General features: G+C 48.0%; 2 protein-coding genes across 7 annotated transcripts; both read right to left on the bottom strand.

The window, feature by feature from the left end:
• Window positions 1-5,747: 5,747 nt before the first annotated feature.
• Window positions 5,748-72,358, bottom strand: LRRK1 (leucine rich repeat kinase 1). 5 transcript variants are annotated; one of them, XR_013227369.1, is made up of 35 exons: window positions 72,222-72,358; window positions 65,358-65,563; window positions 47,851-48,014; window positions 46,855-47,026; window positions 45,558-45,737; window positions 44,176-44,324; window positions 43,222-43,448; window positions 41,836-41,963; window positions 40,208-40,371; window positions 39,218-39,355; window positions 36,656-36,768; window positions 35,779-35,855; window positions 34,479-34,608; window positions 33,451-33,563; window positions 33,059-33,273; window positions 31,675-31,839; window positions 30,705-30,877; window positions 30,387-30,507; window positions 29,182-29,341; window positions 26,346-26,622; window positions 23,131-23,302; window positions 19,758-19,921; window positions 17,949-18,088; window positions 17,154-17,391; window positions 16,672-16,838; window positions 15,342-15,539; window positions 14,952-15,229; window positions 14,101-14,295; window positions 13,741-13,892; window positions 12,557-12,674; window positions 11,601-11,717; window positions 9,613-10,463; window positions 8,954-9,055; window positions 6,813-8,022; window positions 5,748-6,679 (listed from the first exon to the last, which is right to left on the bottom strand). XR_013227369.1 is itself a non-coding variant. In XM_077317345.1 (34 exons), exons 2-34 carry the CDS (start codon window positions 65,416-65,418, stop codon window positions 7,845-7,847), a joined length of 5,997 nt encoding a protein of 1,998 aa, XP_077173460.1. In that variant the 5' UTR covers window positions 65,419-65,563; window positions 72,222-72,358; the 3' UTR covers window positions 5,748-7,844. The 5 variants fall into 5 exon arrangements, 4 of the variants coding, with proteins under 4 accessions (XP_077173460.1, XP_077173461.1, XP_077173462.1 ...); XM_077317345.1 differs by having other exon boundaries at window positions 5,748-8,022; XM_077317346.1 differs by having other exon boundaries at window positions 5,748-8,022; window positions 72,209-72,304.
• A 2,501-nt stretch (window positions 72,359-74,859) lies between these two features.
• ALDH1A3 (aldehyde dehydrogenase 1 family member A3) lies at window positions 74,860-104,719 on the bottom strand. 2 transcript variants are annotated; one of them, XM_077317358.1, is made up of 13 exons: window positions 104,562-104,719; window positions 97,535-97,639; window positions 92,632-92,772; window positions 90,306-90,435; window positions 89,266-89,327; window positions 85,715-85,843; window positions 84,908-85,021; window positions 82,607-82,709; window positions 81,546-81,730; window positions 80,146-80,310; window positions 79,278-79,435; window positions 77,896-77,970; window positions 74,860-77,434 (listed from the first exon to the last, which is right to left on the bottom strand). In XM_077317358.1, the coding sequence occupies exons 1-13, from the start codon at window positions 104,661-104,663 to the stop codon at window positions 77,362-77,364; spliced, it is 1,542 nt and encodes a 513-aa protein (XP_077173473.1). In that variant the 5' UTR covers window positions 104,664-104,719; the 3' UTR covers window positions 74,860-77,361. The 2 variants fall into 2 exon arrangements, with proteins under 2 accessions (XP_077173473.1, XP_077173474.1); XM_077317359.1 differs by lacking the exon at window positions 104,562-104,719 and adding an exon at window positions 103,436-103,693.
• Window positions 104,720-142,883: the final 38,164 nt, after the last annotated feature.

Genomic DNA, 142,883 nt, shown 5'->3' on the forward strand with positions numbered 1-142,883 from the left:
GGCTTACAATCGCCTTCCCTTCCTCTCCCTTGCAGCAGACGCCCTGTGAGGGAGGTGAGCCCTGATAGGACTGCTCTGTGAGAACAGCTCCATCAGGACTGTGACTAGCCCAAGGTCACCCAGCTGGCTGCATGTGGAGGAGCGGGGAATCAAACCCACTCTTAACCACTACACCAAGCTGGGCAGAAGGGGCAACAGTAGGTTCTTTGACTTTCAGGCAGGGCTGTTGAGGTGACTAAACAGGGGGGTGACTAAAATCAGGGGTTGCCCCCAGGAGTTATGGGCCTGAGCAAATCAAGTAGGTTGCCCTTCATGTGGCATTTGAGGCACGGCTGCTCAGGCGTTTCACGTGGCATTTGAGTGCGGGCTGCTTCCATTTTGAGGGAAATATTAAAAAATGTGGCCCTTGATAGATTAAAATTGTATGATGAACATCATCATTCAGCCCTGTTATCTTCTTCCAGTCCTGTATTTCCAGCCCTCAAAAGTCAAAATTTGAGATCCTCCACAAATGTGAGGCTTGGGCCAAATTATCCCCCCCCCCCCATCTTTTAGGCCCACATGTGAGTTATATCTAGGGGGAGCTGAGGGAGCGCTGATTGCCACAAAGGTACTTTGTGCAATGTAAAAAGAGAAGCTTAAAATTGAATTTAAGAAGCAAGTGCAGGAAGCGTTTTTAAAATGCTCTTTCTTCTCTGGAATGGTTTCGTAGATTTTTAAAGGCATCCATTCAGTGACTCTGACTGAAACTCTGGGGGAAGATCTCCCTTTCTAAAATTGGCACCGAGGCATCCTTGTGATGCCTGCCACTTACAGAAAACCGTGTTTCAACTAAAGCCGTCCTCCTGGTGGGAACCGAGAAGACGACCTGTAAGATTGCGGGAATCAAACAGTCAAGGGAGTTGACAAACAGACTACACAGGCAAAGTCAATAAATGAAGTCCTCCTTTATTCCAAAAATAAAGTCTGCCGGGACACAGACCGGTTATTAAGTGATTTCAAATGTCTTTTCTTCAGTGGTAAGCTTGGAGAGGGATATAATGAGTATCAATTTTCAAGTTAATAATTTCAAAGATCCATGGGGTGAATAGAGGGAATGAATGTGTTTATTTAATACAGTACTGTGGCCAGATATTTGGCAATGTAGAACAACAACAAAAAGAAGAAGAAGAAGAAGATAAAGAGTTGGTTCTTATATGCCGCTTTTCTCTACCCGAAGGAGTCTCAGAGCGGCTTACATTCGTCTTCCCTTTCCTCTCCCCACAACAGACACCCTGTGAGGTGGGTGAGGCTGAGAGAGCCCTGATATTACTGCTCTGTCAGAACAGCTTTATCAGGGCTGTGAAGTGGAGGAGGAGTAAGGAGTCATGTGGAGGAGGAGTAAGGAGTCAAATCCAGCTCGCCAGATTAGAAATCTGCACTCCTAATCACTCCACCAAGCTGGTTCGCTCACAATGTGCAACGGGTAAACAGAGTGCAAGGAAAGCTATTTCAGGTACTTACTGAGCTAGAAATATTACAAAGGCATTTTTCAATTTTCATACAGGACTGGTATTAGTTTGGAACGGAAGACGCTGCTCAGGACCAAGGCCTGTCGGGTAGCATCCATCAAATACATTCAGCAGGAGAACACTTTTTGTCAGCCGCGATCAGTCACAAGTCGAGCTGCATCTCGTTTTTGCAGTTTGCTATAACTGCCTGGGGACTCTGGTGAGAAAAGTAGGGTATAAATCAATCCAATTCAGTGACTTCACTGCGTTGTAAGAGCTAACTTCACTGAGTCCAGTGGAACGTTAATTTTTCAGCCTGATTATAGGCATGGCCCAAAGGTAAGTGTGCTTAGAATCCTAGAATGATAGAGTTGGAAGGGACCTCCTGGGTCATCTAGTCCAACCCCCTGCACTAAGCAGGACACTCACATCCCAATCGCTCATCCACTGTAACCTGCCGCCCCCTTGAGCCTTCACAGAATCAGCCTTGCTCCAAGCAATACCTGATTCCAGAGACAGTATCGGATTTAGATTCAGATTTATCCGAAACACGGCTCCAAGCCAGTTACAAACACCGTTAAAATTGTTACAGATCATTACAGACTAGTAAATCCCCATAAAATCCGGGAATCTAAGATAAAATTGTACGTAAATATTTAAACATTCTTTTAAATTACCAATATTTAGAACTAATTTCCGGTACTAATGTATGTTTGGCATAACTTGTAAGCTTCGGCACTAGATTTGGCTCCCTGTTTAGAGACGTCAGCATTTTCTCTCTGGATTCCAGAGGCATCATCTGTTCATTCAGCATGGACGTGAAAGATTCACTGCTTTTAAATAGGCTTAAGTCTTGCTGGTGCCTGCCGGGCACATTGCTCTTTGAGGTGGGGGGCGTAGGAAGAGAGATGGTCCCTCAGGTAGCCAGGGCCCAGACCGCATATGGCCTTGAAGGTGATCACCAGAACCTGAAGCCTGATCTGGTAGTTAACTGGTAGCCCATACAGTTGTAGGAGTGTGGGCCAGATGTGGGCCCTCTGAGGCAGGGGCAGTCAACCTGTGGTCCTCCAGATGTCCATGGACTACAATTCCCATGAGCCCCTGCCAGCAAGCACTGGCAGGGGTTCATGGGAATTGTAGTCCATGGACATCTGGAGGACCACAGGTTGACTACCCTTGCTCTAAGGTGTTCCTGTAAGAACCCCAGCTACTGCATTTTGGACCAGTTGGGGTTTCCGGATCAGGGATAAGGGTAAGCCCATGTTTGGGTTGAAGCCCAGTTTGGGTTGAAGCCCAGATTCAGGATATGCTCAGCACTGGCTAGATCGGAGGATGGGAGGGGCAAAGCAGCACCAAACAAGAACCAGAATTATCCTGCAAGCTGCTTAAAAAAGGAAAAGTTTCTGTGTCATATTGTCCGATGGACTGAAACCTCTTTTTCTAACCACAGTCCTGCACTTCTGAAATGAAGGTAGCTGGTACAACATTTTTGAAGCGATGCCAGTCTTGGGAAAGCAAATTATTGAAAAAGACCAAAGGTACCTCTCCACCCTGGCCAGGAGGGAGGGGGGGAGTCAGGCAGGAGATGTTTTCTGGCTTATCGTCTTGCTGTGTCTCCACGGTTGATTCCACCGTTGGATTGATGCCTCCTTGGCGAACAAGCGCCCTCTCGTGCTTGGAGTGTGTGATACTGCCAACAAATCCGAAAAGACAATCCATGCTGTTCCTTTGGTTAAGGCAGAACGGCACGTGGGCGTTTTAAGGGCCACAAAAGGCTTCAGCAGGCCAGAAGTTACAATTTTCTGTTTGATTTTTGGAAGACCTTGTCATACCAGCGTCAGTGTGTCTTTTGCACCACACGGTTAACTCCTGCAAGAAAAGGTGTGGGGGCTTACAGGTGCTGAGCTCTGATTCTCTAACCCTGCTGTGTATCCTGGAAGGCTTGACTTGGCGGAGAGGGGAAAGAACTCTGCCCACCTGGCTGAGTTTACGCACGATCTTGCGCTCTGGAAGATTGTACAATTTGGCTCTGCACAGAATATTTTACCAGTTGTGTCTGGAGGGAAGCATGGAGGAGTCTGTATTGCTCTTCATGCTGGGCTAAGTGGTCTCAATCTCTAGCCTAGATAACCTTGGCTAGTGGGATTCCTGGGGAGCTAAGCAGGGTTGGCCCTGGTGAGTATCACCCAAAAAGTCCAGGATTGCTGTACAGAGTTGGGTAATGGCAAAGCGTCTCTGCTCCTCCCTTGCCTTGAAAACCCCATGGGGGACACTGTGATTTCAGGCTAGACATACCAGCTAATGTCAAGCTCCGGATGCCAGTCTGCAAGTGTGCCAAACAGTAAATCCTCCACAGATGCAACAATACGCAAAATGTCCCAGTTCAAAGTGCCCTTTTCATTTAGTCAGACCCTTTGACTCCCAAGCTTATACCCTGGGAAATTCGTGGCTCTCTTATGATGCTACTGGACTCAGATCTTGCTGGACGCGGATGCTTTGGTCGTTGGCCATGGTGGTGTTCCTAGGAAGCTGAGGGAATACCTGAGAGGATGATCAATGATGCCTTAAAAACTGCTGCCTGGGACAGTCTTTTCGGCTGGAGGAGAGGTAGGGGAAAGCTTCGTGCCAGGGTGAGTTCATTTTGTGTGTGGGTGGAAGCGCGCTTGCTAAAGGTAGGTCTCCCACTGCATTGCAGCACATAATCTGCAACTAAATGGTTGCTCCACACAGGATACTCCGGCTGCAAAAGATTGCTGTTACCACAGCCATTTTGGGAAATTCCACGTCTGTCACAATGCAGAGGCCATTTTGTCACCCAGGCCCCTCAGGGACGGGAAATCGGGGCTGGGCAGTTCCTTACGCTGTGGGGATAACTGGGAGGCCTACTTGCCCCTTTCTCAAACTTCTAACATCAGTGGACTTGCACACACTTGAAAATAGATGCGTGAAATGAAATCAGAAGGGAGGCTCCATTCCCTGCCCATTTTTATAAACAGCTCACAGCAGAGTTGGTTCATTTCAGCCTCTGGGCTGCTGCCCTCAGGTGCCAACTGGCAGCGGCGCCAACCTTGGGGAGGGCCTGTCTGTTCTTAGAGCTGTTTTCACTTTGGAAGAAAGTCCCGGTAAAAACAGCAAGCTCAGAGAGTTTGCCTTCCCCACCTGGGAGCCCACTGCCAGGGCCACAAACCCCTCTTAGGATTGCAAGTTTAAATCCACCTCACGCATGGTCAGCTGGGGAAGATGTTTTATTTATGGTGAATGTGTCAAACATTCGTACGGACATGCATGCAAAGAATACAAAAGTCACCAGCAGCCTTATCAACAGGTTTAGATAAGCTCTCCCTAGGAGCTTCCATAAAAATAGCAACAGCTCTCTTATATACAGATTTCCCTACTTGTCAGTTGACCAGAAACACCGGGGGGGGGGGGGGGAGTTACATGTTCCAGGAAGCCCAACATTACCACTAACAAAGCCTCCCAATTTGGGGTCCCCCCCCCCTTGCCACTGGCCGTCAATGGAGAAGGAGAGTTCGTACTTATACCCTGCTTTTCGCTACCCGAAGGAGTCTCAAAGTGGCTTTCAGCTGCCTTTCTTTCCTCTCCCCACAACAGACACTCTGTGAGGGAGGTGAGGCTGAGGGAGCGCTGACAGGACTGCTCTGTGAGAACAGCACTATCAGGACTGTGACCAGCCCAACGTCACCCAGCTGGCTGCATGCGGAGGAATGAGGAATCAAACCTGGCTCGCCAGATTAGAAGCCCTCTGGTCTAAAGAGCTGCAGCAAGCTGGAAGGGAGGATAGGAAATGCCAGTCTGAATGATGCAATGGTCATGATGGGTCTTTGCCTCCCCCCACCCGCACTTTCTAAAGAACAATGCAGTTCTGCCCTTGTAGAGTTTAACCAAAGGTTAAATTTGGGATGACTTAAAAGCACTTTCCCCCCTTCTGGTTTTGTGGTTTTGCTGAACTGAGGAAAAAACCACGGGACAATTCTCCTCTGTAGGGCTACCAGAGGCCGTCCCCAGCTGGCCGGAGGGGGAATTTACCAGGGACCGGAGGCTCCGTGACAACATCACATCCGGCATGACCCGGAAGTGATGTCACTGCTTGTCAGCAACACCGCAGTGACGCTCTGGCATTTGTGCAAAGACTCTGTGGCCGGAGTCATTTGTATCAGAGTTGGGACTCACGCACAGCGTGCAAGGAAAACAACGCAGTTAAAAATGTACAGACTAGAAGAGCTGCTGCAGCAGAAAGACAATAAATGGAGACAAATATATATATACACACTCACACACAGCAGCAGGCGTTGATGAAGCCCACCAAGTTTTCCAGCCTCAAGTCAGGCTCTCAATTACCAAAACAAGGAAACAAACTAAAAAACACCCTTTCATCCCAAATGTGCGACATGTTTGAAAACAGGATTTCTTTCAGGGAGAAAAACAACGGCACACTCTGCCCTTTCACCTCCCAATAAAGAGTCCACAAATCTATTGCTTAGATCCCTTGGATTGCAATGGGGAGGGGGGAGACGTTAGGCGCGTAAGCAATCCGTGTCTTGGTTTAATGGGTCGTTGCTACAATCCTGATCATGCTTCAGATGCCTATGGCAGGGGTAGTCAAACTAGTTTGCTGGCAGGGACTCATGGGAATTGTAGTCCATGGACATCTGGAGGGCCGCAGTTTGACTACCCCTGGTCTATGGGACTGAGGAGTCATGCATGTGCGAAAGAACATCTCAAGGCTAATTTTCATACTCTGAAGGCTTCTTATAGTGAGACCAGTTGGGGTTCTGGTGTCCCCACTGGGTGTCAGGTATAATAATCACATCTGCCCTGAGAGGTTTCCTGAACTGCTGTGTAGGTAGTGCTCAATTTGGATCGGAACCCTACCAGTGTAGAGAAAGGATTTCAGCCCTTCCCCCAGTGTCATCTTCCCAATCTGGAAACATCCCATGGAATCATAGAATCATAGAGTTGGAAGGGGCCACACAGGCCATCTAGTCCAACCCCCTGCTCAACGCAGGATCAGCCCAAAGCATCATGGGGGATTGTTTCACATCGGGAGAGGACTTAATTCTGTTCTCTGGCATCTTGATCCAAAATTGGGCACTGAACACCTGGCTACTAAGAAACCCCTGTGGCTCATGTCTGACAGTCTTACGTAGGTTAGGGCAGGGGCAGTCAACCTGTGGTCCTTCAGATGTTCATGGACTACAATTCCAGCATTTTCTGGTAGAGGCTCATGGGAATTGTAGTCCATGAACATGTGGAGGACCACAGGTTGACTACCCCTGGGTTAGGGAATACATCTCAGGCAACCTGCAGACAATGGGATGGTATTTATTACTATGTGCACATTAGGCAGATTAAAAGCAACATTCAAATGTAAGACTCATAGTCTCTGCAATATTGCACATACAGTCTTAGTGGTTGCACATTACCATAAACCAGGGATGGCCAAACTGTGGCTCTCCAGGTGTCCATGGACTACAATTCCCATGAGCCCCTGCCAGCATGGATAATTGGCAGGGGTTCATGGTAACTGTAGTCCATGGACCTCTGGAAACCCACAGTTTGGCCATCCCTGCTATAGACTGTACGTGTAATATAGCAGCAACTGTGATTCTAATTTTTTAATGCTGTATTTAATCTTCTTAACATACCCTTAATAATAATAATAATAATAATAATAATAAATATTTGGGTTTTTGTTCCCTTTTTGTTTTTCACCCAGCCTGGATATCCCCTAATTTGTGAAGAGACTGGCTTGCTTAATTCCTGGTTAGCATTGTAGAAGAAGAAGAGGAGTTGGTTCTTATATGCTGCTTTTCTCTACCCAAAGGAGTCTCAAAGTGGCTTACAATCACCTTCCCTTTCTTCTCACTTCCAACAGACCCCCTGTGGGGTGGGTGAGGCTGAGAGAGCCCTGAGCTTCCTGCTCGATCAGAACAGTTTTATCAGTGCCGTGGTGAGCTCAAGGTCACCCAGCTGGCTGCATGTGGGGGAGTGCAGAATCGAACTCGGCATGCCAGATTAGAAATCCGCACTCCTAACCACTACACCAAACTGGTTGTGTTAGAACCCCGCCCTGCCCCCCGCAAATAAAACCCGTCATGTTGACATTTCATGGCTTCCACTGGCCAGATTCACGCAGGTGAAGAGGGGATTGTCTTTGATGTCGATGGCTCGAAGAGAGAGCTCCGACATTCTGGGCCACGTCCTTTAGCAGCAAAGAAAACAGCGACCCCCCCCCCTTCTGCAGGCTTCCATATTTCCAGAATATTGGAACGGTGTCAGTTTTCTGGCCATGACCCTTTCTTGAGGGGGCCGCTTCATTTGGGTCCACGGTGGCTACCTTCTCTTCCTCATGCATGCCTCAAGCCGGCTCAGTTCTTCGTAGGACTTGTAGAAAATGTCAAAATCTCGGGCCCCCCAGCCTTTCCAGGCGGCCACGCAGAAGTCTGCGTCGTCCTTGCGGAAGCAGCAGGCAACCGTGTCCTTTGCCAAGACGGCAGCCTCTACCAGGGACCTGGGATAAAATCAAGGGTTGGAAAAAGAGATTCAGGGCTGGGCTGCACCAGGTTTCTGCTGCGACTCAGTGAACACTGGTGCAGTGAAAGTGCTGAGCTGCTGAGCTGCAGGAAAAACCCAGGGTGGAAAAGAAAAGGAAGGTAGAAGAAGAAGATGAAGAAGAATTGGTCCTTTAATTCCAGGGGTAGTCAACCTGTAGTCCTCCAGATGTCCATGGACTACAATTCCCATGAGCCCCTGCCAGTGAATGTCATTGTAGCCTATGGACATCTGGAGGACTACAGGTTGACTACTCCTGCTTTATACCCCACTTTTTAGAAATGGGCACCCCCCAAAAAATTGGACCATTTTGGGTTCTTCAAATCTTCTTGAAACTTTTTTTTTGGGGGGGGTCTTTAGAGAAGAGGGTCCTGAAGCAACATCAAAAGTTTTGAGACCCTACCCCCCCCCCCCAGCCACAGAGAAGACAGAAAGTGAAAATTCCCATTGACTTTAATGGAAATATGAACAACAAAGCAAAACAAAATTTGATTCCAATAGCACCTTGAAGGACTCAAAGGTTGTTGTGCCACTTCAGAGCAACGTGGCTACCCACTTGCATCTAAGAAAGCAGAGGAGACTATCACTCAGGTCTTAGCATGCAGGTGCCAACCTCCAGGCAGGAGACTATGAGAATGAACAGGAATTACAGCTCATCTTCATACTCAGCAGTTCCCTTCACCTCCCATGGAGAAGAAGGATGCGTGCCAAAGCTGCCTCCAGGTGAGAACTGGAGACCCACCGAAATAACACCACAGAGCTGACCCGAGTTCCCCTGGAGAGGAGGGGATGCCTGTTTACTGGCAAGGGGTGTGTGTATGTGTGGGGGGAACCTCGCAGCACATGAGGAGTCTCAAGGGATGCCAGCCCCCTTTCCTGCTCCCCCTTACCCGTAGGGGGCCAGCTCTGCAGCCTTCAGGACAGCCAGCACTCTCCCCCGCTGCGAGTGTCCCTCCTTCTCCAGGCCGATCACGATGATGTCTCCGCCTCGCCTGGAAAGGGAAAGCGGAGGAGGATTTCCGTTACACGCTGCTGCTCGGAGGGGGAGGGGGGCTCAGTCTGGAGGCAGGAAAAATGCAAACTTTAAAGACTTCCTTTCCCTAGAGGAAGGCCTTTGAAGTTGCTGCAAATACCATTCCAATATTTTTTTTTAAATATATCTGTTTTTCAAGCTGGGGCGCACAGCTGTGATTTATTCTTGCTTGGAGACTGAGCAAATTGCCTTCTTTAAAAGACAAGTCTTGGTAAGCAGGCATGCCAGCCTCCAGGTGGGACCTGGGAATCCCCCCGAATTACAGCTCATTTCCAGACTGCAGAGATCAGTCCCCCTGGAATAAATCCACTTATTCATTTTAATAAATCAGTACAACTAATCACACAGCTGCTGTCTCTCAGAAGTTAGCCAAGGGCTACTCCAGCCCCTCCCCTGGCTCCATGGCCTGCTTCTGATATGGCCATCCTAAAGGCTCAGGATGGCATCCTGTCATTCAAAAACCAAAGACTTTTTAAAGCAACCATCGGAGAAGGTCACAGCACCAGCACCATTTACCTGGGAATCCAGATGAGGTCTTTCACAGGAAGGATCGTCACAGCCTGAAGGTGCCCTGGGTTGTCTCCGGCGGGTCCCAGATCATTTCCCCACCTCTCAGGGATCAGGCTGGCTTCCTCCGGCTTGTCTGGCTCCTCGCAGTCTGTCGAGAAAGGCACGCTGGAGTAGCTCATGGGAGAACTGGGCAGGCTCGAGGGAGACCTTGTCACCCGGTTGGCCATCGAGGGAGGGTGCGAGGACACGGAGCAGTAGTCCGTGAGGGAGTCTTGGTGGTTTAAGATCTGAGTGCCCAGCTCCGGGTTGTGGATGATGCTGACATCGGCCAGACCGCCACGCTCAGGAGTGGTGGTCCTATTTGCCCCTAGTGTCATGGTGGAGATCAAGGACGAGGGCGGCTGAACGGTGAACATGTCCCGCAAGGGGCTGCAGTCCCCGCAGAAGTAGCGCGCGCACAGCTGGTAGGTGGCCGTGTAATACATGACCAGGAAGTTGGTCTCGCTGTCCAAGCACCACGCCACCTCCTCCCCGTCGCACTCGGAGCTGCAGGCGACGCACACGACCGTGGAAGGGGAGCTGTACGGTTCCAGGCGGCGGCTGATCGCCAGGGTCGCGCAGTCGATGACGAGGATGCCGGGCCCGTTGCCGTACCAGACCTCCAGGCTGCCGTTGGCCGTGTCCATGGCTTTCACGGGGTACGGGTTCTGGCGGGGATCGTCGTCGCCGATCAGAAACAGGGAGCGGTTGGCAGAGCGGGAGCACAGGTAGTGGCAGGTGCTTCCGGGGAGGCCAGACACGGCCTGGAAAACGGCAATGAGTCCGTCGGCCATGCCGGCCAGAACGAGGTAGGAGTTCTGCGGGCAGAAGAGGCTTTAAGGCAGGGGTGGGCAAACTGCGGCCCTCCAGAGGTCCATGGACTACAATTCCCATGGGCCCCTGCCAGACAGGCCTCAGACAAACTTTGCCTGCTGGGCATTTAGAGATATTTATCACATGCCTAGCAAAGGCTGGCTTATTACACTCTACGTGTTCCGAGAAATCTGATTTTTAAAGGTTCCATTAAGAAGACAACAAGAGAATCTCTTCTCGAGAGAAAATAAGTCTAATTAGCTGTAAATTTTTCTCTTTTCTCTTTGTGGCTGTTAAGAAAGGCTGCCTCTTTTGAGAACAGGTTGTCAGGGAAGGTGTGGGAATGTCCATGAAATACTATTAAAATTATCACAATGTACCTTCAGAAGCAGATGACCACCGCTGAATATCAGCAGCCCATTTCCTTCCTTCCTTCCTTCCTTCCTTCCTTCCTTCCTTCCTTCCTTCCTTCCTTCCTTCCTTCCTTCCTTCCTTCCTTCCTTCCTTCCTTCCTTCCTTCCTTCCTTCCTTCCCTCCTTCCCTCCCTCCCTCTCCCTCTCCCTCTCCCTCTCCCTCTCCCTCTCCCTCTCCCTCTCCCTCTCCCTCTCCCTCTCCCTCTCCCTCTCCCTCTCCCTTTCTTCCCCCTTTTAAAAATCAGCAGTAAAGAATATTCCTGACCTTTTATGGCTCAGGCTGGCCTGTTTTTGTTATGTTTAGGTAATTAAGCAGGGCTGGCCCTGGTTAATACTTGTATGTAGGACCACAGAGGAAGTCCTCGATCACTATGAAAAGACAGGTCATAGCAAACCACCTCTGCTTGTCTCTAGCTTCGAACCCCCTCAAGTGGAGGAGAGGGAGAAGGTGAATAAGACAGATCACCAGTAAGTCATAAAACCAGAGAGACCCAGCCTGCCCCTGAGTAACAAGGGGAAAGGATGAAAGAGATGCTGCAAATCGCCTAGAACCCTTGACTAACAACGAATAACAACTGCGTGCCATCAAGGTGCAGTTCATTTCTGGTGGGGCTTCAAGGCCTGGGACATAACCTGCCTCTGCTTAAAAGCCCTGGACTCCTAGAGCCAGAGGAAAGCCAGCGTGGTACAGTGGTCAATGCTCCCTCTTTCAGATTCACTCTGCTTTACCTTTTTTACAAGCGGCACTGCAAAGAGACAGGTGACCATCGCTGGGGTGTCCACGCCCTTTTGGGGAGTCTTCAGAGGGCACATGCCTTGTAAGGCGTACACATAAATCTTTTGGTCCTTTAAGAAAAGGGAAAAGAAACCAGCTATTACGGCGGCTGGATCAGGGTTCGTTTTACTGGATTTAGCAGGCGACAGCTGAAGTGGCCAAAGATAAAGGCAGGCAATAAACAAACCTCCCCCCCCCAACACACACACACACACACAAGGCCTGTGTATTTCTCAAATCTCCTAAAGAATGTTTTTAGAAGGAATATGTTCAGGCATCTCAGCATTTCGCCCTTATCCAAAATGTCAGGCTCCATTCACTTAAGATCATGCCATCAGATGGGAAAGCTCTGGTTTCTATCTTCTCTGCTTACAGGGTCATCGTGACTTTGGAGAGCAAACAGGCCGAGGCGGAAGCTGAAGGGCTGATTCACACATTCCAAGATTCTTATGGCTATCATCAGAAATTTTGATCAGGCGTCCCCCGTTTCAAACTGAATTCCCAGGTTGAAGCCTTCCCTCCCACACCACCGTCTTGTCTGGAAAGGGTCCCAAAAAGCCCATGGGGAAAACTTATATACTGCTAGTAATAGAGCTAATAGCAATCCCCAAGACCAGGGGTTGGCTAGATGACTCTGGAGATCCCTCCCAATGATTCTACGATTCCTCCACATGCAGTCAGCTGGGAGAACTTGGACTACTCCCAGTTCTCTTAAAGCTGTTCTCACAGAATTCTCTCAGGCCCACCTGCCTCACAGGGTGTCTGTCATGGGGAGAGGAAGGGAAAGGTGTTTGTAGGTCTTTTGGGGTAGTGAAAAGCCGGGTATAAAAAAACAGCTCTTCTTCAAGCAATGCAGCGCAGTCAACCAAGCAGGGTAAGATGGCCACACTTTGGATCCAGGCCCGCTTACCTCCGTGGCAGTCCACAGAGAGCCCTGCACCTTCAGCTGGCAGCAAACCTTGGTCCCTGGGCAGCTCATCCGTGCCACTTCGACGAGCCCCTTCTCCGTATTCACGACCGTGTAATTCCTGAAAGCAGGAAGGAGAGCTCGTTCCAACCACAGCGCCAGCTACAGCAAGGCTGCAGGGCCAACGGATCTTCCCTGTTTACCCGGAAAGGTATGGGCTTGAGCAAACTTGCTATAAATCGAGTTGAGTAAACTTGCTATAAATCGAGTTGCACCTATTCCATTTTTTCAGACGGGAGGGTGGGGGGTGGGGGTGGGGGGGAATTTTCAGAAGCTGCAGACAGGAAAAGTTCTTTCTGTGGGTATCTAGTTCTGTGGGTATTCTTGCTGTGGGCAGCGTGGAGATTCGAACTTGGGTCTCCAGATCCCAAAACCACATTATCAAAGGAGGTCTGAAGGTGGTTTTAATGAAGGCATCAGATCAACCTTTGGCCTTAGCATCCCATCTCTGAAGCAAGAACCTAAACCAGGGGTAGTCAAACTGCGGCCCTCCAGATGTCCATGGACTACAATTCCCAGGAGCCCCCTGCCAGCGAATGCTGGCAGGGGGCTCCTGGGAATTGTAGTCCATGGACATCTGGAGGGCCGCAGTTTGACTACCCCTGACCTAAACAGTTCCATAGGGCCTGCAAAAGGGAGCTCCTCCGCCAGGCATTTGGTTGAGGTCGACCAAACCACTGCTTCCGGTTGGCCCCCAAGCTCCCCCCCTCTATGACCAACATTAATCAGTTGCCCACAGGGTCCAGTAAGAGTTGAGCTGAGGCACTTACAATTTCTATTTTATGGTATTATTGTTATGATCTTGTTAAATTATTATTGTTATAATATTACTGCTGTTACTGTTACCTGTTACCATGTGTTCATTGTATCCTCCCTGTTTCCTGTAAACCGCCCTGAGCCCTCGGGGAGGGCGGTATATAAATATAATAAATAAATAATAAAGAACAAGAGCCAAATACTACAGAGGGAGTTGACAACAGAGCATAAAGAAACCCATGCTGTCAAAAAGTGCCCTGTAACCACAGATGTACGCATGAATTCCATCTTTTGTCTCACCGCACAGCTCTGGAACTTCCCTCTGGGTGATGACAAAAGGAATTTGGGGAAAATCAGCAGTGTCCACCCACCTGGCGTCTTCCTTTCCATCCCAGAACACCACCGTGAAATCCTGCCCTTGCGACAAGAAGACGGACGATTGCTTCCCACACGGCAGCAGGTACATGAAGGTCACAAAGGTGGGGTCTTTCATTCGTCCGACCACGGACGCGGCCAGTGGGCGCTGTGCAAGGAGAGACACACACAAGGAGGCACTGTGGTTGTCCAAACTCTGTGTGCACACTAAGGGCCCACGCAAACTGGTCGGTCAGAGAGCTGTGACTGGCCAGAGGGCACTGAGCCGGGCTTTGTGGGCAGGAGCAGGATTTGAACCCGGGCTCCCAGATTCGAGGCTGTGACTTTCAACCATTGCACCAAGCTGGCCCTCTTACCTGCTCGGGTTTCGTGTCCCAGCATTCCACCATCAGAGCCTGCATCCTGTGGAACTGCACCTCCTCCGGCTGGCCCAGGACGGGGCGGATGCCCTTGGAAAGCTTCTTGGAGATCTGGAGCTGATGCTGCCCAAGGACGGGCCGCTGGCCCGAAAGCAGCTCGTAGAGCACCATGCCGTAGGAAAACATGTCCACCTGTGGCCACAGGAAAAATGTACTGATTCCCTCTTCCCTTGCCGGCATGTTGCTTTCCTTTTAAAGCAGTGGTTCCCAACCTTCCTAGTGCCGCAACCCTTTAATACAGTGCCTCATGTTGTGGTGACCCCAACCATAAAATGATGCCAGGGTTCTTTCACAGAAATTAAACCAAAACTGACCAATGGCGTGAAGATCCATTGTTCATGATTGTATAGAGATTGGGTTTTTTCCGGGGTTACTCAATTCAGTCATGCCTCTTGTCCCACCATGCCGATCTTGCTCTTTTCCACTGCTCCAGACAGACGAACGCTCTATCTCGATCTGCCCCACAAGGCTGTTGTGTGGATGGCACCCCCCCCTTGGGGCCAAGTTGCTTGCCCTGCCGCGACCTCTGTGAAAGGGTCATTCGACCCCCAAAGGGGTCCTGACCCCCAGGATGAGAGCCACTGTTTTAAAGAGTCTATTTCCCATTTTTGGAATTACAAACCGCAGCAAATAAAACCGTCAATGGGTTGGATCCAGACTGAATCTTCCAGTAGCAGAATGGACCCCCCCCACAAGGCAGACTCTCAATTGCAACAGGAGTATACAACCGAAACAGATCCGGTCAGCGACTCTGCTGGGCTATTCCAGTGGCTTCCTCCGAGATTTACCTTCTCATCGTAGACGATGCGTGGCCGTATCTCCGGGGCTTGGTAGCCAGGCGTGCCCTCCACGCCGAGAGCCCCCTCGTGAAAGGACTGCCGGGAGATCCCGTAATCAGACAGCTTGATGTTGACACTTTCCTTCACGTCCAGAGACCACACCAGGATGTTGTCTGACTTGAGGTCGCAGAAGATGACGTTCTTCTTATGGAGGTAGGCCAGTCCCGCCGCTATCTGGTACGCGGCTTTCAAGGTTAGCATGTGCCCCAGCGGAACAAAGGACACCCCTGAAGTCAGAGACAGGGGGAAGGATGGGAATTGGTCCTAAATATCCTACTTCTGTCATTCTCTGCCATGAAAAGACCCCCCATAACCCTGCAGACGGACCAGGCTCTTTACCTTTGGAGTTCTCAGACAGGACGGTGGTGAGACTCCCCAATGGGGCCAGCTCCAAGGCAAAGCAGAGCGGGTGGATGCTGATCCCGATCAGGGAGACGACACACGGGTGCTGCAGCGTGTGGAGCATGCTGGCTTCCTGCCGGAACTCGGAGAAGTTCTTCATGGCGTCCATGGCCCGCAGGTGCCTCAGCATTGTGTCTGGGCAGGGGAGAGGAGGCCCGGCTGTTAGCCAGATTTCGCCACTTGGAAAGAAAGAAGGCGGGAGAGATTGTTTCTCCCGGCATTTCTGTCTCCGTCACGGGCAAGCCAGGCTTTCCCTAGGGTCCTTAGAAAGGGCACATCTGCAGCGGTGGCTGGGAGCAAGCAACCCTTGCAGGATTTTATGCCCACCACTGCTGGCTTCCATGGTAGAGTGGGATTTGAACTCGAGTCCCCCAGATCTTTCCTGTAGGATACGTTAGCTGAGAGCATGTGACCGGGCACCCAGCAGACTTCCACGGCAGAGCAGGGATTTGAACCCGGCCCCTACAGAGCTAAGACTGAAGCAGAGAATCTTTTCCCCATCATAGGATAGAATGGGACAGGATGGGGACACCCCCTTCTTCTTGAAACTTGGGGGGGGGTCTTTAGAGAAGAGGGTCCTGAAACTACATTGAAAGTTTGGAGTCTCTAACACAAAATCCCAGCCCTGCTCCAGGCCTTGGAGAAGAGGGAAACAGGAAAATTCCCATTGACTTTAATGGTGCTATTGACTTCAGAGATCCGAAACTATTTGGACGGTTATATTTTGGCCATACAAATCTGGGGCCATTGGCATTTTGGACCGTTTTGTGCCCAAATCAAGCCTGGTTCGGGCTGTTTCTATCTGAGATTATCTGAAGTGCACATGTCTACACTTACCCTTTCCAAAGGTGCCCTCTACACCTTGGGACCAAGGCCAGCTTCTCTCCATGGTTTGAAAGAAAGTGGCTATCCTTAATTTTGGGGTCTCTGTGTGTGTGGGATTTTATATTTCCAAGGAGTGAATTCTTCACCTGCACTAGGGCCCGTGGGAAGCAGAGGGAAGGCATGAAGGAAATGCGCACACAAACCCCCATGCTCACTGCCTTCCTGCCTCGCACATGCGCCAAGGTTTCTATTCCACATCCCTTCACAAAGAGAGCAGCTGCAAGCCGAGCTCTGGGTTTTCATTCCAGCACACATGGGCCTCACAGACACGTTATTTAGACAGGAGAACTGGGCTTACAAGGGAGGGAAGTTTGCTTGCTTATAAACATGCTGGGGAATTTTATTTAAAAAGGGCCGCCATTGCCCAACAAGAGCACAATACCTGTAGCTGAGCATGCAGAGCTTGTGCATTTTTTCATCAAGAACTGCTTCACAGCCACTGGCTTTCCTTGGTACTGCGCCCGATATATAACAGTCCCACTTCCACCTTGGCCCAGAATACTATTTTCGCTTTTGCTGTATTCCAGTTTGCTGTTTTCCAAAAACAACCTGTCGGGCAAGCAAGAAGAATCAGAGCCGGAATCCCACAGAGCTGGAAGAGACCACCAAGGGCCATCCAGTCCAGCCCCGCCCTTTCTGGGGCACTTAAAAACCATGCCCCCCTGACCGGTGTTCCTCCAATCTCCTCCTCAAAACTTCCAATGAAGGAGATGCCATCACCCTCCAAGGAAGCAGACCCTATCTACGAACAGCCCTCCCCATCAGCAAAAGATCTCTAGTATTTAAGTGGAACCTCCTTTCCTGTAATTTGAATCCATTGCCCTGATTTCAAGGAAGAGAAAGAAAAGGGGGAAGAAACGTCACCTCGAAGGGAAGTCCGTCATGAACAGTTCCGAGACCAGCTCCTCTAAGGGGACAGGGATGTCCGGGTGGTTGGGACAGGCAATGGTGTCCAACTCGGTGGCAGTGAGGACACAGTCCTCCATGTTGAAGAACTGCATGTCTTCCATCTGCTGGCTGTCCCCATCTTGAGTGGAACAGACGGGGCAAGGGACATATTGCTCCATGAGGAGAGTTCCGTCACTTTCCGTGGCCGTGAGTGCTGAGGAGAGACCAAGAAATCAAAAGCAAATCTTTCAGTCATGAATTGTCACGCCCAGAACAGGACAGCATCAACATATGTTTGAGAAGAGCTGGTTTTATTTTTTCATTTTTTTTCAGTATCCAAAGGAGTCGCAAAGCAGCCCACAAACACCTTTCCCTTTCTCTCCCCACAACAGACACCCTGTGAGATAGGTGGGGCTGTGAGAGAACTGCTCTGCAAGAACAGTCCTAACTGTGACTAGCTCAAGGTCACCCAGCTCGTTGCAAGGGGAGGAGGAGTGGGGAATCAAACCTGCTTCTCCAGATTAGAGGCCACTACACCACATGCAACTGGGGATGTAATCAGGGAAAGAGTGCTTGGACACATCTCACAAAACTGGACACAAAACTGTTGTCAAGCGTCAATGGGAGGTATTTGGCTCAGCTCCCGGACATGGACAGGCCCTCTCTGGCTGTGGATGACCAGGAACTTTCTCTAGAAGTTAAATGTCCAGTCAGCCCCCGGATCCTGCTAAAGTAGAATCGCTCCCAGCAGGAATTGATGGTGGCTCTTACCAGGGAACCATTGGTCTATCAGAGAGTTGATATGATCGGTGATAAACGCCATTGCGGAAAAATCCCTCGTGTCCGACTGGCAGATGATTTTAATCCCGCCGCTTTTCTTCTTCTTCCAGTTCACGTCCGAAGACTCCACGCTGCCGCCCAGAAAGACACAAGTGCAATAAACTCCTTTTCGTCCACATTTAGCAAAAACAAAACTCAGAAACTGAGCTTAGTTTCTTAAATGGTCCTGGGATGTCAAGCTGGCCTTCCAGGAGAGACGCACGAAGGGTGGCACAGGACGGTGCAAATCCCTTCCCGCCTCCAACACTGAATGTTGGCTAAAAAACTGGAATCTGATTCTTATTCTGGTGCTGTTTGGCTTCAGCTGCCTGGGCAGGACAAGTAGCAGTGAGAGGGGAAAGACTATCCCAGCAGGCTGGCTTTACCTTCAAAAGGGCTATTTTGTACCTGCACCCAGCACCCTGAGTCAGAGTTTCAAAGGCAATTGCATACAGAATTTCAGCCAATCAATGAACCACCTCTGCAGCTTTGGGAAGGCTCTCTCCAGTCTATGTAAGCCCAAGACCCCATTGGCATGAGCTATACTGTTATATATACCTGCAAAATACAGGGGCAGATGCTATGGTTGTATTTGCTGGTCAGCAGGGTCACGCTGGGTGTGTAAAAGGGAGGTAGTTGCCTAGGCCAGGGGTAGTCAACCTGTGATCCTGCAGATGTCCTGCAGCAAATGCTGGCAGGGGCTCATGGGAATTGTAGTCCATGGACATCTGCAGGACCACAGGTTGACTACCCCTGGCCTAGGCTATCTACCAACTCTTGTTCATAGGGGATGGCCTATAAAATGAGGAATGATTTTCTTCCATCTGGTGAAAACTTAATAAGGGGACTTAATAAGGCTGTTTACAACTTTTCCTACACCAGAAATTTCACCTCAGTTGGAATGGAGGACAAGCAAAAATAATAATCCAGAAATGTTGGTTTTTAAAACCGATGGATACCAATAAGAAGTAGGGGGAAGCTTCCAAACGTTTCATAACCGTCATGAAAAATGCACTTGAAAAATAATGGAAAAAAATAAAATGACTCGAAGGAGCCTTTGAATAAAAAATGTGCACATCCTAGGGGGTTTTAAAAAATGGATCCCCCCGAATTTTGAATTTTGCAATGGTGCTATGATGCGATTTTGAACTACTGTGTTTTGTCTATTACTTGAAATGCTGCAGGCTGCTTCGAATCCTATGTTGAAGGAGACGTATGGCATATAAACATTTTAGAAAGAGAGCTAAAATAAAAAATATGGCTGCAATCTGTTGACAGATATGGCTCTGTTAATAATTTTATTTGATTCCCCTGCAGGCAGGTTAATTCCAATCAGGATGTGAAGTAGCTCGACTTATTATAAAAGAAAAAAAAAGATTTTTTCCGAAAGGCAGTTTAAGATGCTTCCCAATGAATTGTCGTTCACAGCCAGAGTCTACTGGTTGGTATTGGTTTCCTAGGCTGCATGGCTGTGGTCCCTGACATTTGTCCAGTAACTCTGGCAGGCATCTTCAGAGGTAGGACATGGCAGGACAGGAATCTCTTCATGCCAGAGAGTAGAGGGGCTTACATTTTGGCAAGGAGAGATTCCCATCTCCTTTCCATCCTCCAAAGATCCGAGCCATAGTTACTGGAGAAATGTCAGGGAAAACCAACAACAGCTAGCATGCTTTCTAATATTGTTGCTGAGAGACAATTCCCAGGAGGTCCAACCCTTGACCTTGCCACTTTGACAAGCTTTTGCCAAGCTTCCATCATTACCTCAGATAGCCTCCATCAAAGGTGACAAACAGCCCCTCCTGCCAATAAACGGTGTGATTTCTCTTCACTCGGAAGGTGCTGCATCTGTTTCGCTGTCTGCTCGTGAAGCTGTAGATAATGGTGCTTTTTCTCCTGTTCTTGGTATTCTTCTTGTTTTCAAAGAACTGGAACAGGCAACATAAGCACAGATCGGTGTTTACATATCATCTCTGACATTACCATCAGTCCGAGCCATTAAAATAGCCCTTCTCTTCTGTACATCACGCCTCGAGTTCCTAATAAGCAGATCTGTTGTAAAGCAAGAAATCTCTTTGCTGAAGAAAACAGTGAACAGTAGCGAGGGTCTCCCTTGCTAAGACTGAAGAACAAAAGTACAAGCATACTTTTCTGCTACCCTCACAACTCCTCCCTCCAATCTGAATCTTGGCATGCTTATCAACATGCCAGGCTCTCATTTTCAGAGAACTGGAGCAGGCAAAATAAGCACATGATACCCCTGTCATTATAAATCTGAGCCATGATCCTTCTCTTCTGTATCATCTTCTACTGCGATTTTTTTTTTACAACCTCTTTGGACCATCTCAACTGCCTGAATAGTTGGGGTTCCTTCCAAGTTTATAACCTGTGGGTCCAGCTGTCATTATAATCCCAAGTGTGGGATCCCTGGGTTTTGAATATGTGAGAGGACAAAGGGGGACCCACAAGCTGGTGCTTATTTCCACTGTCTCCTGAACCTCGACTTGCACAGAGTTTATCAAAATCCCCTGCATGTGGACATATTTGTGGGGTCTGGCAGAAAGCAGATGGATGGATCTCAGCCTCAGCTTGGGGCTAGGGATACCCCTGTACTTTGGGGCAGTAGCAATACCAATTTAAGACAGCATTAAGGAGCCCCATAAAAATTAGTACTTAAGTAAGCCTGTCATCCGAGATATCAACTGTGGTATTTTCTAGGCCTGTAAATGAGTGTTGGCAAAGATGCCAAGGAAAGGGCTCTGGAGCCTTAGGGTACTAGCCCACATCCCTCTGAATTCAGTGGCAAAACTGGAAGAGACGACCATCAATGGCTATCAGCCGAACTGACTAAAGGAAACCTTCACAGACACAGGCAGTAATTCTCTGAACTAGGTATGGATGTTTTGGCTTGGATATGCCCCAGAATCGATGCTGATTCAGGTAGTTTTTCAACGCATCTGAGTCGAACCACTTATTCCCTGCATTTGAATGGCTCGAATTCAGTCCTTTAAATGCCGCCCACTTTCTCAGGCAGTGGCTGAGGGATTTAAAAGGAGCTGGCAGGGCACTTGTCATTATCAGGCAAGATAAGGAAGTGAAAACTGCTGCACTTGCCACTGCTCTGCACTGAATCTGAAATTACGTACCTTTTTTGTTGGGCACATCCCTACCAAGGGGGTGTGTGACTGCCCCAAGGCAAGTCTTCCAGGGCAGGACTGGGATTTGGACTCTCTCAGACCCTAGTCCAACACTCTCTTGCCACTCTGAGTTTTCATATTCAGAGGGATGTCCCATAAAGCTGTGGTAGTCCACCTGTGGTCCTCCAGATGTTCATGGACTACAATTCCCATGAGCCCCTGCCAGCTGGCAGGGGCTCATGGGAATTGTAGTCCATGAACATCTGGAGGACCACAGGTTGACTACCCCTGCCATAAAGAATCCTCAACACATGTGGCTTCTGTCAAAACTGAAGTATGCAAATTCACAAAGGAGCCAGACAAGCTCACAATGAAAACCAGCGTCGTCTCTCTCCTCCCCACAGAGGAAAATCAGGAGAACTATCTGAAGGGAAGACAGGATAACAATCAGATAACGAGTCTGGGTAGGCAATTAGAGAAACCGCTAATGAAGTTTAAAACCATACAGTTACTTTTGCTAAATGAGATTCTCATGCTCGATACAGTCAAGCTAACATTATCTTTGCCTCAAGACAGAAGGAACAGATACAGGAAAATGAGTTTTTGGTTCAAAATATGTAAGGCAGGGCCTGTCAAATGCATACTGGAATAAGTAGAAATAATAGTAATATTGGCACAGGGATAATAAAATAATAAACTGTTCAATCTTATGTTAAATATATTACCATCTGTTTAGGTTTAAATGAGAGGAGGAGAAGGGGATAATGGGGAAAGGGGAAGGGGAAAATTCTATACAATATTATACAATAGAATTTTACATACAATCTAATCTTATGTATAACCCCCCTTTTACCTCTCTTTTTTCTATTAACTTCCTCGACAAATAAAAAAAGCTAACTAAAAAAAAAAGAAATGGCTAATTTCAGGCTTATGTAGCCGCAGTTTGACTTAGGGTCATGTAGGGAAGAGAGAGGAGGTTTAACCCTTTCACTTCCACCCAGTTTTAAAGCTAGAAACCTGACCCCCGTCTTTGATGTTTGCCTAAAATTCCCCAACCGCTTCTTGTGGCAGTGCTTCATGGGCAATCAGTAGGCCTGACAAGGGTGAACTGGCTCCTTTCCTCAGAGCCACGGCCAGCAGAAGGCATGCAGTCCAGCCTCGCCCCGCCTGCCGAATCGTCAAACTGCTGGCGGGAGTTATGCACTGTGGGTGAAGTTAGTTAGAGTGTGAGTTTCGAATCTGGGGTAACCTAATTCAAAGGCCCATGGAAGCCCATAGGATGCCCTCTGACCAGGCTGTGGTTGCTGGGATGGTGGAAAGAGGATAAAACCAGACTGTGGGTCCCTTAGGGAGAAAAGCAGGGTATAAATAAAATAAGCCATGCTACACACTACACATCTCTGTGATCTATTGTCCTTCCACAAAGCTGAGAGTCGGTCTTCACAGCCAGAAATTCATCAAACTTCATGGCAAGAGAGGGATTTCGTCTAGGAACGTGGGAAGGAACAAAATGTAGCATGGGAGAAATGATGGGAGCGCAAGCAGCCCCTCAAGTTGGGTGCCCCTGCTAAATTAGGCAGCTTATGTGATGCTCATCCCTATAGCAGCACCCTACACAACATGCCAGCTTACAAGCAATCTGGAGAGCTGGGTTTAATTCCCCACTCCTACACATGCAGCCAGCTGGATGACCTCAGGCTAGTCACAGTCCTTTTAGGACTGTTCTCTGAGAGCTCTCTCAGCTCTCCCAGGAGAAAGGAAGGAACGGTGATTATAAGCCGCTTTGAGATGCCTTTGGGTAGTGAAAAGTGGGATAGAAAAACCAACTCTTCTTCTTCTTCATACCAGCAGCCTGAATAGCCCCAACGAGCCCAAGTCTGCCAAAGTGTGGGAGCTGGTTAGTCCTTGGATGCGAGACCACCCACAAGACTGGGGTTTCTGCGCTATGCCTCCTCCCAGCTGCCTTCTAAGCCCTGGCCCTGCATTGGACACCTGCCTACCTGGAGATCCATCTCAGCCAGACTAATGAGCATCCGCGCTATGAACCTCTGCCAGAAGCCGACAGGGACGAAGCTCATCTTGAATACCCTCTGGATGGTGTTTGCCGTCTGGTGGCGGAAGCTGTTGATGTCCAAGGCCGGTTTGGCCGGAAGCAGATGAGGGAGCAGATAGCTGAAACAGACAAACAAGAACCACAAGATGTTCCAGTTAGGAGCTTTGCAAGCGGGTGTCCCGGAGACGACCTCTTGCGTTTTGCTGTCAGCGACCTAGCAGTAAGCCTTTGGATCGGCAGCTGCAACAGTGGGCCATAAGACGATGTCACAGAAAAAGCCCAAGGCGTGACAGACACCCAAGCCGCTGGAAAGGTTTTTGAGCACAACAAAAATATCAGGAATGTTTGTGCTGCCAGCGCCTGCCATTCCGATGCTCCAAGGTCCCTCTCTTTGCCTTAAGCTGGAAATGATTTAAGGATCGCCCTTCCAGGCAAACATGTGCTCAGTGCAGATGTCCCGCTGCAAACAGCCCTGATAAGTTACTGCCAGCTGCCCATCTTGAGGGCAGATTTTCCACGGCCGCCAGATTCGCCTCCACCTGATCCTGGGGCCTGAAATGCCGTGGCTGTCCTCAGAAGACCCTCCTGCTTCCAAGTTCCAGGCCGGGGGCCTGCAGTCTTTAGCTCCCGAGCCAAACACGGTTCTGCATAGAACCAAATAGGGCTCCTTTAAACAGAGAACAAAATTGCTTAAGGTAATGCGTTTGGGGGACAGCCCGGATTCTGCAAGGACCAGCAGGGGAAGGGAGCGGCTAGCAGAGATTTTGAAGGGGCTCAAATGCTGCTTAGAGATGCTTCACCAACTGGGAAGAGTCGCAGAGAACTGCTTCCCGGAAGCCAAGGGCAAACCATGGGCAGATGCACATTGGAATTCTGAAGCAATAACAGAGGATGCTCCTGTGCATCCTTATGATGTTTTGAGGGATCTCATTGACATTGTCTCTGAGGAAGTGTGCCTGCACACGAAAGCTCATTTCCCAAATAAAACTTGATTGTTCTTAAAGGTGCCGCGGGGCTCCACATTTTTTCTGCTGCTTCCGACCAACACGGCTACCCGCTTGAATCTATCCTCATGGGCATCCCTTCTTAATAAATGACCAGTGTCCAGGTCGCAGAAATGGTACGGGTGATTAATCGATGCGGCAATGATCAGGAATGTTAAGCGGTAAATATCATTCATGTTGACGGGCTTTCTCACAGTGGCTTCATATTCAGTGTGAAAGTCTGCAGATCCCTTGTCTTGATGGACCATAATCATAGCCTCGCAGAAGGGGCCATCCAGGCCGAGCCCCTGCTGAATGCAGGATAAGCCTCAAGCATCCAGGATAGCTGTCCATAGAACTATAGAGTTGGAAAGGGCCAGACAGGCCATTGAGTCCCACCCACAGCTCAGTACAGGATCCACCTCAAGCATCCATGATAAGGCTCTGTCCAGCCACTGCTTGAAGACTGCCAGTGAGGGGGAGCTCACCACCTCCACAGGCAGCCCATTCCCCTGCTGAACTATCCATTCCCAACACCTTGAATCTCAGGACTTGGCCCCACCAATGGAGTTCTTGAAAGGAGCCCTGGGAATGCCCCTGTTTTTCTCCCCTCCTCCATTTTAGCCTCAAAGTCACACCTTTCAAAGGAAGGGTCAGGCTGAGAGAGACCGGCCCATGTCCAACGGCAGAGTTGTCCTCCATGGGTCTCCCAGATTCAAATTTGATACTGTAGCCACTATACTATGGAGGTCTGTGGTTAATAATAATAATAATAATAATAATAATAATAATAATAATAATAATAATAGTACATTTTTCAACAGGCAGAAAGCACATTTTGCTCTGTGCCTGAGCATCAGCCGACAACGATCTCTCAGAATGTGCAGGTTACATTTTGCAGCTGAGCTGATGAGAGCTTCACCAGCTGATGACAGGGCTGCAAATCTTCCAGACAGAAATGGCAAAGAACCCATCAGAAATAACTAGCCTTAGTGACAGGGCCAAGCAAGCAGATGAGACGCCGTCCGAGCGAACGTCAGAGAGGGCTCAAAAGAAGAGAGGGTTAAGAAGGGAGAAATATTAAGTCTGTTTCCTTTCCAGTAATTGCCTTGGTAAGTGCAAAAAAAAAAAAAAATCTAAGGGCTCCTTAAGGCAAAAGAAGTGACAGAAAAACTTGTTTAAAAAAAATAACCACTGAAGACAAATATCGATACAGGCCTTTCCCCCCAAAAAAGATGTTTCTGATCTTTCTGAAATTCTTTGGAGGGACCAGTTGGTCCAAATCTTTGACACACTGCAGCAGGAACAAGTAGCTCCACAGGCTGTTCAAATGAAGAAGATCTGTTTTTTTTTTTTCCACCACCTGAAGGAGTCTCAAAGCAGCTTACACCTTCTCTTCCTCTCCCTATAACAGACAACCTGGAAGGGAGGGGAGGCTGAAGAAATGGGGACTGGCCCACAGTCACCCTGCTGGCTGCATCTAGAGGAGTGGAGAATCAAACCTAGTTCTCCAGATTAGAGGTCGCAACTCTTAACCACTACACCAAGCTGGCTCTCAACCATAGAATCATAGAATCATAGAGTTGGAAGGGGCCATACAGGCCATCTAGTCCAACCCCCTGCTCAATGCAGGATCAGCCCTAAGCATCCTAAACCAGTGATATGTATTACTTTTAGACAATTTTGCAATGGCCAAACATATTAATTTGTTGGAAGTGTGTGTGTGTGTGTGGGGGGGGAAATTACTAGTAAGGAAAGGACAGGGGTTTCAATCAAGTAGCTAAGAGCAAAAGTTGAGTACCAAAAAATACACATGCAGATAGAACAGCAGAAGGAAAACAGCTTTTAGAAACAGAAGAATAAGCGGCTAATCCACAACATGCACAAACACACATGATGGAGACCTCTTCCCATGATTTTGTGATTAGAAAATGAAACAAGAGGTTTGCAGGGTGTGACCTGAAAGGGGGCTGGGTGATTCCCTCCCCTTTGTTTTACCTGCAAAAGGTACTGCTAACACAGTAGCAGTTTGCAGCCTTCAAAATATGGGTCAGTACACACTTTAAAACTTTAAAACTCTAACAAGCACGGGGACTTTGATGTCCACAGGGCCTTGGAGTGGGCAGGTGTTTCCACCTGTCCTGTTTAGCCACACACCTGGCGACAATTACCAGTGTACCTGTGGTTGGCTACCGGGAGTGCGATTTCAAACTTGGCAAGGAATTGGAAATACTGCTCTTCCGTCTGCTTGGTGAAGCCCGTCCCGACCAGCAGCATCCGCAGGTCCTCGGCTTTGATCACCCCGTTCTTGGCCACCGACTTGGAACTTCTGATGCTGAAGATGCGCTGCAGGCACTCCGACAACCAGACCGGGTCCAGGAAATAGAGGTTGCGCAGCCCGTGGCTCGTGTCCGGGAAGTGCAGCAGGGTGCCCGTTTCAATCAGGAAGTGGATGGCTGCGGAGGACAAAACGGGAGACAGCCCTGCCACAAAACGCCTTGACCCGGTTGGAAAGCAGGGAAAACAAGTCAATTTGCACTGGGTTGATCTGAAAGCCCAGGAGAGCTGTGGGATTTCTTAGGGCCTTTTCACACAGGGATCTTTGTTGCAAATTGTTTGCGGAATGAAAAATCGCCATTTAAAATAGTGGAATTCGTCGTTATGCATACCTGCCTTTGTAGTGGAATCAGTTGCGTTTTTTAGCGTTTCCCACAGGCTTCCGGTCTCGGCAGAAATCGCTAGAAAGGAAGCGCTATTGCCAAGCTCGTCCCGCCCCTGGCCGTCAAGCAGCCAATGGGCAGCCGTTAGCATGCTCCCAAACAGCCCCTTTCCCTTTAAGAAAGGTTTTTTTAAAAAAAAAAATGACCCATAGCAATGAATCTAGGTAGATTCGTTGCTACGGAGAGACCCATCCAGCTGCCTAATGTGAGCTGTCGTTTGATTGTATGATCGTTTGCACGCTGCCTCGAGTGATAAAAAAAAAATCCCCCCCCCTCTCACGGGCACGATTTTCGGCTGAATTTATTTGTAAAAAATAAAGGGACTTTATTTCAGCAAACGGGCTTTTCAGTGGTTTGTGCTTAGTGACTAAAGGTGAAGGACTGAAGCCAGGGAAGCCTCTAAACAGAAAGAGGCTCGCCGGTGCGTTTATCCCCGCTCGCTCGGAGAAAAAAAAATGGCGATCGCTTCGCCGGAAGTTTGGAGGAGAGAGCCAGGGGGAGGGACTTTGAAGAACCAGCAACAATGGTAACGCACAGGTCTTTAGCGCTACTGTTGCAGATTGGTTGCAGGAGTGTATTGCTATCCGGAGGGTGAATCCACTTTTCTGGATTCCCCTGAAAGCGCCACAACGAAGCACTTTTTGCTGATTGGTTTCAGGATTGTTGCAGATTGTCTACGACGTCGTGGGTTATGGCAAATTAGTAGCGTTTCCAAATAGCAACCATTCTGCTACTTTGAAGCCGTGCGAAATGGCCCTTGGTGTTCTGCAGAGCCTGCAAAACGTAGCTCTTCCGCCAGGTCTGTGGTTGAGGCCGGGTTCAGTGTGGAAGACTGAAGTGTCCCCCCCTCCATCGTTCAGCGTTATGGAACACCTTAAGTCAACTCCTTCCCCCCCCTCCCCCGCGAGTGGTAGGGTGGGGGTGGGACTATATTCTCTGCCAGGTTTCTTATCTTATTAAATTTGCTGTGATTGTAATGAAATGTTTACGTCCTTTCAATGGGGGTTTAAAATGTGATTTTTATGGACTTGTGTAACCCGCCACGAGCCGGCTTCGGGAGTGGTAGGGAATAAATATAACAATAAATAAATGAAAAAATAAAATAAAACATTCCGAAGGTGAAGTGAATGGGTATCCAGTGCGTAAGAACATGTCTTTGTAAAGCAAAATGCAACAAGCACAGTCAAAAATAAACCCCCGAGGCTGCTTTCTGCTGAGTCAGACCACTGGTCTATCAAGGCTGGGATCACCTACTCTGACTGGCAGGTGCTCCCCATGGCCCTGAGGTCTTTTGTATTACTTTGTTGTCATTGTTAAGTCACAGCTAACTGATGGAAACCCCTGAGGGTGTTCCTCCAGATATGGTTTTCCCATTGCCTGCCTCTGTGTGGGGATCCTGGTCTTCCAAAACCAAGACCGACCCTACTTAGCTTCCAAGATGACGTCCACCTATTACATGATCCCCTTTTAAAACTGGAATTGGAACTTGGGAACTGCATGAAAGGCAGGTCCTCTACCCCGGAGCCTTGTTGCCTTCGGAAGCCAGCAAAGGCCCCCTTCAGTATTTCTGCGTTGTCTGAAATGCTACAAACTTTCCTCATGACAGTGTTAGGAGCTGCCATGATCCTGCCGGTGTCAGCTGCCACTGCCCCTTGTCCTCCTTTGTACTGTCACCTGCCAGTGGGGAGTGGGCCCGGGACACTTAACTGCGTGTAACTGCTTTTATCGCTTGCTTGTTTGTGTAGTGAAGGTGCCATTTTCCTCTTAGGAGGGTGGGACTGTGGGAGAGGGGAGCTTGGAGATTATCTGTGAGGCTGGCCTCGAGTCAACCTTGCACAAATTTATTCATTTATTTGATGCTCTGTGCACCTAGTTTGTGCGCTTTCCCCTGGGAACAGAGGGAAGGGGAGCCTGCCTTTTCTGAGAAACAGGGGACACTGGGAGGTGGGGTTTCTGAGGTTATATTAATCAGTGTACTGCTTATCAAGTTAGGTCACAGACACCACGCAACCTCCTGCATCCCAGGAAAGACTCACCCATTTGGGGGAGGGGCATCTGCTTGGGATGCAGAAGGTGCTGAGTTCAAGTCCCAGCATCACCAGGTGGAAGGACCAGGTAGGGGGTGATGGGAAAGACCTCCGCCGGAGACCCTGGACAGCAGCTGCCGGCCTGAGTAGACAATACTGACCTTGATAAGACCAAGAGTCAGATTCAGGAGGAGGAAACTTCGCGTGTGTTCACTTTAGGCTCTGGAAGCTCTGGATTTTGAGATATCACTGCCCTATTCAGCCTTACCGGTCTGCAAGTCCTCATAGTCCTTGATGTCATTTCCTGGAGCTCTCTCGACGATGTTCTCTATTTCCTTGTCTGTCAGGTACTGGACACTGTCGCTCTGCCTTCTCCTCTGTCGTTCAGCTATAATGGAGTCTCGGAAGCGCAGGTAACTCCTTGGGATCTGTTACGTTACATTGAAGACCAACCCATCACTTTGTTAAAGACACCCCCCCCTTTCACGGGCCCATTCATCAGTGTTGAGTGAGGGGAGGGGGTACTACTTTGGAAACTCAGGGGGCTCTACAAGGTGTAGTAGTAGAAGAAGAAGAGTTGGTTCTTATATGCCGCTTTTCCCTACTCGAAGGAGGCTCAAAGCGGCTTACAGTCGCCTTCCCTTTCCTCTCCCCACAACAGACACCCTGTGAGGGAGGTGGGGCTGAGAGAGCCCTGATATCACTGCATGTGGGGGAGTGCAGAATTGAACCTGGCATGCCAGATTAGAAGTCTGCACTCCTAACCACTACACCAAACTGGTAAAGATAAAGGTATCCCCTGTGCGTGCAAGCACCGGGTCATGTCTGACCCTTGGGGTGACGCCCTCTAGCATTTTCATGGCAGACTCAATACGGGGTGGTTTGCCAGTGCCTTCTCCAGTCATTACCGTTTACCCCCCAGCAAGCTGGGTACTCATTTTACCGACCTCGGAAGGATGGAAGGCTGAGTCAACCTTGAGCCGGCTGCTGGGATCGAACTCCCAGCCTCATGGTCAGATCTTTCAGACTGCATGTCTGCTGCCTTACCACTCTGTGCCACAAGAGGCTCTACAAGGTGTAGCACTGCCCGTCAAAACAGAGTATTCGAATGCTAATGACCAAACCGGATTTACGGGATCATTTCCAGTTTTGGTCCCTCTGCCGTCAAGTTGCAGTAGATGTAGGGAGATCCCTTATGGTTTTTAGGGCAAGAGATGTTTGGAGGCGGTTGGAAGAAGAGTCGGTTTTTATACTCCTATTTCTTTGTGTGAGAGAGTCTCAAAGCGGCTTACCATTGCCTTCCCTTCCTCTCCCCACAACAGGCACCCTGTGAGGCAGGAGAAGATGGGAGAGCTCTGAGAGAATAAGCCGGTTTATATGTCCCACTCATCACTAGCTGAAGGAGTCTCAAAGGGGTTTACAATCACCAAACCAAACCGAGGCAGCTTCCCACGGCCACGAAAGAATACCCACCAGCCTCCCCACAAGCTTCTGTGAGCAGATCGAACTGCCAGCGTCTTTCATACTACAAGTGATGTGGTAAACGAGCTGGCGGAGTCCTTCCAGGCCTTCCAGGGTCTTACACGAAAGCTCACTGCAGAGAGGAATCAAGATGATAGAAAGAGACCATTAAAGTGGCAAGAAAGCCCAACAGGTAACCCTAATTTCAAACTCTCCAATACCTTCACAGGTTGGGTCTTCCATCCCAACACGCCCCTGGTCTGACCCTGCTTAGTTTCCAAGATCTGACAAGCCTAAACACCAAGTCTTTCCCTTCTTCCTTGAACTTACTGTAAATTCTTCAGAGTGATATCAGGGAAGCCGGTGGCTCTGGAGCCAGAAGGAGATCGGCAGATAGCCAGCACGTAGGCTCTCAGGGTGGCGATCCTCTCGACACGGAATTTGGTGTCGATCAGGTCGAGGTGCGTCCCAACAACCAGCACAACTGAATTGGGAGCCTTGGCCTGGGAAAGCAGAAGTTCAGGGTGAGGGTTTTTCGGGTCTGTGCAGGGCTCTCGTGGGAAGCTTTTGCAAAATGGTAATAAATCAAGTGCCGTCAAGGCACAGCTGACTAATGGCAAATGCTCAAGGTGCTCCCAAGGTCAAAAGATGCTCAGAAGTCACTTGCCCGGTCCCACCAAGTTCTACCCATGGTTGATACTGCTTAGCTTCCAAGCCCTCCCAACTTTTGGGCTATTCTTATAAAATAAGCATGCCTGCATCTTCTACTGGGTGGGCTTCCAATCAAGTCAAGGAACATGTCCAGTTGTGGGCACCCGCAGCAGAGACGTTACACAAGACCGTAAGTAGGCTGAAGGTCTGGGACAAGGCAGAACCACTTCCAGATGTTCATGCAGAACACATCTGCAGACTGGAAGGTCTCCCTCACCACATCAGGCTACCACTGTCCCATAAACACCTAGGAGTAATAAAACATCTGAGCGCTTTCATCCCAGGACTTGGCTATTAATTGGCAGCACCTATCCTGGAGCCGTCAGAAGAAGAACAAGAGAAACGGCTTCAACCCAAACAAATTTGGACTCCAGGGGCGCCTTTAAGTCAAGCTTCATTCAAGGTGTAAGCTTTTGCGTACACACCAGCAAGGCATTCTTCACGGGGTTGGACTAGATGACCTTGGAGCTCCCTTCCAACTCTTGGATTCTAGGAAACCCAACCACAGTTCTAGCTGAGTTTTATCAAGGCCAGGCTGCAATGCTCCTCCTGATGCCTCTGACTTCTCAGAGCACGACGCCTCCTTTACCTCAATGTTCAGCAGCCAGAACTGAAGATTTGCAATGGCTTCCTCGCCCAGTGCCAAGTTCCACACAACAACGTACAATGCTTTATCGGTGAAGAAACATTGATTGACCGTCGACATGCTGGCCGGACCTCCGATATCCCAGACGTTAAACGCCACTGAATCAACCTAATCGGACAACGAGAAACATTTGGTGGGGGAGGAGAGAACCACCCCTTCCCCAGGAGCAGCTAAAATAAATCACAGAGAGATAATGGTCAGGGCATCATGAACCCATGCCCTGAGCATCTTTGCAATGGATGACCGAAGAAAGGCACTCTTGAGGTGGGTGGCCTGGTCTTCCACACAGGAAATGGAAGAGAATGACTTCCCCACAACACAAGGCGGGATTTGAACCTGGGCCTTCCACATCCTCGTCTTAGCTGCTCCCCCGTGAATCTGGGGATTTCACTGCAAGTGGGTTGGATAGCTTTGTATTTCCGTCATCTCCAAATACCAAATCAAATGCAGAGTTTTTCTTTGGCCAGATGTAACGTTCTGCCCTGAGCAGTCATTTTAGGAATTTTTAAAATAGTGTATTCAGACAGATACTGCCCGTGTAAAACAAGTGATGCCAAAATTATCTTGCAAGTGCGTTTTTATCGCCCCTTCGACACAGATATCCGGACAAAAATTTTAAGCCCTGTTTTGTTAAATAAGACAGGACTTCCTGATCATTTAAAGGTGAATTGAATTGTATTGAATCTGTTTTGCATATTCTATTGTATTGTCCATTTTATGAAGGGATTTGAGTTAAATTCTTATTCTCCTTTTTAACTAGGTGCGCCATTGTCTTCTGACCAGGCTAAAAATATGATTTTTAATGAATAGCCAAGTTGAGAATTGTTTATTTCCATAATTTACATGTTAGCATAATGGTTCTATTAATTTTATTGTCGTCCTTTGACTTCTACATGCCTGTAATGGTTTTACTAATTCTAGTGTCCCTTTATTCATGCAAACAAAGGCTTGTGTGTGTGTGTGTGTAGATCTTTTACAGGTTTCCTTCCTTCTGAAGAACAACAACTCTGAAGTCACAGAAAGCGTGGCTAAATTGTTGCAAGGCGCCACAAAATCATGCAAGGTGAGTGTTAAGGAAGAGTCACCTGTATCGTGTTTCTTATTTTCCTTTGGCCACCATCTCCCCCCTGCCCAACACCTGCTGGTTACAGAGACAGGTGGGTTTTGCCCCAGAGTCAGATAAGAGCAACCGCCATCTTTTCACCATGTCTCTGAACTCTGGCATGGGTGCCTCTACCAAAATCAGTTCCACACTTCCACACTTCATCGAGGTGCCAATACTTCCCCACCCCTGCCTGGAAAAGCTTTGCCTCTCGTTCCTATTGACCTTCGATTTGAATCCGGCTGGTTTCTGAAGCTCCCACTTTGTGGTCCAGATGGTCACGTCCCCGTGCATCGTTAGGGACGCTTTTCCGGTCTGGAGGGTTTCAACCAGCGCCGACTTCCCCTGCCGCGGGGGACCCACCATGATCATCTTCATCACGTGGCACGGCTCCGCTTTCCGCAGCTGGGCTCGCAAGAAGGCCAAGATGGTCTTGGGGCCTGGCAAAGGATGAAGAAATAAAACGGAGAGCTGTCAGGACAAAAATGATCTTCCAAGGGTTGCTTAAGTGGTGATCTCCCAGTTCTTAGGCAGACACACGGACCACTGCACCATTAGCCTGGTTTGGAGTCCATCTCTGCTCAAATCGAAAGGGGGGGAGGGAGAAACAGACTCGCCTTCTTTTCTGATCTCAGCAGGCAGGTTGGCAATAGTTAACTCTTCGATATCCAGCTGCCAAAGATTAGATAGCTGTCCCAGTTCAGAAGGGAGTTCTTGAATGGCCCGGTTACTACGCAAAAAGCAAAACAAAACAGCCCACTCTGTCAACAGCCTGGCACCACACTGCCCCTTCACAAAACAGCAAGGCAAACCTGGCGGCTCTGGGTTAGAAACTCTGAGAAAAAGATACAGAGGGATGACAGGGGCTACCGAAATTTCTTGAGGGGTGGGGAATCGACATGTGCCTACTTGGTCTTTGGGGAAAAGCCATTTCTGCAGACACAATGTAACAGCAGTGGTCGCATCTACCTGGCTCAGGACTGGAGCTACGGGGGGAAGAAACCTTTGCAGGCGGAGCAAGTGAGGGCCAGCTTGGGATAAGGAGCACCATCTGAACCGGCCCTACAGTAAATCAGGCAGTTGGGTCTCTCATGCCGCACTCTGTCCGGCTGTGATTTTCAGGCCCAGTAAGGATTTCGTGAGGTACCTGTTCTCTGAATCGTCCCCTTAATTGGAGAGGCCACAGCTCAGCGGAAGAATCTGGGTGGGATGCAGAAGGTCCCCAGTTCAAGGCCCAGCATCTCCAGTTAAAAGAACCAGGCCGGAAGTGATGGGAAGAATGTCCACCTGAGACCTTGGGGAGCTGCTGCCAGTCTGAGTGGACAATACTGATTTTTGAAGGTCTGATTCAGTAAGAAGGCAGCTCTGTGTGCCCTGAAACTCAGGGGAGAGCGGTATACAAATGGAATGAATGAATGAATGAATGAATGAATGAATGAATGAATGAATGTCTCACTGACTGAACTGGACTCTTCTTCATGCCAAGCATGCCCTCTGCCACAGAGACACGCTCCTTCCCAAAATTGCCAGCAAAAGCTCATAACTCTGCAGTAAAACAATCCCAGGAATTTCAGCTGAAGCGACAAGAGTTCCAAGGAGGCATTTGAGGTTGTGCCGCATTCCTGGAGGTTTCTCCTTCACTTACTTGCCTAAGTAAAGCTCAGAAAGCCCCTTGAGGAAGCAGACCGATTGGGGGACGGCGTCTAGCTGGTTGTCGTTTAGACAGAGGACTTCTAGGGACTCACAGAGGTATTCGGGAAACTCCAAGGTGGGACCTGGCAGAGGAGCAAACAACAAGAGAGATCAAAAGCACAGCAGATGAAAAAAGATCACTGTGCCCTGATGTAAAAACTTACACAGTGCTTGGGGCCTACGCATTATTTGATTGTCAGGAAAGAGATGCATAATTTTTAACTGCACCCCTGTGTTACCTGGGAATAGCCATCTGCTCGACAACAAAAGAAACCTCTGCCACAGTTCCTGTGCATAGTCACAATGCATCCTATCTCATGCAATATCTGGCCCAACAAGAGCCCAGTGGAGCCTAGCGCCACTGAAGTCCTCGTCAAAAACTCATTAAGAACCCACACGTTCCCCCAAACCGCTGGCACATAACATCTTCAGCTTTATTTAAAGTGCTCTCCAGGTGCTTGCAAAGGCACTAAAGTGCACAGCAGTGATGGTTTTCAAGCCAGTCAAGAAGAAGTAGGCTGCATTCAAAGGTGAAGGAGAAAACCGGTATTTCATCCTTTCACAGTGAAACAGGAGGCTGTGCCTTGGTGGAGTGTTTGTTTTGCATGCAGAAGGCCCCAGGGTCAGCCCCTGGTCAAACACCTCTATGGGGGATCCTGGAGAGCAGCTGCCAGTTGGGCAGACAATGACAGATCGAGGGTCTGACTCAGTAGGCAGCTTCATGTGTTCACAGTCAACACGCTCAGATGAGTCATGCCCCTTTACCTCCTCCAATGCAGATGGAGCAGCATCGAGGAGCAACGAATTATGCATCGAAAAAATGCTGCACTTACTAGCCAGATAGGGCCCTGCAGCTCTTTGAATCACAGAATCATAGAGTTGGAACGGACCTCTTGGGTCATTTGGTCCAACCCCCTGCACTATGCAGGACACTCACAACCTTTGGTATGTCCGTTCCCTGCTGTGACCGGAGCCAGGCTGGGGGAACCCAGCTCATGTCACAGGGATTCTCCAGCTGAGCTCATAGCCTTTTTTTTTTTTGTAGCTGTTGTTGTTGTGGTCCTTTACCTGGAGGTAAGGGAGGGAGAACTTGGGACCTTCTGCATGCAAAGTGAGCCGTCACCACTGGCTTTTTGTTGTTTCACAGTGGCGGGGGAGTTCTCCAGAGCACTAAAGCAAAATAATTAAACTTCCTCCTAATCCCAGTTTTGTATAAATGGCTTCCCTCCCTCCTGACTCCCCCAGTGCCGTACCAGACTCAGCGCCAGAGCGAGCTCTGCTTCGGGTGGAGAAAAACGAAATCCGCTTCGTTTTGGCCGCTTCGTCAGCTCTGTGGCTCAAACAGAAAACACAGGGGAATGAAATTTTAAGAAGCCCACTCTGCAGTAGCACCCAGGTGAAGAAACCAAGGACACTTTTAATTGTGGGCTTTTAACCAAAGGCTTTTGTGGCCTGCTTCAAACCTGAGCTCTGTTTAAAACAGATATGGGGGGGGGGATTTAGTGATTGGTTTATGCTGTTTTTTGCAGTTCAAGTTTGTTCTAAATAACTTCTTGTACATGGAATAATTGATTATACTTTTGTGCAATTTTAAGGTGTATTTGTCTGTCTGTGTATCTATCTATTTCTAGATCTTTGATCATCTGTCTATTTATCCATGTATCTGTCATTGATCGTCTCTCTCTCTCTCTCCTCTATTTATCTATCTCACTTGCAGCTCAGGGAAGTTTACATAGAATATAGGAGAACATAAGGATGAGTACAGTATAACTCAATAACATCATCAAATAAATGGCAGTAGTAACTGTGGTTTTATAATATTTCTGTAACTAGTGGTAGCAACTTTAACATATAACTATAACTAACACCCCAAAGGCTGGTCAGTTCAGGGGGAGGGGTTTGGGGGGGCAGTAGATGTTGTTGGTTTGGTCGACCTCAACCATATGCCTGGAGGAAGAGCTCCATTTTGCAGGCCCTGCAGGACTGTGCTAGTTCCGGCAGGGCCCTGATCTCTTCGGGGATCCCTTTCCACCCGGCGGGCGCCAGGACAGAGAATTTTTAATTTCTAAGCTGCTTCAAGCTAGATTCTGAAGAGGCAGCCTAGAAATTCCCTCTAAGAAATAAACTCACTTCCCAAGCTGGTTCTTCGAGAGATCCAAAGTCTTCAGTTGTCTGCAAGACCACTTTTCTTGAGAAGGTAAGACGGTTAACTGATTTCCTGAAAGCTTCAATGATACCAACGCCTACAAGAGAAAGGGACATGGTTGAAGAGCCAGTGGAGGTGGAAGTGTTTGTACCAGTAATTTCAATGGAATCATTTCAGAATCACGCAATACAGTTTATCTGATTTTACAGTTATATTCCACTTTCCCAATCAAAATAACTTTACAAAGCCGCTTACAACAGCTGGCCCAGCAGAAATCAAACGGTAATCAATGTATCAAATAAAGGAGGATTAAATATATATGGAACTTTATGGAACTTGTTCCATAAAAGATTCACAATTCATACAACACACATTCAGCAACATTTTCCCCCCCACCCCCACCCCTGTGTCAAGATCGTTGCCTCAAGGAGATTATAATCAATGTCAACATTTCCCCCCCTGGAATTGAAATATGAATTTATGGGGATTCTCCATTCTGTTTGTTGGATTGCATTTGCCCCCAGTCAAAATGAAGACTGTTTACTAATGTTTTCATTGCCTTCTTTCCAACATTACATATTGTAACATCACGGATATGTAAGATTACACATTTTCTCCAGACATATATGCAGCTCTCGCAGTCAGTCTGCATCACTGGTTTTGTAGTCTGACATAAAAATACTAAATCTGGAACATAGAAAAGCTTTGTTGGGGAAAAGCAGAAAGATGCCTTGAGCTTGCTAAGGGCTCGCATTTCTAAAAGCCGGGATTTCATTACACTAAGCAAGGCTGGGCTAGTCAAAAGACGTGGGGAGGGGGTGGGAGATGCCACAGGAGTGCCATCTAGTGTTCAAGCTGCTAGCTGCGTCCCATCTTTCAGAGAATCAAAGCAATTTTACAAATCAGCGTGGATTCAGTGCTGGAAAATTTGAATCCTGTCCCATCTAACCCGGAGGAAGTGAGCGGCTAGTTTACACAGGCAACTGCAACTCCGGCACTGTCATCTCAGTTGCCTGATGACACACCCTGGGACACAGGACAGACACATTCGAGAAATATTTTGGCGCAATTCTTCACCCTCTTTGACCACGTCAAACCAATTGCTTATCAGAATGGCAGTTAAACCTATGTAAAAGAGAGCTAAACAAAGAATCCCCCAACTTGGTGTAAAAATCACAAAAAAGCAAAACATGAGATCAAAATGGGGAGGTCCAGCTTTACACGGGCAAAGTCTCCTTGATGAGCAGTTCTCAAGAATTTGCCCTCCAACTGAAGACCAAAAACTGAACTTTGTGAGCATAAAAGCTCTGTGGATCTGCAGGGATTTGGGGTGCAAGACATAATCAGCTAGAACCCTCAAATCAGGCACTATGCCATACACACGTGGAGAAGACGCCCTACTAGCTAATGAGCATAAAGTTTCTCTCTCAATACTCAAGGGCCTCTGGTGCAGTGCTCCAAAAGCTTGTTGTTTCTCCAGGATGAAAAGCAAGTCAAGTGAAACACCAACTGGCTGGATTGTATGCAAAATTTAAAGCGACCAACTACTTGAAAAAGGGTCAACATTATTCACACAAGACGAGGGTGTTCATCTATGCAGCGGAGAGGCAGCCAAAACGTCAAGGTCTGAAGCCAGGCCTTCACATGACCACATGGCAAGGCACAAGGGAGGATGCAGCTGGGCCCCTGTTCTGTGTGTCAACTCAGTTTTTTAAAAAGCTTCTCCCACTGCTCTTGTGAATCCCATTGCTTAGGCCAATCCGCTGTTTCTCATTTGAAGGTATCCCACTGGGTTGCTTGGGAGGGAACAAAACAAGGAGGTGAGGATCAGGTGCCCTGCCCTGAATTCTTTGGTGGGGAGATGGAGTGAAACAGTGATGAAAACAGGAAGACGTGATCACCCCCATGTTTCCCCCAAGTGCCAGAGATGCTGCATCTGTTTGTGTTCCAGTTACAGTCTGTCAAGGATGACAGCATTAGTTGTGAGCAAACAGCACCATGGGGGAGGAGGAGGAGGAGGAGTTTGCTTTTATACCCTGCTTTTCACTATCAGGAGCGTCAAAGTAGCTTACAAATGCCTTCCCTTCCTCCCCTCATAACAGACACCCTGTGAGGTGGGTGAGGCTGAGAGAGCCCTGATATTCATGCTCAGTCAGAACAGTTTTATCAGGGCTGGGAAGAGCCCGAGGCCACCCAGCTGGCTGCATGTGGGGGAGCAGGGAATCAAAGCCAGTTTGGCAGATTAGAAGTTCATACTCCTAACCACTATACAAGCTGGCTCTTGGCGGAGATCCAGTTAATTCTGCATTTCATGAAAACCTAGCGTCACAAATGGCCTGGAATAGTCTCTGCAGGTATCTTCACATTCACAAATGGAAATTTTGCAAATGTTATTGCCCAGGGAATCTTTATGCACTGAGAAGTAACCCCCACTGGACTTCTATACCACCCAGGGCTGGCAGCAAGAGGTCACTGGCTTCTTGGGGGCGGGGAGGAGAACCGGAATCTCCTTGTTCCGATACAGACGGAAGTTTCCACATACTTACTTCGAGCTGGAAGAGGCACACGGGGACTTCACTCAGGGCATTTTCAGAAAAGTCGACTTCCTTCAGATGGTTTTTCCAGAAAACAGCCAAGGTGTCTGGTAGGCACTTCAAGGCATTTTTAGCTGCTTTGCAACATTTCTAGAAATGCAAGGAATCAAAGCCAGTTTGGCAGATTAGAAGTTCATACTCCTAACCTAACATAGTCAGAATTTAAAGAACTATTATTAATTTTTTTTCATTTGGATATACGATGTGTCAGGAAAGGCAGAATATCTTATGTCAAGCTCATATCAGAATCTACAGAATTGAGAGGTGGCAATAAGAATGGATGCAAAGGGAGAAGGTAACAATTAACACTAGTATGCATGTTTAATTTACAAGCTGTATTTTATTTCTTTTTCAAAATAATTTTTGATGTGGGAACACATCTACTGGTGCGCCCCTTGGGACGGAAATGAATACGGAAGTGACGTTCGTTGTCCTGCCCCAGGGAGCATGCCAAAGATGCAGCAATGGCAGAAGCAGTGGTGGAGACAGAAGCGGTCATGGCAGAAGTGCTGCCAATGGCAATCCCATCTGCCCTGCGCATGACTGAGAGTCTGGGGCAGGGATGGAGATGCTGGTGCCCACAGTGGTGGTGGCAGTGAAGCACCAGGCAGTCCTCAGCCCTGGCCCTCGCCAACCGTCCCCACGCCCATTCCTCCTGCTGCCACAAATGAGGACCCCAGTCTCCTTAGTGATTAGGATGTCAGACTAGGATCTGGAAGACTCAGGAATGACTCCTCCCCCTGACAAGGAGCCTTGGGCCACTCACACACACACACACACAGACACACTCAGCCTAGCCTACCTTACAGGGTGGTTGTGAGGATAAAATAGTTGAGAAGTGGATGAAGGAAGCCCCTTTGGGTCTCCGCTGGGGAGAAAGTGGGGTTCAACTGAGTAAATAAATAAAATAATTTGTGATGTCCCTTAACAAGCCATACTTACCAAGGGGCAAACCCAGGGCTGGGGGAACACCTTCAGATTGTTCTTGGACACATTCAGGATGTTCAGAGATTTCAAATTGTGCAGGAACTGAGTGGGCAGCTCCACCAACTGGTTGTCCGAGACGTCCAGCTCATTCAGTTTCCGTAACCCGATCCAGTTAGTTGCTGAAAAACCAAAAACACAGAACAGATTTTTGTTAGGTAAAGGTATCCCCTGTGCAAGCACCGAGTCATGTCTGACCCTTGGGGTGACGCCCTCCAGCGTTTTCATGGCAGACTCAATACGGGGTGGTTTGCCAGTGCCTTCCCCAGTCATGACCGTTTACCCCCCAGCAAGCTGGGTCCTCATTTTACCGACCTCGGAAGGATGGAAGGCTGAGTCGACCTTGAGCCGGCTGCTGGGATCGAACTCCCAGCCTCATGGGCAAAGCTTTCAGACGGCTGCCTTACCACTCTGCGCCACAAGAGGCTCTTGTAAATTTTTGTTGGTGGCTCTAATAAAGGGGCAGTTTTGAGTCCTCTCTTTGGAGCAGTAAGGTCTCCCTTAGCTCTTGTTGAAGCTTCCGGTTCGGTTCAAACAGGAGTGCCAGAAAGTTCATGTCCTGCAAGGGTTGTGAATTTATATCTAAATAAAACTGGCTTCAAACAACTTGACTGAGAGACCAGCAAGATTTCCATGGGATAAAGATCTGCAAGTCAAAATGATATCTCAGAAGCTCATTCCCCAGGAATCTGGTTGGTCTGTAAAAAGCCTCAGGATTTGAATTTTGCTCTTCTTCTTCAGACCAATGTGGCTACTCGCCTGAAACTATTTGACTGGCCTACTTAGACAGCCTTGCCCTGAATTATCCAGATGGTTATTTATTTATGCCTCAGTCTACTGAGAGCCAGGGGGGATAAGACAAGACTGGAGTGAGCTTGGAAAAAGAGGGCCAGGAAAGAGAAAAAGAGGCGGCAGCAAGCCGGAAAGATGCCTGAGGAGAAGCAGACAGCCTGTACCGGCTTCTGCCTAGCAAGTTTATAGTGAACAACAGTCACAAGATAATTTGGGGTCTGAGGAAAACAAGGCTTTGAAGCCACAAAGAGAAGATTGTGGGGTATTTTAAGGTATTTGCGTAATGTTTTATTTATACCGTAAGCCACCATGAGCTCCTCAGAAAAGAAAGGTGGGCAATAAATATTCTAAACCAGGGGTAGTCAACCTGTGGTCCTCCAGATGTTCATGGACTACAATTCCCATGACCCCCCCGACTACAATTCCCATGACCCCCCGCCAGAACATCTGGAGGACCACAGGTTGACTACCCCAGGATTAAAGGAAGCCTCCATGTTCAGAGGCAGGAAACCTCTGAAGGGCTTGGCCAGTTATTGGGCCTCCAGAAGAACTGGTTGGCCACCATGAGACATGATGCTGGACTAGACGGGACCACTGCTCTGATCCAGCAGGGCTCTCCTGTTTGTGGGTTTAGAACTGTACAGGGGGTGACTTACACCTGATAAGGGGCATCTATTTTCAGTCCCATGGTTCCACGTAACCTGACACTCTTATCCCGAGTTCGTAAGAGAAGAAAAACTGTCCACCCCTAGCAGGATGGCTGAACACAACCAGAAATCCCAGGACACACCCACCGTTCTCCTCGTCGAACAAGCTTTCTAAGTAATTTTTGGCAGCAACGAGTTTTTGGAGTCGGGAGAGGTGCAAGATTCCTGAAGGAAGCCTCTGGAACCTGTTGGCGGACACGTCGATCTCGAGCAATCTGTGGATTCAGACGTTAAAAAGCTAAAGAGATTGACGGGAAAGTAAATAAAGGTGGACATGAAACCCCTCCCACTTTCTGGGGCACTAACCACACAGTCTTCTTGGGATCCTGTGGACCAGACTGGGAAGTTGGTGATCGAATATAAATCCCAGGGATGCAGGAGAGCAATTCAAATTGGGATCATAGCATGTGCAGAATGCATGAGGGTTAAGTTCCCTGAAATACCATTACCCAGACCTGAAATGGCCTCGCTCCTGTTGGGGGAACTGGCATGAGCTTCCACAAAGGGGTAAAATGCCAGCTCCGCAGGGCACTGGTTCAGACTGCTCTGATCTTAGCATATCTCAGAAGGTAAACTGGGTCTTCCCTGGTTAGTCCTTCAATGGGAGACCACCAAGAAAGCCCAGGTTGGCTCTGAAGAAGCAGGCAACGTGGACACCTCTCTCCATCGCTTGCCTTGAAAACCCTACTATGCAGAAGCAAAACTGAAACAGGAGGGGTGAAGGACCAGACACAAAGCAAGGAACAGGGCACTGGGTTATCAAATATTCTAGTATAATAAACAGATTTTTAAGGAGTCCTCAAACTTCAGTTGATTCTTTAATGGAATGCCTAAAGCTAGGAGTAGCAGTTGTTAGAACAGTCTTGCTCTCTGTTAAGAGATTGTTTCTCTAAACAGAAGTTTCCTGTTGAAAACACTGAAACTGAAAAAGCCACCCAGCGAAACACGTTGAGATTGGTTTAATATTCTGGACGTTAAAGAACCAACTGAAGTTTGGAGACTCCTTAGAAGACTAGATGGACCATTGGTCTGATCCAGCAGGGCTCTTCTGATGTTCTTATGAAGGCCTCTCTTACCCTGTTGCTGGCCTTCCAGAGGAACTGGTTGGCCACTGTTTGAGACAGGATGCTAGATTAGATATACCCCTGGTATGATTCCAGGAGGGCTCTTAAAGTCACCACGAACATCTGGCCAACAGGACATGGGGACAGCCCCATAAACAACAAAGGGTGTAGTCTATCTCTGGTCTTCTTCCTCTAAGTCTCCAATTAAGAAGACGCTACATCTCACCCACTTCTGGGTGAGATATGAGGGAACAGCACACAACAAACTAGCAAACCTGGGGAGAAGTTGGGTAGGGAAGCATTTCCCTCCCTTATAACACACAACCACCGTTGTTTTCCACTTGTGTTCAATTCAAAACATTATCGAAAATCGGGAACAGGGGGCACTTCTAAGGACACGGGCACCTACTTTGAGCAGAGAATGCCATCCGACGATGGCACATCGGAGATCTCATGCAATCGGTTGTCGGCGAGGTTCAGCTTCTGGATATTTATCAGCCCCCAAGGGATCACGGAAGGGACGGAGGACAGGCAGTTGGCGGAGAGGTCGAGCTCAGTTATCTGGGGGGAAATATCTATTAGCCAGTCCAGATCCACCCAAGGAAGACGGAGGTTTGACCAGTTCACGTGCAGAGCCTGGAGATGGAAGATGAACGAGAAGGAAGAAGGAATCTCAGAGGTGCCCGAGTTTTTCCACAAAAGTCTGGTTCCTCAGGCCCTGGGCTGCAGACAGAAACATGCATGGGCAATAGATTTCACAGTATTAACAAAGGCTTCACATTCTTCTTCCCATTTTTTGCCACTCAGGGTGTTTGGATATTGGAAGGCATCATATTTATTAACATCATGATGAAGAAGAAGAAGAGGAAGAAGAAGAAGAGGAAGAAGAAGAGTTGGTTCTTAGATGTCGCTTTTCTCTACCCGAAGGAATCTCAAAGTGGCTTCCATTTGCCTTCCCTTTCCTCTCCCCACAACAGACACCCCATGAGGGAGGTGAGGCTGAGAGAGCCCTGATATTACTACTCAGTCAGAACAGTTTTATCATTGCAGAATCGAACCCTAAATGCCAGATTACAATTTTGCACTCCTAACCGCTACACCAAACTGGCTCTCCCAGCCTTTTCTCAGCCTTTTCTCCAAAGGGAGCCCAAAGCAGCTTCCTTCTTTCTCCTCTCCTCCATCTTATCTCCACAACAACCCTGTGAGGTAGTGATGCTGAAAGTGAGTGACTGGCCCAGGGTCATCCAGCCCGCTTGCATGGCAGAGCAGGGCGCTGAACTTGTGTCGCCTGGATCCTAGTCATGGCATTTTAACCCTGGCTTCCCCAAATGCCTGCTTTCCCAACACGCCCACTGCTCCTTACTGGGATCACTGGAGCACTCCTGGTTGACGCTGCGGCTTCAATGAAGTGTGTGCGCAGAAGTTGTTTGCTCTCGTCAGGGCAGTCCATCAGGACGTAGGAACAAAAGAAAGCCCCGTTCTGTAGCAGAAAGGCAGCCACATCTTGGTGTCCTGCCAAAGGAAGCACAGGACTTGTTCGGAAAAAAGCCAAGCCAAGGGAGTACAGGCTTGGTGTGTATGAAGGCCCCAGGGCAGGTCTACCCTTAGTTCCATGGAAATGTTTCACTTTCTTTTGGTTTTAATGGTTCTTACATAATAGAAGCATAGAGTTGGGAGGGACCTCCGGGGTCATCTAGTCCAACCCTCTGCAGAATGCAGGAAATCCACAAGTTCCTGCCCACCCACAGTGACGCCCATTCCTTGTTCAGATGACCCTCCCTCCCCCCCCCCCCCAGTCTGGCCTGAAAGAAATTCACCTCCAGACCCCAAAGTGACGATCAGCATTTCCCTGGGCATGCAAGAAAGGGTCACAAGAACCCACTGGTTCTGGTCTGACCAATTTTATTATGCATGTTTTAATTTATTAGCTGTCTTAGCAACCCCTTATGAGGACAGAATAGCAGAATATAAATTCTGATAGACAAAGAAATAAAATGAAGACATGTGCTTGTTTGCTGTTTCAACTGCAGTGAACTTTCCTATCTAAATGACTTTATTTCCCTGCGTTCCTCCATCCTGGGATCTCAAAGGGACTCGTGAGAATCTTCTCCCTGCCTCCATTTAAGCCTCACAACAACCCTGCAAGGCAGATTAGGCTGGCAGAGAGCACGACTGATCCAAGGTTTCCCAATGAGCTTTTATGGCAGACTGGAGATTTGAACCCAGGACCTTCCAGATCTGACACCACATTATTAGGCTCAAAAGAAAATGGGGTTTTGAGAGGCTTCACCTGACCGCCAGGAGAGGTCAGAACTTTTAATAGCTGAATTTACATTTATGACCAAATCTGAGAACCAGTTTTACATACTATGCAGGACAAGGTCCCCACAGGGGAATGCTTCAGATTTTATATGGAGAATTTATAATTCATGGAATGCCTATCCTGGATGATTGAGGGTGATCCTGCATTGAACAGGGAGCTGGATGAGATGCAGTAAGGTTAGGGTATCCAGTCTGGGTGCTGCTACAAAGACAGGGTGCAGCTCAGAAACTACAGATCTGGTTGCCTGGACATGCCCTGTGCCTAAAAGACAAACCTGTTCCAGGATGACCTGAAACCTTCTCAGTCCATTGAAATACAAGCTTGGATCGGTATAAACTCTGTTTCGGATTGCCTTGCAGAAAAGAGGCTTTGCAGACTCAGGGGTTTTGAAACGGAGGGAACGGAGGCTCCTGCCTGTATACCTGCTTGGATGGCGGCGTAGAGAGGCAGTGTGATGAGGGCAGGGAACTCATTCTTCCGCACGGCGTAGCTGTCCGGGTCGGCGCTGTACATACAGACTAAGAGTCGGACAACCTCCAAGTGACCTTGCTTGCAAGCCACAGCCAGCATCCAGTTCAAAAGCTGCAGGGAGTTGATTGGACCTGTTGAGAAAGAAAGATGCACAGGCTGCTGGTCAGACTTTTAAACCCATCTGAACATTTTAGCCCCTTTTCACAGACTGGCTTCTTGAGTGAATCCTCCCTTCTCCATTGCACCGTTTTCATATTTTATATTTATGCAATGCGATCTGAAGAGAAACCAGCCGTTTTCATATTTTATCATCCAGTTTTCTTGCCTCGTTAATACGATCGTTGGTGTTTTCTTGTTCTGCAGTCTTGCAATCCTGCTTTATTGGACAGTTTCCTGTATACTACCCTCTTTTTTACTGCACCTGCCATACTGCATTGCTTGTTGTATTCATTAGATTGCATTTTTTAAGGGCAGAAATAAAACAGAGTAGCATCAGTTTTAGTCTTTGGATGGAAGGCCACCAAGGAAGCCCAGGGTCACTAATCAGAGGCAAACAATGGCCAGCTAGCTCGGCCTGGCTCGTTGTAAGTTATATATGACTTATCCCCGTCCCCACCAATAACCAATTGTCTTTGAGGGAAAGGCAGACTCAAGGCAGCAATGTGTACAGTGTTGATCCCTTGGCATTGTTACAACCAAAACAAGGGGATATTTTGAACCACACAAGCCTTCTTTCCATCTGCAGAACTCCCAGTCCAGCATCACTATCCAGTTTGGCAAAGAAACTGGAGACTAAATCCCCCCCCCACACACACACACACAGACACTTCAGCCTTTCAGGACATTCAGTGAGGGACCTCAAAAGTAACTGTTTTATTGCAAAGAAACTTCAAGAACAGACTCGAAAGGGAAACTGCTGAGATGCAAGTTAAAACAATGGAATCCCCAGGACTCAACAGGGATATTGGTTTCTTATCTCACTCCATATGCTAACCTCATTCAGCTCTTATATCTGCACTCCTTACGATCCCCTCTTCATTTTAATTCAATTGGGACAGTGGGACTGTAATGGGATACCATGTAATTTAGAATCTAACCCGCTGGCAGGGGCTCATGGGAATTGTAGCCCATGAAGATCTGGAGGACCACAGGTTGACTGACATACACAATACAAAAGTAATGTATTAGAGGTAAAGAAGGAAGAAGGAGCATCCTCATGAATCACAGCAGGCAGGAAACGTAACCTACCAAGAAGAGAATCAAGCAGTTCTTTCACGACGTCGTGGTGGCCAAAATATGCTGCCAGGACTGCCGGGTTGTCATCATTTGGTTCTGTGGGCAACGTCACAAAGCCTTCTTTCAGCAAGTGCTTCACAGCATGCAGGTCCCCATAGGCAGCTGAAATGCTCAAGAGATGGCACTGGGGGAAGAGCAAAAGGACAGAGCTGAGGCATCCCACTGAACGGAAACCCACCAGGCTTTTGGGATAACAAGCTTATACTAAGTCTGAGATGGTGCTATTTCTTTTTCCAGACAGACACTTCATAGAATCATAGAATCATAGAGTTGGAAGGGGCCAGACAGGCCACCTAGTCCAATCCCTGCTCAGTACAGGGTCAGCCGAAAGCACCCAGGATAAGGACCTGTCCATAGAATCACAGAACCATAGAGTTGGAAGGGGGCCAAGACAGGCCATCTAGTCTGGCCCCCTGCTCAATGCAGGGACAGCCTAAAGCATCCGGGATAAGTTTCTGTCCAGTTGCTGCTTGAAGACCGCCAGTGAGGGGGAACTCACCTTCTTAGGCAGCCCATTCCACTGCTGAACTATAACCATAAAATCCTAGAATGGGAAGGGGCCATCCAGGCCATCCAGTCCAAGCCCCTGCTCAAGGCAGGCTCAGCCTCAAGCATCCAGGAGAAGGATCTGTCCAGCACCTTGCTTGAAGACTGCCAGTGAGGGGGAGCTCTCCACCGCCTTAGGCAGCCCCTTCCACTGCTGAACTACTCAGACTGTACTACTGAACTACTCACCACACTCCCTTTCTACAAACACTTGGTGGCCGACCTCAGCTCTAAGCAATCATGCACCGTTTCTTGGTTACACAGAGGCAGGAGGTTGCTGAGTCACACCAATTCTCCTGTTCAAAAGTCCCGAACGTACAAAAAACAATCACCTGCCCTCTGAAGCGCGGAATTGTTTTCCCTTTGCATTCTGGCCCCGAACCATCAACCCCACCCACTTACCTTTTCCGCTTGTAAGAGGTTCTCCTGACATGCCTTTTTAATCAGCTCCTGGGCCTTAGCGAATTCTCCGCTTTTGTAAACACCCTCGAGAGTTTCTGTCACGGGAGACTGGCTGATGGAGAGATCGCTGGCTGCAGACTGCCTGCCACCCATATCCAGGGGACCTGCGTGGAGAAGGCAGAAGAGGTCAGGGCCAGAATCTGGATTGACAAAACCAGGGGAGTCCTTTTGATTCAGTTCTTCTTGAGCCCCCATGTTCCATCTGCAGAGTTCCAGATTATATAGCCCTCCGAGCTGAACTGGGACAACCGTCTCTTGACGCTCAGGCCTGGTTGAAGTCTTTTCCCTTGAAAATTAAAATTTTACATCCTGACATCTATGACGGCTCCCTTGGCTTAGTCAGAGGGGACACTTATGTTCCTCGCTGGGAGAAACTTGTCGAAGAACAACTACAGTTCCTCAGTCTTTCCCTGGACTCCCTTCATTCAATTACCAGACAGGAAGCCATAAGGATGATCATCCATTTAAGTGTGATTGCAACAGTACAATCTGTAGAGCACAACATGTTTGTCGGAGGGAATTTGTTGGTATTCTTCCACCTGGAGAGCTTCCCGATAGCTGTTCATATCTGACTGTTACTTGCTTTTGGCATGCCTTTATGTTGGTGCCCCTTAAAGTCCGACCATCTAGAGTTTTGCAAAGAAGGTCTCAAGAAACCACCCTCGGCCAGAGCCTGAGACTGTGGCACAAGTAGCAAAAGTATCCTGTAACACTTAGAATCATAGAGTTGGAAGGGACCTCCTGGGTCATCTAGTCCAACCCTTTGCACTGTGCAGGACACCCACAGCCATATCGCTCCTCCATTCTAACCTGCCACCCCCTTGAACCTTCCCAGAATCAGCCTCTCCATCAGATGGCTCTCCAGCCTCTGTTTAAAAATCTCCAAAGATGGAGAACCCACCACCTCCGGAGGAAGCCTGTTCCACTGAGGAACCGCTCTGACTGTCAGGAACTTCTTCCAGAAGTTTAGACGGTAGTTGTGAGTGTCCTGCATTGTGCAGGAGGTTGGACTAGATGGCCCTGGAGGATCTTTTCCAACACTATGATTCTGTGATCCTATGACGTGGGGCCAGTTATATACTCTCAGCCTGACCTACTCCACAGGGTGAGTGTGAGAATAAAATGGAGAAGGACAAAATATTGGAGGCCACTAATGGGTCACCATTAGGGATAAAAGCTGTGGTGTACAAGAAGTAAATATACAAGCTTTATCAAAAGATGACCTCAATCATGACAGTCTCTATAAGCAAATCAAATGCAGTGCCTTTTCCCAAAGACAACATAGCAGGGATGTTTTAAGACACTCAGAAATAAATGGACCATTTTGTCACACTCTGCCACTGTTAGCGGAGACCCTGGGATGATACAGATTGAATTCCTGACTGAGACGGACTCAGCCTTCCTCCTTAATTATTCAAGCGGCAGCTCCAGTCTGGGAGACATCTGAGACGGCTCCAGGGATTTGCACCACCAAGCTGCAAAGGCATTTGATAATCCCTGCAGGGACATCTTCTGGCCTCTGAGAACACATGAAGGACAAGTGGAAAGACGAGCCAAAGGGCAGAAAGGGGCCAGAACGCCATTGCCGCCTCAGCTCTGCCTTTGCAGGAAAGATGCAGAAAGGCTGGAGCTCCTCTGGCCGGCAAGCAGACCACAATCTCAGGCCCCAACATGGCTCAACGCAGAGGCAAACCAGGAACACGGGTGGCCACATCTTGAAGAAAGTCTGGAGCACACAGGGTCATTCATTCATTCATTCATTCATTCATTCATTCATTCATTCATTCATTCATTCATTCATTCATTCATTCATTCATTCATAGACTGCGCCTCTCTGCAAGCAGGCTCAGGGCAGTTTACAAAACAGTTAAAACATTCCTCGTCAAATTTTAAATCATCCCACAATTAAAACTCCCACTGCAGCCCGGCCATCTTCTTTCTGGCCTACAAATGTCATCTAGTCCAACCCCCTGCACAATGCAGGAACTCACAACTACCTGCCCACCCATGGTGACCCCAATTCCATGCCCAAGGGATCCCTCCAGCAAACATCTCCAGAATCCATGTCCAGCCAAGAAGAAAAAAAGGGGGGGGGGAGAAGTTGATGTTAAGCTACCCTGGCCCATAAGCCTGGCAAAGAACTGCCATCTTCCTGGCCCTGCAGAGCTGTGATAGCTCCGAATCCCAGAGGGACAACTCCATTCCTGATGGAAAATTAAGTGTGCTGAGTTCGGAGCAAACAGAACCCTGCATCAGCTTGCTAAGTAAGATCCTCGGATCAGACGGTAAGAGAAGCAGGTTACTATTCCAAAGCTGTTGAGCTTCTCACTCCAATGGCTTGGCCGGAAAAATTCACTTCCCCCCGTGCACAATCCATGTCCCGATTCCTGGTGCGGAAAAGGTCTCTCTTTCAATTTGGGGGGAACGCTGGCTGTTTCCTTGTGTCAAACCATTTCCCTGTAAAATGTTCATGTTTTCCAATGCTGTTTGCCCATCAGAACGGACATACCAGTGGCCAAGAAATGGCATCCAAGGAACCAGCAAACAGTTAACGCTTGCTGTGGAAGCAGGAGACACAACACCGGCTGGCTGTGTGAACAGATGGAAAGATCCCCCACGGACCTGGTGAGCCTCAGAGGCCGAAGCAATAAAGGATTTCACTGCATCCGGGACTTTTGCAAGTTAATGTTTCACTTCCCTAGCACTGGATGTCTGGCTTCAGACCACCCGAGCACTAACGCATGAGTGATCGGTTGAGCTCCAAGACTGGGAGCGATCTGCCAAGGAGCTCTCTGGCTTGTAGGATCCTCTAGACCAGGGGTAGTCAAACTGCGGCCCTCCAGATGTCCATGGACTACAATTCCCAGGAGCCCCCTGCCAGCGAATGCACCACTACACCATGCTCTAGCCACTACACCAGGGGTAGTCAAACTGCGGCCCTCCAGATGTCCATGGACTACAATTCCCAGGAGCCCCTGCCAGCGAATGATGGCAGGGGCTCCTGGGAATTGTAGTCCATGGACATCTGGAGGGGCACAGTTTGACTACCCCTGCTCTAGACGCTGCACCATTTAAACCTATTTACTTAATATCTCTATTGTGGCCACTTGACAAACTCAAACTGGGTTACTTCCTAAACAAACCGATAAGCATAAAAACACATTTTTAAAAACCCCACAATTTAAAGTCATTGTTTTTGACTGCCCACAAAGAGAATCAATTAATCAATCAATGAATTAATTTATAACGGCCTCCTAAATATCGAAGATGATGTTCAAGTGCACTTCCCTGGTTTATTAAGGATGCCAAATTCATCTGCCCAAGAATCTCCACTTCCTTGTATTTTTTTAATTTACCTTTCTGGTCTTCATGCATACAAAGGTAGTCTTGGAAATCGGTAGGGGACGTCCGGCCAAAAAGGTAGCTGGGAGCCAAACAGAAATCCTTGAGATTGAGGAGACGGGTTTTCGTTCTGCTACAAGGGACAGCTGACATGGCAGTTTTAATCAGCAAAACGCTTGGCTGTGCAATCCCAAACAGAGCTATATTTCTCCAAGCACATTGACTTCAATGGATATAAAAGGGTCCAACTCAGATTAGGATTGCACAAAGTGCCACAATAGCAAAAAAACAAAACAAAACAAACAAACAAAAAAACCCTCCAATACACACACACACAACACAGCTAGCAGAAGCAAATAAAATCATGCCAAATTAGCAGAGGCATAAAATAGGAGAATGCAGATATAATTCCAGGATCGGCCTAAACTGAGTCAAAAACAACCAAATCCAAATACACCTCTAATTCCGCAACTTAAACCTACCAATGGAAAGACCAATACTTAATGATATTGAAGTTGGACAGGCTCAGAATTGGGCAAATGTCCAAGGACACTCCAGCATCCCTTAATTACAGGGCAGCTACCATCAATCTCAGTTTACATTCTTTGGAATGGTCTTGGAGACCACCAAAGAAGCCCAGGGTTATATGCAGAGCTTGCGAGAAAGCCCCATGAGAGGTCACCATGATCCAGTGCTTCCCACCAATATGAGCCGCTCACCGTCTTTCTTAAAGATGGGCGGAGCATCAATATTTTGCTAAGAAACACTGTTTTTACTGCAGTGTTTTGCTTATCCCAAGCTGTGGCTCTGCTTTAAAGTCGACATCCACCAGACTAAAACACCTAACAGCAACTGAAAAAACAGGAAACAAATGAAATCATAGAGTTGGAAGCGAACCTCCAGGGTCATCTAATCCAACCTCCTGCACAATGCAGGAAACTCACAACTACCTGCCCACTCAGTGACCCCAAATCCATGGTCAGATGATGCCCTCCCCCCAAAAAAAACCCCCAGAATGTCTGGTCAACTTGGCCTGGAGGAAATTTGCCTCCTGACCCCAAAGTGGCAATAGGCATTTCCCTGGGCATGCAAGAAAGGGCCACAAGAGCCAAGCTCAGACACAACCCCTTCCTGCTCACAATCTGTCTAAATACACAGAATCAGCATTTCTGTCCAATGGCTCTCTAGCCTCTGCTTTAAAACTACCAAAGGAGAACCCACCACCTCCCGAGGAAGCCTGTTCATGGCATAACGAAGCCAACAAAAAAGTACAGTGCAAACAAATGCACAACCAAAATTCTGTCGCAGAGCTCAAAACAGCAGAGTGAGCCAAAAGGCAAATGGAAATGTTCTTTCAAAGAGAACTGAGAATTTCATGCAACTGCCAGATTCTGCTGCAGGCTGTTCAGAAGTCTGTGCATGAAGCCATGCCACAAAAAGGGACTTAGGATAGGGGAGTGAGATCAACTGTACTTTGCAAAATTATACACCGTTTACGGCATGAACCCTGGAACGAGATTGGCTGAAACTTTGACTCCAAAGGTCACAGCACTCACCTTGAATGGGTCTAGTCCCACACAAGAAATTTATAAGATGAGTAACACCTTTCTAACTTCCATGGTGTAAACCCCACCTTGGATTGTTCAGTCAGAAAGGAACCTGTTCAAACAGTTTCAAAAGCACCTCCTCACCATCATTACGCACCTTAGCATTATTCGGAGATGTGTATTCCAAGCCTGGCGAGCAATCTGAACAGTTAAGTCAATTCTGAGCCGACAACATCTCTCCATTCGCTCAGAAAACACGGGGACCGTTAACCCTGCAGCTGCTGCAAGCATACATCCCGGGTACTCATTCAGGCCAGTGCTAGGCTGCTCCTCTGGCTGAAAGAAAAGCCTTTGGCTGAAATAATCAGATTTTCCCCCCACTGGTGGTAATGCATATCCCAGTGTAGAGAAATCCAAGCACTGGGTTCTCGGATGATTTAAAAGAGAGGGAGGAGGAGAGTATAGGGCTTCCAGGGTGACCTCAGACATCAAATTCCCCAGCACCAGATGGCCGTGGGCACCGCTGATCAGATTAACCTGCTGCTGTTTTGATTTGCAGCTCATGCTGAGCAAACTGAAACACAGAGGCCTTTTCCAAGAGAAGCCTGATTTTAGCAAACCCCCCGGAAATCAATGAAACTCTCCGGAGAGGCTGGCCTAACTCAAGCGAGGTTAGGGGAGAAGACAGGAGGGCATTGAAATGGCCCATTAACTCACAGGATATCCGTGAATCCAATGCTGATCTATGCCTTAGGGCTGCCAGCCCCCAGGGGAGGGCTGGAGATCTGGAATTCCAAATCCCCAGGCTACATAAATCACCTATAATTTAAAACCTGTATTCCACTTCTCCTGGAGAAAGTGGCTGTTTTACAAGGTGGGCTGCACAGTATCAACCTGACTGAAGTCCCTGCTCTCCCTAAACCCCACTCTCCCAGGCCCCACCCCCACATCTCCAGGGATTTTTCAAATCTGGAGTTGGCAACCCTCCTAAAGCTAGAGTCACTGGCTGCCCCACCTGTGGCTCAGAGGTAGAGCATCTGCTTCGTATGCAGAGGCTCCCGGGTGGAATCCCTGACATTCCGAGCTAAAATGGCAGCAAGTGATGTGAAAGGCCCGCAAAGGCCTGATACCCTGCAGAGCTGCTGCCAGCCCAGTTTCATGCATTTGTGAGTACTATAGTCCCACAGGCATTCAAAAGACAGCTTAAAGTGCATTCATGGTGCTGCAGGCCTCAGGGTTGAAGATGACTTATACTCCAGTTTCTGTGTTCAAAGCGCTTCACACAAATTATCTTGTGGCTATCCACGACAACCTGGCAAAGTACGCCTGATGCATACGAGATGGGAGAGGCTTGGGAATAAACAATCTTGCCTCCGGCCTTTGCTGAGTTTGCAGGAGAGGCGAGATTAGAACCCAGGACAATGTGGGCTGCCCTGCGGTGTGTTCTGAGAAGGGCCTGCAATCCATCCACATCGATTCTGTCCAGATTGAACTGGTATATTTATTTATATGCTTTGTTTGTCTCACCGAGATGCAAGGGGGAATGACAAAACGAGGGAACACCACAAAGTCATGGGACCACCTCTTCCCAGGTGTCCCCAAAGGAACATAGAGAGCAACATTTGCTCAAGATCCTCAGCCCCAAAGATATCAAACTGGCCTCAACTGGGGCCACGGCCTTATAAGTCCTGGCCCCGGCCCGGTGGGCCATTCTCCCTGGTGGGATCAGGACCCTGGACAGTTCCGTGGGCCCTGCATGACAAAGCTGTTCTGAGAGGCCTACAGCTGAGGCCGCAAACAGTGCTGAAATCTTGGCCTCCCTGTTCAAAGCACCAGCCAAGCTGACATCCGGATCTGAAATCTAGGCCTATCTCAACCCTCCCAGTATAAGGAGGAGGCTATCTGGGATTAACAAAGGGACCTATTGTGAATTTTTAATGTTACACAGTTTTACTGAATTATCTTATTATTTTGAATGGATTGTCACCTGCCCTCAGCCCTGGGGAAGGATGGGCTATGAATAAGAATTGTCTTATTATTATTAATAATAAAGGAAACAGTGTAAGGCAGGGGTAGTCAACCTGTGGTCCTCCAGATGTTCATGGACTACAATTCCCATGAGCCCCTGCCAGCAAACGCTGGCAGGGGCTCATGGGAATTGTAGTCCATGAACATCTGGAGGACCACAGGTTGACTACCCCTGGTGTAAGACATCCCATAAAGCAATACCAAAACTGGATTGCAAGTTTTGGAAAACAAGGCAGTCAAAACAAAGCCGTGCATACAGCAAATGGTACGCAAAGCTGGAATCATGCTCCCTTTCCACCCATGGCGTGGGTCCCTTTTCTTCAGATGTTCTAAGGTGGCGGCTTTCAGAGATGAGAGTGTTGATAGGGCATTTCTCTCAAGTTCCTTAATGGGAAGTTGCCAAAACTGAACATCCCTGCAGTGCTCAGCTGCAAGGGATTGGTCTACGGCAGGCCACATTCTGGGCGCAACAGTGAGGTCCCCTGTATGACCACCACCTGCTCCCTGGAACATCCCCCAGAATCCTCTGTGGTGCACAGGAGTCCCCCTGCAGGATGAGGGTTTCTACCAGAGGAATGAGGCAAATGACTCCCCATAATATTCTTACACCCAGCGCAAAACCTGGCCTCAACCCACACATATTCTTCCACGTAAGTGAAGTTGTCTTCAGTGGTGCCCCCCCTTTGGAAGCCCCCCCTTTCATGCACACCCTTGAAAGCTTTCATTAAAGATGCACAAAGGTAAGCAGCCGCCTTTCATGTCACATTTCCAAGGCAGGCTCCTTAAACAAACAGAATATCTGATCAAAGCTCCCGAAAGCTCAGCCAGAAGCATCTGATGAGCAGAGACAAGGCTGACGCCAGAGTCTCTGAAACAGGCGGTGTCAGTAATCAAATACATTGAACCTGCGTCTCCCAAAACCTCATCTGACCACTACATCATACTGGCAAGGTAAATGTTCTTCAAGCGCTTTAAACAGCGCACTGTGATAATACTGCGCATGATTACTAAGACATCCCCGTTCTGGGTATAGTTCCTTCTGACACTCTGTAAGCCCCAGAGAAGAAAACAATATAGCCCTTATTCCTGGCCACTAGAATTCCAAATATTTGAGATTTTATATAGATTTTATATAAGAATGTATCAGTCTAATGACTTGCTTTAAAACTCAAGCCACAGAGAAGTAAAGAAAACAACCCCAAATCTACTTCAAGTCGAGTTGCCAACCTCCAGGTATGCCCTGGAAATCTCCCGGAATGACAACCCATCTCTATGGCATGATATCCAGATCCCCTCTCCAGATAGTTCCACCCCCCAATCTCCAGATATTTCCCAACCAGGAGTTGGCAACTTTATCCTTAAGTATAATTTCTAGTCTCTATGGTGGAATCCCAAATTGCCCTGCTCTGGTATTTATTAGTATCAGTTCTTAATTACAAAATTTATATCCTGCTTTTTTGCCCTGCCAAGGGCTGCCAGGACAGCGAACCATTTAAAAGATACGGGAGGAAATGATATTATAAAACCATTACAATAAAAAATACAGTATTTTGCTGTCCCCAAGCTTCCTAATACAAGGTCAATGAAATGTGCTCCAAGTTAAATGAACCTCCAAAATGAATCACTCTTCAGACAGCAAAAGCAACCACAACTTTCAGTTCCAGACCAGCTCTGGCAGGGTTCTGGAGATCACATAAATATAAAATGCTCAGATTTCCACAGAAAGCGGCAAAATAGGCCAGGAATATATGAGCTAAATTTATCCAGTCATCTCACTCCTCCCCCCCGATATGAATCATCCTCCATTGCGTGGTCATTTTAATTTTCGATTTTAAAATACTTTAACATGGCTGAGGCTGCAGCTGAGGTCACCAGCCTTTTGCTCCATCTGTCTTCTGCATCAAGGTTTTAATGTTTTTTTGGGGGGGGAACTCTTCTCCCATTGCACAGAGCCCCTTCCAGCCAGCGATTTCTTATTTCCCCTCCAGAGGAACTGCAAATCCTGCAGAGTTTGGGGGACAGTTTTCAGTCAGTGCGGGCCTTATCTCAGAAGAAATAATTCCAGACCTCCACAGAGTCAGTCACCTTGGCTCCCAAATAAAAACAGAAGCCCAATGACACCTTAAAGCAGGCATTCCCAGCCGCTGTACCATGGCACGGAAGGATTCTAAAAATTATGATGATTTAATGTTTGTAAATTTAGGATTTCCCCCCTTATACAGGCAGGTTGACCCGCCCCCCCTCTAAAGTGGCCAATGATAGGCCTGGTAGGATTGGGAAGGAGACATTCCTCATGCTTTGAGTTGACCACAGCCCCATTGCACCCGGAGTTCAAGCCCCGGCCAGGCACTAGGCAGCATAAGGCCCTTGGCGAGCTGTGGCTTGGGGCTGGCAGAGGGGCCTGGCAGTGAGATGTGGCACTTCTGGGGGCATGGCACAGAGGCGTGGCCAGCTGACACCACTTCCTGAGTGCCACAAAGGCTGAACATGTTTTCAGGGGTGTCTCCATGGTCAAAGGTCGGAAAGAGCTGCCTTAAGATTTCTGGAAGCATCTCAAAGACTTACAGTTCAGTTTGGTTTATGATTACGCACCAAGGTCAGCGGTCTAGAATATCAACAATACATCGGACACTGCAAAGATAGCACAGATTTCTTGTACAAAAAGACGTGTCCATGCGGTTAATGGTAATAATAAATGTCTATTAAAATTCTAGAGCAGGGGTAGTCAAACTGCGGCCCTCCAGATGTCCATGGAGTACAATTCCCAGGAGCCCCTGCCAGCGAATGCTGGCAGGGGCTCCTGGGAATTGTAGTCCATGGACATCTGGAGGGCCGCAGTTTGACTACCCCTGCTCTAGACTGTGTTCTTCCACCTTGCTGGACATGCCAACGCGCCGAATTTTGCTACCTTAAGGGTGGTTTCGTTGAAACTGCCAGCAAGAAGAGAAGTGTAAAGATAATTTGATCTGCCTGAATTCAGGGAATGTATTTATACTGAATGGCCTGGTAAGATCGGCAGTGTAAAAGGACATATTCAATCCGGGGTGACACGGGCAGAGACGAACATGTGAAAAAGAAGAGGAAAGAGAGTTGTTTTTTATATCTCACTTTTCACTACCCGAAGGAGTCTCACAACGGTTTACAATCACATTCCCTTTCCTCTCCCCACAACAGATGCCCTATGAGGGAGGTGGGGCAGAGATCTCTGAAAGAAATTGCTCTGTGAGAACTGCACTATCAGGACTGTGGCTAGCCCAAGGCCACCCAGCTGGCCACATGTGGAGGAATGGGGACTCGCATTTCATTGGAGGATGGGAGACCTCCAAGGAACACCAGAGTCATGATGTGGAGACAGGAGGGAAAACTCTATGGGGCGGCTGCAAGTCGGCTGTGATGTGCATAAACATGCACATGTAGGATGGAGAATTGCCCAGAGTGCTGAATGGAACAGGGAGCCGTTACCCCATTCTGTGGTGGGCAGGCAGGGTATCTGGGTAAAGCTTGGGGCACCCCAAAGCATGCCAGCAAAAATAAAAAACATTAAACAAGACCTGGCAGAACACCTGGACAAGTAAGTTCATGACAGCTCTCTTGCTTTACTGCTTCTTTTCTGCAATCATTAAAAGAGCACCCAATATACCACTGAATTTGGGGGGATGGTTTCAAAACCTGCCACGGCCAGATGCAAGCAAGAGAGACGGTTGTTGCAATGAATCTGATTCCAGGGAAACCTCTGCTATTCGGCAACGTGGTTTTAAGGCAGACAGCTGGAGCACAGTTACAGTCGCAGTACGGGACATGAATTCACACACCAACGTAAACAGTTTAGTGCTGATGCTATGCAACGCCAGGTCGATCAAGAACAAATCCTCAACCCTGCGGGACTATTTCGCAGGGCATGGGGTAGACCTGGCGTGCATCACCGAGAGCTGGGTGCGCGAAGGTGAAACAGTCGCCCTTAAAGATCTTGCGCCACCCGGCTTCTCGGTCCTTCATCAGCCCCGGCTCCATGGTAGGGGGGGTGGGGTGGCGATCCTAGTCCGGGACAGCTATGCCTTCAGGGCTCTCCCAGCACCATCGATCCCAGGAGTTGAATGTGTCGGCCTGACGTGGGAATCGGTCGAGAACGTGGCCATCTGGGCGGTGTACCGTTCACCCACTGCCCCGCCCGATGCCCTGCTGGGCCTGCTGGAGGCGGCGGCCGCCTGGACATTGCAGTTCCCCAAATTATTAATTTTGGGGGACTTTAATGTCCATGCGGATTCGTCGGCTCCAGGACTTGGCCTGGACCTGGTGTCGGCCATGGCGACACTGGGGTTCTCGCAATTTGTTGCTGGTCCCACTCATCAGGCTGGCCACACCCTGGATCTGATCTTTGGTGCTGGTGTTGAGATCGATCTGGTGGCTAACAACATAGTTCCGTGGTCTGACCACCATACCCTGAAGGCTCGCCTACGGATGCCACCCCTCCCCTGTTTGGGTGACGGACGCATTTTAGTCCGCCCATGGAGACTTATGGAATCCGAAGGATTCCTGAATGCTCTGCGGGACCCGATGCCCTCCGGTGTCTCGTTGGAGGCCTTGGTGGAGGACTGGCAGTCCCGCCTGTTGGCCGCCATTGACGAGATAGCTCCTGAGCGCCCTCTCCGCCCTCGCCTCAAGCAGGCCCCGTGGTTTACCGCGGAGCTTCGGGAGAGGAAGAGGGAGGTGAGACGGCTAGAGCGAGTGTGGCGGAAGACCCGCGACGAAGCTACAAGAACATCTCATCGCACGCTTATGAGGGCGTATGAGATGGCGGTGAAAGCGGCAAAGTGTGACTACTTTGCTGCGGAAATCGCGTCCGCTAGCTCTCGCCCAGCCCAATTATTTAGGATAGTTCGGACCCTTACTGCCCTCGAAGGAGGGCATCAAAATAGTAGTCAATTGGAACTAGGCTGCGAGGCTTTTGCGAGCTATTTTGCGGATAAGATCTTGTCGCTCCGTCGTGACCTTACTGCCACAGTTGATACAGTTCGTGAACTAGAAGCTCCGTGGCCGTTGCGGGGGATCAGGTTTGATGGCTTCAGGCGGCTCTCTTTATCCGAAGTGGACAAATTGCTAGGGTCGGTGAGGGCGACCACTTGCCCCCTTGATCCCTGTCCGTCGTGGTTGCTTAAGATCAGCGACCCACGGATAGGTGTTCCCCTGAGGGAGATTATAAACCTCTCCCTTACATCGGGAGAATTCCCTCAGCGGCTCAAGGAGGCAGTGGTTCGCCCTCTTCTGAAAAAACCATCGCTGAATCCGCGGGACCCCGCCAGCTACCGCCCGGTATCGCATCTTGCATTCCTGGGCAAGGTGGTTGAGAGGGCCGCCGCGGACCAGCTCCTAGCATTTTTGGAGGAAACTTCGGCCCTTGATCCATACCAGTCTGGCTTCCGTCCTGGCCATGGGGTGGAGACTGTGCTGGTCGCCCTGACAGATGATCTCCGGCGCCAGCTGGACCGGGGCGGGTCGGCCATTCTCGTGCTATTAGACCTGTCAGCCGCATTTGATGTGGTTGACCACGAGCTCTTGGTTCACCGCCTCGCTGATACTGGGATTGGAAGGGTGGCTCTTAAATGGCTATCCTCCTTTCTAGAGAACAGATCACAGAGGGTCGCTGTGGGGGAGGAGTTATCCGACTCCTTTGCACTCCCATGTGGGGTGCCACAGGGAGCGGTGCTCTCCCCCACGTTATTTAACATCTATATGCGTCCCCTGGCTCAGCTGGTACGGAGTTATGGGCTTGGGTGTCACCAGTACGCTGATGATACCCAGCTCTATCTCTTGATGGATGGCCGGCCAGATCTCCCCCCAGAAAAATTCGCCAGTTGTTTGGAAGCAGTGGCTGGATGGATCAGGAAGAGCCGCCTGAGACTCAACCCCTCCAAGACGGAGGTCCTTTGGCTAGGCCGAAGGGAGCAGGAACAGGAAGCGCGTCTTCCCTGCCTGGACGGGGTACAATTGTCATCTGTGCCCCAAGCCAGGAATTTGGGAGTGATTCTGGATGCCTCACTTTCCATGGAGGCCCAGGTCACTAAGGTAGCCCGGACGGCGTTTCTCCATCTACGCCAAGCTCGGCTACTAGCGCCCTACCTGCCCCCGGAACACCTGGCCACTGTGATCCATGCAACGGTTACTTCTAGATTAGACTTCTGTAACTCGCTCTACGCGGGCCTACCCTTGTCTCTAACCCGGAAGTTACAGCTGGTACAGAATGCAGCTGCACGGGTCCTCACTAAATCATCTTGGAGGTCCCATGTTCAGCCTCTGCTGAAGCAGCTGCACTGGTTGCCAGTTTGTTTCCGGATCAGGTTCAAGGTTTTGGTACTAACCTTTAAGACTATACGCGGCTTGGGTCCTGCATACTTGAGGGACCGCCTATCTCCTTATGCCCCCCGCAGGGCACTTCGCTCTGCGGGTAAGAATCTGCTGATGATCCCAGGACCCCGGGAGGCACGCCTGGCCTCGACAAGGGCCAGGGCCTTTTCGGTCCTGGCCCCTACCTGGTGGAATGAGCTCCCTGAAGAGCTGCGGGCCCTGTCAGAGCTCTCTGAGTTCCGCAGAGCCTGCAAAACGGAGCTCTTCCGCCAGGCGTTTGTCTAAGGCCGGGTGATGGCCCGGGGCTAAGATCGGACCCCTCTCCCCGGAGGGGGGAGGCCAGTACTAAACTGACCTGGTTCCCCAGAGTGTTCCATCCTATGCCCAATTATCCTCCGTTCCCTTTTGCTCATCCAGTGGGCCTGTACGGGAATAGTTTTAATCGCCATCATTGTGACTTAGTCATTGTTTTAATGGGGTTTTAATGGGGAATTTTAATGGTTAATATATTGTATTGTATTAAAATGTTGTGAATCGCCGCGAGCCGGTTTCCGAGAGCGGCGGTCATACAAATCAAATAAATAATAATAATAATAATAATAAAAAATACACTCACTGCAAGAAGGAAACAGAGAGCCAAAGGGCGATTCAATAAACTCCAAGCACAGGGAAAGACGGGTAAAATCCGCTTGAGTTCCCCGGGAGCCCAGCGCCAAAGACCTTTGATAAAGAGGGTACCGCAACGCAACAGACGGCATTTCTTTTCCGGCGATGGCAGCGATTCATCCTGCGGCTGCTCACAGGAGAGTCACTTCCTTCTGGCTGCTCGCCAGCCAGGATCAAGAACACCTAAGAAGGTGCAAACAAACTGCTCTTTGCCAAAGGGAGGGGGGACAATTTAAACCATAAAGCAAAACAGAATGTTAAAAGGCAGGTAGGTGGCAGCCGTGGGCTGCTCCCTCCCCGCAGGCCAGGAGAAGATCTCCGTGTCACACGGAAAACACTTTTGACATCAGTACTGAAGGTGGGAACAGGGAAGGAGGTTTACAGCTGGCAGACTGAGCAGCCGTCATGACCCAAGAGACCTTCTAGGGAAGGAAGACCAAATCAGATGGGGAAGGGAGAGGGTGCTAGCAAAGCGCTGGAATCTGCAAAGATCTGGGGTGCTTCCACACCCACTGGATAATGCAATGTGCTTTTGCAGCTGGGTTTTCCTGTGCAGAACACAAAACTCTATTCTAAAGTGAATTGAAAGCGCATTATCCAACAAGTGCGGAATGAGCCCTTCTCAATATCCTCTTCGGAACTATTTTTTCCTGGTGGCTTCACAGTTGAGACTCCTCATTTGGCTACGACGTCCAGACAGCCCGATTTACACAAGACGTTGCTCCCACATCCAAGAGTGTCAAGCGCTAAAAGAACTCACAACAAAACTTCTATAGTAAGAAAGCTTTAATGGAAGTTTACTCTAGTCACTATAACTCAGGAAGTCAAATCTACCCCACAATAGAATTGCAAGCCCTTTTCAATCCAATTCTCCCACCCAAAACTTGAATGTTCCCAAGGGGAGGGGTGCCCTCTTTCCCAGGTGCCATCCCTGGCCTCCTGCTAGAGGTGCTACAATTCGCGCGTCCTTGGACTGGCCAGCGCCTAGTGACAAGATACAATGTTGCTGTTACAATATGCAGAGCGAGCGGGCAGGGATCAAAGTACAAACAATTCAGAGCGGGCACTACAAAGCCTGATAACATGGGAACAGAGAACAGGCTTGGGTTACATGGAAATCCAGGAAACAGAATAGTGGGATACAGACAAGATGGGGTAACCCCTGTTCATGGACAATTCATGGCAGAGAGCAGACACTGATCCTGACAAAGAGGTTGCATGGGTGTGTTAACACATACACACCTCGAGCAGAGAAATAACAGATAACATGGCCTGTCGGCAGCTTTAAGAAGTCACAACACATCAAGGACTTAGTGTGGATTTGAAAACCGCAGAAGCATTGACTGTTTTGATGGGTCACTACAAGGGCAGTTGATGCATTAGCGGCAGCTCAGAGAAAGAGCTTTACACATCCGCTCAGCAGCCAAGTTCTCCCCATAAATCGTTTTTTCCAACTGCTTATCTGCTCGAGTTGTTTACATTTCAGCCAGACCCAGCCCTTGTGTCGATGCATGAAGCTGCCTTATCCTGGCCCCAGCCATGAGTTACAGTAAACTAAGGCATGCTTCTTGTACAGTGAAACTCTGTTGAGTAGTTATGTTCAACATCAAGAAGAAGAAGAAGAAGAAGAAGAAGAAGAAGAAGAAGAAGAAGAAGAAGAAGAAGAAGAAGAAGAAGAAGAAGAAGAAGAAGAAGAAGAAGAAGAAGAAGAAGAAGAAGAAGAAGAAGAAGAAGAAGAAGAAGAAGAAACTTTTCACTACCAGGAGTGTCAAAGTCACTTGGAGCCTTCCCTTCCTCTCCTCACAACTGACATCCTGGGAGGCAGGTGGGGATGGGAGAGCTCTGATAGAACTGCTGTGAGAACAGCTCTAATAGGACTGTGACTAGTCCAAGGTCACCGAGCTGGCTGCATGTGGAGGACACCAGCGTCCTAATTGGTGACAGTATCCATTGCAGGCTAGTGGGGGGGGGGATCAACCTCAAAAAGGGGTTTCTTGGTCACGGTGCAAATAAATATGCAATTCCCTCCCCAGAGATGCTGGGGATTGAACTGGCTTCTTTCCGCATGCCAAGGGAAGGCAATTGCACTGCAGTGCTAAGATGAGCAGAGGGTAAGAGCGGGGTGAAATCAGCAACCACCGAGGTTGCTCCTCCTCCTCGGGACTTTTCCCTCTGAATGTCAACCCATGTGTCTGCTCTCCAGGATCGGAGGTTGGCAGGGGTCAATCCAGGGGCCCACGAATTTGGGTTGGCCTTGGAAGCCAGCCCAAAATTGGCAACTGCCATAGACCTGTCCTGGAAGGCCTTGGGTTCAAATCCAACAGGGTGTTTCTGGCTGCAGAGGATTTGTGTGGGTGGCCTGGGGAGGGCAGGGAACAAGCCGGACCACCACAGGGTATAATGCCACAGGGGGCACCATCCGAAGCAGCCATTTTCTCTAAGGGAGGTGATCTTTGGAGATCAGTTATAATCCCAGGAAGAAGTAAAACCATAGAGATTACAGTGATTCCTAGAGTGACATGGCATCACTTTGAGGGTTTATTTGCAAGTGGTGTCACACAGTTGGTGCCTTTGTTTTAAATTCTACTCCAGCCTCTCTAGCGGAAGGACTCCCGCCATAGCAGGAGGACACATTGCTATGTGAAAAGCAGAAGAGACGTGGCTTTTGCTGCACATGACTGGAGGGAAAGACTGGAGGCCAGACACATGTTAAAACCCACCGCAGGAGGAGGAAGCGGGGAAATTCAAAAGCTAGGAGGGAGTAGTGGAACCTTTGCCCAGCACACCCTCCCCAGCTGCCGTGGCTCTCCCTTGTCTTCCATTACAGGAAGCAGCTGGGGAAGGCAATTTGGAGAAGAAAAACCTCATGAAAGTTACTTTTTGCTTTGCTTTCCTTTCCTGCCCAAGCAAGCCATGCCGGTGTGGCGTGGTTAAGAACAGGGGGTTTCTAATTCCCCGTTCCTCCTCCATATGCAGCCAGTTGGGTGACCTTGAGCTAGTCACAATCCTGATAGTGCTGTTCTCACAGAGCTGTCCTGCCAGAGCTCTCTCAGCTCCACTTACCTCACAGGATGTCTGTTGTGGGGGGAGGAAGGGAGGGCAATTGCCAGCCGCTGTGAGACTTCTTTGGGTAGTGAAAAGCGGAGTATAAAAAAACAACTTTCCTTCTTGCCTTTCTCTTGAACCATTTCTTGCACACACACACTGTATAAAGAACAGGCAGGAGGGACTCCGGCTGGGTCCCACCTGCGTCCTGTCTAATGCCACCACCCAACAAACCCACCTGCAGGGCACAGTGGCAGAGCGTCAGACCAGGACTGGGGAGACCCGAGTTCGAATCCCCACTGTGCCACAGAAATTCGCTTGGCAATCTTGGCTCAGCCACAATCTCTCAGGTGAACTTACTTCAGAAAATTGTTAGGAGAATGATGTGATAAGCCACTTTGGGAGAAAGGGAGGTGGTCAACAAAATAAAACCAGCAAAGTAACAGGAAAGGACAAAATCAAGCTTCTTTCGTTTACCATCTTGCACTTCCATCTGGCTGGCGCGGTCCTCTCCACCAGATCCTACAGACCAATACATTCTTGGCTACGTAGTCCTGCAGAGTGGATGTTCGATACATTGAATACCAAAAGGGAGGTGTTAAATTCAGGAGAGGTGTATCCAGCTCGGAGAGACGGTTCAGCTCATGTTATGACCTCTTCTGGGGGCTCAGAAATAAGCTGTCCTGTTGAGAAGAATAAAAGAGATGTATTTCGTCAGCAATGTAGAATTGTTTATGCAAGCCTTTATATTCCCCTCGTTTCTTGGTTTCATGCATTGCCTGCCATGGTGCTGGTTGCAAATTCATTTCCTGCAGAAATACCAAGAGGTTGCACATAGTTGCAGGTGGATTACAGGTGTTGCTCTGCAGGGGAACAGTTCGATTTGAATCGAGCGCCTCTAAAGCACCCTCAACTCGAACCTAACTGCAATACACTGAAGTGAGTCAAGTTTCAGTCTTTTAGTGGTGAGCTGCACTAGAAGTGCCACATAAACAAGCACCCATAAACTCCCTCAATAAGAAAGGACACGAGAGAGCAATAGAGGCGAGGAGCTGTGGGCCACAGGGAGAGAAACAGGAAATTCTGTTTTGCAGAAGTTTAAACAGGACGTCTAAGTAAGTAAAGGAGTCTGGTTTCCAATTAACCTTTTCCACCTCTCTATCCGAGATGACTTCCTAATTAGTAATTTAGGCATGATCTTCCCTCACCCCCAACGCTCAGGATCTGCTAATAATGCAAGACCTGCCGGTGCTTTAAAAGCCTTGCCTGCGGACAGCTCTGCTTTAAAACGCTCTCTCCTCTTTTAAAAGGGACCCCCACCCGGATCTAGTCAGGCTCCACCGCTTCAGCGCAGGCAGAGATCTTGCAAGCCTCCGCTCCTCTACTTCCTGGTTTCTGTTTTCAGAATGCAAACTTCAACGTATTTCGGTCCCCAGCACGGAAGCGCTCAGTGGGCGATGAGACGTCCATTCCCTGCCTCTCTCTACACTTATGGCATGCGGCACACAACTGGGTTTTTCACTGATATTTATTTATTTATTTATTTTAAAATGTATATCCTGCCCCTCCTGACATATGTTGGCTCGGGGAGGCTCACAATAAAAGAGTAGAAACCCCACAAAATACAATATAATGCTAGGACATTATCCGTCTCCACCGTTAGATGAAAATCAAAGACTAGCAACAAGAAGGTGGTAAAAACAAGAGAATCCCCCCCCCCTCCTCCATAGCTTCACTGCTCCAGCTGCAAGCCACTACCGTGGCTCTGATGGTTTATCTATCGTTGTGATCTTCCTGGTGTCGGATCTGAAACCCAGCATTTAGCATAGGGTGGGACCCTGAGATTGTAACTTGGGGCACCCCTCCCCAGCCTCAACCAAAGGTCTGGCGGAAGAGCTCCGTCTTGCAGGCCCTCCAAATCAGGAGAACTCACCACTTCCAGAGGAAGGCTGTTCCACTGAGGAACCGCTCTAACTGTCAGGAATTTCTTCCGGATGTTTAGCTGAAAATTCTTTTGAATTAATTTCAACCCACTGGTTCTGCTCTGACCCCCTGGAGCAACAGAAAACAACTCTGCTCCATCTTCTCTATGACAGCCCTTCAAGTATTTGAAGATGGTTTTCATATCACCTCTTAGTCGTCTTCTCTCCAGGCTAGACAGTGTCTTTGACAGGCAGAAATTCTGCAGGTGGGGCTTAGACAGATCCTTTACTCCTCAGTTTGACTCCTCCTGTGGAATCCCATGTCAAGTCCACGTGGGCAAATTTTAAAATCTATCCACTCTCTGATTTTCACTGAACAAGAGACCCCCAAACTAGATGCCACAGAGAACCCGTTGGCATAGAAACTGTATCAAATCTGGGCTTGCAACAGATCCAGTTTATAATGGCACTAATACTATTTATTTATTCACAGCATTTCTAGGCCACCCCTCGGCTTTGGCGGCAAGCAGGGAAGCCGGTAGCACCAAGTTGAAAGAGCACTAAAATGCTAGTGAGAGGAACACAAACGCGAGGGGAAAACAAAACCGGAAAACCTTTACAAAGGATCCAATCAAGGATTAAAAACACACACACACGGGTTAGAAAAATACATCACTAACAAAAAGCAACCATTATACCAACAGCCAAATCTGCCTCAGCAGATTCAACAGATTACACCCATTATATTCCACTTATCTTAAGATGAAGTCTGCTCTGTTGGGGGGGGGGGTTGTTGGGGGCAGGAAGGGCACATTGGGTAGCTTATGATTCGGTATCTAAATGCTCCTTGACTCAGTTCTGACCTGGCACACGCAAGTCTCAAGGAATTTTGGCATCCCAAGTGAGGTATGCCAGCCCCTCTAGGGCCTGCAAACAGCCAGGAGCAGAGCTGACCCAGGGGGGTGCAGTTGGGAGTCCCTGTGTGTGTGAGTCTTCATTATGCCTCCCCCCCCTCCGGAAGTCAATTACCCCAGCATTTTTCTCTCCCACCACACCTTTCCGCCAGTGACAGGGTCCTCCCCACCACCTTGTCCCCCTGCCAGGCAACCTCGACATCCAGTATGTCCCATTCTCCCCTTCCAAGTGTTTACGATTCTTTTTTGTTGTGTTGTTAAAAGGTAAAGGTATCCCCTGTGCAAGCACCGAGTCATGTCTGACCCTTGGGGTGACGCCCTCCAGCGTTTTCATGGCAGACTCAATACGGGGTGGTTTGCCAGTGCCTTCCCCAGTCATTACCGTTTACCCCCCAGCAAGCTGGGTCCTCATTTTACCGACCTCGGAAGGATGGAAGGCTGAGTCAACCTTGAGCCAGCTGCTGGGATTGAACCCCCAGCCTCATGGGCAAAGCTTTCAAACGGCTGCCTTACCACTCTGCGCCACAAGAGGCTCATTGTGTTGTGTTGTTAGGACTGTTTATATCCTTTCTCATTCATATTGCTCCAAATTTTCTATGCACCATTCCCGTTCCCCACTGGTTTTATGTACACCACCCCGAGACGTCACAGTGTGTATAAATTACATGGATAAAATAAATTTAAAAATTCTGGTATCCTTCAGGCCATTTCCCCTCCCTCCCTCCCTCCAAACTTTCCTTCCCGAACAAATCTATGTGCACCGCCAGCCAATGAATGAAACTGGTCAATCCAACTCCCCCCCCCCAAATCAACTGGTCTCCAGGAAAGGCAAACGTCCACCCACTGTGTGACTATTTCAGATCTTCCTGCAACCAATCGGAAACAAACATTTGGGATCTCCACACACACACACAAACACCCGCCCCCAGGTCTCTTCCAGGTCAAGTTTCTATCCTGTGCCTTCTAGAAACAAGAGGAGATCTCCCCTGAACACAACACCAAACCTGATCACCAAGTTCTGCCTATTTCCAGATCTCTATTTTAGACGCTCCTCTACCCACACCCAGTCATCCTCGGGGACTGGTACATACCAGGTGCCCAAGGTTATTTGCTCTTTTTGGCTGCAGCCTTTTCCTGGCATGAAGATGCGGGCGAGAGGAGGTTCCAACCGTCTAATGAGTGCATCTCAACCCACTGCTACGGCTGAAGGACCAGGAAATGAGAAAGCGGAACGGCGACTATTGTTCCACTATATGAGAAGATGACTTGTACGTACAATTAAAGAACCGAGCAATGGCTCACCGGGTTCCTTTACTTGCATCTGGCTAGAAGTTAAAGGGTTTCTTTTTTCCAGGCGATAAGGGATATTACAAGCCAGCTCTGTTGCAATAAGGATATTGAAACAGAGAACGTTGATATAATCCATGGATATGAACCACAGAATCCTAGAATTGGAAGGGGCCATACAGGCCATCTAGTCCCACCCCCTGCTCAATGCAAGACCAGCCTAAAGCATCCAGGATAAGGATCTGTCCAGCTGCTGCTTGAAAACTGCCAGTAAGGGGGATCTCAACAACCCCTTGGGCAGCCCATTCCACTGCTGAACTATACTGTGAAAATTGTTTTCCTGATAGTTAGCCGATATCGTTCTACATATAGGTTAAATCCATTACTGCAGGTCCTAACAGGACACGCTTGAATTTTCTTGACACGTGTGCTGGGTAATTCTCAGGTTCTAGTGCCTATTTGACTTGTGAGTTAAAGCTTACCTTTCTCCAGGGACCGGTCCCCAGTTTCATTTGTCAGGTGAATGCACGTGGGCTTACCAACAGACAGATGCACTTAACATGTGAACAGTAGGACTGCCAAGGAGGATGGGAAATTACTGGAGATTTGGGGGTGAAACATGGGGGGAGACCTCCCCAGCAGAGAATCCACGTTCCAAAGCCGCCATTTTCTCCAGAGGAACTGGAGACCTCCAGGCCTGATGAAGAAGCCGGGAACCCTGGAACAGGCCTGGTGAGCCATGTATTTTAGGAAGAGCATGAGTCAGATTGTGTCACCCTTGGGGCCTGTGCCACTGGGTGACTCAGAGACGTTGTAAATAAAAGGAGGCCTAGCCCAAAACTGGCCTGGCCTACAAGCGAATTTTCTATCCTTCAAAACCGCTAACAATTGGAACAAAATGGCGCCCATCTGGCGCTCAACATCAAATTCTACTAGGTAGGTGGGCATGGACACACTTCCCACCAGACTACCCTTAATTAAGCTTAATTAATTAATTAGCTTAATTAAGGGTGTTATGGTGCTAAGTAACAACTAGTAATAAGAAATTCCAAGAAGGGATTTTTTGTAAAGGGATTTGAACCATAATATAATGGAACAGGTCACAAGGTTTGTTCTAATAGGGACAAAATAGGGACAAAACATTGTCACCTCGTTTTCTTTTTCCTCTGTCTTTGTTATCCTTTTTACTTCTTGTGGTTCAACATTCCCTGGACAATTATTCCTGCTCTAGTCAACTTTTATCGACATTATTTCCCAATTTCTGCAATCTTAGTTCTCCTGCAGTGTTTAAGATACCTTTCTGCCCAACTCAAGTGGCTTACATATTTTGAAATCCACCTGGAGAATCATCAAGAGAGAGGGCCTATAAACAAAGTTGGTAATGGTAATGGTAAATTAAATAAAAATCTGGGATATGTATCACCTCCAAGACACATTTCAGTTTTTAGGGTTCTGCTGTTCTGACTTTGCTTACTAAGACGCTGTTTGCCATTTTGTGTGAATAGGACAGTGTGTGTCTTTTACAGTTTCAGCGCAGCAGAGCTGGACGCCAAGATTTATGAGAGTTTGTGTGTACTAAAATCAACATGGCTGCATTATGGTGGCAACTGGTACCCAAGCAACTTTTTAAAAATCTGTTCAGCCAGTCAGCTCTCCAGCGGCCAGTTGGAAATCCGGCTGGGCAGAAGCCACGCCTGGTCCCACCTGCTTCATAGAAATACTTGTGGGGAGAGCCAGGAAAGGAGTCGGTAGGTTCCATGCGCCCATGAGCAGAAATGCGGGGTGGTGGTGTACTTGTTCACCACTAAAAACAGGCTGGGGGGGATTTACATCATATGAGACCAGAGAACAGATAGAAACATACAAATATTCCTTCCTGAACATTACAGTATTAGAATGGGGGTGGGTAAGAAATTGTGTATGAGAAGGCTCCTGGCACAAAGTTAGGTCAAGGAGTTTTCTAAATTGGAATACGGGATGGTTTGCTGTGATTCTTTGACATAACTCATTGAGGACCCCCCCCCCCCTACAACCTCTTTGCTCATTACATATTTAAAGTATCCAGACAAACAGGAAGTACATAAAATCCTCTACTCCAGAACGATTTGAGCCGAAAGTCTATTCACTCCTGAACATTTTAAAGATCGAATTACGCTGGGTTAGCCACTGTTGCATTTTACAACAGGAGCACATGTTGTGCAAAGAGGCGTATGCACACCTTCCTGAGAGTAAAGCCCCACCAACCCCCATGGGGTGTGAGTCTTAGCGTGCACACTCTGGCCGCGTGGGGGGAGGGGTCGAAAGGGCCACAAGCTGCGACCCTCCAAAGCAGTGGTAATCAAACTGCGGCCCTCCAGATGTCCATGGACTACAATTCCCAGGAGCCCCCTGCCAGCGAATGCTGGCAGGGGGCTCCTGGGAATTGTAGTCCATGGACATCTGGAGGGCCGCAGTTTGACTACCCCTGCTCCAAAGTTTTCAAGGCAAGAGAGCAGCCGGGGTGGTTTGCCACTACCCGTCTCTGTGCAGAGTCCTTGGACTTCTTCAGTGCCTGCCATCCAAATGCTAGGCAGGGCTGACCCTGCTTCATTTCCAAGACTGAGGAGACCGACCTGGCCTGGCCCATCCAGGTTTCATGAAAGTGCTTCTCTGGGACTCCACAATGGGGCAAGCTTCAATTTTGTCCACGCACCACCCCGTGCAAGCAACAAAATGCAGCAGCAGCCCCTCCACGGCCACATCTGGATTTTTGCAAAAGAAAGAATGGAAGCCACAACATGTGGTTGTTGAGCGTCCCTTTCAGAAAGTTCTCCTCTCCTTTTCCCCTGCCCTCCCACAGACTGAGGCCATTGCGCCTGCAGGAATTCGAGTAAGGCTAACACACACACACACATACACACACACACAGGCCCCCTCTTGGCTCTGCGCTTTTAAGGGGGCTTTCCTACGCAACCACAGGGAAGCTTCACCGGTGCTACTACAAGACACAGGCGCGGCAGCCCCCCATCCACCCACCTGCCTTCCAGCCCACCACCCTCTTGCGAGCACCTGCGGATGGGGGCGAAATCCGAGCCCGGCTGCAAGGAGCAAGGCAAAGGCGGCCAGAGCGAGTCAGGGTGCACGTGTGGACGCCCTTGTGGCCGCACCCGTGCAAAGAGGCGCAGGGGAAGGGTCGGGAGGGGGCGTCGCTCCCACCCCCACCCACCTGGCCGGGCTACCTGCAGTCCCGGGCGGCGGCGCTCCTGCGGGGCTTCCCGACGGCCGCGGCTCCCTCCAGCGCGGCGCTGGGCGGGGAGGGCGGCCCGAAGCAGGAAGGCGCCGGCCGAGCGGCGGACGGGGCGGCCCTTGCTGGCGAGGCGGGGGCTGCGTTCTCACGGGCCGGGGAGGGGAAGGCGGGCGGGCACCGAGGAAACCCGCGCGGGGCGATCTCGCCCACCTGCTCAGCTGCCCTTCCAGAATTACATTGTTTCCAAAGTTGCCTGGGCGAGGGACTCTCTTTGAGTTCTTGTGAAGGCTCGGAAACGGGGTTGAGGATTATTTTCTGCCTTGGGTTTGGGGAAACCGGTTCAGCGTCATGCGGGGATTTCCTGCAGGGTCGGTTGCGCTGATCGCAACCAATCATGATGCCTTTTTCAGGACGGATTTATGGTCAAGGGGCACCTGGAAGCCCCACAAACCTCCCGACCCCCCAACCCCACCCCACCCGAGGGTGCACATGTTTAGAGGAGGAAGGGGGGGCTCTAAACAAGAGAGGCTCGTCTTTCATTCTGACACTAGCGCTGAACCCTGATTCTAAGACTAATTAAGGGAGGGGGCTTATAAAAACAATAAATGCTTATTCGGTGCAGCAGCTTAGACAAGATGAAGGCAGGAAAACCTTCCACTAAAATGGAAACCTGGAGCTGAAAGCAGCTTTAAGAATCCCTCCTTACCACTTCAAAAGGCCCCTGCTTGAAACCAACCAATGAAACCAACCTCACCAATTCAGTTTTTCTCATTAGTATGCAGAGTTATACTCTGATATTTGAAGGGGGGAAATCAGAGTAAGAAGATGTGCAGAGTGCAGGTACAGGATGCAAATTAACAGCATACCTGTTTCCGGTCCATGATAATCTAAATCAACCTGTGCCTGCAGAAAGGGCCTTTAGGAGTCTTCTTCCAGTTACAGAAACTTGAAGCTACAACCACCTGACAAAGGTGCAAGACCAACAACTGCACATAAGCATGTATTTTCTGTTGTTCCCATTTGTGCCTTTCTGAGGAAGTCAGGAAAGTTTCCACACTTTTGTCCTTCTGCCCTAAAAAAGTTTCAAGAGGGTGTTTTAATAAAGGTGATGGGGCTACAGGATAATGGAAAGTGCTTTTATTAAATGGACAGGACTGAACTGTTCCGGTATGTATTTTCCTGATCTTACTTCCTGTCTACCTTTGTAATAATATTTTCTGCAGTGTTTGACATACCACAAGGAATTTATTTTTGCTGCTTCAAACTGCTGCATCTTATTGCATTATTGGATGTCTTGTGTGCATTCTTACAGGGGTAGTCAAGCTGGGGTCCTCCAGAAGTCCATGGACTACAATTCCCATGAGCCCCTGCCTGCGTTCGCAGGCAGGGGCTCATGGGAATTGTAGTCCATGGAGCTCTGGAGCGCTGGAGGACCACAGGTTGATTACCCCTGCATTCTTACATTGACATTGACGCTGTCATCCCTTTTGAGTCTCAGTTAGAAAGGTCGACTACACAGATACTCACATATAAAATACGTTATAAAGTAAAACAATGTGCACAGAACTGGGAGTTGGAGTCCTTTCTAAGTGAAAGGAAAAAAGGCAGGATCCCTGAGTCCTTTCTCAGCAATCTTCCCTCTTCAGAGCCAACACCACAACCCACCCAGGAAATGAGATTCCTGTAGGTTCGCACCCATTTGCAAAAGAAGATTTGTGTTCACTTACCTCGGGGCCTAATTTTTTTATCCTTGGTCTCCTGTCCTGTCAAAAATTATTCCCCCAGCAATAAGAGTTCTACAGGATGCCTGCAAAACACACTGCCCTCTCTGTCTTTTTCTTTACTTTCTTCTGAGACTGCCACAGCACCTTTTTTTAGTCTTTCATTCCTTAATCTCTGTCTCTGCTGCATCCCAACATGATTTCACTCCCTCCACCCCTGCAGGCTTTGAAAATCAGGACTCTTCCACCCTGTGAACCTGCTAATTCTGTTCTAGCCAATTGCATGGAGGATTCACCCTTGGAAGAGACAGGGCAAGACAGGGCACTTTTAACCTAATTCCCTCTTTTACATTTACCCATGAAAGATGTTTCTGGAAACCTGGAAAACCTTTTAAGAGTCCATAAGAAAACAGGCAGGAAGTCACAGGTTCCATCCCAGGCATCTCCCCCAAGAAAGACCAGCTAGTAGGTCATGTTCAACGGAAAGACCTTGATTCTAGACAGCCAAATGAATACATTATCAGATTTTGGGTCAGTAATTATGTGTCATCTTAAGACTGGCAGTAGCTCTCCAGGGTTTTTGGCAGGGGTCTTTTACATCAGGGGTAGTCAACCTGTGGTCCTCCAGATATCCACGGACTACAATTCCCATGATCCCCTGCCAACTGGAGGACCACAGTTGACTACCCCTGCTTTACATCACCTATTTCCCAGGATCAAACCAGCAACTCTCTGCATGCCAAGCAGATACTCTACCCCTGAGCCAAAGGAAAGTGAAGGATGATGAATAGGCAATTCTTGCCTTGATACAAGGGAGTGCTCCTGAGTATGTCTCCTCTGAATGGGGCTTACTCCCTACAAATCGCCCTTAGGATCATGGCCAAAGAGTCTGACACAGATAGCTCCATATGCATTTTGAAAAGGCATCAGTTTAATATCCCAAAGTCTCCTGCACAGTACCAAAGGGCCATACCACAAAAATGGGAGTCTTAAGAATCAAGGCACTAACATTACAACAGTATGCCTTTTGTAAAAACATAGCAAAAAAGTATAACATTTCCACACCCCGCCCGTGATAAAAAATAGATTAATTGCATTCTAATTCATAAATATATTTATATTCATAAATTTCAACAATTTTAAAGTAATATTTCATTTTTTAAAAAAGGCCTGCTAACATGCAACAGAATATAAAAGCTCTACAGGGTTTTTACTTTACAATTAGTGCCTATGCTATTTGAATATAAAAATGTAGAAAAATTCAGTGTATACAAAAAAAAGTTAGCCTCTGTTACATGAAGCAGTTACAGGGTGATGGATTCAGACAGAGCTGAAAACCGTGGTTAAACCGTGTTTGGCCTAAAAGCCCAAATTTGGACTATTCCACTTAACCAGGGTTAATTAGGGCGCCGAATCAGGCTCCAGAATTACGGCTGGAAGTCTTAAGTAGAGTTGCTCTCGAGGTATAAACGTTAATGCTCTACTCATTCTTCAGCACAGTTTGCATGTGCTTCCACAACATTATGTGCTTGAGGCTGATCTAGCATTGAGCAGGGGGTTGGGCTAGATGGCCTGTCTGTCCCCTTCCAACTCTAGGATTCCAGCTCTATGATGCCATGATGATAAACTGCTAAGTAGCTCAGTTAGAGTTAAAGCATCAAAATCTGCATTGGTCAAGGTAAGGCAGGACTGGAGTGACCACCAAGGGGGCAGATCCAGTCCCACAGACTAACCAGAGTTTCAAATAAACCACAGTTTCCCCTTCTGTCTGAAGGCAAGCCGGACAGAACTGGGTGGAAAAGGAGGAATTGATCTTAGAAAGGCAGCCACCGATGAAGATGAAGCATCCCAGACTGTGATCTTTTCCATCTGGGTTATCTGACCCGGGTTCTGTGTGGGTGGGAGGTGGATTTTGGGTAGCTCCTTTGGGTCTTCCGGGCTTTTGCCTGATCTTCCCCAAGCCTGCTGTGCCACAAAGTTCTGGGAAAGGTTCCAGCAAAGGTGCTGTGTGGGTGGCAAAAATTGGTGAGAACAGAATTATCAGGGCTGTGACTAGCCCAAGGTCAACCAGATGACCGCATGCAGAGGGAGAGTGGGGAATCAAACCTGGCTCTCCAGATTAGAGGCCGCCGCTCTTACCAGCAAACTATGCTGGCTGCACCAAGGTGCTACTGGACACTTTCCTGCTTCTTCCGACTGTTAGACTGTTCAGCTGGACACTTAAAAACCAAAAGCCCCCCCTCCCCCCAGCTGCTGGAGACATGGAAACCTGCCCTGCAGAAGACAGGCGAGCAAGGGGGAAACCCCACACACCTGCCCCCATATCGAAAACCACAGCATTAGGATTCTGTCGATTTAAAATAAGCAGGCAAGCTCTCCTTGCCTGGCTTGGCAAGCTGGCTCTCTCCTCATTGAGCACAATGCACAGCAAAGCATTCTGCACATGCTCTGCTAAAATGGACAAAACCTATGCAAGAGCCCCTGTGCAAGCACACTAACTGGTGCATCGCCTCCCTTCACGCTTCATTCGACATTTTTTAAGAAACAGCGCACAATGTCCGGCCACTGTAAAACTGAGGAGCAGAGCTCCTTTGCTAAAATGGGCCACAAAAAAATAGAACATTTACATTTAAAAAGTTATGTACAGTACACAGGTTTTGCAGTGGGGGGCGGGGAGAGGAAGGGTCTCCTTTGAGCAGGGAATATTTATTTCATTCAAAAAAACAGCCGAGTGGTTACCCCACGGTGGGCCGGGACCCTGAAGTGCATTGGGACTCTCGTAGGTCAGTCATGAGGCCTGGTGGAGGGAGAGCAGGCAAGCTGAAGGAGGTCAACCCCTGGGAAATGCTGGGCTTGCCTCGGAAGAAGGTGCAAAATAGCCAGGAATTGTGGCCTTGACTGCTCAGTAAGGCCACCGACACTAAATGTGGGAAAGAGAGAGGGTTTGGACAAAGTGCTTGGTGTATTGGGGCTTTCAAATGGAAGACAGATCTCAAAAGGGCCAGGAAAGGGGGCGCAAGATTGAGGGCAGGGGGGTATTGCATGGCCTTCAGGGTCAGGGGGCGACCGACCTGTGGCTGCAGCAAAATCTGGATTTTGGACCGTGGCCCATGCACGTTGATCTAGTTACAGGCTTAAGTTACTGGTCCACGTGCATTTAGTGTAAGACCATCGTTTGGGTAGGTATAAAATTCGAGAAAGCCTAATTGACAAAACAGACAATTCTAAAACGAGGTCCTGAAAAGATAAAGCAGATTGTCGATTTGGTTCCCCCCCCTCCCCTCTAGTTTTATTCAAAGAGTTTACTTTTGCTCTCTCTGTGAATTTTAGCACGTTTCTCCCCACGCCCCTCCCCAGTCCATATATTAACATTCAGAGTGTCAGATTTTCGGTCTCCTGGTGTTCTCTTGTTCAGTGAGTCTTCTGAGATACTTTTATCGTCACTGTTTTCACTTCCGTGTATTCTGCCAGAGCGTATTCACCGCTGCAAGAGAAAGAGGGAACGGTGGTGGGTAAAGTGACTGCTGATGCAGACTGAACGGCTGAACGCCACCCTGCAAGGGGCAGCAAGAGGGCAAGTCGATTAGAATAGTGCGGTCAGCCCTTTTCTGCAGTTAAGTCGTTCCTGGTCTGTCTCCAGATTGGCCACCCTTGCCCTACAAGTAGCAAACTGTGTCTTTCCAGAGGTCCATGGACTACAATGACCATGAGCCCCTGCCAGCACCAGAGCCCCTGCCTTCAAGGTCTCGTGGGTCAGAGGCGGAGGGCACTGGCAGAAAGCAGGGTACAAAACAGCAAACCCATCTGCTTCAAACATGCCCTGGTCCACCGAGCCAGAAAGGGTTTCGGAAGCCCTTTTCAAAGCGGTCATGGGTGCCTGGAGTCGGAGTCAAGGGTAAGCTAAGAGCTCATCTGTCCACCTTATTGAATGAAAGCGCAACTTACAGTTCTCTGCCATTTCCGGACATTTTGAAGCCGCCGAAGGGAGCTTGTGCGTAAAGGGCGGTGTAGCAGTTCACCCTGGGGGAGGCAAGAGGGAGAAGGAGAGAGAAAGAGGGGAAACGTTCAGATTAAGAGGAAAAAGCCGGTTGGGAAGAGAGGAAACAGGTGGCCATTTTTAAGATCAAGATGGATTCCGGCATGAGCGTTCGTGAGGCAGAGCCCGCTCCGCAAGGCCCATGGCAATATAAACCCACCAGGCCAATTTCTATGCATGACAGGAAGGTTGAGAAGGGGGAATATAGCAAAGCGAGACCAGCTCAGATTACGGTAAATAATAAAGCAGACCGCCAGGGAGGGGGAGCTCACCACGTCCTTAGGCAGCTGATCCCACGGCTAAACTACGCTGGCTGTGAAATTTCCCTCCCACCCCGATATCTAGCCGATACCGTTCTCCATGTAGCTTAAACCCATTCCTGAGGGACCTCTCCTCTGCTGCCAATGGGACCCTTTCCCTGCCCTCCTCTAAGTGACAACCTTTCAAATACTTCAAGAGAGCCATCCTGTTCCCTCTCCACCTCCTCTTCTCCAGGCTGAACCTTCCCAAGTCCCTCCGCCTTTCCTCACAGGGCTTGGTCCCAAGGCCCCGGATCCTCCTCGTCCCTCTCCTTTGAACCCTCTCCATTTTGTCCACATCCTTTTTGAAGGGAGGCCTCCAGAACTGCACATAATCCTCCAGCTGGGGCCTGACCCATGCAGTACATAGTGGCACTCTGACATCTTAGGATTCTGATGCGCTGCCTCTGTTGATGCAGCCCAAGACTGCATTGGCCTTCTATACCTCCGCATCCTCCTGCCCATATTGAACTTGCAGACCTTTTTGAAGTGGATCACTGTACTGCTAATGGTAAGCTGTGGCAACCTTTCTGCGTCTGAGTCCACTGTGCTGCGTCTGAATCCTAAAAGCGCCTCCAGGCTGAAAAGGGTTGGAGACCCCTGCTATAAAGGCAGGCTGCTCAAACAGCCCTGGGTCGAGCAGAGATGTCCGGCCTAGTCTGTGGGAAGACAAATGCAGGCTGGCCCACCAGGGCTTGGATCCCGCTGGCCACAAGAAGGACCACCCTCACCGCTCAAGGGTCCTTGCTGGACAAGGAGGGGAACCTTTGGCTGCTGATGGAAAACAGCCTGCCTGGGATTTCTCCAGGAAACCAGGCAGCCAATCCATCACTGGCCAATGTTATCACCTTCTCTTACATACCAGCAATCCAAGGCTAACATAGCAGGGGAAATGGAGCCTTTTGCTACTTTAGACCTCTGTGGTGGGAAGTTTGGATCAAAGGTCAGGCAGCCTGCACTGGTCAGACTTCTGCAGCGAAAAGAAACGTTACCAGACTGTCCCGGATTGTAGCGCCGAAGCCAGCGTCAGGGCCCTGTCCAGGTTCTTTGTAAACACGGCGGCCGTGAGTCCATATTCCGAGCTGTTGGCTCTCTGGATGACTTCTTCGAGGTTTTTAAACTTCATTATGGGTTGCACTGGTCCAAAAATCTGCCAATAGCACAAGGAGGCCTACGGATTAACTACCTGCCTTCCATGTGGATTGTTCTAGCTTGTGTGTTACCCTACTCCAGACGCCGATGGGTCTACTAGAAACATGTGCTAAGTGAAAGTCACCGCTGCTTAGATTAAGGAAAAGGCATTTGCTAAAACTGGTCATTTAGCAGCTTGCTTTTATTTAGCCGGAGTCAAAATACAAAGGGGAGCAATTAACGAGGCACAAATGCTGAGCAATCAAAGCACAACTATTTGGAGTTTGCAAATGCCAGGGGTATTAAAAATAAACAAAACCATTTTCGCACAGAGCTTCCTGTTCTCCATTCGCTAAGCGAGCCATCTGTTTTTAAAGACAAGTTCTTTAATCACAGAAGTGAAACAGCCCCAGACATGCCTGTCCTTAACTTTTGCATTAATAATCATAGAGTTGGAAGGGACCTCCTGGGTCATCTAACCTCCCTGGGTCATCCAACCCCCCGCACAATGCAGGACACTCACAACCTTATCGCTCGTCCACTGTTACCTGCCACCCCCTTGAACCTCCACAGAATCTGCCTCTCTGTCAACCCTGCTTAGCCCCCAAGCTCTGGCAAACTCAGCCTCAGGCTGCTCCATTCCAATGAAAGTGATTTCTAATTTAGCTTTCTTCTGTTTGAAGCCGCACATCTATGATCCCCGTTCTGAAGACTTCTGTCGGGCCGTACCTCCTCTTTGGCAATGCGCATGTTGTCCGTGACCTCCGAAAAAACGGTGGGCTTGATGAACAGGCCTCGGTCGCCCATGGCCAAGCCCCCACATTCCAGCTTGGCCCCTTCCTTCTTCCCACTTTCGATCAGCTCCAGGATTTTATTGAACTGTTTTTGGTCGATCTGTTGCAATACAAGGGGGGGGGGGGGAGTGCAGCTATTTATGATACCAGATCTCTTCTATTTGCAGAAGTCTACAGTTTCAGCCACATTCTATATGCCAAGGAGCAAAAGCCAATCTTTGGTCTCTGCTGAGAGTACTTCTACACCCAAAGTGTTTTAAAGCACACCTCAGTCCCCCTTTGCTCTCTGGCTCAAGCCTGTATCTGTTCCACATAATATATTTCTGCTAAGGCCTTGGAGGATGAGTAATTCTCATGGCTTAAGTGCCACTCAGTGCTTAACACCCACTCAGGACGGCTGTCCCGTCCCTGAGTGCCTCCTCCTCCAACCAGCTTGCCTGTCTGTTCAGCAGCCAGCCAATTGCCTTCCATCCCCCACCCCTGACCACCCCCTCCTCCTTCCACTTCCCTCTGAGGCTCGGAGGCTGCCAATCCCTGCTGCATGAGAGCTGCCCCTGGTGGTGAGTTCCCTGCAGCCTGCAACCTTTCCAGGTCCTGGGGGGAGGGGGAGGCCAATTGCAGAGTTCTTCCACACACACCCCTAATCTAGCACCCCTTGTATTCCTGAATGCAACAGGATTGGCCCCTAGTCTTGGATAAAACTGTTGGTCTTAAATGTGCCCCTGAACCCAAACTCAGTTCTCGTTCCAGCATATTTTATTCCAAATAGTTTGTGAAAGCTGAATTTAACTTCCAGAAAATTGCTCAGGCGTTTGTTTGCCCTCAGCATGTGCTGGTTCCTCATTTCCTTCTCTCTGCTGCCAGAGCACAGGCCGCTGAACCCAGGATTAAACCAGGACACCTGCAAAGCCATAAGGGTTAATTAACCAATTTCAGAGCCTGGTTAGACAGTCCCTGATGCACCAAAGCCAGAGGAGTGTCCTGCATTTGACAACTTGCTCACTGTAGTTCATTTCAACCAGTGTGTGTCGTCTGGATGTGACCCAATGTGAACCTCGCCCCGAAAGCACAGAGCTGCTGCTAGACTGCAGGGCCTTCTAGCAAACAATGAGAACAGCACTAACTGCTTAATGGTGCCATCCTACACAGAGATTTGCCTTCCCAAGTCCACTGGGGTCAACCCACTTAGAGCGGTGTATCTCTGCCTAGGACGGCATCCGAAAACGTCATGCAGAAACCCTAAATGTGAGACCGGTGATGTTACAATGGCTAAGACGGTGTGTTGCAACAAAATAACACAGGGGCCAGCGGGCTGGCTCTGGCGGGGGCTGGTACCTGCGGCCCTTGGTCGGTTTTGGCGTCGAACGGGTCCCCCACGAGCCGTTTCTTGGCATACTCCACGCTGCGCTTGACGAATTCAGAGTAGACGGGCTCTTCCACAAAGACCCGCGAAGCGGCTGTGCAGCACTGGCCTTGATTGAAGAAGACCCCTTGGTGGGCACAGTCGACTGCTAAGTCCACTAGGAGATGGCCAGAACACAGGGCAAAAGTCAAGGAAACAGGGGTCACCGTGGTAGGGGTGCTAGTGTACTCCTTGCTAGTGTAACCCTTGGCCCACAGTAGTAAATGCTTCCCGACAGGGACTCATAATTGTCCGTATTGACAGCTCTGGTTGGCAACAGGCCTCTGGGTAGAAGCCTTTCACGTCACCTGCTCCCTGGTCCTCTCCCAGCTAGGACCTCCAACCATTGAGCATGCTGGCTTCTCTTCATATTGTAGCGTGCTACATGAAATTGATAGCACACTGGGATGGGACATGGAAGAACGTGGGATGGCATTGGGGAACCCGAAGGGAGGAAGTGCAGGGCAGGCCAGCCAGCGGAAAAGTCACAGACCAGGACCCTGCTTAGCCATAGTCTTAGGGCTAGCATACACATTACGGAGTCCTTGTGTTTTTGTGGGAGCACATGTGTCTTGTGTCTTTTTGTTTGTGTCTTGGGAGCGCATGCGCCTCTGACTAAAGTCCTGTTTGCTAACACATAGTCCCCACCCCTGGTCGTGGATTCTGGTTTGGGTGGGGCATCACCTGGGCATGGAATTGGGGGTCCCTGTGGGTGGGCAGGCCATTGTGAATTTCCTGCATTCTCCAGGGGGTTGGACAAGATAGCCCTGGAGGTCCCTTCCGACTCTACAATTTTCACACCACACCACAGAGCTGCTACTGGCTCAGTTGCAAAGCCCACACAGCAGCATGCATGTGCGCCTGGGAAGATAAAATGTGATTCCAGGAGATCTCCAGCCCGCAGCTGTAGGTTGGCAAGCCTCCTTCCAGATCTGGTGCTCCTGCAGGGAAATGTTTACTAGTTCTGCCACGACATGGGCCGCCACAGACTCACAGTCAGCATCTGCACAGACAATGCAGGGGTTCTTCCCTCCCAGCTCCAGCGTCACCCTCTTCAGGTTGCTTTTTGAAGCAGCTTCTTTGATCAGCTTCCCAACCTGCACAGGGAAGATTAAAACAAATTTGGCAGGCATGAAACCCCCTTCAGGCTGAGAAACGCAGACAACGGGGGACGTTTTCGTTCTGGAAAATCTCAGCTTTTCCCATAAAAAGAGGTCTGCGACAGCCTTATGGGGTACATGGTCGGTGTTATCCAGAAATACATTAAGTAGGGCAGGACAGCCGTCCATGATTGGGGTCCCTTGTTAAGAGGAAGGAAGGGGCTGGATCCAATCTGGACTGGGGCAGCACACTTTGAGCCCAGCTCCTATCTGGGTGGCACCAAGGGGAAAGATTAATCCCTGGCCCAAAATGAGCTTTAGCTGAGTGGAAGGGAGAAAAAAGGGAAAGGACAAATTATTGGCTCTCCCCTGCTAGGCCAAAAGCTCTTTCTCCTAATCAAAAGCTCTGTTTCTATCAGTGAAACATTCAAACGAGTAGCCGTGTTGGTCTGAAGTAGCACAATAGAATCAGAGTCCAGTAGCACCTTTAAGACCAACGAAGATTTATTCAGGACATGAGCTTTCGAGTGCAAGCACTCTTCGTCAGACTAAGAACTCCTTACATGACCTGTGGGGCTCATGAGAACTGTAGAAGAGCCACCAGTATAAGTCAGCTAGGACTTTTGACCACCACATGAATAGATTATGCAGAGCACAACCTGTAGATGGCAGCCTTAAATGCAAAAGGGTTTTCTTCCCCCTTAAGACAAGCTGTTGGCCTTTAAGAGAGGTCTTCAAGGGCCAAAGCTGTTCATCAAGCCTGTAGAAAACGCTCCAACACATAAACTGGCCATGCGCCAATGAGGATATGGAGTCCTCGAGCGCAAACCCAGAATGCTCCCATCAGGACAGACAGGGGGTCCGGGAAAGAGGTCGGCTTTGACCGCTGAGAGCATGCGCTGCAGAGACTGGGCTGCAATCAAGACCAGCTTTCCCCTGGCCAGCCGTCCTGCGAGCATCAATGTGCAAAGGCAGAACATGTCACCACCTTAAAGAACGCAGGCGAAATAAGGCATTTATCTGGGGAAAGACACAGGAAACATCAAGGAGGACAAATCAGCTGCAGACAGCAGGAGAAAGACCCGAGAACACAGCTGCGTTTGCTGAAGACGAGGAAAAGGGGGCATGGTAGAACTGAGTGGGGTTTTGGGTGACGGAATGGGAAGTTACCGTGGGTGACTCGGGTTACCAAAGTAGCCCATCTGGCATTCTTCCATCTACTGGAACCGGAAAAACCCAACTGGTAACAGTTAGGACCTTCAAAGGTTGAATGTCTGTATCGTTGTTAAAATTATATTACTTTCATTGTGCACAATTAAAAAATAAACAACTTTAGGAATTAAAAACAGACATAGAGCCCATTGAAAATTCTGGGCAGCTTTTGGAAGAGAGCAAATGGTCTTTCATTAAGTGACTCTGATACTTTACAGCTCTTTCTTTGGAGCTTCTATTGGCTGCTGGACATATTTCATATGTGTTAAGAACTGGGGTGTGTTAAAATCAGACCTTTGAAGAAGGCCCTATATGGGCCAAAACACGTTGGTCTAATGGTTCTCATAGTGCATAGCACACTGGTTTGGAATAGCCTATGGGCAGAGGGTTGGACTAGATGACCCTAGAGGTCCCTTCCAACTCTATGATTCTAACTGGTAGCATTATCTCAGTACATCCCCAAAACGCTTGACTAAGACAGAGTCACTTCATTGACGCATGTCTACACTGGAGTTATTCCTTGAGAGATTATGGATTTTAAAAGAACCTCACTGACGGGTGCCCTACGGTCAGCTTGTCTGCATAAAGCGAGCCAGGGTGGTTGGTGTAGTAGTTAAGAGTGCTGGACTAGGATGCGGGAGACCCAGGTTCAAATCCTCACTCTGTCATGGATGCTCACTGGGTATCTCTTGGATGCTTTAGGATGCTTAGGGCTGCTCCTGCGTTGTGCAGGGTGTTGGACTAGATGGCCTGTATGGCCCCTTCCAACTCTATGATTCTATGATTCTATGATCCTTGGGCCAGTCACACAATCTCAGGCTCTCCTACCTCACAAAGTTGCAATGAAAATAAAGCAGAAGCGGGGAGAGAGATGTAATCCCCACAGGAGAGAGAAAGGCTGGGTATAAATGAAACAGTTACAGCATTTCCCAAGAAGGACGCACAAAGGAAGCATTTCGTTTCAGGGAGTCAGTTTGCCTTACCTCTGTTGATCCAGTGAAAGCTATTTTGTCAACATCTGGATGGTTGGAGATAGCAGCCCCAGCAGTCGGGCCGTACCCTGGCACGATGTTCACCACACCTGGAGGGAAACCTGCCTGGAAAGACATTGGGATGCTTTATTCTTGTGGCGCAGGGTGGCAAGGCAGCCGACATGCTGTCTGAAGCTCTGACCGTGAGGCTGGGAGTTCTATCCCAGCACCCGGCTCAAGGTCGACTCAGCCTTCCATCCTTCCGAGGTGGGTAAAATGAGTACCCAGCTTGCTGGGGGGTAAACAATAATGACTGGGGAAGGCACTGGCAAATCACCCCGTATTGAGTCTGCCATGAAAACGCTAGAGGGCGTCACCCCAAGGGTCAGACATGATCCGGTGCTTGCACAAGGGATACCTTTGCCTCTATTCAAGCACTGGAATAAATGGGGGAATAGACCATATCCACAATGGGCTTCGGGGCAGATGGCACCGGCATCTTGAAACAAGTGATACAGAAGACCTCTGCCTGAAACCCTGCAGAGCGGCTTCCAGTCGGAGTAGTTAATATTGACCTTGATAAGTCAAGGGTCAGCCTCGGTAGAACGCAGCTTCCTTCAAGAAGACTGCTTAGCACAGCAGTAGAATACCAGCTTTGCATGCATAAGGTTCAATCAGCATCATCGGCATTTAAAAGGTTCAGGTAGGAGGTGATGTGAATGACCCTACCTGAGACCTTGGAGAGAGTCTGCCAATCAGAGGAGACTATTCTGATCAACGAATGGTCACACTTCAGTACAAGGCATGAGTCCAACCTACCTCCTTGACTAAAGACCCAATGTACAGGGACGTGAGAGGGGCCTGCTCAGCCGGTTTAACCACCAGCGTGTTTCCACAGCACAGGGCTGGTGCCATCTTCCAGATCAGCATGAGCAATGGGAAGTTCCACTAGAAGAGAAGAGCATCGTTTATTGCTCGCAACATTTCTCGCGTTCCAACTGTCCCTCACATAGTAGGCACAACACTGTGTTGAGGATGTCTGAGATTTCAAAAAACTTGGTGGCTTTTCTCAACAGCACACAAAGATGCAGAGAGAGAGAGAGAGAGAGAGAGAGAGAGAGAGAGAGAGAGAGAAGGCAGCTCTAGGAGTCCCTGGAAATTCTAGGAATCACTGTTAAGCCATAGAGTTCCCACTGATTCCTAGACCTTGCCTATGGCACTTCCTCTTTTCATCAGAAGTGACATGACTTCACATACAACATGGTGGGATTTTTTTTAAAAAGGATTTCTCCTACTGCCACTCATAGCAGTAACAGGTAACTTTACTGGTGGATCCCCCACTCCTACCAGGAGAATGGGACCATACTCGCAGTCCAGTTCGGGGTCTGGATCTAGTCTGGCAATGCCACGTATCACCTTGTTAAAAGGCTGATCCCTCCACTTATTGAGAGAAAGTTTATAGTTAGAAAGACATAAACACACTTTCCTCAATATCCTTCAGTTATTAAATGCACTACATTGTTTGGCTAAATATTACACTAAAACAAATGTTAGCCAGTCTCTAGGACAAGCCTGGGCATATAGCTAAGCATGTGTGAATGAACCTCCTCCATCCCAGAGGGATGCTTAATTTAGGACAACAGGTTTCCCAGGAACTGGCAACTTAGCCATCAATATCCCAATCTCACTTCCCTTACAATCAACTACCTGAATTGGCAATATTTCACACCTTTCCCAAAATTAATAGCTTTCACATCCAATATTCAAAAGGTCATCAAGAACCATTTAATAACTATAGTCCATCTCAGGTAAAGCAATCACAGCCATCTGTCTCCTGGAAATCCACCCACTTTCCAATGCCAAGAATTCCATCAAATCATTGTTTTTGAAGCAAAAACATCAGCATAGGGAGCATTTTGTCTTATATCAAGAGGTCTTCTGTATGTATATATGAAATGAATGTAATTTTGCTGCCGAAGTGCAGACCTTTCCAAGTCATGACTGGTGTGGCCTTCCCCAAAAATACCCCCTCCCTTTTCCTCCTTTATTTTCTTAGTCAACTTTGTATTGGTATTTTTCAGTCCCTCTTTATTCCCATTAATAAAAAGTTTAACATCTGACTAGTTATTTTGAGTTTCTCTGAGGTAACAATCCCCATAAACATTGGTCAAGATCCCAAGTTGCTCCCTCTCGCTAGTACAGCTCTGTTAAAGGCTAATTTCCCCCAATAATTAGGAAACCTCGTACTTGAGAAATAACCTGAGCTCCCCGCTCCCCTCTCAGGGTGGTTCTTAGCCCCTCCTGTTCATCTTGTGAACAGTTTGTTCCTGAATCAGTCCCAGGAGGGGGATGGGGTCAAACAACAGGATTGTGCAGTTGCTTAAAGTGTCCCGAAAGCTATTTAAAAGGTATCAAGTAGGGTTGGGAAAGGCCACTCCCCCCTCATTTCTTGAGAGAGGGGATTGGGGCCAAGAAGAGGCCTTGGTAAATAGAAGGTTTCTTCTAGCGCATCCCCTTTATCATGCAGATAAAAAGAAAACAAAAGAACATGTTTGCTTTCAAATACACTCCCCACCCAAATCAGTGTTGGGTTGCTATTTTCTTAGGGACATCAGATGTCAGACTTTGTCTACTCTAACACAATGCTGGCCACATCCCAGCTGCAGTAAGGAAATACCCTGAGTGGTATTTTATTCCAACAGCTGTGTAAACATACTCAGCCTAGTTACAATCATGTTTTGCCAATGAAAATACCTGCTGTCGATTAAGCAGAGTTAATTGCTAGCGGCGATCTTCGCTTGCAGTATAATCAGAGTAGACCCACAATACACTGGATTAACCATGGTATTAAGTACGCTGCAGAAGAGTGGCCCAACCATACTGAAGTACCCTCAGCATAGTTAGGTCTAGGGGTCCTATTCCCCCCTGGTGGAGATGGGGGGGGGGATGCTTGGCTCTCTGTTCTTGTTGCTCATTGTTACTCCAAGTAAGAACAGGAGTTAAAAACAAAAACAAAAAAAAAACAAGCAGTGCTAGCATCACCACAGAGTTTCCAGCAATCCCTAGAGCAACTTATGTTACTTCCCTTTTTTACTGGAAGTGATGTGGCACCCCCTGGCAACCCTAGTTAGGTAGAAGGTGCCCAGTGCAGAAAGAACGCCTGATCAGCTCCTTGCCCTGAGTTCTTCAGAATGTTTCCTGTGCTTCTCAGAAAGTTGGAAGTAACATTATGCCTTGCAGTTGCAAAAATAGGTCACATACTTGTGCAATTATTGCCAACCGGTTCTCAAACCAAGGACTGCCACTCAAACCAAGGTTTCCAGTTGCAACACCAAGTAACGTCACCCACCTGCTGTACGTGGTTTTAATTTACTTTTTTGTACTCTGCACTGGGTTCAAAAACAAGGTAGATAAATCAACAGGCCATGCCTTTCTAAAGCTAAAGAATAAAAATGGAACGTTGACTCTCACTTCAGATCTGGTTTTATTTAGTACAGCGCTGTTGTACAGATTTGTTGCAACTCGTAAGGATGTAAGGAAAGCCCTGCTGGGTCACACTGGCGGTCTGCCATGCAGCAGCCCACCAGTCACTTTGAAGGGCCAACCAACAGGTCATACAGGCTAAGGGATGCCCCTGATGTTGCCTCCTAGCATTGGGTTTCAGAGGTTTACTGCCTTTGAGTATGGAGGTTCTCTTTACTCATCCTGGCTCCATTAATATAAAAGCAACTCAGGGGGAAAATTGATTAGTGGCCATAGTGCAGTGGAAGAGAAGCGGTGCGCTGGCAGTATGCTCGGCAAGGCTAGCTAGGGATCTGCATCCATGCGTATAAAGTAAAAACTACTTCTGCTCAGCCGTGAGCTTCTGCCATCCAAGGGAAAAAGAGTTGAAACTTGGGCTCTATCAACGGTTGTCAAAAAAGAAATCCCCAAAAGCCAACAAAGGGACAATGGTGATTATTTTCTAGGAATAATATATATATATATATATATATATATATATATATATATATATATATATATATATATATAAATCTAAATAAATAAAATAAATAAATAAAAATATATCAAAATGGCTCTTAGTAACTATGGAAATTAGAGCACAGAGATATGGGGACATTCCTAGAGTGTCACCACAGAGGCCATTTTAAAACTATTTTCTTCCCCCCCCCCCCAATTTCTTGAGAGGGAGGATTGGGTCCAAGAAGAGGCAAATGGCTAGCCTAGCCTTACATCACCTTCCTTCCTTCTAAATCAAAGAATGGAGGAGAAAATTGCAGCTGAGCAGAGGACCTTCAAAATGGCAGCAAAACCATGACGGGAAAGGGGCCTTCAACGTCCTAGACCAGCAGCTCAAGCATTCTACTCACCGGTGTTATTGCCCCGCAAACGCCCACAGGCTCGTGCCTTGTGAAACAGACAAAATTCTCATCTGCAAAACATTTTTAGAAGACGACCATGTTATGCTTGAGTCATGAATTTAATGGGAGTCAGAATACCAGGACCAAATAATGGAAAGAAAATAGCATAGAGTTGGGAAGATAGCGGACTTCAAGTCCTGAAGGTTTCATTAATACCCCGCCATCCTGGCCAAAGAGGCTTACATCGCTCTCCTCTCCTCTCCTCCAATTTATCTTCCCAACAACCACAACCCTCAAATATAGGTTAGGTCAAGCATGGTGACTGGCCGAAGGCCACCCAGTCAGTATCTGTTGCAGAGATGGGATCTGAACCTGGCTTTCCCCAATCTTGAGAAACGTTTTTTTAAAGCTCTGCATTTGGCCCATTGAATGATGTAATTAAGCAACAAGTGCTCCCATGCATGGCCTTTAGGATTCTGTATTGGAGACCCAATACCAGAATTTTCTTGAGAGCAGTTTTGGTAGAATCAGATGGGACTTCTAAAAAATGTCATTTAAGACAGATGGATAAAAGGAAGGAGTGGTTTGCATGCTGCCTCTCTCTAAACTTTCGGAAGGTTGGATGTACTCTAACTCCAACTGTACCCCCATGGGTCCAACAGGAAGTCCCACCCATAAATGTTCTCCAAAAATTCAGAATGGCTGACGCAATTCCCGCCTCCGTATTTCAGACTTCCAACAACCCTGTGACGTACTTTTGGCAGAGAGAGAAGAATTGACCCAAGGTTACCACGGAGAGCATGATAGACCTGAGAAGATTTTAAACCTGGTCTTCCAAGCCCTCCTTGGGCATTCTAACCACTGTACTGCACTGCTCCAAAACGCTCTTCCCTGGAATGACACCCTTACAGTGCCACCTAAGTGGAGCCACAAGTTCACTGAAGTCCGTGGCTTTACTGGGGTGTAACTCCAGTTCTGTTCATTCTCATTAGTTCATTTTGGTTGGTTTAAGGAACTCCCAAAGTGCATCATCTCTGACCCCAGCTTACCCACAGGTATGGTTTTCCCCTGGATTTTGTCAGCCCATCCGGCATAGTATCGGAGGGTCTTTATGCAGCCTTCCAAATCGATGAAAAATGCCTGTAGGAACGGTTTCCCGGTGTCCATTGTTTCCAAGGTCTGGGAGGGGAAAGGAAAAAAAGACACACACACAAAAGATTTTTTTAAATAAATGTTTCTCAAGATACTACAAGACACAGATTAAGCCCCACTCATTTCCAATTTGTAGCTTGGCCTCCCAAATGAAAGTTCATACCTTGAAAATCTTGTAAGGTGCTCCTGGATGCAATCTACCTGTTCTCTCCGGTATTGATATATCTTGGCTCTTGGGCCAAGAGGAATAATCTATATTTAAAATGATTGCTCAAAGATTTGAGGATCTAGAACACCAACTTCTAAACTCAGCCCCCTGTAGCCCTTGCTCTCCCAGCTTTTCGGGCGTCTCTATTTCTTCCAAAACTGCCCCCTTATTTTTACCCCTTTGAGCATTGGGGCGGGGGGTGGCAGTTTTTGTCTGTCCACTGCCCTGGAGAAAGGGACAACGAAATCCTTTCTCATGCAAAAAATAACAAACAGTTTTTACTAAGCCTTTGAAAAACTGGTCATAAATCTCCTGACACCCTGATGATACTGACCCTTGCAATTCTACACAAGTAGTTGTGTACCCAGCTATACTGCCCCATCATATTCTGCACAATTGCTCCACTGCTGGGGTTTCTTGAAGCCCAAAGAATGTTTCAGGGGTTTCTCAATGGTCAAAAAGTTGCAAAAGGCTGGGCTAATCGAATAATGAACACTGCTTTCTATTGTTACTTAGGGACTACAGACTCAGGATCAGAGAGCTTGGTGTATTCATCCCCGTTCCTTTTAACTTCAGCTTGTGGGTGGCACCAAAAGAATAGCTTCCATCTAAACAGCTGGTGCCTACCAAGACCCTGCTCCAAAAATGAGGTCCTGGGAATTTATTTATTTAAAATATAGCTGCTAGCCACTTTTTGTCCTATGGAATTCAGGGTGGCTTACAATATATTTTGATAACATACATAAAATAGGTTATATTCATACCATAAAACTAAAATTTAAAATGGGCCAGTGGCACCCAGGAAGTCTGACCCTGTGGCTCTGGAGGGAGGGGGAAGAAACCTTTCCTGATACAGAAGAAAATTTTCCTGCCTTCATTGGGGGTGGAAGAAGAGTTGGTTTGGATACCCCAAAGGAGTCTCAAAGTGACTTACCATCCCCTTCCTTTCCTTTCAGCACAACAGACCTCCTGTGAGGTAGGTGAGACTAAGAGCACTCTGACAGGACTGCTCTGTGAGAACAGCACTATCAGGACTGCGACAAGCCCAAGGTCACCCAGCTGTCTGCATGTGGAGGAACGGGGAATCCAAACCGGCTCGCCAGATTAGAAGCTGTCACTCTTTCCCACTACGCCATGCCTCCAGGTGGGGCCTGGAGATCTGCCAAAATTCCAAACCGATCTTCCGATTAAAGAGTACAGTTTTCCAGGAGAAAATGGCTGCTTTGGAGTGTGGATTCTATGGTGTTATACCCCACTGAGGTCCCTCCCCGAACCCCGTGCTCCCAAGGTGCTACCTGCAAATCTCCAGGAATTTCCTAAACGGGAACATGTTTTGCCTTTTGCCAGAGGAAAACACTTCTGCTAGCAGGACCAATTTGTGAGCTGGCTCCTCCCCAAACTCTGGAACATCATTGCACACATGTTCATCAGGCACTTTCCCAATGCCAGTTAAAAACATCTTTAATCATCCAAGCGTTTGGCAGCATCTAATGTGTCAGGGCTTTGAAGGGGCTGAGATTTTAATTTCATTCTGGATTTTTTGGTTAAAAAATAAAAGGGTTGTTGATTGTTTTAAAGTTTGGGCTGCAAGCTGCTGCGGAGGCCTAGAGGAGCAGGCCAGGCACTTTCTCCCCCATAAATAAAATATTTTAAAGCGTTTTCATTTGGGGGGGGGGGACTCGAATGCCATTCTGTATTAGCAACAGCAACCAAAAAGATTTTACTTGGCTGATTTCTTCAGATCCTCAGTCTCTATTCTCTGCCCCCTCACCTCTTAAAAGCCTAGCTTTTATTCTCCGGGTCATGCCAAGAAGAAAAAAAAAACCTAAAACGCTTCAGAACTAATTTTTTCTCTTCTACTTGAAGCCGAGCCACAGACTAATGGGTCGCCTCTGGACCCAACGGCTTGTGGATCTCGGCCCAAGACGAATTGGGGAACGCTTCTGGCTCACAAGTCCTTGTCCCCACCCTTCCCCGCTCCCCTCGGCACCGGTGCGCACGCCAGCCCCACTTACCGCCAAGACAACCCTGTCACGCTCGAGGAGATCCGCCAGCCTGTGCAAGAGCCTGCCTCGGCTGGTGGCGTCCATTTGCCTCCACGCCGACCCTCTTTGGAAGGCGACTTTCGCCGCTTCCACGGCTTTATCGACATCGGCCTACGGAAACAACCAAAGAAACGGGCTAGGAGGAGAGGGCAGGAGCATTCCGGAAGAGAGAAAGCATAGATTTGTACTCAAGGGTAATGATGGGTTGCCAACGGGCAATTGCAAAAATAATATCCAGGCTTCTCAGAGTGACTGAAAGACCTGCAATTCCCATGTTTATGTCCCAAGTGGAGGATGTCCTTTCTCAGTTCCCCCTTCAACCCATTATTTTAAGAGAATTGCTTTTTTAATCCCCTGTTTTTCACCACCTGCAGGAGTCTCAAAGGGGCTTAGAAACACCTTTCCCTTCCTCTCCCCACAACAGACAGCCTGTAGAATCATAGAATAATAGAGTTGGAAGGGACCTCAGGGGTCATCGAGTCCAACCCCCTGGACTATGTAGGAAGAGAGTGCTGGGAGAAATGCTCTGTGAGAACAGCCTTGCGAGATCTGTGACTAGTCCAAGGTCACCCAGCGGGCTGCATGGGGAGGAATGGGGAATCAAACCCGGTTCTCCAGATTAGAGTCCACCGTTCTTTAACCACGCTGAAGAGGAAGCTTCATTCAGTGGCTGCAGGCATGGGGAAACGGCTGGGCTTTACCCTCGAGAGAACACAGAACTGGGCAGCTGTGCGACCAGACCCACCAAAAAACATGGATTGCTTTCATCTTACTCCGAGGGTTGCCAACTCCAGGTTTGGAACTTCCTTGAGGTTTGTGTGAGGGGAAGGCTTGGGGATGGGAGAGACTTCAGCAGGTGCCATGCCTTAGAGTCCCTCTGCCAAATTTCCTCCAGAACTGATCTATGTTGCTTGGAAATCTCCATGTCCCACCTGGCAGTTGGCAACTTCAGACAATCCACTCCAAGATCCACTCTGCCAACAAGGCCTTCCAGTTCCCCAGGCTTGTTATTCTTTTTCATTTCAATCACTATCGACCCTTATTCCAAACAGATCTTTCGTCCCATTTGTATTTTGAAAAACGGCTCTGTATTTAGAGTTGCCAAACTGTTTTTTATTATTTTACTGCACTTATATCCCATTTTTTTGCCTGGGGGGGATGGACCCAAAACTGTTCTCCTCCTTAACCTTCACAAGAAGTTTTTTTGGCAGAGCCAGCCACACCGAACAGGGAATAGAGGTAAGGAGAAAAGCTCCAGCCAACAATACCTGGGGGATTCGGCAAACATCCAGTATCATACTTGAAACAAACCAGCCAAAAACGCACAAATGGGTCGGCCACATCCATAGCCCTGCCGAATTCAAATGCAAACTCCTCTGGAGTTCACTGACAGTCTAGCTGCTCGATAAAAATCTGGATTCCAAAGATATTCTGAAGTTCCGAGTGGGACAGGCTCCCAATTGTGGCTCATCTCCCTACCAGAGACAGCAAACTGATGGGCAGCTGTTGAGACTGGACATCCCCCCCCCAATTTTCTCTAATCTCTTGGGTAGGGGTTGCCAGCTTCTGATTAGGAAATTCCGGGGAATTTGGGGGAGGGAATGTGAAGGTTCAGAGAGTTTCAGCTCTCCTTTTATGTTTTTCTAAAACGCAATACCACCCAATTCTGAGAGGAATGGGAAGGCGACTGTAAGCTGCTTTGAGCCTCCTTCGGGTAGGGAAAAGCGGCATCTAAGAACCAACTCTTCTTCTTCTTCAGTAAGATCAGGGCTCTCTCAGCCTCACCCACCTCACAGGGTGTCTGTTGTGGGGGAGAGGAAAGGGAAGGCGACTGTAAGCTGCTTTGAGCCTCCTTCGGGTAGGGAAAAGCGGCATCTAAGAACCAACTCTTCTTCTTCTTCAATACGAATGTGATCTGGAGCTGTCGCTAGAGAAAAGGACTTTTCAATCCACTGAGAGGAAAATGGGGGGGGGAATTGGTGCTTGCAGGAAAATAATCTTTAATATTTGTGAAACCCATTTTAGTGCTTCCAGAAGGGAAAGTAACGTTCTACGGAAGAAGCTCAATGCAAAACGCATTGAGGTTTCACAAATCCCTACAAGAACCAGTTGTGTTCCCCCTTCCCATTTTCTTCATTGGACTGGTGTCCACCTAGTCTTCAAATCAATTGTGGAGCAAAACACACTCGCAGCTTAGAATGTGCAAAGTGAGCGATTTTCCCAAAGGCAGAGAGGATGGACAGAATTCCAGGCCAGAACGGACAGACCCCTTCCCCCTGGCCAGGCTCCCATGCCACCAAGATCTGGACCAGGGGTAGTCAAACTGTGGCCCTCCAGATGTCCATGGACTACAATTCCCAGAAGCCCCTGCCAGCATTCGCTGGCAGGGGCTTCTGGGAATTGTAGTCCATGGACATCTGGAGGGCCACAGTTTGACTACCCCAGATCTGGACAGAACTCTGCCGCATTCAGATTATTTAAATACCTTCGATGCGGTTTGGAGGGCTGGGTAGTCATTATTACGCAAGCGGCCAAACTCAGCTGGAATCTTTCAATCGAAATGTCAGGCCGGGCCCACGTAACCTCTCAGTTACAAGAATAATATTTTTCTACAAAAATAAAATAAAAGAGGCCCAAACTGGAACGCTCACAAACAAGGAAACACTATGGGCAAGGCTGAAATTCCATTCTTAATCCACCCGGCTCTTAATCAGTGTTGGATTACACGGATGTCGCCATACCGAGGTTGCATGCGTAACTCTAGTTTGTGGCTGGCAGGAGAAAAGAACATCAGAGCCATCTTAGCTATCAGCCGGGGCAAAACCCTCATGTTTTGATTGGGGGAAATGCAAGCTTTCTGCCTGATGCTGATCCAGGTAGGCGCAATTGTTTATTAATGCTGTGGAATGAAGTTTTTGGAAAGAGATTTTGTAAGACAGCCCGCGTGTCATGGGGGCTAGAGAATTGGTCTAGGATCTAGGAGACCGAGTTCAAATTCCCACCCCGCCAAGGGAACTCTCAGCCTATGATAACTCACAAGGTTGTTACGAAGATTAGAAGAATTGAATAAGATGTTCTGGGTTCCCACGAAGGAGGAAGGTGGGATACAAAGGATGTATTTTTTAAAAATAGTCTTACAGTGGTGTAACTCAGGTGAGGACTGTGTTACCACAGTCTTTTGGGGGCAAAGAATGAAGGTGGAGACCCCTTGGAGTGCCAGAAAGATTATTTGGGAGATACACAAAAACCACATTAAAAAAGCCACAAGTGAGGACTTGAGTGAGACTGAGTGGAAAAGCTGGGTGGGTCCGACCCATGGTAACAGAATCATCTACTACCTCACCCATGCCCCATGTTTCTCCCCAACATGGACCCAACGTGCTCAGCCTTAGCCTCATGTCAATCCATTAGGGTGTGACCGGCCCAAAGTCTCCTAGCAAGCTTCCATAGCAGCGTGGGATTTGAACCGGATTACTCCTACCCTAGCTCGATGACACTTTCCACCACCAGGGATGCCAACCTCCAGCTGAAGTCTGGAGGTCTCACAGAATTAAAACTGGTTTCGAGACTCTGGAGAGAATGGTTGCTTTGAAGCAGGGGTAGTCAAACTGCGGCCCTCCAGATGTCCATGGACTACAATTCCCAGAAGCCCCTGCCAGCGAATTGTAGTCCATGGACATCTGGAGGGCCGCAGTTTGACTACCCCTGCTTTGAAGAGTGGATTCTATGCTGCCATATCCCATGGAGATTCCGTCCCTCCCTAAGTCCCACCCTCCCTACGAATTTCCCAACATGAGCCAGGCAACCTACGAGTACCAGCCTGAGATCCTTATATGTTGAAGAAGGCTTCCTATAAATGTAAAAATCCACAGCATGGTCAGAAAACATGGCGCCCGACAGCTTTGCCTGCTTGCTGACTTGGTATGGGCCATACCAACAAACTCCAAGAAATGCCCACCCAATTCTGACTTTGTTTGATGGAGATTTGTTCAGTCTCCCTCCTACTCCAAGGCTGATCCTCCTCCCAGGCAGCAGGTTTTCCTTTCCATCTCCAGGCGAGATTTTTATGTTGTTTTTTGTTTTGGTTTTGCAAAAAGAACTTTGGTGATGTCTATGGCGTGAGTGTGCTGGGTCTCGACCGCTTGGTTCATGACAGGAACACTTAACATGCTCTTCATGCCTCCCACACAAAGAACCCGCAGGCGTGGCCCCGTAAAGCATAAAACAGGCATCGCATTGATGTTCCTGCCCCACACAGGAGAGGTATTGGGCGCCCTAGATAAAGGAAGACTTCGACACCCTCCCTTTTCATTACAGAGAAAAGCAAGAGGTCACGAATGAATGTTTTCCTGGGCAGTCCAAACTACAAAGTGTAGAAATAAAACCAGCGAGAGCTTTTCAGAAGCCCTCCGTGCCCCATCAGGGCAGCTCTAGAAAAACAGCTCCAACCCAGATGGAGAATCCCAGAAGCCGAGGTTCTAGGAACATCGCTATCCCAGAGAAACAATGTCAGGCTGAATTCAGCCAAATTAGGGATGCCAGCCTCCTGGTGGGACCTGGGGATTCCCTGGCTTTTCAGCTCATCTCCAGACTAGAGATGAGTTGGAGAAAACGGATGGTTTGGAGGGTGAGCTGTAGGCCACTGCACCCCACGGATGTCCCTGCCCTCCCACGCTCAGTCCCAAGGCGTTTCCCAGCCTGGATCGGGCAACCCTATCCCCCACCCCCATCAGCGCCCAGGGAGGATTAAACTTAAGCATAAGAGCAGAGTGGCTCTGGGCACATTCTCCTCCTGCCTCCCTCCCATTCGTTCGAGGGATATGCGACTGAGCAGCCGGTCCTTGCATTTTGAGGCCCCCCAGGGAGAACAGACCTTGTCTCCTTCGTCCACATCACAGATCTTCTCGGCCCTCGAAGGGCTATAGGTTGAGAATTTCTTCCCGCTCTTGGATTCGTGCCATTCGTTGTTAATAAATATCTGAAGAAGAAGGTGTGGGGGGGGGGGGGAGAGAGAAAGGAGTCAGTATGACGTGAAGAACGAAGGAAATGCCACTTTCCAGACACGCTCGTTTCCCATGAAACCCAAACGGGATGTTTATTGGTTTGAACTAGCATCTGTCAGCTGCCTTCCGGCCTTACAGGTAGCCAAGGTGGCCTGCAGTGTAAATAATAAGAGACTCCAGCTTGGGAATGGACTCTGGGGCAATTGGGGTTTGGAGACGTTTAACGCCACCAAAACCACCGTCTAAATTAGTCTAATTCTCCCACTGTTAGGCAGATTCCCAGGGCGCTCAGGAGAATTTTACATTTCTCTGCTGCTTGCAGATATAGATAATGATACAACCTATAGAGCAGCGGTAGTCAAACTGCGGCCCTCCAGATGTCCATGGACTACAATTCCCATGAGCCCCTGCCAGCATTCGCTGGCAGGGGCTCATGGGAATTGTAGTCCATGGACATCTGGAGGGCCGCAGTTTGACTACCCCTGCTATAGAGTGATCAAAATTCGTGATAGAATGGTCTGTTTCAAGTGAACTGGACAGCTGTGTTTATGAACGTTCTTGTTATGTATTCTATTTTGTATTGCTCTGTTTTAAGATGTTTTAATTCCTGGTTTTAATGGATGTTTTGCATCATCTTGTGCTGGTCTATGACCATAATAAAACTAACTGAAACGGTCTAAAACAGCCATTTTCACTAAGTGGCTTCAGAGGGAGTTGGCCCGCAATAGGACAGCTAGATTTGAGCCTGTAGCACATTAGCACAACCAACGAGATGGTCTCCGGCGAAAGGAGATCTGACTCTCAAAACCTTGCCGATCTCGTGAATGAGTTTCACAGGGAACCTGATCCCTGTAGTCTGTAATTCTGGGAAATCTCCAGACTCCACTTGAAGGTTGTCAACTGTTCTGTGGAGCTCCACATACTGCAGGTCCCTGATATCATGACCATATGGAAACTGGTGAGGGAACCCCCAGCCTAACTCATGGCAGACATAACATCTAGATTGGCCCTCTGAGATCAACCATAAAACAGCCCTTGGTAGACCACAAGAGATGCCCACAGTGATTCCACAGTCGTAATTGAAACTGGCCCAAAGGGAAGCCTTGTCTGACCGCAACCAGGGCCAGGGCTTTTTCAGCCCGGGCCCCTGCCTGGTGGAATGAGCTCCCTGGAGAGCTAAGGGCCCTGCCAGAACAGTTCCAGTTCCGCAGGGCTTATAAGATGGAGCTCTTCCGCCAGGCTTTTGGCTGACAGAAGACCTTGCCCCGTAATTCATCATTTCCGGAGATCAATTGTAGATCAGGAGAGGGTGATGGGGAGGATTCGGCTGTGATTGTGGGTTCAATGGTTTTACTGTTTTTTATTGTTGTTAGTCATGAGCCAGGAGGCCATGAATGGTGACCTAAAAGTTTAACAAATAATAAACATAAATAAATAAATGATAAAGCTGGAAAGGCTATCCTGGATTCCGTGAGCTACTAGAGCTCTTCAGACCTGCCTTAACCGAAGTGAAGAACCAGATCGTTATGAATGTTTTGGGCCATTTCATCTTTCTAAGAAGTCTTGTCCAGGGGAAAGTATCACGCTGGGCTTCACTAAAGGTCGGGTCTCCCTGGTTAGCTGGAAAGAACCATTTTCATTAACAACACAAGCAATTCTGTTAACAAGGTACAACCGTGAACATTCACCTGGATGTTTTCACCAACATGTTCCTCATCACAATGCAAGGGTTGCAACACACACGGCCAGCCCTGATTCTGGAAGCTCCCCCCCCCCCTCTGCTTCCAAGTCCTTTTTTGACTCTCGGGTAGAAATCAGGAATAATTTGAGAAGGCTGCAGAATGGAGCCTTTTTACAAATAAAGCAAATTCTAGTTTCCAAATAGATTTAAATGGGGTTTCTCTTGACCCCGTCAAGAAAAAAAAGTTTATTTGCCTCAGATGGTTCCCCAAAGTTGGGCCTGATCCAAGTGGCAGGTTTCGGGGTGGGGGTTACCTTTTTGTTGAATATATTTTTATTGTGATTTTAAAAAAATTATTTGGACTTTAAGTAGACAAATGACGGGGGCCGTCTTTACCTTTTAACTAAGTGCTCAAAACAGTTCCACATGAAGCCTGTCGGAACCAGGATTGCTTCTCTGACAGAAAAGTAAAATAGGTTTCAGGTGTTTTACTGCAAGGGAGCAAACCTCAGCAAGTAAAGGAGAAAATTTCTCTCTTTCACAACCTGCCAGTAAGCATCCTGAAGATCTCAAGGTAAGCACAAGCTGAGTTTTGTTCCGTGAGGGACCGGCAGATGCCTGAAGAAGTTAAGGCTGTAGAAATCTACGTGCATATTTTTTTTCCTCGCCAAAAGATATTTTTAAAAAGAACCGTCATTTAGAAAGCTTAAGCCCCAAAGAACAGCACACAAGACCAGTTCCGAAGTTACAATGGTACAACCTCCATGTACACACACTTCTGTTTGTAACAAAGAACCAAGCTTTATTCCCTTTGTAAATGAAACCCGGGAACGCTGAGTGTCTCATTATGAAGTTAAAGTAAAGGCACGTCTAGTCAGTGTATGCTTCCTTTTTCTCCATACCTGTGTTGAGTAATTCTCGTGTTACATTCAATGTGCACCTTATGGTGTGATCCAAACTTCACAGTTATTTTATTTATCCAGATACTGGCCCCTGGTTTCATGTCTAGAGTGATAAAGCATTGGCTCTTTCTCACAAACTGGTGTGCGCACATGCTTGGGCAGAGTGCATGTTAACACTTGCATTCCCTGTAACGTTTGCCGTGTAAAGAAACAAGATTTGCAGTCCATCTTGAAGCTCCGTAAAAAAGCCAGGCAGTAAATAACCGTGATGCTCATCATAAGTCTAAGGCATAGATGCAGATCAAACCATTGCTGAATACTATCTGTCTGCTACATGCACGGAGGATAAAAATAAATCTCCGTGAGCAATCAGTAGCAAAAATAACTGCCAAACATTACTCCGGATTCACATTATCTTCCAGTGCATCACCTTACTTTTAGAACACACAGCCTCTTTTTAAATTAACACGCCTATCCCCCCCCCCAAAAAAAAATCTGTAAGAAATGTAGCTTAAAAACCAGTAGCTGGATTATGCACAGATCAAGAACTCTGCAAAACAGGGGAGAATCCTGGAAACCTGTATTGTCATTTACAAGGATGCTTAAACAACCTGATTTTTCACAAACACAGTTGTCATCAGCTTCCCCTTGTTCAAGGCCACATCTGGGCTCTGGCCTTTACAGGGGCTGCGAACTCCCCTGGGGGTTCTTGCCCTCTTAGCTTTCTGGGAAGTGTGCAAAACAGAACAGTTCCGCAGGACTTCAGGATACTCTGAGCTTGGGACAAAGGTGGAAACAACCTGCTAGTCAGAGCCGGAGTTGTTGTTTGGATTTTTAGTGTTGGTTACATAAAATTACGTCAAATGTGTTGGGCCCCAGTCTATAACTTCTGCTTCAATCGGAAACGAGAGGGAGAGAGAGAGACAATAAAATCAGAATCCAGTAGCACCTTTAAGACCAACAAAGATTTATTCAAGGTGTGAGCTTTCGAAAGAGAGAGAGAGAGAGAAAGAACTTTTTTGCTAAGCAAATTCAAACTTATTGGGTCCCCACTTGGCCCTGCAAAACAGAGGTGCACCAGGGGTTACACAAAGATCTTGGGCAAGCGGAATTCCGCTAAGCCCATTTATGTTTCCACTTGTGCATTTCTGGACCAAAGTCACTGTTTGCTGTGCTCACCATTAGCCACCTTGGGTCCCCGAATGCTGCACTACAAACATCTGAAATCCCTCAAACATTCATGCTGCTTTCTCCTTTCTACTGGGCTTACTAGAATACCCAACGGAGGCTGCTAAATCCAGGTGGGCTTGCTCCTAAGTAAGCGCACAAAGGATTGTATCCCGCCCTCACTGGAAATCTCTTGGCTCTCCCTCGGCTTAGCGATGGCAAAGAGTGAGTAGGAGCCGTCCCAGCTCTCCAAGCACCGTGTCCTTTGAGTCTTCCCAGTTCCTTTCCCAGCTACATTCTCCTCGTTTTCCTGTCCTTCCCTGCCAGTTTCTTCTGTACGTTTACTGTTTAAAGTATCACTCCCACCTTCCTTCCTTTCCTATTCTGGCTCCCACCACCAAGCCTTCTGCTGACTAGAAGGGTTCTTTTCTACACAACAGCCAGGTAACCCATTGTTTCAGTTTACCTGGGAAGACGACTGTTGCTCTGGTCTTATGGCAGGACGATGGTCCCATTCTGAAAGGGCCCTTCCTAGGAAGTCTGTATTTATATATGTGTTTGACCACAAATTCTGGCCTTACTTAAAGATGAGAGTTTGAGGGCGATACTGCTGTATAAACTGCACTTCAATGTTCATGACGAAAGAAAAACTTATTGATTTTTTGATTCTGCCTGCGTATTAGACCAGCAGGAAGAAAATGTAAACACACACGCAAATCTCCCTGTTCTGCTAAGAACCAGGAGAAACCAGAATTAATTTAACACCCATGCCATTAAAAAAGATTAATCTGATTATTGGTTCTTCATACCCCTTCTTTTTAGGTCCCTGGAAAGGCACTCAAGTGGAGATTGAGATTCTCAGTTTTGTAAATGCCTTAAAAATTAAGCTTCTTTGAACACATGGGTAAATCCAAAGCAGCCAATAGACTAAAAATTAGTCTCTAGTAATTAAATATTACAAAAATTCTGACACCTCTCATACAGTTCTAGTATGACTCTCGGGTAGAAATCACGAATAATTCTTAGTTTATTTAGCATAACAATAGTTCATTTGACATTGGTTGGAGTTTGCAGGGTCTCTTCCGCCTTGATTTCCCAAATACTTGGCGGTATCCCACAATGTTTCTGGACGCATTTATTATCACATTGGACGGCTCACAAACTATCAGTGCATTTAAAAACCAAATTCCCAACAGATTTGTGCATGCATACGTCTATAAAGATCTGTACGCATTTTATTTTTTGGCTGGAAGAATGCCTCCTTGTACCAAACACACACTCACCTTTCAGAAATTGCTACATCCTTCCTTAAACAGCAGACACATTTTACACACATCATTTCCTCCTTGTTTTCTTCCAAGGCTACCTTTTAACCTCTGTTTTCTTCTGTGACTCTGGGCTTTCTCGTCCCCATTTGCTATTTTGACATGGAGCGAACCAGCACTACATTTTAAGCAGGCCTCTGATTTCTTTTGCAACCTACCCACCTATTAAGACAATTAATTTTTAAAAGAATGCCCCGTACACCGTTTTCCTTTGTGAATTTCAAGGCATATAAAAAGTGTCGCTGTTTTTGGGAAGGCACGGCTTCCATTGAAAACGTCGACGGAAGCCAGGCCTTCACAAGACCGAAGTTTCAGCAATCTTGGGCTCTCGCCAACGTAGCCTCTGCCGTGCATAATCCCCAGGTGGAATATTTATGACCATTCTTTTAAAAAATGCTACAGCTGTACATATTGGATGAAGCGAGCAGCGCCTCGCGAAAGCGCACACTGAAATAAAACGCGATCCATCTTTAAGGTGTCGCTGGGCTTTTACCTTCTTTTCCAAAGGGGAAACATCCAGGTTTACCAATTGAGCTTTGCTGCTGAGGTCAGGACAAGATTCCAAGCCCTTATCTAATACTGCATTGCCTCTCGGTTATTCCGAGTAACCCCTCGTGCGAGGAGAACCTTTTCTCTTTTCTACACCCAGCGAACAACCAGATTCCCAAGAAAACGTTTAGATAACAAATGCCAAACCTGCATACGGATTCTGCTCCATTCTAGCCAGCCTTCATTCCCGTCCTTTCTTGTGCAGGGAAATTCTGCAGTCATTCAGCCACTCCTCTTGTGGGCAAAGAGAGCTACGGCTGTTGTGAAGGTACAGAGCATGACCTGGCCATAAAACCCACCCCGGGCGAAGGGAAATAATCTAGGTTTTGCTTTGCAGCCCTCAGTCAAGTCCCTGTTCCTTTATCAGATGCTGGAGAATAGATGTATCTAGTGAGAACTGGCATGCTGCGGTGAACAGAGGGAAATCAGACTCAAAGAATCAGCCAAGAAGCCCCGAGTTTGAATCATAACACTGTCACCCCACAGGGATGGAGCGATGGCTTTCGGCAGAATTACAGGACGGTTCCACTGAAACCGTGCCATCCAATGCCCTTGAAAGGGTGCTGAGCCGTTTTTAAATAGGACACCTGTGCCACATGGGAAATTTTAATTCATTCAAAAATGACCCCAAGAAAGAGTCAGATTCCAATCAGGAAACTGGATTTGAGATTCCCACATAGCCCGGAACACACTAAGGGACCTTATCTCTCCATCTCCTGACCGATCTAACCAAAACAACCCAGAAATAACCCCCCAGGGCTGTCAACGACACATCTGAGAGTAGCTACCTTGCCAGAGGAGTGATTGCGGGCAAAAGAAGAAGGGGATGACAGAGAACGAGGTGGCTGGATGGAGTCACTGAAGCAGTAGCTGCAAACTTAAATGGACTCCGGGGAATGGTAGAGGACAGGAAGGCCTGGAGGACCATTGTACATGGGGTCGCGATGGGTTGCACACAACAACCACCTTGCCAGAGAGACCCCAGATATTCAGGAAGGCAGCCCAGAAACCACACACAGGTGGCCGAAGCTGCACTTCCAGATGGGCAGGTAGGTAGGTAGGTTAGATGGACAGGTAGAAATAAATCTTTGTGGGTCTTGAAGGTGTTATTGGACTCTGCTTTGGCTGCTCTGCATGGGCACCTTCCCCATGGAGAGGAGGGTCCCTCCCTCTCCCTCTCCCTCTCTCTCTCCCCGTCTAGGCAGGCTAGTCCAGCATGAGGACTAGCCCCTTGGCTCCTGGTCCCCCCTGGCTCTTCCTCCACCTGCCTTACCTTCGTGTACTGCACCTCCAGGTTCTTGATGGGCCGCGGGAGCGCCGGCGGCGCCTTCCTCTCCGGCTGCCCATTCGCCACTGTCCCGTTGAGCGTGGCCATCCCTGAACCTCTCGCCGACGCCGGCCAAGCCCCCGCGCCCCGCCGCCCGGCCCGTTGCCTTTATGCCCGGCCGCCTCCCCGCGCCGGACCTCCCCCCGGCGCCCGGCCCGCCCCCCGGCCCGCCCACGACCCCGCTCCGGACGCCAGGCAGGCAGGTAGGGCGCAGCCAGCTGTTCGTCCGGCGAGGCTGCGCGCAAAGGCGCTCCTCCCGCGGAGACCACCTGGCCGAGCCCGCTTGGCAGGGAAGGAGGGAAAGGGCTGTCCGGAAGCCTGCTTGGAGACGCCCCCCGGGACTCTCCGCGGTCCTGGGGGGGCTTGTGGCGGAGCCGAGAGAGAAGCCGAGCGAGGCGCACCTGAGCACCCAAGGGAGGCTGGCAGATTTGTTCCGAGAGAGAGAGAGAGAGAGAGAGAGAGAGAGAGGTTGGTAGGCAGGTAGCTTTAGACAGGAGAGCAAGAGAGGTAGGCCAGCAGCAACCCTGGCAGGATGGCCCAGGCTAATCTTGGGGGAGGAGGGGGGGGGACAGGCAATGCCAAACACCTCTCTAGTCTTGAAAGCCCTTGGGGGTCCTTGCAGCACTTTCCATCGAGATACACCCCCCTCTGCCCCCCTTTTCCCTAAGGCCTTTAACTTTTCCCGGCCTTATTGTCTTTTCCGATGGGTCTGGTGTTTTCCTGACGTGACCCAAGACCCATAGTCTCCCTTTAGTCCTTTCGCTCAGACTAGTCTGGATCTGATCTAAAGCCCCCTTATTTGTCTTTTCAGGGGTTCTCCGTATCCGGGAGCGCATTTCCCAAGCATTTTCCGCGTTCTTCACAGACCAGCGCTCACACCCACCCATTGTCACGGGGAACAGCATGTTGCACATTATCTTGATCTTGGCCTCCAGCCATTCACCCTGACGCTTTAGGGTCTTTTTCGTCTCCTTCATGGCTGCCCGTCTCCTTCTCATTTCATGGCTGCAGTCTCCCTTTCGGTGATGGCGAAGCCAAGGAACAGGAGATCTTGAACCACTTCGATGTATCTCGAGATTTGTGCACATGCAAACACACGTACTTGGTGGCTTCCTATGCCATGGGCATGTTAGGAGTGTGTGAGCATGTGTAGGAGCAGCAGGAATCCTTTTTGGGAAGGGTGGTGATTGACGGTTGTCGTTTTATTTTGGCTTTAACACTCCTAATAATCCTAATATTTAATTCCTATACTGCCCTTCCCCGTATGGGCTCGGGGCAGTTCGCAAAACATTCCGTAAAAGCTGTGACAATGATGCTTTGATTCTCACTGCTGCCCCCCTTGAGCCAAAAACAAAGAGGAGGTATCAACATTTTAGTACAATAAATAAACTGACAGTCTATTACACGGCGTTCAGCTGTGTGTAAAACACGGCCTCTCCCCATCCAGATGTCTACATGTCATTTATTTATTCCATTTATTTTTATGCCCTGCCACTCTCTACAGCCAAGTGGCTGGCTTACCATGGCCACTGCTTTTCCAGCTTGTCCTCACAACTACCCTGCAAGGTAGGCTAGGCTAGGCTAGGCTGAGAGCGTGGCCCACAGTTGCCCGCTGGCAAGCTTCCATGGCAGAGCAGGGATGCAAACCTGGGTATGGCGGATCCTGCTCTGCCCCTGCTCCGCGTATCCTGATGTCTAAATGACATCTCTCTCTTCCACATAGGTGTAGAGGCAGCAGTGATGAGATGCAGACGTAGAATTGCCTTTAAAATGAGCATGCACGCCCCCCCCCCTCCAAGCCCAAACCTCGGAGGAGATCACCTGCTCTGGAGCACGTGTGTGTGTGTGTTCCCCCCCCCCCTGACACGCAAGGGGATGATCTCATATCAGATTAACCCCTCCTAATCAAAACCGTGTGCTCCCCCAGCCCCGTCCCAGGCGGCACCCTCCGTCCCGGCCCCCGTCAGCGTGAAGACATTCCCCGTCTCCTTTTGGCCGCCTCCTCGTTCTCTCTGGCCTCTTGCCCACCAGCTGGGATGCTTCTCCCGCCTGCAAAGGAGCCTTGGGGGCCCCTCCGAATTCCAGCCGGAGCCTCCGACGCTGTGTCCGCAGGGCTGCGCGAAGGAAGAGCCTGGATTCGGTTTCAGCCTTTGCGATCCCAGAAGAGCCAGAGGCAAGAATTTGTTTCTGTCGGGCAGGGGGACCGACTCAGGGACTCGCCCAGGCCTGAAAATGACCAGGCCCGATTGGGAGGAGATGCCCACCCGTCATCGCCCTCCTGTGAATTAAAGATGGGGGCAAACTTCACCCAGAGGTTGGCTTTCAAAGTGCGATGTGTGCCATTGAAGTCTGTGCTCTCTGCTGTGTCTCTGCCCGAGTCAGTGATCGGAGGGGGAAAGAGGAAGGATAGCAGGTACTCATTCAGAGATGACAAACAGCTTCTTCAGGGCAAATTATTTGGCTGCGTTAGGTGACACCGGTGGGTGAGTCAGGGGAGAGCCATCTGCCTCGAGCATAAACTGTAGTTGGCAACCTCAGAGCAGTAAATCAGACAGAGATGCGGCAGGCAACCTCACCTGCACTTGGGAATGCTCAGGTCACATCTGTTGAAAGTCTCCTCTATGTGACTCCTAAGTGGAGTTATCCCTTTCTATGCCTAGTGACGTCAACGGATGTTGGCAGGTTAAATCTCTTTAGGATCACACTACCTGGATTCCTCAACCTGCACGAGTTTACCTGAGACAGTAAGGAGAATAGAACCATACAATCATAGAACCATAGAGCTGGAAGTATCCTTCCGGGTCATCTTGTCCAACCTCCTGCACAACGCAGGACACTCACAAGTACCTGTCTACTTATTCCAGGAGACCCCAATTCCATGCCCAGATGATGTCCCTCAAACCAGACTCCCTGGCCAGTCTGGCCTGGAGGAAATTTGCTTCCCAGCCCCAAAGTGGCCACTGGCATTTCCCTGGGCATACAAGGAAGGGCCACAAGAGCCAGACACAATCCCTTCTGCCCACCCACTCACCATGCACATGAGGACTAAGAGGTGATATGCTAACCATCTACAAATACTTGAAGGATTGTCATATAGAGGATGGGCCAGAGTTGTTTTCTGTTGCCCCAGAGGGTCGGGCCATTACCAATGAGTTGGAATAAATTCAAAAGAATTTTCAGCTAAACATCCGGAAGAAGTTCGTAGCAGTTTGAGTGGTTCCTCAGTGGAACAGGCTTCCTCGGGAGGTGGGGGGTTCTCCTTCTTAGGAAGTTTTTAAGCAGATGCTGCAGAGCCATCTGATGGAGAGCCTGATTTTATTAACATAGGCAGATGGTGAGTGGGTGGGCAGCAAGGGATGTGCCAGTGTTTGTCTCTTGTGGCCCTTTCCTTGCAGACCCAGGGAATTGCTCATCGCCACTGTGGGATGGTGGGTGAATTTCCTCCAGGCCAGGCTGGATTCTGGAGACTTTGGTGGGGGGATCACTTAGGCATGAAATTGGGGTCACCATGGGTGGGCAGGTAGTTGTGAGTTCTTGCATTCTGCAGGGGGTTGGACTAGATGACCCTGGAGGCCCTTTCCAACTCTGATTCTATGTTGCTCTAACATTTACCATGTGCCCCTGCCAGGATCCGGAGAGCCCTGCTCTAACGTGCCTGGATGAATACCTGGGAAGCAGAGAGAGGTGTGACTTCACCTTAGCTGGTATGATCTTGCTCTTCTCTCCAAGCAGTGAGCATATAGGTATAAACCTGTGAGCAGTTCTGGAGCACTGGCAGGCCAAAGGTCTGTTTGGAACATAAGATTTCCCGGGGACAGATTTCTTCCCTGTACATCAGGAGACAGCTAGAAGCAGAAGTATGTTCAAGACAAGAGCATACCGGAAGAGCATTGCTTTCATTGGGTTGTTTATTAGTTCTAATTTCTCCGTTTCTCGGAATCTCAGTCATCCCAGCGCTCGCTCCAGTCGGGACCTGGAAGTTCCCGAGGTCTTCCTTGCATCTGGCATCTCTGGAGGTGTATAGGAATTTCCTGAGTATGTGACCACTCACACAAATGACAACTTTCGTTTTCCATCAGAGACAACGACAAGAGGTGGATATTTCTTCTCGGCTTTTTAACTTCAGATATTCAGGATAATTCCCGGGGCTGAGATTGAGAAGGAGACTGTAATTTTTCTGTCGACAGCACTAGGGGCAGGGGTGAGGCTTCCCCCCACCAAGATGTCTGCAGAGCCAGCAGCCTCTAATCTGGAGAACCTGCAGCTATCTGGGCAATCATGGCCTGATCAGTTCTCTTAGAGTTGTTCTCACAGAGCAGTTCTCTCAGAGCTCTCTCAGCTCCACCTACCTCACAGGGTTTCTGTTGTGGGGAGAGGAAGGGTGGGCGATTTGTAAGCCGCTTCTGATCTGTATTATATCACTCAAGGAGGTGTAAGATGTTAATTTGTGGAGTGGCTTCATTTGTATAGGTCTAGGCACCTCACCATCTCTCAAAAAAAAGATCTGGCAGAGCTGGAACATCAAGCTAGTTCCCTACTACATCCCCAGCCCCCAGGCACTGGGTGGAGGGGATTCCTTGGGCTATGAGAAGTAGGGGGGGCATGCAGGGGAATCAGAGTAGCTTTTTGTAAGGGTTGGGGGGGTTGTGATTTTATTGTGGGGTTTTTAATCTGTAACCCACCATGAGCCAGTCTGGGAGTGATGGGTAATGGATAGGTAGGTAGGTAGATGACAGATAGTTGGTTGGTAGGTTAGCTGGTAGGTGGGTAGGCAGGTAGATGATAGGTAGGTAGGTAGATTAGTTGGCAGGTAGGTAGGTAGATAATAGATGGTAGGTAGGTAGGTAGATGGTTGGTTGGTAGATAGATAGACAGACAGATAGATGAGGGCAACCAAGATGACTGATGAATGGATGCATCTTTCCTATAAGGAAAGGTTGTTGTTATTGTTGTTAGGTGCGAAGTCGTGTCCGACCCATCGCGACCCCATGGACAATGATCCTCCAGGCCTTCCTGTCCTCTGCCATTCCCCGGAGTCCATTTAAGTTTGCACCTACTGCTTCAGTGACTCCATCCAGCCACCTCATTCTCTGTCGCCCCCTTCTTCTTTTGCCCTCGATCGCTCCCAGCATTAGGCTCTTCTCCAGGGAGTCTTTCCTTCTCATGAGGTGGCCAAAGTATTTGAGTTTCATCTTCAGGATCTGGCCTTCTAAAGAGCAGTCAGGACTGATCTCCTCTAGGACTGACCGGTTTGTTCGCCTTGCAGTCCAAGGGACTCGCAAGAGTCTTCTCCAGCACCAGAGTTCAAAAGCCTCAATTCTTTGACGCTCGGCCTTCCTTATGGTCCAACTTTCGCAGCCATACATTGCAACTGGGAAGACCATAGCCTTGACTAAACGCACTTTTGTTGGCAGGGTGACGTCTCTGCTTTTTAGGACGGTGTCTAGATTTGCCATAGCTTTCCTCCCCAGGAGCAAGCGTCTTTTAATTTCTTTGCTGCAGTCCCCATCTGCAGTGATCTTGGAGCCCAGGAAAATAAAATCTGTCACTATCTCCATTTCTTCCCCTTCTATTTGCCAGGAATTGAGAGGGCCGGATGCCATGATCTTTGTTTTCTTGATGTTGAGTTTCAAGCCAACTTTTGCACTCTCCTCCTTCACCCGCATCAACAGGTTCTTTAGTTCCTCTTCACTTTCTGCCATTAGAGTGGTATCATCTGCATATCTGAGGTTGTTGATATTTCTCCCTGCAATCTTGATCCCAATTTGTGACTCCTCTAATTCCGCATTTCTCATGATGATAAGGAAAGGTTGGGACTTCCCAATTTAGAAAAGAGGCCCTGCTGGCTGCCTGTGGAGGACGAGAGGGAAATCTAACCAGTTTTCCAGATTAGAAGTTGTCACCAATAGGGTTTTTTCGTGTGTGAAGCAATACAAACCATGCCAAACCCTTTCCACAAAAAGATGTCCAGGCTCACACGGTAACCACTATTCCACTGTCTTAACCAGCCACTCTTAACCACTACGCCACACTGTAAATAAATGTGCATTTTTGCCTTTGGGGTTTCCCACTGGGTGGAGATGTGCCAAATTTGGCTGTGTGAGGGCCGGCTTTAGGAACTGAATTTTGGGCATGTGGGCCAGAATCTATCAGCGAGTCTTCCTGACCCCCAAGAGGTCAAGAATGCAACCAGGAGTCCTCTGCTAGATCTCTCGTGCAAGCGAGCCAAGCCAGGTCCCAAATGATTTTGAATAAAATGCCCCTGTCCATAACTTGACAGCTGGCGGGAGGGTTATGGGGGCTGCAGCATCATGTTAATTCCAGTAAAAACAAAAACAGAAGTTCAAAGGTACCTCCAGGACAGACTTTCTCAACCAGGATTTTGTGAAACCCTGGGGTTTCTTGACGGCCCTGGAAGGGTTTCCTGAATCGGTGGGAGTTAATTTATTTTAATATATATATTTTATATTTGTTAAATTTTGATAGGGGGATAGGACCAGATCTGGTCATGTTGACCTGCTTCCCCACCCCCCCAAAATGGCCAGTGATGGGCCTGGAGGGGGTGGGGAGGGGCCCTGGGTGGGCGTGGACACAGCTCTGCTTCCCCACCAAATTCTGCATGATCACACCACTTGTGGGATTTCTCAAAGCCTGAAGAGGTTTCTCAATGGCAGAAAAGTTGAGAAAGGCTGCTATAGGAATTTAACAAGTCTTTGCCTTGAATAAATCTTTGTTGGTCTTAAAGGTGCTTTTGGACTCTATTTTTGTTGTGCTACTTCAGACCAACACAGAGACCCACTGGAATCTAACCATGCTACCATCAGATATCCTAGGACCTCAACAGAAGGGTGGAGAATCATAGAGACGGAAGGGACCTCCAGGGTCATCCAGTCCAACCCCCTGCACTATGCAGGACACTCACAACCACCTGCCCACCCAAAGTGGCCCCGATTCCATGCTGAAGTGGTGTATCTGTGTTTAGGATAGCAAGAATTAGTTTATGTCAGGATGATCATGCCAGAAGGGCAGCCATGTCAGTCAGTATGGGTTTTGATGATTCTGTTCTTCTGGTCTTTTCCTTGCTCCTTCAACGCAGCCGTTGTGATGTAGTGGTTACGGCCTCAGACTCGAATCTGAAAGGACCAGGTTCGAACCTGCACTCTGCCACAGAAGCTGGCTGGGTGACGTTAAGCCAGGTGCGTGCTCTCAGCCGAGCCTACTTCACAGGGTTGTTGTGAAGATAAAACGAAGTAGAGAACAATGTGATAAATAGTCATGAGTTCCCACTGTTGTGTGTGAGTGTGTGTGCATGGACACGGAGCATAATTAAAATATATAAATCAGCAAGCAGGGGAGAATCTAGGAAGTTGAAAAAGAGAGGGGGGAGCATTCTAGAGGACCTGCTGGACAGAGCATAGCTCCACCCTCCCGCGTCTACTGGCAAGATGGACATCTCCCTGCCCCTCCATTTCCAGTGAGTACATTACTCCCATGCTAATGAAGTTTCGCCCTCCCGCTCTCCTCATTAACAAAGCCTGCAGGCATGGCTCTGGGCCCATGGCGGAGTCTGATGGAAAACAGCAACAATACGTTATTGTCAATAATTCATTTCAGAGCAAAATATTTACATTGCAAGAGAGTCACTTTGATGTGGGTCGGGGACGGGGGACGGGCGGGGATAGCCGTGCTCCCCCCCACCTTCTCCGCTTCTGACACCCGGAGTCTGTGGAAGGCGGAGTGGGACCGTCAGGGGAAGCCACTAGATGGGTGGGTGAGACGGGGGGGGGGGGGCAGGGGCAGGGGCTGGGGGTGGGCCTTTGCACCTGGGCCTGATGAAGTTTAATAGACTTTAACACATGCAAACAAGTGCTTTTGTTCCGGGGGACAAAGGTCTCCCCAGCTTAGGGCTGATGCCTGAACAGTGTAGCTGTTGTTTCCCCTCCGATGCCTCTCGTCACTCGCCTTGTCAAAGTTTAATTAGGACAACGAGCTTTTTGCGGCGGCTCATTTCGCACTTCAGCAACTTCTTAACACTTCCTAACGAGGAGCAGAGGGGGCACGGGGCGCCTTGGGGGCAGGAGAGGTGGGGCAGGAGAGGGGACTGGGCCACGGCGGAACTGGGGGCGGGTGGAGGAGCAGAGGGAAGTGAGTTGGGATGGAAAACCCAGGCATGGGTTCCTCAGGGAGTTTTATTTCTGTTTTCGTTTTTGGTTTCTTTTCTCGGCAGGAAAACGGCTTCCATCGGATATGGCAGTAGGCAAGGATTTCGGAATTTTAAAAAAGTTTGCACGAGTACAGATATAAAACTTTAGTGTGCCCTGCGTAGTATATGCCCAGAGGATTTGAGTCCAGAAACACACCGGAGATTGGTGAAATTTTCAGGCTATGAGTTTTTGCGAGTCAAAGATTTGATTCTCAAAAATTCAGACACCGAAAATCTTGTTGGTAGGCAACCGGTGGCCTGAAAACTTTACTAGTCTCAGAGGTGCTCCAGGACTCAAATCTGGCTGTTTGTCTGCAGACCAACATGGCTACCCATTGGGTGGCCAAACAGTGGCTCTCCAGATGTCCATGGACTACAATTACCATGAGCCCCTGCCAACTGGTCATGCGTGCATTAGATCGCATTCCATTAGCAGATTTGGAGCCTAGCACATTTCTGGAGTGCTTTAAATATGAGGAAAAGTTGAAGAAAAATGAGGTGGGGTTTGATTTAAGATAAACAGATATAATTGAGGGGGCATGGCAGTTCATAACACTATAAACAGGGTGGAAAAAACAAAATAGTTCTCCAGGTCCATCATTGGCCATTTTGGGAGGAGGGGGCGGGTCGGCATGGCCATGTATGGTCATATGACCCTGTGAATGTTTAACACATTTTAAAAAATATAAACAATTAATTAACTCCCACCCAATCAGGAAACCCTTCTGAAACTCCAGGGTTTCACAAAACCCTGGTTGAGAAAGCCTGGCCTAGACAGAAATTTCATACCGTGCCATCTCTGCCGGTATGATTTAACAACTGAGTACCAACTGTATGCTGACATTTTTGTTTTTCGAGTTCAAGGCTCATGTTACAGTGTCCAAACATTAGTGCTGATTAATCTTTGCTGTGCAGCATGTTTTTAAAAAATGTTTAAACACTGATTTTGTTGGTGGTACTGACAAACAAACCAACAAAGTAAGTAAGTAAGCAAGTAAGTTTAACTTTATTGATAATTTATGTTTTTATTCTTGTGAGTGGTTGTGCTTTGCCTGGGCGAATTGAATTCTAATAAGAGTACCCTGAGGGAGGGGGTCCAACTGGCTGCTAATTTGGTGTAGTGGTTGTCAGACTAGGATCTGGGAAGCTTGGTAGACCATAGATATTTGTTGGGTGACTATGAGGCAGTCACTGTGTTCTGCCCTACACAGGCTTGAATTCATGCCCCTTGTTTTGACCTTTTTTTGAGTTCTTGACTTTGATTTGTTTTGGATTGTAACGTCAAGTATAAATGTCTCTTCTAAGGATGTAAATACTATGCATCTGATGAAGTGAGCTCTTGCTAGCATCGATTTTGTTTATCTTTTGGGGTGCCACTGGAAATACCAGGTGCGACTCACCGAGGCCCGGCTTTTGACGCCGCGGGGGGTGGGACGAGCAGCGGCGGCTGCGTGGAGGGTGGCAGGACGCGCACGGCAGCGGCAGGAAGTGTGGGTACGGGTAACTATTTAAGGTGCCACGTGCAGTCCCCCGGCCTCTTCGCCGCAGGTCGCCAGTCGGAGAGTCACCCACCCTCCCACCCTGTTACTGTTTTGGAAGTTTTTTGTCACAGCTGCGTGGAGAAGGGGCACGAGACAGAGTTTTTGGAGCAGGGACCAGTCTGCGCACTGGAACCCTGAGGATGAGGGGTCTCTGTAAGAGATTGGCCTCAACCAGGCACGGCCTTACCCGGCTGGGAAGGACACGGGCCTGGGGCCAGGAAGTGGCAGGGATTGAATGAGGTAGGTGCCCGGCAATCACTTGTGCACTTCTTCCCCATGGAGGGACTCAAGGGGCAAGGAAGGATGGGGAAGGATGGGGAACCCCTGGAGCCCATGTCAGCAGCCGGACGGCTGCCAGGGATTCTCTCTCTCGTGCCAGGCCAATCCTCAAAATGTTATAGGTTGGTGTCAATAAAAGCTGTGGCCCCGTTAATTCCAAAAGAAAGGAGTCGCGTATTGATTGGCCCTATACCACCCTGCTAGTCAACAGGGATGCCCAGCCAGGTTTCCAGAGAATGCTGAGGTTCTGTGAAAGCTCTTCAGGGGTTAAACAGACTTTCCTGGAAGTTTGGCTGGCTGTTGACATCACTAAATGCCACTGGAGATGAGTTTCCCAGTTGCTCTATGGGCCATGTCTCTTTCTCCACAATGGAAATGGGAAATGATCCATCGATCAATTGGCTGGCTGGCTCCTGCATCTTACTTCTGTGCCCAGTTCTCTGAAGAGGCGTGCCACTACTTCTGGAGTTCCTTGAAGCCTGAAAATTATTGGTCAAAAGTTTGAAAAAGGCTGCGCTAGAGTCTCTTTGAATTCTACTGAGTCCCGAAGCTTCTCTGCTCAACTTGGGGCATTCAGACTAACCTACCTCACAGGAATGTTGTGAAGAGAAAACAGAAGGTGTGACTCACACACTGGTCAGAGGTACTTGAAGGAAGGGCAGAATTTTTAAAAATGGTCATATGATGCCTGGGAAACAGATGTCAGAGTTAGGCCCGTGTTCTGAGAACCAAGATTGGTAAGGAAGAGGGTATGAGAACACAAGTTCATCTTCTCTTTTGTTGTCATTTGCTCCGCGGTTGATTTTTAAAGCTTCAGTTTTCATGGTATGTCTCTGTCTTCTTCCACACGCTGAGCGGATCAAGTTCCAGCCAAATAAAGATGAAATTATACTTCACGCATTAGTTCTTTCGGATCTGGTGGCAGCCACGGTCACCTAGTTGCAGCTGCCTGACAGCTCCTCGATTAAATTCCAATTAACTAATCATCAGCTAAGTATAAGGATGAAATCATACCCAACATCAAAAACCCAAGACAGGGCTTTTGACGGAGTAGGAGTGGGAAGGGCGGAAAGAGAGCGAGGAAAGATTCCGGAGCGTTCAAAAAGCAGGAGAGAAAGCAAAAGAATCTCTTCTAAAAAAGAGAAAAAAGAATCGAGTCAACAAAAGAGAGAATTAGACGAATTAGAGAAGGTTCCGCTGAATGGCCTACAATAGAAACCATGAATAAATAGAACCTTCATATTCAGAGGCAGTCTATCTAGGTACCAGATGCTGGGGAGGCTGTTGGTTTCATGCCTCATTTGTGAGCTTCTGGAGCAGAGATTCCCCAGCCTCACAGAACCAGGGGAGGCTAGCATCCCTACTTGGTGTTTCCTTGCAGATATAAAGGCGGAAGTTATAAACCGGAAGGACCCTTGTTTGATCCAACAGGATAATTCTTATCTTCTCATAGTCTTATTTTGGTTACACATATATCTCTCCACCATCATGGAATTCAAGGCAGATTCCCAGATTCACATCTAGGTAATGATCAGACCAAGAACATAAGGACCCTGCTTAGGATAGCCACTTTTGCCTCAGCAAATGTCAGGAGAATTTGAAGAAAAGCTGGGGTTTTGTACCCCGCTTTTTACTCCCCAAAGGAGTCTCAAAGCGGCTCACCTTCCCTCCTCCCCACAACATACACCCTGCGAGGCAGGTAGGGCTGAAAGAGTTCCGAGAGAACTGTGCCTAGCCCAAGGTCCCCCAGCTGGCTGCAAGTGGAGGAGTGGGGAATCAAACCCGGTTCTCCAGATTAGAGGCTGCCACTCTTAACCATGACACCCAGCTGGCTCTCAAGGCTGTGCCTGAGGAGGGTGGATTTGATGACGCTTTCAGGTGCTGCTCTAGGAATTTCCCCTAATCTTTGTGGTAAAGATGATAGAAAGCTGGACAGATTCCTACAGCAAACCACAAAGGCCATTTCCCAGCTCCTGTTTCTCAGTCTCTTGAGGGTGGGGGTTGAGACCAAGAGTGGGAATTGTTTTACTTGTTCAGATCACCTAGCATTACTATTGTTATTCTTTCTGTCCTGTATCGCCGAAATCTGGAATTTATCTCCGCGATGGGGAATGGGAGGTAAGAAAGACCGAGGAGAAACAGGCATGTACTTTTCATTGGGTGTAGCCTGTTTATATAAAAAATATCCTTATTTCAGCAATTTTTGGGGTGGGGGGTGGGGGGGTGTTTCCCTTTTTTTCCTGAAGAAAACCACAACGTTTTCAGGTTTAGAGTATAGCTTTGAAACTGTTGGCTGGATTTGAGGAGCAGAGCCGGGGAAAGGGGGGGGGGGTTTGGGGGGGCACCAGTTTTCTTTGTAGGCCCAACGATGAGCAATTTTCGTCCATGAGTTCCAGATTTGCCTAATTTTTCAAAGCTTTGGTTTAAAAGAGGGCTTTTGGCAGGGAGCGCTCCCTTCAGTGAATTTTAATTAGTTTTCATGGAGTGAAATGTAATTGAACTATAATTGGAAAATAAACATTGTTTTGGAATGGGGATGCGCGGGAGGGGGGGGGACGGGCCGACTCATGCACTTTCTCTGGCACGTCTTGAGGGAGGATTTTGCACATAGCCCCGGTTGCAGAGATCCCACAAGCGCTTGTAACTGTTTGGAAGTACACGAGCATCAGGACAGCTTCCAACTCATCCGCCCCACCCCCCGCGGCCACTTGAAAATGGATCTTCCAGTCTCACAAGACATTTTTCACACATTGTTGAACAATACAATCGCCAAGCACTATAGCGATTTTTTGCAATCTGATTTTGCTGCTTCTGCTTGTTCATTGATCGGTCTGTTTCTTTTAGTGGAGGCCCAAAGAAGCCACAAACTTCAGCCTCCTCTCGTTCAATTCATCCTGACAACAACTCTGTGTAGCGATGCCAGTCTCCAGGTGGGACCTGGGGATCCCCTGTTTTTACAGCTCATCTCCAGGTGACAGAGATCAGCTCCCCTGGAGAAAATGGCAGCTTTGGGAGGTGGATTCCATAGCCTTACACTCCAATGAGGTCTCTCCCTGTCTCAAATCCCACCCACTCCCAGCTCAACCCTCAAAGTCTCCAGGTATTTCCCAAACCACAGCTGGCAACCCGAGCTCTGTGAGTTGGGTTAAGCTGAGTGTAGTTGGCCCAAGGTCACCCAGAAAGCTCCTGTGCCAAAATGGGAACCCGAGACTCCAAGACCATACACCACCACTCTAAGCACTACGCCACTGATTGCATCTTTGGTTGAAAAGTTTTTTTTTAAGTCGTCGATAGTGCTGATCTGCTTGGATCTACAGCACTGACACTTTTTTCAAGGAATAAACGTATATTTGCTTGGCAGATGAATATCTGACTTGAATAGTCGGATGTGAAAGACTTGAAGAGTCAATGCTGAAGCAAAGGAACCCAGAGATTGTGACTCTCTACAATCTGACGAACGTGTTCCATTCAAAATCTGCAGCCTCCCTTGTTAAAATCAGAGTCCAGTAGCACCTTTAAGACCAGGGGTAGTCAAAGTGCGGCCCTCCAGATGTCCATGGACTACAATTCCCAGGAGCCCCTGCCAGCGAGTGCTGGCAGGGGCTCCTGGGAATTGTAGTCCATGGACATCTGGAGGGCCGCACTTTGACTACCCCTGTTTAAGACCAACAAGGCGTGAGCTTTCGAGTGCAAACACTCTTTGTCAGACTATATCCTTATAGAAGGCCTCCCTTATTGTCATAGCCCCGGGTTTCTCTGAGATAATTACAGACGATTCCAGCTGCATTCCTGAAGTCTCATCAACATCAAATCTCTCCCTTTAACAATTTAGGGAAGAATCCAGGGGTTTTGCTTAGCTGGTCATGTCTGATCGGCGTCGTGCGCCTCTTGTTAAAAGAAGAAAATGTCCTTATGAGAAGGTCTCATTTTGTATTATTCAGTGCCTACACTGAAGCTTTCCCAGTGGTTGTTGGTGCATCGAAATATATTTGAATTGCTTTCATTGTTTTATTTGGACCCAGAGTCTAACAGAACCGAGGCCTGCTAGACATGCACAGGGATTTTCTTTTGAAACAAAAACCACTGTGTGTTTCTCTGTCCATCTGGAACATACTGGAAGCTGCCTTCTACTGAATCTGACCAATTGCCCATCAAGGTCAAACGGGCAGTGGCTCTCCAGGTTTACAGGAAGAGGTCTTTCAAATCACAGGGCATTTCCGCACCCATTAAATGTAGCATCATGCCAGTCGATTGCAAGCTGAATATTCTGGCCCCTGCACATGACGTCGCACACATCCAGCTGTCAGCTTGCTATATCCTCCATTTTAAAGCATTTATTTGGGAATACTAAAAAGCACTAGCAACTAGACAGCAACCAGTAGAAGGAAGATATGGAGGTTCCAACACGCTAGAGTCACCTGCACTCGCCTCCCTCTCCTTTGTTCCTGGGGATGGGAATTTCTTTTTTAAAATGGTGAAGTGCCTGGAGCAACGAATCGGTGGACACGTGTGTAGGCGATGCCAGAAATAAAAGAACATTTTATTCAAGCGTGCCTCTTGAAAGTTTTCTCCCCCCCCCAATCAGGAATGATATTAATTTTCTAATTTATCAAAGGATTCGTGATCCCATAAGGGGGTGGCGTCCAAAAAAGCACTATGCATGTATGATTCTATGCATAGGCATTGCAATGGAGAAGTATGAATTTTTTAAAAAATTAGCGGGCCTTGTGGGACCTTTAAAATGTTGGAGAAAGGGGATAGGTTGCCTGAATCGATTGACAGGCGGAAGCATGGCGCATATAAGGTGCGTTGCTCTCTTCCGCCTCTTCCAGCAGCAGGTGCGGAGGGTAAGATGCACAAAAAGAAGACAGACAAAGGTGAGACAGCAAAAAGGTGAAGGGGGCCTGGGAGGCACAATATTATTTAGTGCTTCACCATTCCACAGGCATGACACTATTTTTACTAATGTGCGGAAATTCCCACGTACTATCTAATCCTTTAACTGAAAGTGCCGGGGACTGAACCCAGGGTTTTTTGTATGTCCAGCAGATTTTCTTCCACTCAGCCACAACCCTTCCCAGTCCTTTCTTTCAGAGTTTTGTTTGTTTGCTTTGGATTTTACATAATATCCAGTATCAGAATTTGGCAGTCAACAATGCATAGAGACCTGGGGTGTGTTTGGTTGTTCTAGATATACTGCACAGCATCCCCCCACCCACTTCTGCCCCAAATATAAGCCAAATCTATTTCCTCTATCCATGACCAAGTTTGATTCTTCTGCCTCTTTTATACCCAGTGGCTTTGGAATGCAGCTGACCCAAACAGAACTATTTGTCAGCTGTCCAAATTTCCAGGTTTGTCATGCCGCATTAGAAACATGAATTCATAGTTTATCTCTGAGTTTAGACAGCTTTAGCATAGCTGCCATCTGTGAATCGTTTTGATTTTGGCAGGCATCAAACAGGAAACTTAAGCTGTCACATCGTCAATAAAAGTGCACTTTCTTTATCCCACCCTTGTTCCAAGGAGTTTCAGGCAGGATAATATGATTCTCTTTACCTTGTTTTATCGTGCCAATGACTGGAAAAGGTAGATCCAGCTTCACGTACTGGTTAGGAGCGCTAACTTCTAATCTGATGAGCTGGGTTTGATTCCCTGCTCCTCCTCCACATGCAGCCAGCTGGGTGACCTTGGGCTAGCCATGGCCCTGATAAAGCTGTTCTGACTAAGCAGGAATATCAGGGCTCTCTCAGCCTCACCTCCTTCACAGGGTCTCTGTTGTAGGAAGAGGAAAGGGAAGGCAAATGTAAGCTGCTTTGAGACTCCTTCAGGTAGAGAAAAGTGGCAAATAAGGACTTTCTCCTTCTTCTTCCAAAGAGACAAGAAACCTCCTAGAGTACCCATTAGATATGGGTACAACAGTCCTTTGCAGTATGCTGCCCCCCCTTGAAAATAATTCCTTTTCTTTCCTCTCCCCACAACAGACACCCTGTGAGGGAGGTGAGGCTGAAAGAGCCCTGATATCACTGCTCGGTCAGAACAGTTTTATCAGTGCTGTGGCGAGCCCAAGGTCACCCAGCTGGTTTCATGTGGGGGAGGTCAAACCCCGGCTCGCCAGATTAGAAGTCCACACTCCGAACCATTACACCAAGCTGGCTCTTTGGTGAAAATCATAGAGATTTGGGGAATTCCTAGAGTGCCATGAGTGGCCCCATTAGCCCAGACTAGCCTGAGCTTGTCAGAGTCTGGCTATGCAGGGCTGGCCATAGTTAATAACTGGGAAACTTCCCAGGAAGACCACAGGGGAGCTATGTATGGGGAGGCAATAGCAAGCCATCTCTGCCCATCTCTTCCCTTGAAAACCCCTTGACCATAAGTCAGTTGCAATTTAATGGCATGATAGACAGACAAACAGAACAAATGACCTTCCAGGTACAACCAGAAGTGATGCCATGATGCCACTCCCCCCCTCCCAGTTTTTGCTCCCACTGGAGTGAGGAGCAGTGAAGGGGGAGGAGAGCTGGAGATGGGGGGTGGGCGAGTGACCGCCACAGAAAGCACAACTTCCATAGCTCCCTCTGACGTCTAGGACAGGGGTAGTCAACCTGTGGTCCTCCAGATGTCCATGGACTACAATTCCCATGAGCCCCTGCCAGCATTTTCTGGCAGGGGCTCATGGGAATTGTAGTCCATGGACATCTGGAGGACCACAGGTTGACTACCCCTGGTCTAGGAGGCTGAGAATGCTGCCCCTGGCTCCAGTTGATCCGGTCCTTTTCTGTCAAGGGCTCTCCCCTTGTCGATGCGGGGTTAAACGTGACGGGGCCCCCCACAGCTGCTCCGAGCCATGAACCCAGAGGACCCACGGCTTCCAGCAACATCCCCTCCAGGTGCTCCTGTGCGGAACAAAGGACCTTTCAGCAACCTCCGAGCATGAATGAAGAGTCCTGCGCCTCTGGCTGGTCGCAAACTGGCTTTCCTGAATGGAAATATTTGGTTACAGTAGAGAGCTGTTATTTCATAGGCAGCCCACCTCACTGAACAACCAGGAGGGGGTCAGCGTGGTAATCTGACTCAGGCAATGTAGCAGGGGGGGGGGGGAAAGCCACAGTGGGGACCCCTCCAGAGCCCCTGCGGGGTAGAATAGTCAAGCTTTACCTGCACGTGGCTGAACTGTCCAGTTTTTTAAAATGTGGTTCGGGATGGGGAGTAGGGGTGGGAAGAGATAGCTAAATGCACAAAACTCTTTCTTGCTTTGCACGGGTTTTATCCATAGAAGTGGTTCTCAAACACATGGGCTTCTGGTGACCTACAGGCAGGCAAGTAACCCTGAAGAAGCCCTTGGCCAAAGCAAAAATGTCTGTGCTGAATGGAGAATTTCTGTGCTTCGAGAAACCACAGAAGGGGGTTATTTTGGTGGGAAGCAGAGCTGTGGACATGCCCACCTGGGGCCCCTCTCCTTCCCATCCCCTCCAGGCCCATCACTGGTTGTTTTGGGAGGGGCTGCATGGGTCGACATGACCATGTGTGATAATATCACCCGATGTTTAACTAATTTAAAGAATATATTTAATTCACTCCTACCCATTCGGGAAACCTCAAGAAACCCCAGGAGTTCACTAAAACCTGGCTGAGAACGCTTGGTTTAGTTACCAAGCTGGAAACAAGTCTAGGGCAGATGGCTCTGAATTTCTCATCCTTCCATCCTGAGAAGCCCCATTTCATGTGAACCGCCCTGAGCCTCAGGGGAGGGCAGTATACAAATGTAATCAATTAATTAATTAATTTTCATTTTGCTTTCCCTTGGTGTGCAAGGAAGTCCAAGATTCGATTTCTGGCCCATTTTCTATTTCATTTTGCCACTCCCCCCCCCATGTATGTATTTTTCAATTCCATTTTTACATCCACAATGCTGTATGACACATACGTCATAAATGTCCAAGGATACAGAGGAGAGCAACCAAGATGACGAACACCTGCCCTAGAAGGAAAGGCTGAAGAGTCACTTTCCAGCTTAGAAAAGAGATGAATAAAGGGAGACATGATTAAGTTTTATAAAATTATGCATTTGGTAGAGACAATTGACAGAGATACATTTTCTTCCCTCTCCCAAGCTACTAAAACGTGAGGGCATCCAATAGAACTGATGGGCAGTAGGTTCAGGAAATACTACTTTACGCAGAAAGAGATTAAAACGTGGAATTCGCTTCCAGAGGACGTGACCGCCAAAGGAATAAACAGCTTTAAAAGGGGATTAGATAGGGTGGCTATTAGTCGTGGTGATTGAGAGGAGCTTCCACATTCAGGGGCACTAATCCTCTAAATCTCTGTGCCAGGAGGCAACATCAGGTAAAAACTTAGGGCCATTTCGCACGGCTTCAAAATAGCACAATGGTTGCTATTTGGAAACGCTACTAATTTGCCATAACCCACGACGTCGTAGACAATCTGCAACAATCCTGAAACCGACCCGCAAAAAGCGCTTCGTTGTAGCGCTTTCGGGGGAATCCAGAAAAGTGGATTCACCCTCCGGATAGCGATACACTCCTGCAACCAATCTGCAACAGTAGCGCTAAAGACCTGTGCGTTACCATTGTTGCTGGTTCTTCAAAGTCCCTCCCCCTGGCTCTCTCCTCCAAACTTCCGGCGAAGCGATCGCCATTTTTTTTTCTCCGAGCGAGCGGGGATAAACGCACCAGCGAGCCTCTTTCTGTTTAGAGGCTTCCCTGGCTTCAGTCCTTCACCTTTAGTCACTAAGCACAAACCACATAAAAGCCCGTTTGCTGAAATAAAGTCCCTTTATTTTTTACACATAAATTCAGCCGAAAATCGGGACCGTGAGAGGGGGGGGGATTTTTTTTTTATCACTCGAGGCAGCGTGCAAACGATCATACAATCAAACGACAGCTCACGTTAGGCAGCTGGATGGGTCTCTCCGTAGCAACGAATCTACCTAGATTCGTTGCTATGGGTCGGTTTTTTTTTTTTTTAAAAACCTTTCTTAAAGGGAAAGGGGCTGTTTGGGAGCATGCTAACGGCTGCCCATTGGCTGCTTGACGGCCAGGGGCGGGACGAGCTTGGCAATAGCGCTTCCTTTCTAGCGATTTCTGCCGAGACCGGAAGCCTGTGGGAAACGCTAAAAAACGCAACTGATTCCACTACAAAGGCAGGTATGCATAACGACGAATTCCACTATTTTAAATGGCGATTTTTCATTTCGCAAACAATTTGCAACAAAGATCCCCGTGCGAAAAGGCCCTTATTTTGTTAGTATTATGCTGATTGTTCACAGCTTTGTGCTTATGTTGTCATTGTTACTGTTGTTTGTATATTCTATCAGATAACTGTGTTTGAGTTACTTCCTTCGAAGAAGATCAGTGAAAAAGGACAATTGGCAGACTGAAGAAGAGTCATCAAAATGGACTCTGCCTTTTTGAACTCTTATTATGTGGATGCCATTCCTTATCTATGTTTGCAGCACCCAAATATTTTGTCTGAGAAACTGAGTTGTAAATGGTCTCGTTACAATCAAATCAAATGCAGTTTGGGGAAGGTTTTAGAACTCCTAATATAGACGACATTTGCTTGAGACAGTTGTTTTCTGCTTTTGGGTGTGACGTTTACACTGTGTTCCTTCCTTGTTGTGTGGCCACCGGTCTGATTCAGCAGGGCTCTTCTTATGTTCTTATGCTCTTAAAGACTAAAAATATGCATTTGGACTTTGAACTCTTGTGATCTCATGTCAATGATGTGTATTCAATGTGTAAATATTTCTAAATCATTTATCCACTTGCATACTCTGTACAAAGCAATGTACAAAACCCACAACGAAAAGCAGAGGGCCGAAGCTGTTGATGAAAACGTAAATGAACATAACAAGAAATGAAAAGTGGAATTTCTGTTCATCTGGCACCAAATCAGAGAGCTCCAATAGGCCGGAGCCTAACAAAGAAAACAGATGCTATTTGCCCTTAACATTCCCAGGTTTCTGTGGATTAAAAACACAAAGGTGCAATTCTCTGTTTGGAATTCAATTTTTGGGGCATGTTTCGAAGTTCTGCTAACATTGCAGGGATTACTGACTTGGGGGCTCATTGCAATATTAGGCAAACTGTATTTTCCGTTCTCTGCCTACATAACATCCCCAGAGTTTGTGCCACTCCCCTAAGGAATTATCTTTAGTTAATGTAGGAAAAATATACTAGGAGAAAAAGTCCTACAGCTCTTTTTAATAATGTTCTTAATAGAAATTCTCTGAATTCCTCTTTATCCCATTTGTCTCTGAAATCCAACAATCCATTTTGTTTCCTCTTTTTAGACATCGGGATTCTGTTGCTGATCAATTTTGTTTCGATAAAAGGGATTTGGGAAGGAAAGGAGAAGCAAAGGTGGCCCTGTGAATTATCAGAATTTCAGTCTGTAGACAGACCGACCTCTCTGTCTTCCTCCTATCTTGTGTATAACATCAAATAGTTGCAAGGCTTTCCAAAGGATACACAAATTTCTCTTTGGTTTCTCTCGAAGAAAAATAAAATGAAAATTCTATTTTGAAGGAGAATGAGGAATCATTGGCTATATACAGTATTTGCTGGCATATAAGACTACTTTTTTCCCCTGGGGGAGTTGTCCTATACACCGGGTACACTTCAGTTGGAATAGACATAGCTGCCCATAGTGGCCCATAGTAATGTAATGTAATGTAACAAACTATATTTTGAGTGGAAATATTGGGGGGGGGGGTTGTCTTATACACCCAGTCGTCTTATACGCTGGCAAATACGGTATTTAAAAAGTGGTATTTGGGGGAAATGAAATCCCCCTCTATAACAATGCTATTTTTAAGGCAGACTCCGTGACCATTAAATGCAATCCACGAGGAAGTGAATGATTCCCATTCATTTTGATTATAAGCGAACCAAGCTTTTGTGTTCCTTTTTACCAATTATTCGGTTAGAAGCAAATGCCCCGCTATCCTCACACCAGAGAGATGCTGTGGAAACACAGCATGGTGTCATGCAGCTTGCATATAGGGCCTACGCAAGAGAATTTCCCTGGGGATTGGGCCCAAACCACTGCAGCTCCCCTCTGCGGACCTGCAATAGTGGTGCCAAATTTCCAGATAAGATCCTAACTCCAGACTTTTGGCTGGATCAGACCAAAGGCCCTTTTAGGCCAGCCTCCTGTTCCCTACGGCTATCGGCCAGATGCCTCCAGGAGCCCAAACAAGAAACTTCGCCTTCCGTTTGCCATCCGAAGCAGCAACTGGCATTCGGGGGAAAGGCTGCCTGCAGACGCAGAGATCTGATGCCCCCGTCCTCCTTTAAAGAAAAGAATAGCGCTCGCCCTACCCAACGGCTGTCGAAAATGGGGAGTATCAAAGCGTTTGAGATCGGTTACCCTCTCAAGTGGCATGCAGGGCACCGTTACTCTCCGTGCTTTGAGTCCTGTGTAACTGGAGCTGTGCTATGTCCTCCTCTGAAGCCCAGTGGGGGGGGGGGGGGTTGGTGGCCTGTTCCCCCAGCCAAACCCACAATGTTATTTTGCCCACACCTCCAAGGAGACAGGGCTAATCCCCCCACACAGAAACTTGAGTGCCAAAGCAATGATAAAGATTTCCCCGCCTCATTCACATGATTGTATTCCACAACGCCTCCTCCCACCCCCCCACCCCGCCATTAATTTCCCCCTTTATCTCTTCCTTCCATCTTCAGCCTGTCAGAATTTTCACATACCTGCAGTTGACAGCTTGGAAACTGGCGACTTTGATGTTGTAAAGGATATTTTATCTCTGGTAATTCTCAGCAATTCACATGTTATCAGGGCAGGATATCCAGAGGTTCCCAAGCGCCCGACGCTGGCTTTGTTTGCAGAGATCTGAGCAATTTGCAAGCTTTTCTGAGGAACAAGGGCCAATAAGGGGACTCAAAGAGATGGCATCTGTCAGCTCCATTGAGAGTGTCAGGCTTATGATTAGGGGTAGCTTAAAGCAGCCGCTGGTACGAAAACAGAGGGAAGAAACAGGTAGCCAGCGCTCTGTACTAACACCATATTGATTCCAAAGCTGGGGGAGGAAATTTACGTTTTTGGTATTTGGAAATGTGTCCTTTCAACCTTCTTTGCAGCTTATGGGGCTGCCTGTCCATTCCAGGTGACAGGTAAAAAGGTGAAAGTGCCATACACATACCCAGTTTGTAAGGTCTGGTTGTTTAAAAGACATGGCAGAGACTCTTCTACTGTGGCCCCCAGGGATGCCTGGCCTTGTAGATAAGGCTAGAGCAGCTCCCACCTTGTGGAATGTGTTCTCTAAGGAGGTGAGGCAGGGGAGCTGTAAGGTATGGCCTTTTAAAACGGGGCTTTTAATATTTGTATGGCCTTTTAAAACGGGGCTTTTAATATTTGTACAGCCTTTTAAAATGGGGCTTTTAATGCTGCTGGTATTTTTTTGGGGAGGGAGGGGTGTAAATGGGTCTTACTGTATTCTGGAATTTTTAAAAAATTGCATTGTAGGCTGCCTTGATTGATAGGAAAAGCTGGGGAGGAGGTATTTTAATTCACAAATATGGATGGACCTCGAAATCTCAGGTTAAAATGGGAAGACCTTTATTGTCTCAACCCTGCTGAAGCTAAGATCATAGAACCATAGAGCCGGAAGGGATTTCCAGGGTCATTTAGTCCAACCCCCTGCACAGTGCAGGAACTCACAACTCCCTGCCTACCCACAGTGACCCCAATTTCATGCCAAAATGATCTCCCACAGACACCCCCCCCCCCCCAAATCTCCAGACTCCAGCCTGGGCTGGAGGGAATTCACCTACTATCCCACCATGGCGATGAGCATATCCCTGGGTCTGCAATGAAGAGCCACCAGAGACAAACAGTGGCCCATCCCTTCCTGCCCACCCACTCACAAGTTGCTTAAGTTCATATCAGATCACCTGACTATAGAGACTTATACCCTGTTTTTCTTTCTAGCAGGGACCCAAAGCAGCTTACAACACTGTTTGCACCTTCTCTGCTTTGCCTTCACAGTCCTTTATGCTATTCCATGTTCCTTGGTGGAAGAAAGATGGGACAGACATAAAAAACAAATAAATCCATCCATAGCAATAACGCAAGCAAACTACCACCAGTCCCAAGAAAGCAGCTGGAGACAAAAAAAGGCCAGAAAGTCCCCGGATGGTTGCATTTGTCTCGATTCTTTCATTATTCCCCCCCAAAGCCCTGCTACATTCCCTTCAAAGCCATAGCCAGATGCGCACAAGACCTGTGACTGGATTGTTACCCCCATCTTGTGTTTGCATAACACCAGGACCTACACCACGGCTGCGTCAGCCTTGATCACATTCTACATAATGAATTCTGACTTGTTTCCCCCAAATGCTTTGCTGTGACGGTTTGAATGAAGTGATGCAATCCTAAAGGGAATCGTTCACGCCGTTCCTTTTGGTTACTCTCCAACCTCATCCCAGGGAGGGGGGGGGAGGGTCCCGACGGTTGTATCGCTGCCACGCCTCTTTGCCCTCCTTTGCCTCCCAGACTGGAGGTTTACATGCGCAAATTCTGACATCGACATTCTTTTAGGGGATACCTCACCAAATCTGATTAGCACAGCTTAAGCCTTCTTGCAACGTAAGAGGGTTAGGTCAGGGATGGCCCATCTGTTTCACGTTAAGCGGTAGAGGCCTGATCTGTGCACACGGCAGAATGAAGTGGTAGAGTCCCAGTTGGTTGGATGGATGGAACCACCAAACAGCAATAGGGTGCAAGAAGAAGAAGAAGAAGAGTTGGCTCTTATATGCCACTTTTCTATCCTCGAAGGAGTCTCAAAGCGGCTTACAATCCCTTCCTTTCCCCACAACAGACACCCTGTGAGGGAGGGGAGGCTGAGAGAACCCAGATATTACTGAAGAAGAAGAAGAAGAAGAGTTGGTTCTTAGATGCCGCTTTTCTCTACCTGAAGGAGTCTCAGAGCGGCTTACCTTCCCTTTCCTCTCCCCACAACAGACACCCTGTGAGGTGGGTGTGGCCGAGAGAGCCCTGATATCCCTGCTCGGTCAGAACAGCTTTATCGGTGCTTTGGAGAGCCCAAGGTCACCCAGCTGGCTGGATGAGGGGGAGTGCAGAATTGAACCCAGCTTAGAAGTCCACACTCCTAACCAGTACACCAAACTGGCTCTCTGTGAGTAGAAAGGGAGCACAGCAAAGAGCTGGCTGGCTGGGACCATCCCCCTTGGTATATTTGCTATTTGCTAGTAGGGAGTTCTTTTACAGGATGATCCATTACAATTATTTTTATTGAGATGAGATTTGTAAAGGGGGATAGACCTAGAGAGAGGAGGTCCCGCAGTCCTTATGCAGGATCAGCAGCAAGACTGGTGTATGCAGCTAAATGGAGAAGTGCAGAAACCGCTACCACTGAAGACAGGCCAAGAAGGCGTTGAGCCTTGTGGACTCAGCTAGATGAACGGCACTATTTTTTGGACAAAAACTTGGAGAGATGCTATGAACAGTGGACACCTTTCTGGAGCTACATGAAGACAACTTTTTCCGGACTCTGCAAAATTTTACAAAACATAAAGAAAGTGAAGCGGCAGATAATTCTAATTATTTTTTCTTAGCGCAGGAGGAGGGCTTATTTGTCCAGGAGGGTGAGCTGGGTGGGAAGTCAAATTTTAGGTTGTGATTGTGACGTTTGTGTTATGTTTTATTTGTTTTATATGTTGTTTTTTTCCGCTCATTGGTGATGTTGTCATTTGTATAATAAAGCATAATAAACATTTTTTAATTTTTTAAAAAACAACAAATTATAACCCCCCCCCCCACCTCCAACCATAGTGGTACAGGCTTATATGAGAAGTATCATTATCACCTGTGGAAGGAACCTCTATTTGCAGGGGGGGGGGCGGAACCATAGTGTTTCCAGAAATTCCTATAGAGGATTGTCGTCACTTCCCTGGAAGTGACGACACTCCTCTCTAGGAATTTCTGGAAACACTATGGTTTCACTTCCCCCCGGAAGTGATGTCATAATGTTACTGATGGCATTTAAAATAATTTCTTTCTCGCACTGGGGGCGAGAGATTTCCTGCCTTGGCTCACCTATGGCGTCCCTAGAGGCATGCAGTGCACACATAAGTGCTTTCTCTGTGTGTTTAGACTATGGAAATGACTTGGTGTGTGCATAGCCAGACTGGCTCGTGGCCACCCTCCTTCTCCAGACGGCAAGTCAACCAGCAGACAGATTGTCTGCATAGGGTTTGAGTGTCATGGCATCCCAACGAACAGGGAGGAAGTGACATCAAGGCATCTCTGAACCTTTACCATAGGTGGCCTGTGGTTTTCTGTATCTTGCTCGCAGCAAAGGTACCTCTGCTGAGACATGCTTCAATCATTTTAATGTAGCACATTTCAGGAAAAGAGGTTCTCTCCTAGATTTTTCTTTAAAGTTTTTTTTTTTTAGTTTTGGTGTTTACTTAGCACATCCTTTACCATTGCATTTCCCCACTGGAGGCCTTTTAAAGTAAAATTTATCTTCTTTGGAATAACTACCAGACCTTCCAGCATTTGCAATTCATCTAATCTCTTTTTTGTCGAATGTATTGTTTTTCCTTCCATTATTTATAAAATGAGGTCATTTATAATGAGTATTGGAGCTTGACGGATCTTTTTTTTTTCCTTCTGAACACCTCCCCCTCTTTTTACAGAGGAGGGGGCGGAAGGAGGCCTCGTTTTGCTTGAGACGAAGACTGAATTTAATATCCCAAATTCTATCGGCACCGTTTATAAGACGGAGCTAACTAGCGAACGATTCCCCGGACCAATTCCTAGTGCTTGCATTACCTTCTGGTTGAGGGATGCTTTGATAAAGTGGAGGTTTGACCAATACAGACTGAAGAGAAGGACTTGGCTTTTCTGCAAGCAGATATTAGAAACATGGAGAGAGAGGCAGGCTGCAATCGCATGCTAGAGCCGAACACAACTGTCCCACAAGGGTCGGACTAGATCAGGCTTCCTCAACCAGGGTTTCATGAAATCCTGACATTTCTTGATGGCCCTGGAAGGGTTTCCCAAATGGGTGGGCGTTAATTCTTCATATATTTTTAAAATCTGTTAAATGTTTATCGAGTGACATGGCCATGTATGGTCATGTTGACCAGCCCTCCCAAAATGGCCAATGATGGGCCTGGAGGGGGTCAGAAAGGGCGGGGCCTTGGGTGGGCATGTCCACAGCTCTCCTTCCTAGCCATATTCTGCACAATCACACCACTTCTGGAATTTTGCAAAGCCTGAAGAATGTTTCAGGGTTTCTCACTTGTAAAAAAAATCTGAGAAAGGCTGAACTAGATGGACCACTGGTCTGGTCCAGCAGGGTTCTTCTGATGCTCTTATGAATCTGGGAGCTTCTGCCAACAAAGCAATTGCTCTACCCCCCCCCCCCCCCATCCCTAACCAGGACTCATTTGATTCTTCCCACAGGATAAAGTTACAGGGGTGGGACATCATTACATGATATTTAATGTAGGTCTTTGATGACCCCTGGCAGGGGATGTGGGGAGAGGGTGACCAGATCCAGGCTGGGAAGCTCATGGAGATTTGGGGAGGGAGACTGGGGAGGTCAGAGGCCTCAGTGGTATACAATGCCACAGAGCCTGGACTCCAAGGCAGCCCATTTGTCCAGGGAAAGAGATCCCTGCGGGCTAGAGATGAGATGGCATTCCAGGGGCACTCCAAGCCCCACCTGAAGGCTGGCATCCCTAAACGTAGATCACACCTGGATCCATGTCACAGTGCCGTGCGCCATATTGGTACCAGACCTTCCTAATGCAACCACCATCTTTATAAAGAGGTGGCATCTACAACAGTTACTATTGCCAATTCTGGATCAGGAAATACCAGAAGATTTGGGGGGATGGTGACTGAGATGGGCAGGATTGGGGAAAGATCGCCGCAGGGTCGAATGCCACAGAGTCCCCCCTCCTGAGCAGCGATTTTTCTCCAGGGGAACTGATCTTGGTTGTCTGGAGGTTGGCAACCCCAACAATGGCTGGAAGGTGCTCTTGCCACTAGGGTCCTTTATATGGCACAGGGCAGTAAGGCAGGCATCAGCTCTTGAGCCCGCTGGCTTGGAGGCTGAGCTCGAAACTTGGACGGTTGCCTGCAGCCTATGAAATCTCAAGACACAGTGATCTGGAACAGCAAGATAGCCCAGATAATTAGTTGAGATATGGGCCTCAACCCGCAATTAAAATAAGATGAAAGCATTTTTGCTCTGCTAGGTTTAATATGAATAATATTGGCAGCCTCCAAGACCCGTTTTTTTTTCAGCGTAACCGAGGGTCTGTGTGTGTGTTTGTGGGTAGCCCCCCCCCAATACTCTGAAGCTTTTCAATTTAATCACTTCATGTTACTCTGTCATTTAAGGCACTATCCAAAAATCCAGAGGGTTCATTAAACCAGGACATTAACCGTAGAAGAAAAAGGAAAGATTCCCATTTGCTGTGACCAGCTCCCCTACCCCCCTCCTGCCCCCAGGCTTGGATAAATGATTCACAGAAACTGCATCCTCATGCTTCATTTGTTGTTGATCTAACCAGCAGCATTATAAATTCTACAGCCACAGTGGCACCATCAGAAACCTGGGAGTGATCTTGGATGGCTCCCTTGCAATGGAGGATCTGATCCAGAAGGTAGCACACCAGGCGATTCTCCATCTTCACCAGGCAAAGCTAACAATGCCCTACCTGACTCCAGAAAACCTAGCCACAGTGATCCATGAGGCTGTCGTCCAGTTTGGATTACTGTAACTTGCTCTGTACACGTCTTAACCTTGACTGAGAAACTGCAGCTGGTACAAAATACGTCCGTGTGGGTCCTCACTAGGTCACCATGAAGGGCTCGTATATGACCTACCTTCCAACAGCTGCGTTGGTGGCTGGTTAAAATTTAAGGTGGGGGTAGTCAAACTGCAGCCCTCCAGATGTCCATGGACTACAATTCCCATGAGCCCCTGCCATCGGAGGAAGAGCGGGGAATCAAACCCGGCTCACCAGATTAGAAGTCCTCACTCGTACCCACTAAACCAAACTGGTTAGGTATCCACGCCGTAGCCTCCAATGATGGTCGGCCCAATTCAGTATGCAAAACCACACCAGCAACACAAGGTGGTATTGTTAGCCGCTTTCTAAGGAAATAAAGTAATGGGAAGTCAATAGATTCTGTGACTGCCTTAATTCTTACTGCCACCTATATAAGAGAAATCCCTTCTGGGTTTTGCCTGGAAGTTGTATAGCACAGGGGTAAGTCAACCTGTGGTCCTCCAGATGTCTATGGACTACAATTCCAATGAGCCCCTGCCAGTGTTTGGGAATTGTAGTCCATGAACATCTGGAGGACCACAGGTTGACTACCCCTGGTATAGCATACATTTGATATCAATTTTTTTTAAGTTGTATCCCACTGCCGGCTCCTATAGGACCCTCCCTGGACACAGGAAGTGTTCATCTGGACCAGGGCTTGCTTTAGCAACATAAGAGGCCTCAAAAAAATGTATCTGGCCTTCTGGTCCATAAAATCGATTAAGGCCCTTCGTGTCCTAAATAGTAAATATTTTATATCATTGTATGTAAAAGTGCCTACTGTATGTTTCATATTTCTTCTCCTGTCTTTTATGCACGCTGTTCTGTTCATGCCTGACCATTGATAAAGGCCGCCATGCTGAAATGCATCTGGTCATGGAAGCATTAGCATGATTGTACGCTTGGATTTCAATGAGGCTACATTTCAAGCCTTGGATCTTTAATTTTAATAAATATTAATATTCAATTTTACCTTACGTTCTACCCTACAGAGCCTTGAGCACATTTTCCTTATTTTGACCCTTTTTCGGGGGGTGGGGTTGTTGGCTTGGGTCAGGATATTTTCTCCTTTTTGTTGTGGACTGTTTTTTGATGATTAGGAATTTAAGAACAGCCCACTCAGCATTTTGCTACCTCTGGTACAAGGACGGGTCCCAAACCAGCATCAGAAGTTTTATTCCTCCCTGGACCTCAGGGTTTGAGGGTCATGCTTTCTTTGGATTCCGTTGTCATACACGCTGCCATGGGAAGGTCTCCATTTCACCTGATTTATTTCTTTTATCATCGGTGGGTCTGCGAGTCTTTGCAGCTGGAATTTCACATGCAAGCCATAAACTGCCCACGAAGTGTGGCCCACGGCCAAGAGGACAGTAAGAACAACCACCAACCAGCGAACAATGCTCTGAGGAAGCTTTGTTCGCCTGTCGGTGGTGGAGGAGGCCTCACAAAGGCCCTCCCGGAACATATAAACATCACGACCGCATTTCTCCCGCAGTAACTATGACAGCGGGTTGCATACTGCATGGCCAGCCTCATAGCAGAGACAATCTGGTTTAGGGCAGAGGGAGAGTCTGGCAGTTTTTCAGGAAATATATTTGAATTTGGGAGCACTTTTCCCCTGGGGAAGAAATGGAGGAGCCAAGAGCTTTTTGTTTAAAGAAAATACTACTGGGGATGGAAAGATAGACTGACAAATTGATAGATAGACAGACAGACAGACAGACAGACAGACAGACAGACAGACGATTAATGATCGATGATTCAAATGGGTATCCGTGTCGATCTGAAGTAGCACAACAAAATCAGAGTCCAGGAACACCTTTAAGACCAACAAAGATTTGTTCAAGGCGTGAGCTTTCGAGTGCAAGCAGTCTTCCTCAGACTAAGAACTGACCATCATGACAGTGGGAATATATAAGCAAAAATGCTGTGACACAGTTTACTAATGTAACAGGATTAACATTTGAATCTATCTATCTTTCTATCTATCTATCTATCTATCTATCTGTCTGTCTGTCTGTCTGTCTACCTACGTACCTACCTACCCACCAACCAATCAACCATGGGAGATAGGTGCGGCTGTGAGAGCAGCACTATCAGGGCTGTGATGAGTCCAAAGTCACCAAGCTGGCTGCATGTGGAGGAGTGCGGAATCAAACCTGGCTCACCAGATGATGATGATGACAATGATGATGATAATGATGAAGACGAAGAAGAAGAGTTGGCTGTTATATGATGCTTTTCTCAAACCCGGCTCACCAGTTTAGAAGTCCACACTCCTAACTACTACACCAAATTGGCTCTCTGCTCTTAACTGCACCACACTGGCTCTCTGATTGTCAAAAATATAAATAAATAAACAAACAAACAAATAAATAAATAAATAAAATTGTAGACTCATAGAGCTGGAGGGTACCTCCAGAGTCATCTAGTCCAACCCCCTGCACAATGCAGGAACTCATAACTACCTGCCCACCCACAGTAACCCCAATTTCACACCCCAGTGATCCCTCCCACAAAAACTCTCCAGAATCCAGCCTGGCCTGGAGGGAATTCCCCTACCATCCCAGGGTGGCAATCAGCAATTCCCTGGGTATGCGAGGAAGGGCCACAAGAGACAAACCCTGGCACATCCCTTCCTGCCCAGCCACTCACCATCTGCCCAAGTTCATAAAACCAGCATTTCATTTAATTCAAACACATCCACAACCTAAAGGACTGACTTAGGCAGGAAAGAGACTTACCAAACAAACAGCGTGCTTAGTTTGGGTTACCTGGCCATGCAATTCAGGGCAACGTGTAAGAGTTTCACCTGGAGGAAGAGATTAACATTAAAGAACCACTGGGCCGAATCAGCCAGCTTTAGGCACCTGGTCTGGGGGACCCGGATAGCGATACAGGCAGACTCCTGCTAAGCACTGAGTTGCAAATAACATCTAGGGAAGATGCCGAAATCATCTGTTCAAAACACACCTGAGCACTTCAAGCGAGACAAAGTCAACCCCCAAACCCCATTCACTAAATACCCATTTTGGCTACGGAGTTAGAAATTGCCAGCACTTTCCCAAAATCTTCCCCTCCTGGTTCAGTTCTAAAACAACTGTTGTTATGCCAGTGGGGTGGAATTGGGGTGGGGGAGCTCTTTACTCGGCTGAAACGGATCATTTGGCAGGACATCACTACGAAGAGAGGGTTTTGCAGTTGGAGCGTCTCCAGGCAGAGATGCCTCTGGCACAAAACATCCCAGTTCAGGACCCTCGATGATTACTCCCTTGAGTAAAGCCCCCTTTATGCCGTCCTCCCTTACAGTCCCTGGAGCCCTGACATGAGAAATCTGCTGTGAGAACCCCAGGCGGAATAGCATTGCTCATCTTTGCCCCTCGTTCTTATCTGCAAGAGAAGGGAGGCATGCATTTCTTTTGGCAAATGAACGAGAGGCCCATTTCGGAGGGCTCCGTGCTGTTTGGACATTTCACAAGGCCGGTCAGAGAGCTGTGCAATTTCTGTTCCGTCACAGATGCTGAGCCGTTTGCAATGCCGATGCCGTGGGGATAGATTGCTCGTGGTTGACTGTGTTACAGGATTCAAAGACTGCCCTTTTCGACGTGTGAACAAATAAAAATCTTGAAGAGAGGCAAAGGATGAGAACAGCTGAACTCTCTCAGAATTTGTGTGTGTGTGTGAGTGGGGGGGGGGAGCCTTTTCTGGAGCTGATAGCATTAATTTCCTGTCTGGCCTTTACTGTTCTCCAAAAGCTATCTTGAACATGTGAAATTGCCTTATACTGAAGCAGAACACTGGTCGATTGACGACAGAATTGCCTACTCAGGCTGGCAGCTGCTCTCCAGGGTCTCAGGATGAGGACTTTCCCATAATCTGTGAATATGATAAAAAACAAAACAAAACTGGGTTCTCCTCTAGCAGAGCCTCTTCACCACCATGTTTCTTCTTGCAGGTGTTCTCATCATTTTGTGGGGTTGCCAACCTCCAGATGGTACCTAGAGATTCCCTACTTTTATGATTGATCTCCCGAGGATGGAGATCCTTTAGAGAATATGGCCACTTTGGAGGGTGGAGTCTTATATCTTGCTGAGTTTCTCTCCTTCTCAAACCTCACCCTCCCCAAACTAAATCCATAACATCTCCAGGTATTTCCTACCCAAAAGCTGGCAACCTTCATCCCATTATCCTGTTATCTATTCCTTATGTTTACCCCTTATAAAACCTGAAACACCCCTTTTTCAGGAAGTGCCTGAAATGAAATTCTGTGGTTAACTGAGGAATTCATCTCTCCAAAACCATTCATTTTACAAACGCAGAAACACCCACAAAACATTTTCCTCCTAAGAAGAGGACAGAGGAAAAAATGGTCTAGGACAGGGGTGGGCAAACTGTGGCCCTCCAGATGTCCATGGACTACAATTCCCATGAGCCCCAGCAGGGCCACAGTTTGCCCACCCTTGGCCTAGGATAAGAAGACCCTGGGTGGCCCCTGCTTCATCAGAGCTTGGAAACTAAGCAAGGATGGGAGACCACAAAGGAAGTCCTGGGTTGCTAATGCAGGGGGAGGCAACGGTGGACCACCTCTGACCACCTCTTCTCTTGAAAACCCTACACGGTTGTCATAAGTCTGCTGCCAAGAGGCCCAAAATACAGCCAGTTTTTCCCCAGAGTTGTGCTGTGTAGTTTGTTGGAGAGAACTGGCCTTCAGAGTCAGGTGGAATTCCTCAAAAACCGCAGAGACGCAGATGGTCCCTAGCCAAACCGTGTCCTCAAATGCTGAGTTATGACTCAGGTTTTAAGGACTGAACATGCAGGATTCTCCGCACTGACAGTTTTAACACCCGTCAGCCCTCTGCTGAGTCAAGAAGTTACGCTCTATGGGGAAAACCATGACAAAGCTTGTTTCAAGGCTCAATCACGGCCATGACAAAGCATAAATCTATTAAAAGTTGTCCAAAGAGGCTCATTTTTCTTCTTCAGACGAAGCTTTTCGGAACAAAAGGATCTTGAACACAGTCCATGGAGCATGTCCGATTAAAGCCAACCAAAATTCCACAAAACCCTGCGGAAGTTTTCAAATTCACTAGAAATATGCATCAGTCCAGAGGATACAAAGTTTAAAAAAGAAGGAAAAAGGAGATTTTTCAGGTCATGATTTTAAGGCATCATGCCAGCATCTGATGGCTCTAGATCTTTCTTAGACTTTGAGATCAAAATTTTCATTCTGGAATCTGAGAGTCATAGAATGATAGAGTTGTAAGGGATCTCCTGGGTCATCTAGTCCAACCCTATGCAGGACACTCACCACCCTATCGCTCATCCACTATCACCTGCCACACCCTTGAACCTTCACAGAATCAGCCTCTCCGTCAGATGGCTATCCAGCCTCTGTTTAAACATTTCCAAAGATGGAGAGAACCCACCTCCTCCTGAGGAAGCCTGTTCCACTGAGAAACCACTCTAACTGTCAGGAACTTCTTCTGGATGTTTAGATGGAATGTTGAGACAGAACATGTACTGTATACTTTGAATGTGTAAAATGTGAGCCAATGGCTTTAGATTTACAGTCCCCTACAAATACCCAGCTTGTTGGGTCACAATTTTTTCCATTGTGCATTGGGAACCATGGACTCTGCCTACAAAGGTCCCCACCAAACTTTCCTCAGTAGCTAAAATGTATCTTTGGTAAACTTTTAAATATTACGGCAACAGTCAATCCAACGATTGATATGTATTCTAAGGGCAGTTGTACTGTTGTAGGGGAGGCCTGATGATTTTTGCCGCCATTTTGTTCAAGCCTTTTAATGGGGTTTTATTGTATTCTGGGGTTTTGTTGTGTAACCCACCACAAGACAGCTTGCTGAAAGTGGAGGGAAACAAATCTAATAAATAATAATAATAAAATAATAAGCTATAGAGAATCCAGACCATAGGTTCTGCCTATACAGAGATGGAGGACTTTGTGTGGCAAAGAGCCTAATACAATGAATGGTATGCTTAACCTGGAGCCTGGAGATTTTCCAGAACTACATCTGATATTCAGTTTCCTTGGAGAAAACACCAACTCAAGAGCACAGGCTTTATAGTTTACTACAGATTGTAGATGGAATCCATCCCTGAATTCTCCCCTTTATAAGAACCATCCCCAAATCTCAAGGAAGTCACTGAGACGGAGTTGGCAATGCTATTGAAAGATGAGGTAAAAAATTTCAAACTCTTTGAGAACTAAACACCCATTCCTAAGGAAGGTGGGACTATTGCATTTTAATTTGTTTTAGCTGTCAGATTTCCCTCGGCTTTCACAAAGTTACCTAGTTTATGAGGACTCTCTTGCCTTTCCAAATCATCCTGGGTCTCGTCTTGTAGAGACTAATAGGATTACTCTGACACCCAAGTAAATTTCTTGAAGAAAACATCTGCAGGGGAGGGGGGGGGAAGCTACGGCAAAAGGAAAGAAGAGCTCATGCAAGAAGAATTTAAATTAAACACACCGAAAGGTTACAAGGAAGGGGGGAAATCACCTCAGCTTGCTAACCTTTGGGTTATATAGGCATTTCCATTAATGCAAAAGAACAAGCAGGATTTACTTTATGTTGATGAAGGGTGAAAAAAACCCTACGCAATGCCAATTAAAAATGAAACAATAAGGTTTTTTTTTTTAAATCAACACAGGGATGTGATAAGTTACTATTCCCAGTGTTATGCCTTTGTCAGTAATGAGGTAACTGGTCCTGGGAATGCCACAAAATATGAGTCCTGTGTAGAATTGGGACAGAGTGGAAGATTATTTTTATTATTATTTGAATTTATTCAAAATCCACTTGGGTCTGCTCACTCAAAATTCCTCCCCCACACGTGCACTTGATGGATTTCTGCAATCTTTCATTGTTCTTTTGCATTTAAGAAAGGGATTTGCTAGAACCCATGAAAAGCGTCTTAGGTTAGAAACAAGGGGTGTACGAACCCCCCTCCTATGCATCTACCAGAGTGCCTGTGAGGAGTTCTAGACGTTTCTGTGGGTTCTGAGGCAACCCACCAGATATGCCATTCCGTTCTTTGAAGCCCCTCCTGAAAACGTAGCGAATACTCCTCAGGATAGGTCCAGTCCTACCCCCCTGCAGCAGCCAGGAGCGAGGTCAATACAATAAAAAGATTTCAGGGCTCACTATTCCCATGAAGGAACTCGGCCCCCAGGCTTTGAGAAAGGAGCTGAACAGAGGTGCTGGTAATATCCACCCTGAGTCAACCTGAGGTGGATTGGGTCCTTTGCAAACAGCTGTGGGACAGGCTCCCCCCATCGCCTTATACACAGGTTTGGTTTTGGTTGAGGCTGGGGACAGTTCCTCCCTTCATTGTTTTTGGAGAGGCTGAAAGAGTTGAAATAGGAAGTGTTTAAAAGGATGCTGAGTTTCAGTGGCAGGCTGCAATCATGTTTAAAGAGCTGACAGGGAAAGGCAGCATTTTCCGGCACAGGCTGAAGCAAATCACTGGGACCCGGGGACCGGCTGACGGTAAACAGTCCTCTGCTCCGCTGACGGTTCCCCTATAAAATGTGCAATTCCTGCATTTTAACAGAGTTGTGGTTTTCTCCCCACAGTGAGTTTAAATTAGACGTATAGGAATTGCTGGGGACGATGAGATTAAATTAAGGAGAGGGGAAATTTAAAACTGTCGGCAGAGCAATTAACTGAGCAATAGCACACAGCCTGATTAAGGAGTAGGTCAGCCGTTCTCAACCTGTCTTCCAAGGAGAAAACCCTGAAATATTCTTCAGGTTTCAAGAAACCCCAGAAGTGGTGCAATTGTGCAGAATATGGTTGAGAAATGCAGCAGTGAACACGCCCACCTGGGGGCTCTCCCCTTCCCACCCCTCCAGGCCCATCATTGGCCATTTGGGGAGGAAGGTGGCAGATCGACAGGACCATATATGGTCCCATCACCCAATAAGTTTTTAACAAATTTTAAAAATATATTGAAAATTAATAATCTCCTACCCTTCCGGGGCCATCAAGATACCCCAGGGTTTCATGAAACCCTGGTTGAGAAAATCCAGAGTAGATAAAGGTTTATTTAAGAATTAATATACTTGATAGGAAATGGGCTCTGAACTACATCTCCAGCGGAGAGAGGTGTTAACTCTGAGGGCCATTCCGCACTCGTCCAAAATAGCACAATGGTTACAAATTGAAATTGCTACTGTTTTGCTGTTATGCACAACGTCGTCGACAATCTGCAACACTCTTGAAACCGATCCGCAAAAAGCGCTTCATTGTAGTGCTTTCAGGGAAATCCCAAAAAGTGGATTCACCCTCCAGAAAGCGCTACACTCTTGCAACCAGTCTGCAACACTAGCGGGAAAGTTCTGTGCATTACCATTGTTGCGGTTTCTGCAAAGTCCCTCCCCCTAGCTCTCTCCTCTGATCTTCTGGTGAAGCGATCGCCATTTTTTTTTCTCCGAGTGAGCGGAGATCAACGCACTGGCGAGCCTTCGTTTACCCAGCGAGGCTTCCCTGGCTACAGAGCTGTTTTAAGTCACCAAGCACGAAACAACACACAGCTCCGTTTGCTGGTTTATTTTCCCTTTATTTTTCACTGTATTGGGGGGGGGGAGTTAATTTTTTTTTCCACTCGGGGGGAGCATGGCAATGATGAAACGGCAGCTCAAACATCACCTGCTACCTAGATGGGTCTCTCCGTTGCAACGAATCAATGCAGATTCATTGCAACATGTTTTTTTTTTTATTTCCTTAAAGGGAAAGGGGTTTTTTGGGATCATGATAACGGCCGCCCATTGGCTGCTTGATGGCCAGGGGCGGGATGAAGCTCAGCAATATCGCTTCCTGGCTAGCGATTTTTGCCGAGACCGGAAACCTGTGGGAAACGATAGAAACGCAACTGGATTCCACTACAAAGCCAGGTATGCATAACGACGAATTCCACAATTTAAAACGGCATTTTTTTGTCCCGCAACAATTTGCCACATAGATCTTGGTGCAGAATGGCCCTGAGAGTCTCACTTGTGAGAAGAAGGGGGGAGATTAACCTAGGAGTAGCATCTGGAGACTGTTCCAGAAGGAACGACACTTGACAGGAGAGAAGGTCTAGACCTCCTTGCCCTATCTAATAGACTTCTTGCTGCTCCCTACATGGTCTTCTTCTCTTCTTCTTTGTACCCCTTTTCCAACTAAAACTTCCTGACCCTGTGGCCATCAGTGATATAAGAAGAGAGAGTAAGGGAGAAGAGGATTGTAGAAAAGAAGAGAGGGAGGCACATTCTTTCAGAGGCAAACCTTTTAGGTTCCCCTAAAGGACATGTGTTTTCTGATTCCTCAATCTACCCCATTTGTTGACAGATGACAGACGTGTGAATGTGCCACAGCCCACAGAAACCCATAGACAGAATTGGTGTTTCCCCTTCAACCAACAAGAGCCCTTATGGGAGTGGCAGTATAGATGGATGGATGGATGGATGGATGGATGGATGGATGATGCCCCTGGCCATCACTGCCTCCTCTGGCAAGGAATCCCACATTTTAATTATTTCCTATTTTATGTCCTGGATCTATTTCCCTTCGACAGGTAAGGGAGAGGGAGAAAAAGCTCTCCTATATGCAGGATAAAAGGAGGGGAAAGAATGATGGTGTCAGCTACTTTGGGTCCTCAAGTGGGGAAAAATGGAGCATCAAGGTCCAAATAAATAAACATTATGTGACTTTGACATTATACTTCTGCTAATGCAGCCTAAAATCACATTAGCCTTTTTCATTGCTGCATCACACTTCTGGCTCATATTAAGCTTATGGTCCACTAGAACTCCCAGGTCCTTTTTCAGGGGGTTACCAGGGTTACCTTACCAAATTCTCAACAAGCCCATCATGGTGCACCATATCAAAAGCTCTCCTGAAATCCAAATTTGGCCTCATCGACAGCATTCCCCAGATCCACCGAACTTATAACTTTTGTATTTAAAAAAGAGAGATCAGGTTGGCCTGACATTAAAAACACCATGCTGGGATTTAACGATCACACGGTGTCTCTCCAAATGTTGACAAGCAGACCCTCCTAATTCCCTTGTTCTAAAACCTTCCCTGAATTCAATGGCAAACTAACTGGCAGAATCCTCTTTCCTGGATCACCTTTTCCCTTTTCTTAAAAATATATGCAATATTAGACGAAGAAAAAGAAGCAGAGAAGGAGGAGGAGGAGGAGTTGATTTTTATGCCCTGCTTTTTACTCCTTGAAGGAGCCTCAAAGCAGTTTACAATTGCCTTCCCTTACTCTCCCCACAACAGACATCCTATGAGGTAGGTGGGGGTGAGAGAGCTCTGAGAGAATTGCTCTGCGAGAAGAGCTCTAACAGGAGGGTGACTAGAACAAGATCATCAGC

Source organism: Paroedura picta, chromosome 18 (assembly GCF_049243985.1).
Source record: "Paroedura picta isolate Pp20150507F chromosome 18, Ppicta_v3.0, whole genome shotgun sequence".
NCBI lineage: Eukaryota > Metazoa > Chordata > Lepidosauria > Squamata > Gekkonidae > Paroedura > Paroedura picta.

Bases quoted from the DNA above. Each gene is read 5' to 3' on its own strand.
- ALDH1A3 (XM_077317358.1), bottom strand. From the start codon at position 104,663: ATGGCCACGCTCAACGGGACAGTGGCGAATGGGCAGCCGGAGAGGAAG. The intron at 82,710-84,907 runs GTAAGGCAAACT...TTCCCTGTGCAG, and splicing joins CTTTCACTGGATCAACAGAG to GTTGGGAAGCTGATCAAAGA. The intron at 79,436-80,145 runs GTACGGCCCGAC...TGCTATTGGCAG, and splicing joins TGCGCATTGCCAAAGAGGAG to ATTTTTGGACCAGTGCAACC.
- LRRK1 (XM_077317345.1), bottom strand. From the start codon at position 65,418: ATGTATTGGTCTGTAGGATCTGGTGGAGAGGACCGCGCCAGCCAGATG. The intron at 48,015-65,357 runs GTAAACGAAAGA...TTCTCCACGCAG, and splicing joins CCAGATGGAAGTGCAAGATG to GTCCCCTGGATATGGGTGGC. The intron at 33,274-33,450 runs GCGAGTCTGTTT...ATCCTTTGCCAG, and splicing joins TGCTGAGATCAGAAAAGAAG to GCCCCAAGACCATCTTGGCC.